At 40.4% G+C, this 144,179-nt stretch overlaps 4 protein-coding genes and 1 long non-coding RNA gene across 14 annotated transcripts in view; 2 read left to right on the top strand and 3 right to left on the bottom strand.

The window, feature by feature from the left end:
- Positions 1-57,402, bottom strand: part of si:ch211-207d6.2 (sickle tail protein) — an 87,667-nt gene extending 30,265 nt beyond the window's left edge. For all 7 annotated transcript variants that reach the window (XR_009129040.1, XR_009129041.1, XM_058067139.1 and 4 more), the window contains exons 1-9: positions 57,288-57,402; positions 56,418-56,469; positions 51,262-51,392; positions 22,900-23,022; positions 22,158-22,394; positions 21,771-21,840; positions 19,499-20,866; positions 9,232-9,527; positions 3,789-3,957 (exon numbers count right to left, since the gene is read on the bottom strand). Coding sequence is in view for 5 of the 7 variants with exons in the window: in XM_058067139.1 (XP_057923122.1) it covers positions 3,789-3,957; positions 9,232-9,527; positions 19,499-19,778 (745 nt within the window). In the remaining 2 variants the exon portion in view is untranslated. The remainder of the gene's footprint in view (positions 1-3,788; positions 3,958-9,231; positions 9,528-19,498; positions 20,867-21,770; positions 21,841-22,157; positions 22,395-22,899; positions 23,023-51,261; positions 51,393-56,417; positions 56,470-57,287) is intronic.
- On the top strand, positions 18,889-21,064 carry LOC131125550 (uncharacterized). The gene is made up of 2 exons (XR_009129042.1): positions 18,889-18,921; positions 20,710-21,064. It is a non-coding gene; the product is annotated as an uncharacterized LOC131125550 (long non-coding RNA).
- Positions 57,403-67,033: 9,631 nt separating the features above from the next.
- ptf1a (pancreas associated transcription factor 1a) lies at positions 67,034-68,198 on the bottom strand. Its single transcript, XM_058081598.1, has 2 exons — positions 67,522-68,198; positions 67,034-67,439 (listed from the first exon to the last, which is right to left on the bottom strand). The coding sequence occupies exons 1-2, from the start codon at positions 68,108-68,110 to the stop codon at positions 67,237-67,239; spliced, it is 792 nt and encodes a 263-aa protein (XP_057937581.1). The 5' UTR covers positions 68,111-68,198; the 3' UTR covers positions 67,034-67,236.
- Positions 68,199-80,812: 12,614 nt separating this feature from the next.
- Positions 80,813-128,997, bottom strand: dlgap1a (discs, large (Drosophila) homolog-associated protein 1a). Of its 4 annotated transcripts, none has more exons than XM_058068126.1 (15): positions 128,653-128,997; positions 110,994-112,502; positions 98,992-99,206; positions 97,520-97,715; positions 95,586-95,868; positions 89,375-89,499; positions 88,914-89,039; positions 87,930-88,076; positions 87,676-87,758; positions 87,026-87,071; positions 85,770-86,051; positions 85,076-85,208; positions 83,980-84,071; positions 83,109-83,261; positions 80,813-81,365 (listed from the first exon to the last, which is right to left on the bottom strand). In XM_058068126.1, the coding sequence occupies exons 2-15, from the start codon at positions 112,410-112,412 to the stop codon at positions 81,138-81,140; spliced, it is 3,528 nt and encodes a 1,175-aa protein (XP_057924109.1). In that variant the 5' UTR covers positions 112,413-112,502; positions 128,653-128,997; the 3' UTR covers positions 80,813-81,137. The 4 variants fall into 4 exon arrangements, with proteins under 4 accessions (XP_057924109.1, XP_057924116.1, XP_057924135.1 ...); XM_058068133.1 differs by having other exon boundaries at positions 111,144-112,502; XM_058068152.1 differs by having other exon boundaries at positions 80,815-81,365; positions 112,149-112,502.
- Positions 128,998-136,831: 7,834 nt separating this feature from the next.
- Positions 136,832-142,044, top strand: cahz (carbonic anhydrase). The gene is made up of 7 exons (XM_058068162.1): positions 136,832-136,967; positions 138,459-138,656; positions 140,069-140,187; positions 140,277-140,369; positions 141,092-141,154; positions 141,249-141,404; positions 141,596-142,044. Exons 1-7 carry the CDS (start codon positions 136,934-136,936, stop codon positions 141,713-141,715), a joined length of 783 nt encoding a protein of 260 aa, XP_057924145.1. The 5' UTR covers positions 136,832-136,933; the 3' UTR covers positions 141,716-142,044.
- The last annotated feature ends 2,135 nt before the right edge of the window (positions 142,045-144,179 follow it).

Raw genomic sequence — 144,179 nt, 5'->3', positions numbered from 1 at the left:
CATGAGGAATGGAATCATTGACGTCAAAAAAATGGTACCTGAGTAACCCAAATGTGCATCAAGGCAGCACTTATGCCCAGAAAAAAATATTTGTGAGATATACATTCCCCTAACAGCTATCCCTATGTCAATATCTTTTATCAAATTTCTCATCACCATAGAAAGGTATGATGTGCATTGAAGACCTTGCAGAGCATCAATTTGCATAAATTGTGTGTGTGCGTGCGTGTGAGAAAGTACATTCTTAACCTCCTCCACCAGTTGAGCACTCATGTCACCAGTTTGCATCTTCCTTTGATATGCATACAGCTGATTGGCATCTTGCTTCACCAAAGTGTGAACATCAGGGTCAGTGTGAGTTTTTACACCTTCACCTCCATCTGAATTAGAAAATAGGCCATTTGGTCCTTTGCACCATATACCAACAAACCTAATTTTTGAAGTTGAATTTTATCTTAAACAGAAAATCCAATGGTGACTTGTCTTTGGTCCACTTCACCTGACTGGCCAACAAAGTTAACATAATTGCCATTCAACTTTGGAGAGGTTAGGAATTTGTCACTCTTAGTGAGTGTGTTTCATCAGAGTCGAAAGGAAAATAAATAACCTTGCCATATTTTGTATACTATGTCTTCTTATAGCATATTCTAAAAGAGAGAAGTAGATCATATTCTACATAGTTATCAGCAAGAGGGGCTGATTTAAGCCAAGACTCTAAACAAAAGGAAGAAAAGGACAGGGCATATAGATGTGTATGTGTGTGTGTGTGTTACTGTCAACTTCAGTATCATCCTTGGCATCAGATGAGTCAGAGTAGGCATGATCCCATCACGCCCCACCTCCTTGCTTCCTTCCACCATGTTTGTTAAGAAAGTCCTCCATCAAGTCTTTGGTCCAAAGTCTCCTTTGCTGCACATGCCAGGGTCATATTGCTGTCCCAGTCTCTTCTCTGGATGTCCTCCTTGCAGGTGGCCATTTGTTGCCACCCATTGATTCTGGTACATGGCTTGTCCTTGCATCAAAGGTGTGATCCATCCGGTCAAAAGTGAGATCCATCCAGTTCTAAGTCGGCCACATTCCGTTTTAGTGGCTGGTGATGTGATTGTCGTCACCGTGAACACCATGTCAGCAAACATCTTCAGAACTCTTCAGTGGTCAGGGAAAGTGGGACAACTTCACTAAACACAAGCAGGGCTGTTATGGCCTCCCCACACGCCTTCCTTACACCATTGTCCCACTCATGGTCTCCACCGTCAGTTACAGGATACTTCCTAAGCATCCGTTTGGATACGAGCGACAATGCATGTCTGGAAGGGATCGTTTGCAGTTAGAACACAGCTCATGTGATGGATCTTCTTCAGGTCTTGGTGAAGATGAAACTGGACATAATGGCATGGCTGATGATATTGGACTCATCGTGCATGTTGTTGTATCAGGATGTTGTTGTCAGGTTGTTGGCAGAGCAAGGGTGGAGGTGTGCGATCAAGATCATGGTCCACTCTGAGACACTGAGGCACTGTAGGAGAAAGAGAAGGAAGACCTATTCTGAGAAGTCGTGTCTGTTCTATTCATGTCAGTGTGTGTTGCAGATCTTCATCATCTATGTAACGATCATCATTACAAGTCTTAGCTGCAAGCAGTGCTCTCTGCTCTCAATGGTTTTTAGCCTTTTTCATTTTTTTTTTCAAACATTCCATGTCCTAAACAAAATTCTTGAATGCTCTTTGATTTTCTCTCAAATAATTATTTTTCTTTTAAACAATGCAATGTGATGTTTTCCCTTATCACCATTTTTCCCAACAAAAATCTCACTTATCTATTTTGTTTAACTCACTTTCTCTTGTTCTCAAAAGTTCCCCATATTAGTGTTTTTTTTTTTATGCATGCTTTCCTCATTTTTTTCTTCTTTACCTATAGTTGCATGTTTACCAGATTTCCCATATTTACAGATGTCACTCGGTTGTGCACAATTCCCTTAAGACAAGGTCGTCACCCCGAATCCGTGTTGTTCCTTCGGCACAATCCACGACAAAGCCGAGCTGTCTACAATGAATAATGCGTAATCCACTCTTTATCACTTCAAGATTTTGTTCGCATTAATGTATATCCAATATACAATTGTGCATGATTCACTCCTATTGTCTAATCTATTACTATCTATTAATCTATTACTGAGGTCTCATTAGCACAAAACAGCTACAAGCGCAACTCACTCTTTGTTGTTACAGAGGTCTTGTTCGCCCAATGGTACGCGACTCACTCACAATTTTTTTGGTTTCTTTTTTATATTATTGAGGTCTTGTCCGCCCATACCATGCGTAACTCACTCAATGTTGTTACTGAGATCTTATTAGCATGAAAGTATACCCAGTATACTCTGATACGCGATTCACTCATGTTCCAGAGATCTTATCCGTACCGACAAGTGACCAAATGCGCATATGGGAAACACTACAACACTTACATATAAACATGCAACTAATGCTCAAATATAGTAATTATTTCAGGATTCTCACCATCAAAAAAAAACGTAGTTCCACTCTTGATAAGAGATTCCAGTGGTGATGGTCTGGAGTCCTGGACGGGCAGCCCTCAAAATCTCTGAATGTCAATGACAGAGAGGCTGGAGGAAAAAATTAATTCCAGGATGATCAGTCGCTGTCCGCCACAGGTCCAGATCCAATCAGCCAAGGAATCCCACTTCTGACACCAAACTGTTGTGGAAAAAATTTCTATCATCCTAAGTAGGATAGAGAATGCCTGAAATAAATACATAGCTCTGGCAGGTTTTATTACCTTTGCAAAACAAAGGGGTCAGACAACACACAGTATGCATGGCGGTCTGTAGATGTCTGGCCAAGAGTGGTCTCTTGGCGGGAACTTTTATACTCCATAGCATGCAAATGAATTACATTACAATAGAAAAGAGACATTCGTGTCACTCCCCCGATGCCACCCTCATGTATGGGGGTTAGCCTACACACCCAATCTTCTGGCACCGTTTGTCACACCCATGCGAGAGAACCTCCTAGGGTCAACCATTTGGTGGGACCTCTTGATGTCCCCTTGTCCCATGAAGGTAAAGCTTTGATCAAAGAATGACCTCCTCCGACACTGCCTCTAACCCCAGGTTACAGATAGCCTCCTGCTGTGCCACCATCTTTGAAGGGACAGCAGGATGTGCTCGGATGCAAATGTCGAAGCTCTTCAAAAGGCCATAAAGTAATTCACACAATGTGTAACCTAAGTTATACCTGTGAAATATAAATTTTCCCATCACATGACAATGGTAATACTAATACTAATGGTCATGATAATGGTAATTCTAATGTAATGGTAATACTAATGGTAATGATAATGGTAATACTAATGATAATGGTAATGGTAATGACAATGGTAATACTAATGACAATGGTAAATTTAATGGTTATACTAATGATAATGGTAAATCTAATGGTAATGGTAATACTAACGATAATGGTAATGATAATACTAATGGTTTAATTTGATTTGAACATGCATCAGATTACAATTGAGTGCATCCCATAATCAGTTCCCAGTTCCACATGTTCAAAAGGAGTAGGAAGAAGCAAAGCTTATTAAATCCTACCCCTCCATCTGGTACTTTTACAATCAGTAACTGTTACATTTGTTCACTTCCTGCCTTCCTGGTATGGAAAAACATCTATGTCAAATGTTGTCTAATAAAATACTGCTAGGTCCCTAAAAGGTATATAGAAAATAAAAGGGTTAATGTATTATTTTTATTTAAATGTGTTTAGACTTACCACGTGACTCTCTTGGTTGGCCGCTTGACCGTCCAACAGGCAGACTCGATCGAGCTTTACAACCCCTGGAGAAAGGAACTGTCAGGGTCAGCGAGTCTCCATCAGACATGTTCTCTGCAGCCAACACACCTTCACGGGTGGTGCTTTCAGACGGCCGGGGGCTCCTTAACTGGATGGGGAAAGCGCAAAGAGTGATGAAGCCTTCCACCATGAAGAAGAAGAAAATCGTAGTTTGGTAACGAGAGATTAAAAGTCAACACAATCTCAGTTGTGTACTCGCTCATCCTTACTTCTAACTAGCAAACCAGCCAAGCCATTGTAGAAGATAACTCAAACCCTTCAAGGTTGTGAACTATTTTCGGGGAATGTGTCTTTTTAAGTTCTTATTCTACACCAAAGATAAAGCAAGAAAAAACTTTTAACTTTAGTTACTCGTGGCGGCCCGCATGTTAAACTCAGGAAGTGGACACATGTAACAACACTTAGTTATGACACTTAGTATGTTTCCATGGATTTCCACCTTCCCGCTCAAACAGTCTGTTTAATGTACTTCGCCCTGGCCCTCCTCCAGGTATGCCCACTCGGGTGTGATTGGTCAGATTCCGAAGAGCCCGGTAGGACTTCTGGACAGCTGCCGAGCTCATTTAGTCAGATTGCTTACACAAAATAGACAGGACACATGAAATTCCAAAATATCACTATATTGATATTTTTCAGGCTTTTGATTGGACAAAATGTGTTTTTATGCGGACTGTGATTTTTTTTCCAAAATATCAGACATTTGAATTCACACAGATTTAACGTTTTAATATCTAACACAGTTTTAACAGATTTAAAAGAAGAGAAATCTTTGATATTTAACCCCCAGTCACGGTTAAGATATGCACCCATCACACGCTTCAATACCTGCCAAGACATTTCTTAATCAAATACTAGACAACTGTCACATGAGATGACACAAACAACGTGATTGCATGCCGCTGTTGCATGTTTTGGCTTGAAGCGCAGGGCTTCATGCTTCATGTTTGGATAAAAGTTTGTTGTACCGGCATTTAGAACTTGGGACAAAAACACAAAGATGGGTGCCTGACATGAAAGAAAATGAGTGATTTTTTTAGGGACAATTTTTTTAGCAAATGAATGGGAGTCGTTCCTGCAACGATCCACTTTAATGTATCCATCTGATATCGTGCTTGCCAACACGCGGTCAAAGTTCCTCCTTCGCTAAAAGTACAACATCTGTCTGCGTGCTCCCGAATCCGTACTGAGGCTGTACACACGGATCTCCAAATTTGGCACAAGTAGACAGCACGCACTAGGCTTCAGCATGTGCGACCCTCGTGAGGATAGGCGGTATGGAAAATGGATGGATGGATGGATCTTTCATCAAAACAGCAGTGATGCCAGCACGTTATACTGCAAGTTTGTTTAAGACAGCAAAGAAGGAAGCATATGGAGAGTACAAGAGACGGGTGGAAACCCACCTCGAGTTCTGGCCTTGGCAGTCATCCTTTCATTGATGACCGCCAATACAGTAAAAATGCATTTTGAAAAAATGGATGCTATTCTACACACGAAAAACAACCGCTATGATTCTTACTCCGGTTACTCCGTCGAATGCCTTCACTAAGTCCACGAAACACATGCAGACTGGTTGGGCAAACTCCCATGCTAAACATTTGTTTAATGAGCAATTTATTGCAAACAAGCATATTAAATATGAAATAGGCTGTTCATCAGCTCATCAAACGTTTAAAACGTGGATTCAGTGTCATTTTCTGTCAGGTATTCACATTGGTATGATCTCATGACGGAAAAGGAAAAAAAGCATTTCGGCTTTAAGCACGGTCGGGTTGTTGAGCATCTCGCATCGCACCATTGCTGCTGAGCAGTTTTAAACTTCTTATAAACACTGAGAGTTATGGAACAAAGATGTCAAGTGGTAGACACCCCAAAATGTCAGTGGTCCTGAGCCGGACGATCCGATTGGCTGTCCGTCAACACATGGGGCGATCCTCCAGCTAAAAAAAAGGTCATTATTGGTGCCAAGCGCAGTCCAATAAGCTTCAGAGGCCATCTGTGAGGGAAGAGCTTTAAAGTCTTTCAAGTCCTCGTCTCCTTCAAAGCCACCAAATTGCCCATTTGGAAATTGCTGGAGCGTACCAATCATGGGACAAAGTCACATGGTTCTTCCAAAAGTGGAAAAAAGTTTTATTCTCTGAAGAGAAAAAATGTAACCTTGATGGTCCTGATGGTTTCCAACGTTACTGGCAGGACAAGGAGATATGGACAACGGAGTTACGCAGGGGCGTCAAACGGCAGTTGGATATGTGGAGATGTTGCAGAGGGCAACCTTTGTGACTGGACAACACTCGACTGGCAAGGACTTCTTCCACAAGAACAACCTGACTTTATTGGACCACCCTGCATGTTCCCAATTTTAATCCAATGGAGAGCATTTGGCGATGGATAGCAAAGGAAGTTTATAAAAATGGACATCAATTCTAGACAATGGATGCCCTCCATGAAGTCATATTCGCCTCCTGGAAACAAAGGAATCAGGCTTGCCCAAAGCCATGTTGAGGTGGCAACTAATAACTCATTACCAAGTCCTTTCTTCAAAATGTTTGGAGTTTGCATGTTCTCCCCGTGCATGCATGGGTTTTCTCCGGGTACTCCGGTTTCCTCCCACATTCCAAAAACATGCTAGGTTAATTGGCCACTCCAAATTGTCCATAGGTATGAATGTGAGTGTGAATGGTTGTTTGTCTATATGTGCCCTGTGATTGGCTGGCCACCAGTCCAGGGTGTACCCCGCCTCTCGCCCGAAGACAGCTGGGATAGGCTCCAGTACCCCCGCGACCCTCGTGAGGAAAAGCGGTAGAAAATGAATGAATGAATTTCAACTATTTTTGCTCATATGTTCTTTTTGTAAAATGATGACATTCTCATTAGAGTAAAGCTTTTTTGGTCTTACTATTTTGACTAAATTACTGCAGATTTTTACATTTTTTGCTGTTTTTATATTTTCTTGTTGAAAAAAAATACATTTAATAAAAAAAAATAACAGCCATGGTCATAAATGGACACAAATGTACATTTTGGACACAACTGATTTAGGACGTTTTCTCATCAACACGGTATCAAAATTAGACCGACACATTCCAGGGTTTCATTTTGAGCAGACCAGACGTTGTGGTGGGAAGACCAGCCTTTCTAATAAACGTTGACATTTCCTGGAATAGTCACATGACCAGCACTCCAAATGTTTCCTAAGCAGTACATGGCAGAGACTTGATGAGCTCAAGTCAAGCCCAAAACTTTATAGGACGCATGCAAACAACTCAATTCAATCACCTCAGTTCCAAAATAGCCAAAACACACGTGGACTTCTTCAACATGTCCGACATAAAAAACAGCTCAACGGTAGCATTGACACACTCCTCTAAAAAGTTATCCAAAACTCTAATTTCAAACTCTTACCTGTTGAAGCTCCCGCAATGTGACACCATTTTCAACTTTTAGCTTCCACTTTCAGCTTCTGCCTGCCTCACATTGCCTCCCATCGTGCTATAGTGGATTATGTGTGTCCAAAAAAGATGCACTGGTAAACCACACCTCCTCCTTAATAAACCACACCTCCCCCTGGTGAAACACCCCCTCCTCCTCCCTTGTACAACAACACTCCACCTCTGCAAATTATGCTGACTGGACCAGTCTGACGAGCACAACCGTCAGAATTCTCCACGTTATGGCATGTTAAAAATGTCACTTCCAGAGAGTCGGTTATAAAGTTATATATGATAATGGAATAATAGAAGAAAAATCCACCTAGGTTTTACCTATGACTATATTATAGGAAATGTTTAAATATATATTACACCTAAATAAACATGTACTAAAGAAATAAAGGTTAAAATGATGCAATAAACAGCAAAGTGTAGATCGCATGAGGTCTTGTCTCAGGTATCTAAGTGTTTTGTTCAAAAGTGAGCAAAGGCGGATGAAATTATTTGTGTGTGTCAACAGGAAGTCCCCCCCAAAAGTAAGCGGATACAAGGAAACTAATCGCATGTTAAATCATTGCTATGAAGGGATTTTGACACAGGTCAAAAACGACAGTGATAATAACAGAAAGCTAGCCCAAGATGAAGTTTAAATGTTTATTTTCTCCCGTCTCCGGCAGCCTGTGCCTGAACAATGGTGTGTTTGTGTAAGTTGTGTGTCTGAATGAGCTGCATCACCTCTTAAAACAAACCTCCACCTCAGCAAATAATGCTGGCGTTACCAGTCCGACGAGCACAACGGTCATAATTCCCCACACTGGCGCGACAAAATTGCAGCTTCCAGCATGTCTGAGCAGTGACAGCAGCACACACGTCAATGGAATGGCATTCAAGAATAATAGAAGGTAATGATAATGATGGAGTATTTAAATCGCGCTTCTTAGCTGTGTGATCCTGTAGATGAAAAAAATCATTTTTCTGATTAGGGATGATCCAGTACAGCACTGTATCTACTGTATACCACAATGTCCATCTGTTCGCCCATATAAATGATCTAAACTATTATTATACTGAGTGGGTGGGGCATAAACCGGAAATGGTTGTAGTTTAACAGGAAATGGGTGGGGCTTATATCTGCATTATTTTAGGTCTGGAGTTGACATGGCTTGATGAAGAGTTGTTATATTTATTGTTTATATGTGTACTGCATATGTGTGTACGTGATTTGTCAGACTTTTTAAAAATTATTTTTATATTATTATTTTATAATATTATTTTACACATTTTATATTATTTTTACATTATTTTATTTACATATTTTATTTATATATTTTTTAAATTATTTTATTTACATATTTTATTTATATTATTTTTATATTATTTTATTTATATTCATTCATTCATTTTCTACCGCTTTTTCCTCACAAGGGTCGCGGGGGGTGCTGGAGCCTATTTATATATTTTATTTATAGAATTTTTATATTATTTTATTTATATTATTATCTTATTTATATATTTTATTTATATTATATTCTTATATTATTTTTTCTTATTTTTAATGATCTGTGTGAAGTTGGTGATTCATGCAAAAATGGCAAATAATCCCATTCAGTTTTCTAACTTACTTTCTATCACTAGCCAAACCAGCCAAGCAAGCAGATGAAAAAAAAAACACCCACCATCAGCGACTGATGCTCGATCGTGCCTGCTGTCTTGTCAAATGCACCGTGTACGTTATGAAACAAGTTTAAGATTGCAAGGCGCATACTGCGACGTATTGACAGGGGTGTAATATTTTAGCACGCTTATGTAGTATATAATGTGGTGTGATAAAATGTTGATGCAGGTGTACCTAATGTTCTGTCTGCCACTGTCTGTATACGTAGCATGCCTGTTTTACGACGACTTCATGGAATAAGACAAAAACAGCCTTTTACCTGCTCCTTCATGCGTTCCTGGTGTCCGATGATAATGTCGGCGTGATGTGGGTACTTCTGTCTCAGGTGATCCAGAAACACTTCCTTCTTCCGCTCCACCTCAGAGTGCTGCATCAGCAGGTTCTCCAGCTCACTCTCCCGACTGCTGGCAGCAGCGTAGCTTCGAGGTAACGTGATGGGAGAGCTGGGAACCCCGCGAAGATTATACATCAAGTGGTTGTCGGTGTGACGTTTCTTGGGTAGCTGATGCTCAGATTCACCATGTGCAGCTGAAGCGGCGGGGGCAACGGATGGCACTGGAAAAAGACATGAATATGGATGAGGGGGGGGGGAAGTAGTAAATTTAAGGTACGAGGGTCGTGGGGGTACTGGAGCCTATCCCAACTGTCTTCGGGCGAGAGGCGGGGTACACCCTGGACTGGTGGCCAGCCAATCACAGGGCACATATATTGTGGATGCTGTACCTGACTATCATGGTGACGAGAGACCTAAGACACAAGGCAATTGAAATAATTATCTGCGAAATTTATATTTATGAAATGAACTAGCAAAATAAACAAAAAGACTGTTAGCTGTGTTTGCATTTAAGACAAAAACTAATATATTTCTCTCACATTAACACAGTGGTTCTCAACCTGGAGGGCGTAATTTCATCTCCAAAAAAAGGGGGGCACTGCAAAAAAAAAAGCATTAACACAAGAACAAGAAAGTGTGTTTTCTCGCCTTAGAATATCTACATCCCCAGCAAGTTCAGTGTCAGCCTTCAAGGCTTTCTCACTCAGTCTAGCACTGATTGAACGCACTCTTCGGGGCACTGAAAGTTTAATCATCTTCAGTTCTTCAGCCGTTAGTAGAGCTGTGCCACTGGAAAGTACTTTTAACGGTTGCCTCCGTATGTTTGGAACTAGAAGTAATTACTAGTCACCGTGAATTAAAGGTTGTCACTGTCTGGCTATGCGACCGAGGCTTGGTGGACCCAACTGCAGGGAAACAATAAGGGCAGCGGATGGAGTTGGACCACAGCTGGGGGACCAAAGCCGTTCACAGTCCGACTGTGACTGCCGATCACAACAAGGATGCCATCTTGGAGAAGATTTTGGCTTTGCAAAAGCAGTCGGATCGATTGGGAGACCAGAGTGGATGCTAGGGTGGTCCGGTCTATTGGAATGTGGCTTTGATCCGGATTTGATCTGTGCCTTTATCTGGATTTCGGTGTCCCCCTGATGGCTAACCAAGGTTGTGTTGTGAAAACAAGTTCTCCCAAGAGATTGCTGCCGCGGGACGCTCTGATGGTACAGAAATCCAAAGAAATACACCTGGATAGGTGCAGATTCTGGAAGACCTATAAATTAAATATCATTCATTCGTTTTCTACCGCTTTTCCTCACGAGGCTCACGGGAGTGCTGGAGCCTATCCCAGCTGTCTTCGGGCAAGAGGCGGGGTACACCCTGGACTGGTTGCCAGCCAATCACAGGGCACATATAGACAAACAACCATTCACACTCACATTCATACCTATGGACAATTTGGAGTGGCCAAATAATCTAGCATGTTTTTGGAATGTGGGAGGAAACCGGAGTACCCTAGAGATGGCCCAGTGTGGAATTGAACCCTGGTCTCCTAGCTGTGAGGTCTGCGTGCTAACCACTCGACCGCCGTGCCGCCCAGCATCATAATAGGTCCCCTTTAATTACTGAATAATTACTTGAATAATTTCTTCCACCCTGCAAACAAACGGTTCATATAAATCAATACTTCATGCCCATGTTGAGCCTATGTATGTCAAAATACCTCAAGCATAAATGAGTACTGCAGAATTTCCGCACAAACAAACACTACATTTCCATACCAACATTGTGGGCAGCTGTGACATTTGAAAACAGAAATCCAGCGCCAGCAGTGTGTGATGTGCTCGGGAGAGACTTCTCATGAGTGTCTTGTCACGTTCAATGCTTTGCTGTAAAGGTCAAACACTGAGATCTTGTCTCTGATGTTCTCACGTCAACAAATCTCACCTTAATACACATTAGAAACCAAATTCACTATTTCAGTATTCCATCTCCGACCTCACTTTGTTTTCCTTGTTTGACACAACTTTCACAACTGCAAACCTTGATAAATTCTTCTTGGTTCATTTTATTTCTAAAAACCGGGGAAAAAAAGAGCCGCAGGGTTTGCTTTGCCTTTTTAATAGTTCTTAGTTGGGATGAGTGTGTGTTTAACTTGTTAGTTTCCTTCGGGGTGAACAGCAGTGGTAATTCAAGAAAAAGAGGTGGGGGTTTTGGAACTGGAACTAATCAATAAATTACCGTATTTTCCGGACACTTTTTTTCATAGGTTGGCTATTCCTGCAACTTATACTCCAGAGTGACTTATGGTAATGGTTTTATTTCATTTGAACATGCATCAGATTACAATTGAATGCATCCCATAATCAGTTCCCAGTTCCACATGTCCAAAAGGAGTAGGAAGAGGCAAAGCTTATTAAATCCTACCCCTCCATCTGGTACGTTTACAATCAGTAACTGTTACATTTGTTCACTTCCTGCTTTCCTAATATAGTTTATGTTGTACCGAAGTGCGAGGTGATATGAGCATCCAATGACATAATGGGCACCATAGTAAGTGTCAATATAGTGATATATATAGCACATCATGACTGGTTCAAGACTCTTCATCCTTGTATTTAGCAAACATCAACTGCTTGTATTGTTTCTTGAATTGGCTCATCGTTGTGCATTGTTTGATTACCTTACTCAATCCATACATGAAAAAAGTGTTTATGTTACATGAACAGTGGACATACCTTTTCTGTTCATGTTTATTTTTTGTGTAGCTGAATAACTATTGTGTTAGCATATCTTACACCTCACCTATTCAGCTTGTTCTCTATTCTTTTATTGTTAGAACTTGCCTTCCAAGAGGACGTAATGTTTGTTTTGGTCAAGTAGTTTGGAAAATAAATTACCTGCTAAAAATGTGACTTATGTTTGGTTCTTTTTCTATCTAAATTATGCATTTTTGGCCTTATTGCAAATGTTGATCCAAAATCAGAGGAGAAGGCCTATGCACAGAAAAATCACTGGATGTGGAACACCGAGGCCTCACCCTTTGAACTTTTGCCTCCTCGTAAATATCTATTAGAATTTGGGCTTGTGTTGGGGGAAGGTATACCTCTGTCCAATCAGACACTCTGTGATGCATAGCAAGGTTTATATAAGAAGCCGCATATGCGTACTGATTGGTATCACCTGGCTTCATTAATCCGTGTCTGATCATCCTGTTTGTGACCAATTAAGCCTAAATGCTCTTGGTTTGGTTGGCTAGTTGAGCTAAGCTTAGTCATCTATCCTGGATGTCTGAATCCCACTGTCCTGCAACCCAGCTGAAAATTTGCAAGAATTTACATTGTGCATGTTTTGGATCTTTCAGGAAAATATTTGGGAAATTTGCCCCTTAATATGCTGGTGGCGTTATGGAAATGGCACCTTGTTGACGTTTCTACAGGTTTTTTTTTAAGTCTTATAGTCAAAATAGGTGGTGTTAGCCGTCTATCCATCATGTTTTTAGTTGAAGCACAAATGGCTTATTGCTTTGGATAACAAGATAATTAACAATATTGATCTTGTACCTACCATCCCATTTACACACTCTCTTTATTGCTCTCCCTCTCTCTCTCTCCCTCTCTCTCTCAGTCCTACTTGACAAAGCCGATCCGATTGATTTAGTTCAGTGGAGGCCTGGGGGGAAATGGTAGCTGTTCATTGCATTCTGTGGGAATGTGGCTCACAATGTGGACAGCCACTCGAAAAATTAGCCCGCTAATTTGCTGATAATGTCCAATTAGAAGGGCGTATTTTTACTATGGTTTCATGGTATATTGCAAAGGAATCTTTCCACGTAACAAAGCAAACATGTAGTAGGGTTGTGTAAGGAATTAAAAAAAAGTACTTTTCTTTGTGTAACATAAAGTCCTTCAAAATTCCTTCACGTTCACCGATTGCCGTTACTAATAATCGGTGAATTGGATATCCTGACTTCTTTCATGAAAATGAAATTACTTTTCTGTAATACAGGTCGTCCCTGGTTTGCGCCGTTCATACGGTAAATCGATTTCAAATCTAATTTTAATCCGTGAACACAAGAAACTTGAAAGTTAGTTACGGCCTAAAATTCACTGATGAAAAGTAACATCACTTATGAGTTGTTTTTACACTTCATTACGTCCCCCAAGCCGCAGTGCATAAAAGAAACCATGTGACAGTGAAAATGATTAAGAAGCATTGAGAGAGGAAACACACCCACCAACATCAGATGCTATTTTCGTCCCAACTGGTATAGGTTCTTCATTTGTACAATGGGTGTGATACCAATTTAAAGATAAAATTGCACTTATATCCCCTCTAGGAACAAAACTAGTTTGTATTATCAGCGGGATAATTGATTATTATCATTATTAGTAGTAATTATTTATTATATTTGGTCGTGATTCCCCCTCCAAAGGCCCAGAGTGGGCATCACCCGTGCCCCCACACTGCACCATGGTTATAATTGTAGTGTTTACATTTTCCTCATGTAGACACTAAAATAAATTATGAGAAAAACCTTTAATTTCAGATATTCAGTTAAAATAAAAAAAAATTATAAAAATGAATAAAAAAATATAAAATTAAAAAATTAAAATCCAAATTAAAGCTGGAAAAAAACATGATTGAGAAAATGAATAAACACCTCTCTCTACAAAGACTGCCAAGAACAAGATGGACAGAATGACAAAATACAAGTAGACAAATTGATTACATTCATTCAGAGCAGCGTGAACAATATTCCAAAAAACATAACGCTAATGTTTTTTTTAATGTTACAGTTGGCTATGCCTGGCTATGGCTATTTTCCACCAATGCCGAAACCACTCAAAGAGGATTACAAAGTTACAAATTGTTTCAATGATTCCAGAGTCGGCCTCCACATGCACTCTGCACTTCTGTTGGTTGATTACAACTTTACAAAGCTTATAAACTGCGTCATGTTTTGCAGCTCCGGGCTATTTATTTATTGTATTTAACTGAAAGAGGAAGCACAATGGCTCCTATGATGGTAAAGCCTGCCAACCCCTGTTCTAGGTCAAGGGTGGACAAGCGAGGCCCTCGGCTCAATTATTATGGGTCACTGACAAAAAGTTGACAAGTTGCTACTAATAACATAGTAAGTCCCCGCTTTTTGTGGAAGTTACGTTTTCCGACCATTAGTGAAATTTTAATCTGATTTTATTACACCCCCCCATTCCACTGTATCGGCCGATTCCACTGATGGATGTTTATGTATAGCTACTCACCACTAATGAATTATAATGCAGTGGCCCATGAGCAGATGGAATCTGAGGGACAGAACACGACTATGTTGTGTTCAACGACCTTTCAAATTAACAGACAAAATATCAGTGAAGCATAACATCAATATGTAAATATTGTGGTACATACGTAGGTGCTGTAAATTTGACTTATCACCTATTTTTTATTCTTATTACCCATCTAGGGTAAGTAAGACGTGTTTTCTGTGGATAACAAACATCCTCATGCATAGAAGAAAAAAAAATCTGTGAATTTGCAAATTAATCCCAAATGTGCATGGATCCACTGGATTTGTTTATGGTAATTATGGTTTTATTTCAGTTGAACATGCATCAGATTACAATTGAATGCATCACATAATCAGTTCGCAGTTCCACATGTCCAAAAGGAGTAGGAAGAAGCAAAGCTTATTAAATCCTACCCCTCCATCTGGTACTTTTACAATCAGTAACTGTTACATTTGTTCACTTCCTGCTTTCCTGTTTTCTTGTGCTTGAGAATCTGCAACCTCACATGACCACCTTATCTGTTTTAGCAACACATGACATAATAGTACCAGAAACATGCAAAACATGCAAAATAGCTACACTGTGGGCGTGATTAAAAATAAGAAATTGCGCGGTGAGTTTTATTCGCCAAGACGTGTGGCTGAATGTGTAGCATGGATGATCAGAATAAGATGCAAGATGTTTGCAGACCAAGCAGCTGTTTCCCAGGGCACTCATTGCTCAGTCATGTGGAGTGCAGCAGATATGGACTAAAAGACAAAAGAAAAAAAAACATCTTATGGGCTGTAAGCAGGAGCGAGGGATGGAAGGATGTCTCAAGTGAAATTGTACTACTGCTGTCAGATCAAATCACTAACAAGTAAAGCATCCTCCTGCTGGGATTCACAACAGATCTTTTTACTGCAGTCTTTTAGAAGACTTTCTTATAAAAAGCAATCTCTATCTCGACCGCTTTGGTCTTTGTGTTGTCCCTTGCTTAAAAACAAAGCTATTAAGTAGCCTAATAAAGCACATCGATAAAAAACACTAATCATGACCAAAGGCTGCTCCTTTGCCAACGGCATGCCTCAATCTTCAGTTTTAACCACACTATAGATACGTAGGACTTGGGGGAGGGGGGGACTGTGCAAGCATGGGACCCCCCCATAGTTCAGCTGTCCTCCACTTTTAATTACATTGATAGCTCATATACTGTACATCCCTAACATGTACATACATCACATACAGGTCAGGCCTTTGGAGCGGACCCCCCCCCCCCCCCCCCCCTCGTGGCTGGTGGGGTCCGTCGGTTGGTCTACCGCTCTGGTGCTTAGCCTCACCACGGCTTGGGGGTGTGGCACATTCAATGATGGCAAACAAGTACTTAGAACTTAATATATTGGACATGGAGCTTGATCAGATATTGCACAGTAAATGGAGTCTGGAATAACTATACTGAATATAAAAACAAAGTATTTACCAGTATTATAATGTATTTATAAATTAATACCGTTTGACCAAAAATATGCACATTTAAAGGCCGTAAATACTGAATCGTGAATGTGTGAGGATCCATTGTGTATTGAATTGATACAAACGTCAGATAGCGGCTACCATAGCAACACAAATGCAACACAGCGGGTATCTGTACCAGGGTCCCGGGTCATTCCTCAGTGCTTGTCAGATTCAATGTAAAAGTTAGCCAGAACATATGCTGCGTGTACGCCATCTCCACACTGCTACGAAATTAAACCAATCCACCTCCATGTCCCTTCATGCATGAGTGACGTGTCACGATGAAAAACCACGGCCCACACTAGATGGAGATAACGAGCGCTCGTAAAATCCGGCAAATATTGCCGTTGAAGCGAAGACAGTTTTGGACTTGGGAGGAGAACTTTTTAGTCTTCATCAGTGAAATGTGCTGTGATGCCACTTGCTTGCGGCTCAACCGCACAGTGGACAGGGGCTCAGTGGAGACCTTTCCGGCCTCAACTGGAGAACAGTGCATTTACAGTGGACACTGTTTAAGTCCACATCCCACAGGAGTGGCTGATTCAGGTTGATAGCACTGAAAATAGCCACTACTTGCACATTTCCTCTTTGTAAAGGACATACGGAAAATGACATAATAGCACCTCATGTCTCCATTTGTATGGCTACACTTTGTTAGTTGCATAAAGAGGATGAAAAAATTAGCTGGAATTCTATTTATTCCTATGCTAAAGCTTTGAAGGTAAGTGTCAGCTCATTTCCTGTTGCTAATCCAGTAAAACTGCACATTGTAGAGTGGCCTTTTAATGTGGCCAGTCTATGACAAACCTGTGCAATAAACAGTATGCTTCATGAGGGGGAGTGGTTGTCTCCCCACCGGACGTTTGCTGGTTCCACCCATGCTTCCATGACCATGTCTTGGAGAATCCACTTTGAAGGTGAAAATTCATCATCCCAGCAAATGAAAAGTACTGACTCTAACACAGATTTAGACAATTTGAACAATAAGATAACAAATATGAACAATATTTGATAAAATATGTATGCCTTCTGTGTACACAAACATTTTGACATACGAGTTCTGTTCAAGAAAAACACAAAAGGGGACCTTTTTTATATCATGAGTTTCCAAACAAATACTAGGTGACCATTTTGAATGCATATTGAGCAGTTTCATGAAAGGTCACCACTATATGGGTCATCACCTCATATAGTAACTTCATGTAGTCCTGATAACCACTTAGCCTCGGGACATGTCAAGCTTTCATTCCAACCCCATTTCACCCTTGACTTCATTGCCAAAGTGCGACATGTAGCAACATATTAGCATACGACTTAGTCATGGTACCTAATTATAAAGTGTTGCTGGAGAAGGCACTTGTGCACCCAAACAAACCTCCACCCACACACACGGAACACAGCACGCACATTTCCTCCAGGGAGTTTGACTCACGGAGGCATATTTGTAAGATGTTAGGTACGCTGACTGCTTCATATACGTACACAGGAAATACTCACTTTACATTCACTTGCTAAGGCAAGTGTACAAGTACATTGTACATTGAAACAATGTGGATTTCATATTTTGTCATTAGGTGGTCATCAAGTCTCAAAGATTTTGCACTTTGTTCAGCGGTCCTTGGACACACCAGTGATATGCAGTCAGGGGAGCCTAATGCAAAATAAAAAAAATATATATATAGTTGTCCTCCTCCACTTTGAACATCACTCCAGTGTTTTTTCAAAAAAGTATTAATTAATAAATGGTCACCGTTTTGTGGTTGGCCGACTATTAGCAAAAAAAAAAATGTTGAAAGGCTATGGGCTCTAATTTCATTGACCTGTCTTGCGCCATGCGTAAAGTGTTGAAATGATTACAAATGTAATCACTAAAATAAAGAAAGAAAACAAGGCAAGATAGGAGAGGTAATAAAATGAGAAAATAGAATAAATATGAAAGAGATAAATATAATAAGTACAGTCCTGTGTTTTTATTGCCCCCCCCCCCCGTGTTGTGTTGAAAAGCCGCATGCCATGGGGGAAGAATGATCTGCTCAGTCTTTCAGTGGAGCAGGGCAGCGATTGTAATCTGACACATAGTACATCAACAGTTAGCATGGTAGCATCTGGCAAGAAAGCACCAAGTCCCAAAAGGGTTAAGGCAGTCCTATAGTGTCCCTACATTATGCCATGTGTGTATTTGCCTTTAGATACAAGTAAATTTGCTAAAATGCTAACATGCTAACAGTCATCATGCTCGCACCTAGCAAGAGAACCTCAAGTACCAAGGCTGTCCTATAACGTCCCTGCATAATGCTATGTGTGTATTTGCCTTGAGATATGAGTAAATTACCTAAAATGCTAATATGCTAAGAGTAAACATAGTAGCATCTAGCAAGAAAGCACCAAGTCCCAAAAGAGTTAAGACAGTCCTATAGTGTCCCTACATCATGCCGTGTGTATTTGCCTTTAGATAAGTAAATTTGCTAAAATGCTAACATGCTAACAGTCATCATGCTAGCACCTAGCAAGAGAACCTCAAGTACCAAGGCTGTCCTATAACGTCCCTGCATAATACTATGTGTGAAGTATTTGCCTTTAGATATGAGTAAATTAGCTAAAATGCCAACATGCTAAGCGTTAACATAGTAGCATCTAGCAAGAAAGCACCAAGTCCCAAAAGAGTTAAGACAGTCCTATAGTGTCCCTACATCATGCCATGTATGTATTTGCCTTTAAATAAGTAACTTTGCTAAAATGCTAACATGCTAACGGTCATCATGCTAGCACCTGTTTTCATCTTGTCAAACCTTTAACTGGTTTCCCTCCATGACATTCCCCAAACTATCAACAGCAGGTCAGTACTGTTTATGCTTCAGTCTCTGAGCAAAACATTAACTTTGCGTTATTTGTGACAACACAAATGCGTGTAATATCCTAAAATATATCTTAATAATGAACTCGTCACATTTCTAGAATAAGCCAGGGCTGAGTAAAAACAGACCAAAACATCTGTAACTGCAAATTTGAAAGAAATAAAGATCAAAATTGAATCCAGTATAAACTTTCACATCGTGTGCAGGGGGAGACCAGCTGTGTTTGATTCCATTGGTGCCGTGACAGCGGTAAGAGAGAGGGTTGCGGGGTGAATGTAACAGATGCCAGCAGGTATACACACTCACACTCTGACGCCGTAGGAGTCCCACTGGCCAGTGTGTTGAAAGGTACGACTGTCATTCAGAGAACCGTGGTTTGAGTCCCGGGCGTGTACAGGCTACTGTATCCCATCAATATGTGCTGTGTATAGTAGCTGGACAGATACAGACAGCTAAAGTTTTGATCCAAACCTTTAATAACTTTTGTTTAATTTAGTTGATGGGTAAAATAAAATCCTAAGAATTGATAGAGCCTGTCACAACTAACTTGTATCTCACCTTCACTGCGATTTTTCCCTGCAGGCTGCAGGTCTTTGTCCTCCGCAGCATCCACTTCGCTTGCTCCATGAGGTCCTTGTCCTAATCCAGAAGCCTTGTTTTGGTTGTGGCTGGAGGTGGGAAAAGGCCTTTGGGCCAAGTTTCCTTCGCTGCCAGCTCTCATCAGCCTCTCTCCGATGCGCAGCATGCATGAGCGGTTACCTTGCAGGTCCTTTCTTGGGGTGAAGTTTTTGGATCCTGCTGATCCAGGTCGACCCAGACGGGACGATGTCTTGGACATCTTGCCTGCTGGGTTAGAGAACTGGCCGGTTGCTTGAGGGTTCTTTAATTCTTCTCGTCTCCAGCTATGTTCTCCTGTCTTTGCTCATGTCTTGGAAGAGAAAAAGATCAATTTCTTGAATCCAGTGGTGCTTTTTCCCCCCGATTTGTGTCCCCCGTCGCCCACACTTGCCTCACATTGAAGGATGGTGTTCTCCAGCACCAAATGTAAAATGTGTAGCTGTTTGTTTTCCTGCTGCTACCGTCTTCCACTGCCGACTCCCTCTGAGAGCTTGAACTCCTCTGGGAGAGATCTGTCTCACTCTACACGTTGTCTCCTTTTTCTCCCTGTCCTCTCTTTCCCGCTTTAATCTTTAATCCCCCTCCCGCACTGTGTTCTCTCTACAGCGCTCTTCTGACTGTTGACAGTAAATGCGACATTATAAATCAAGTCTCTAGATTCACAACGTCGTACAAGCTACTATTTCTGGCTTCATGACCCCTTTCTCATCAATCTAGTGCCGAGTGTTTGACTATTCACTAAGTGAATAAAAACCAGTAGGTTACTGTCTCCCCGACAGCCTTTGCAGTAGATGCTGTTGATGCATAACTGCAGGGTTTTGCCTGTTTAGACTATGTTTATGGATTGAATTGATTTCTGGTCGTAACAAATGTAAAACGCATAAATTTACACGTAAAACACAGAAATGTACACGCAAGAGCAAGTGCATGCTTCACACATTGTGCTTACTGATCACAATGTGGGTCGGCAGTATGCATGAGCCAGACACTCCTTTATAAGGAGGACCGGTTTCCAGTCGAAAAGATCTCTACTCCAAAAAGTTATGGAATTATTCATGTTGTGATGCATTTTAGACGTCTTATATTTTCTACACTTTTCAATATTGATGGACATTTTTATGTTTTTCCAACTTTGCCGATACCGTATTTAGGAACACTTTTTGGATTCACACAGCAATGAGGGCTCCATTGCCTGGAAGCTTAAAAACGCAGAGCGAAAACTCAGCTGCGGCCGTGGTGATAGGAGAACGAGAAGTGACTGAAGAGCAGCAGTTGGAGGGAGACCAGCGTCGCCAGGCCATATCTCTACTGAAACACAGCACAGACCATGAACAGATCTTCATGAAAATGAGCATGACCTTCAAATTTGGGCAAAAGTTTAACCGTGATCCAGACCAATGCAGCATGGTCTTTCAGTGTTCCCTAGGTTCCTCAACACAAAAGGGATGGTACTAAGCTTGTACTGTCACCACCAATAAAGCGACACTTGTGTCCTTTTTAGATGTCGCAAGACTTTGAGCTGTTATTTGGAGCTGAGACTTCAATAAAACTCCTTGAAAAATGAGGAACACTCAAGGCAAGGGTATTAGAGCAAGCCAAATGAATTGCAGGGTTATTTTAATGGTCTTATTTCAGTTCACAGTTCCACATGTCCAAAAGGAGTAGGAAGAAGCAAAGCTTATTAAATCCTACCCCTCCATCTGGTACTTTTACAATCACTAACTGTTACATTTGTTCACTTCCTGCTTTCCTAATATAGTTCAAGTTTTTTTTTTTTTTTTTATTTTATTCTCATCACGTACAAGCTGATATGAGCATCCAATGACATAATGGGTACCATAGTCAGTGTCAATATAGTGATATATATATAGCACATCATGACTGGTTCAAGACTCTTCATCCTTGTATTTAGCAATTAGTATTTTAGGGCTATGTGTGGGCTATCTGACTAAATGCAGGAAAACAGTTCTTGAGTCTGAACTGATGTGAATGAATCAATGAACCACAGGTACTTTTCAGTGAAATTATATATTGTAAATGGGGGGTAAGGTGAACAAAATGCCAAACAAAAGGCAATTTTTGTCAAGTAGCTGGGTATAACGGTTTGTTGAGTCTCTGGGACAACAGTGGATTGAGGAAGTCCACTCTAGAGGAATGTTCCTCGATCCTTTAGTCCAATATCCACAGAGCCATAAGGAAAAAACAGTCCTACCAGTTTGTTGACGCTTCTGTGGGGGGTTCTTTGCTTGGTGCAGAACCAAAGCAGTCTATAAAAACCTGACCTGTACAGTCCACAAACATGTCAGTCAAAGTTTACCGGAAAACACATTCCAAACAATTTTCAGTTCAAGGTGGCTATAAAGTTAATTTACACTTCATAGTTTCAGTAACGGTTCATGTGGCATTCATTACACTTTACTGGATAGCAATACGTTTAGCAGTTTTGAGACAGACATACATACATACATACACATAATCAACAGGGACGGTATGGAAGGACTTTTCAACCCAAAGACCCTTAATGGAGTTCAGAGTTAACGCTAGCAACAATTTTCGTGCAACATACCTCTGTAGCGGCCGGTGAGAGGGAAAAGCTTACCGAAAAGTTGTTTTCTTTAGGTCGATTTCCAAAAGGGTTTTAAGTGTGCCGCTTTTTTTTTGACCAGCCACAGCACGAGCCACTGATTGCCTGCACCTGCTGGCACTTCAGTGTTTCCTGGCAGCGACAGCGAATCAGGAGGTGACTTCACGTCAGCTGACCAAGTCATATGACCGCTCCTTGTCAGTGTCGTGCCATGACATGGGTGACACAAAGATCTCTGCAAGACACCCCACACTGTAAAAAATCCAAATTGACTCAACTTAATTTTTTTTTAACCTTGTTGCCTTAAAATTTTGATTAAATCTAGCAAATTATTTCAGGTAATTTCAACTCACAACTAAGTTTCTCCAACTTAAAAAAATCAATTTCACGTGACTTATTGCTTTGTTTTGGGAACTTTCTTTATTAGGTCAAATACAATATTTTTGTTGTATCAACAATAGAAATCAAGTAATCTCAACTCACTTTTGATTTAGTCTAACTAATTAGCTCAAGTAAATTCAACTCACAATTAAATTGAAATTAATTGAAATAATTTGTTAATCTGCTTTGAAAATGAGTTGAGATTACTTGATTTACATTGTTGATACAACAAAAAATATTTGGTTATTTGACCTAAAAAATGACCCACAACAAATCAATAAATCACGTGAACTTTTATTGTTATGTCATAATTGCCAATTTTTAATTAACAAAGGTTATTTGTAGTGCTAAGGATAATTAAGATGTTTTTACTCACTTCTGTCGTGTGCTTTTTTTCCTGCCGCATCTCTTCCAACATCGTATGCAAATAATATGCTAATGTTCTCTAAGCACAGCCAATAGGTACGTTTCTTACTCAGGTGTTGGCAACAGCGATTGGCTGCTGAAACAAGACAAATATTAACACTCAGGTAAGTAAGCGTATCCGTTTTCTTTTTGAAATAGAGTGACAAGTACAAATACAAGTTAATCCAATGAGCAACGGTATAGTACAAACGCTAGAAAAACGACTTAATAATACGTCTTATAATATGTCCTTTAAGAATGCAAAATACATAAGTCATGTTGTGTTTTTTGCTAACTCTGTCAACCTTCCTTCACACCCACGTGACTCATCCCCTCCCCTTTAGTGACTAAGCTAGGATGACATGACAATTGTTCTTCACCACAGATGGTCTATTGTTCTCAGCCGTTATGCTGTCCACGACCCCCAACAGTTAAACATGTACAATTGGCGCGCAGCTATTCGGACAGTTTGTATGCATACGATATTGTAAATTACACTTGATCGGTTTTCGGGGTGTAAATTCACAGATTTTCCTCACACAATCGGAATAGAAAATGGGTTGATGGTTAGGAGGGGATGTTGCAACTGTCTTTGGAAATGAAGCTACGCTTTTCAGCCACTAGATGGCGATAGAACAGCATGGAACGAATGTGCAACTTCAAGCCATTGGCGTTTGAAGTCAAATGATAGCGGCTTTGGCACCTAGAAGACAAGGATGTTTTTGGAATACACAACTAATTTCTGTGAAAAATGATAGCTTGACACTTCTTTGTGTAGCATACATGTACTTAAAATTAAACAAATAACATATTCATTGGGAATCATTGCAACACTGACATTAATGAAACACTGCAAAAGTAATTCAATTGTCAATGATTAATTCAAAAACCAAACAGAATAGGTGTGACCCATTACGTGCATTCACTAGCTGCCTTTTTTGTGCTGTTGTTATATTTTGACAACACACAGAAAAAAGACGTGTTCATGTCTCACATAAAGATTGTGGAAGAAATTCCCATGGCAAGATGAACCCCAACTTTCAACCCTGGGTGTCACTTCCACCACTCACTTTGCAACTCTAGGGAATACATCTATAGCGACATATACAAACACAAGTCCGGATTAGCCTATTTAAGGTGACTATAGGGTTGGTATTTCATGTGTGGAGGGCTCTAATAATGTAAAAAAATAAAAACTATTTTGTAAAAAATTGTAAACAAGCTTTTCCATTTATTCATTAATTTTCTACCGCTTTTCCTCACAAGGGTTGCGGGGGGTGCTGGAGCCTATCCCAGCTGTCTTCAGGCGAGAGGCAGGGTACACCCTGGACTGGTGGCCAGCCAATCACAGGGCACATATAGACAAACAACCATTCACACTCACATTCATACCTATGGACAATTTGGAGTGGCCAATTAACCTAGCATGTTTTTGGAATGTGGGAGGAAAACCGGAGTACCCGGAAAACCCACGCTTGCACGGGGAAAACATGCAAACTCCACACAGAGAGGGTGGAATTGAACCCCCGTCTCCTAGCTGTGAGGTCTAGCCGTGCAGCCCTTCCATTTAAAAATAAGGAATTCTACTTACCAGGGTGGGGTCTGGAACCTAATTAACTGTGATAAATGAGCGAATACTATATTTAATACTATCAAAAGTTTTAATCCCAAATAATATGATTAGAAAATTTTGACTTGTAGACAAAAGTACTTTCATAATTACCAATCACAGCCTAGTAAATACCCGATACTCAACTCAAAGGACACAAGTATTTTTAGTACAGTAAAGAAAACAGTTACACAGTTGACCTAGTATTCTACATTGGTCACTTGTATCAGTAATAGTACATTGACGAGACAATATCCACTCCCAATGTGCACCATATCGGGTAATAGGAGTTTGCAGTTGACTGTAGGGCTGTTATATCATGGCTAGAATGCTCTAATAATGTTAAAAACGGAGAGTAGAAACACTTGACGAGGTCATTCAACATTTTGGGTCAAGTACTGATCCCTGTGAATGTAGTATTTATTCTTCTGGGGTTAAAGGTCTTAATCATATCCAACAGGAAGATGTTTCTTAAGCTTCTAATTGGTTGATGGAACCTTTTGGTCAATTTTTTGGATTAGTCAAATCAGACTAATTACACTCAAACCTTCGAAACATATTGACACCAATGGATTTATGAGGATTTGTGTGGCAGAATGATCTTAAATCATCGCTTTTACATCTGTGAGCCATTTGATGCCCGCAGCTTTTCGCTTAATCAGACAGCCGATTGTTTTCACCCAGGAAAATTATTTGGAAAATAGCTGTTAATCTCATTCCCTGGCCGAGTCTGTTTTGGTCAGACATAATCTGCTGAGTCTGATTGAGCTGCATAATCCATGAATGAGGGGTCGGCCCCCGCCCCCGCCCGTCCCGTCCTGTCCCCACCCTCTCTGCCCCTCCAGTCTGTATTTGGTGTCTCCTCTAGTAGTTGGAGATGTTGCCCTGCCCCCGTCTCCTCTGGCGTAGCTTCTCTACTGTATGAGTCTGCCCTGGGGGCCAAACAATATGCCTCTATTTTTGTTTTTAATTAAACAAACTTAAATCTGGCTGTCCACAGCCGGACAGATGATTTAGATCTGTGATGTGTTTTGCGGCATGAGTAAGCTGAAGATTTGGTCTTTTCTCAGTTTTCTTTTCTTTTCCCTCCATCTTCACCCCCCCCCCCCCCCCCCCCTTTCATCCATGTCAGTCTTTGTTTCTCTCCCACTCCTGCATCACATATTTAGGGCCCAAGCACATATCGACTGAACACCAACCCCTAAAAGTCACTCTCTAGCACCCCCTATCAATTTAGATAATAATTGCTACTACCAGAAGTTTCACTGTCATTGTCCTGACATTCCCAGTCTTCAGTCGTGATGGATTCCCCCCCGGCGAATATTCATTTTCTACCGCTTATCCTCACAAGGGTAACAGGGGGGGCTGGAGCCTATCCCAGAGGCGGGGTACACCCTGGACCGGTGGCCAGCCAATCACAGGGCACATATAGACAAACAACCATTCACACTCACATTCATACCTATGGACAATTTGGAGTGGCCAATTAACCTAGCATGTTTTTGGAATGTGGGAGGAAACCGGATGCACAGGGAGAACATGCAAACTCCACACAGACATGGCCGAGGGTGGAATTGAACTCCAGTCCCCTAGCTGTGAGGCCTGTGCACTAGCCACTCGACCGGCCACCGCCAACATCTCCACGGCAAATAAGAATCCAAGCCTGAGTAATATGGTGTAACGACAACGACGGCAAACAACACCACGTTCAATTGATTTGATATTAAAAATCAATCACCCACTGCAAGCGTTTTTTTCCCCAATGTCCATAAAATGTCACAAAAGGCACAAAAAATATTTTTTTAATATACAGCCATCCATCGTCACATCGCAGTTCCAATTTTGCGGCTTCACACTGATGTAGTTTTTAAAAAAATATATGAATTATCATGAATTCATGAATATCCACTTATATCCACACTGTTGTAATGTTGTTCATGAATGCAGCTCACAATGAAGAAGTGCTGAAGATGGTTTTCTGACTTGGAGAAACATATATGGTACATGTTGGAATTGCACTGCTGTTGGTATGGTCAGGTCACAATAATAATAAAGTCATACAAGAGTGTCAGACCCTTTGTGGCTGCGTGAGGATGCCATGGTGCCTTTGTCTGCTGTCATAACATGTGTTAATTACGCTACAAATTAATAATAAAACATAATGAATGAAACAAATGAGTTACCACCATGAACACGCTATTTTCAACAGAAAAAAAGATGCATTAAAAAAAACTAATAATAAGCTGTATTCAACCACTCAAACAGCGATCATTATTACTTTGTGAAAAAACCCGATATGGTGAGGGATGACTGAATTTACAGGTATTTGTATCGTCTGCCTGTATTTTTATTGTATGTTAACCGATGTCTTCATCTCACCGGCCACAAACCAGGTTTACCTAAGGTGACTAATGACATAAAGTGAGCTAATTCGGATTTAAAGTGGACATTTTGGGAGAACTCCACAAATTCCAATTGGGAATCAGATATAAGAAACAGATGGCCCATCATAAATTGCAAAGATTATTCAGCATCATAAGTTGTGGAAGGCAGCTTAGGAGACCAGGGTTCAATTCCACCCTCGGCCATCTCTGTGTGGAGTTTGCATGTTCTCCCCGTGCATGCATGGGTTTTCTCCGGGTACTCCGGTTTCCTCCCACAATCCTATTACCCGATATGGTGCACATTGGGAGAGCTTCCGCTTGTTGCTTCTCTTTACTTCCTGCAGTGGATATTGTCTCGTCAACGTACTATTACTGATACCAAGTGACCAGTGTAGAATATTAGGTCGACTGTGTAACTGTTTTATTTAGTGTACTAAGGATACTCGTGTCCTTTCAGTTGAGTATTGGGTATTTACTAGGCTGTGATTGGTAATTATGAAAGTACTTCTGTCTACAAGTCAAAATTTCTGAATTATATTATTTGGGATTAAAACTTTTGATAATATGAAATACAGTATTCGCTCATTTATCGCAGTTAATTAGGTCCAGACCCGACCCTGGTAAGTAGAATTCCTTATTTCTAAATGGAAAAGGGCTGCATGGCGGTCGAGTGGTTAGCACGCAAACCTCACAGCTCGGAGACAGGGGTTCAATTCCACCCTCTGTGTGTGGAGTTTGCATGTTCTCCCCGTGCATGTGTGGGTTTTCTCCGGGTACTCCGGTTTCCTCCCACATTCCAAAAACATGCTAGGTTAATTGGCCACTCCAAATTGTCCATAGGTATGAATGTGAGTGTGAATGGTTGTTTGTCTATATGTGCCCTGTGATTGGCTGGCCACCAGTCCAGGGTGTACCCCGCCTCTCGCCCAAAGACAGCTGGGATAGGCTCCAGCACCCCCCCCCCCCCCCCGCGACCCTTGTGAGGAAAAAGCAGAAGAAAATGAATGAATGAAGTTGACTCCTGAAGCCTTTGTTGACTCGCTAAGTGACGTGAAACTGGAATTACTCAGCCTTGATATCTTTCAACTTTACACTTATGATTTTGAATACACCCTTCCTTTCTGTCTTCATTTCAAGACCTCATTACATTACATACTGATTCAGGGTCAGCGCTGTAGCCCCCTCACCAGCCAACACTGGGTCTGAGCTTCAGGGTGACAATGAGCAGCTGTTAGGGATGCAGTGACGTGGAAGTGAGTGACAGTTGGGCAGGTCCAGGAATGAATGGCGATCAATGACACATATCAACAGACAACTGCGTCCTACAAGAAGGAGAGGGATGGGGGGGTTGGGGAGGTGTTCAAATGTGTAAGCATTACAGATGATCTTTCAAACCCTTTTAAAAATGATGAAAGAACCATCAAACAAGTTGTATTTCCGTGCATTTGTGATTCTTGCCAATTTGTCTGCATTTATTAGTTATGTTGAATGATCATTGAAATTCAATGATCTATTCGGTTTTAGCGTTTTTTGTATCCTCGTTAAAACATAAGCAGTTTCATAAGCAGCATTAATGGTTTAATTTCATTTGAACATGCATCAGATTACAATTGAGTGCATCCCATAATCAGTTCCCAGTTCCACATGTCCAAAAGGAGTAGGAAGAAGCAAAGCTTATTAAATCCTACCCCTCCATCTGGTACTTTTACAATCAGTAACTGTTACATTTGTTCACTTCCTGCTTTCCATAATATAGTTAAAGGTTTTTTTTTTTTATTTTTAAATTTTGTAATTTTTTTGTCCTGTACCGAAGTACGAGGTTATGCCAGGCACATTTCACCAGCAATACACTCATTACGCATGTACACTTACATGAAAGTACTCCATTACAGGACTGTACGGTTCAAGAAGAGCTTTTATGGTAATGGTTTTATTTCATTTGAACATGCATCAGATTACAATTGAATGCATCCCATAATCAGTTCCCAGTTCCACATGTCCAAAAGGAGTAGGAAGAAGCAAAGCTTATTAAATCCTACCCCTCCATCTGGTACTTTTACAATCGGTAACTGTTACATTTGTTCACTTTCTGCTTTCCTAATATAGTTTTTTTTGTCACGTAGTTTTAGTTTTTTTCAAGTTTTCAAAAACATTTTTTTATTATAAATTTTATATTTTTTATATATTGTTATTTAAATATTTTTTATAAATAAATATAAACGATTTTATTTATTTATTTTTTATTTTATTTTTTATATGACCATCCAATGACATAATGGGTACCATAGTAAGTGTCAATATAGTGATATATATAGCACATCATGACTGGTTCAAGACTCTTCATCCTTGTATTTAGCAAACATCAACTGCTTGTATTGTTTCTTGAATTGGCTCATCGTTGTGCATTGTTTGATTTCCTTACTTAATCCATTCCATAGTTTGATTCCACATACTGAAATGCTATGGCTTTTTTTAACGTTAACTAAAAAGAACAAATGACATCCACATCCACACGACTATATACAGTACTCTGCACTCCCGTTGCTCTCTTTCTCTTTTTGTACACTATTAATCATTCATGAGAGTGCAAAAAATAACCACCAAATGCCTCATGTTGTTTCAATGTCGAAAAAGTACAAATCATATTTAAGTAAAGAAACAAAGACAATGAATGGGATGTTCTGCCTCTCCTGGAAGGATTCCAGATTCCTTTCAATACTTAACACAAAGGCCTCCACCACAAGCGCTTCCATTCACGTTAGCAAAACGGCCACAGTCCAATGCAAAGATTTTTTTAAAAAAAAGGGAAAGGAAGGAAAAATCATTCCAGTCAAGTGCCAGCAGTCATGCTTCATTAGGACGGGAGTGTGAATGCTTCAAACTGTCAGAAGCCTGACTGGGCCTCTTCTACTCTTCTGACAATAACACACAAAGATTCATGCCAAGCATGACTCGTGCTCATGTGTGCTGCCGGTGGGGGCTGGACATTAAGTGGAGTCAGTGGTTCAGAGTTGACGTTCATCTTAGTGTAGGTTACGGCCATAATAGTCGTTTTGTGTTAAAGATTACTATTCCTGTTGTGAGATCACTCAAACCTGCAGTATATTTGATAGTATAGAATTGGGGGTGGCACCGTGGCCGAGTGGTTAGCACGCAGACCTCACAGCAAGGAGACCAGGGTTCAATTACCGGGTAGTACCGGGTACTCCGGTTTCCTCCCACATTCCAAAAACATGCTAGGTTAATTGGCGACTCCAAATTGTCCATAGGTATGAATGTGGGTGGGAATGGTTGTTTGTCTATATGTGCCCTGTGATTGGCTGGCGACCAGTCCAGGGTGTACCCCGCCTCTCACCCGAAGACAGGTGGGATAGGTTCCAGCGCCCCCCGCGACCCTCGTGAGGAAAAGCGGTAGAAAATGAATGAATAAATGGAAAAGCTTGTTTACAGTCTTCTAAATAGTTTTTATTTTTTTACATTATTAGAGCCCTCCAGACATGAAATACCAACCCTATAGTCACCTTAAATAGGCTAATCCGGACTTGTGTTTGTATATGTTGCTATAGATGGATTCCCTAGAGTATAGTATCGTATACGCACATATACGTAAATACGTATATATAGGGGCTGCACGGCGGTCGAGTGGTTAGCGCGCAGACCTCAGCTAGGAGACTCCCACTTCAATCCCACCCTCGGCCATCTCTGTGTGGAGTTTGCATGTTCTCCCCGTGCATGAGTGGGTTTTCTCCGGGTACTCCGGTTTCCTCCCACATTCCAAAAACATGCTAGGTTAATTGGCCACTCCAAATTGTCCATAGGTATGAATGTGGGTGGGAATCATACGTGCCCTGTGATTGGCAGGCGAACAGTCCTGGGTGTACCCCGCCTCTCGCCTGAAGACAGCTGGGATAGGCTCCAGCACCCCCGCGACCCTCGTGAGGAACATGAGTATTAATCAAACGTAATAATTTTTTTCTAGGTACATGATACCATACAGCATGCATATCAAACTTGCGCGAGTCGCACTAACATTAAACTTTCATATCAAGGCGGGGGCCTCAAAATAGTGCCGCGTGTTTGAGACCACCGCTGTAGAATAAGCTGACATTTTTCATGATAGGATGGTCCATCCATCCATTTGGATTCCACTTATGCAGGTCCAAGTTGCATGGACTACAGTCCCTGCCGGGAGGTCCAGACTTGCTGGTCTTTATTCAAGTACATCAGTTGTTGGACTTGAGGTGAAATTACAGGCTGGTCAGATAAAACATTACTGGAGTTCAAACATCCTCTTCGGATTGGCAAAGCATTTAGAAATTTGAACAGAATGTTCATATATTACACGAATAAATACATTTAAAAAATAACAATCCTCCTTTAAAGTGGCCTCAGGCCGATCCTTTCAGCTGGCTCACCATAGACCTTTTTGAGCTCAGTGTTGGGATGAATGGGGGACCACAGTGTCTGGAACTGGCTACCGCAAAGCCTGCCAATCAATTTGTTTAACTCCCCAGGCGAGGGCAGCGATTGGTGGACACGACGCACACTCTTTTCTTGACAACAAAGCAGCCCATATGCCCTCCCAGCAGGGACCGGACTTGATATGGGGGCTCGTGTATTTAGAGTCCCAGTTATAGGAATTTGGACCTAATGAGATGAAAGGACTAGTGTCAGTGAATTGGAGCGCAGAGCAAATCAAGTGGAATGCACATTCAGGGTGTCACTCATCATCTGAGCTTGCCTGCGTCCTCACTCCTGCATTGGCAACAGCAACTAAAGGCTTTCAAATGGCATGACGGGTAATAACATTTTAGAGTAATAACAGAAATGAAAAAGCCTAATGAATTTTTTAATTGCTGTTAACACGTCTTGGTCATGACCAAGCGTGCCAGGACTGACATTGCCTATTTGTAGCATAACTAAAGACGACGTTATAGTTTAAATCATCCAAAATGTTACAGCTTTCACAACTTTGCATTTTAACTGCAATTAAAGTTGATTTCAAAATACCATGAATGTACAATAACATACAGTACAATACATGTACAGTATTAAGGTAGAGCTTCCGAAACCAAGGGTGACCATATTTTGATGAGCCTAAACCAGGACACCTGGCACCATGCGATGAGATGATACTGGAAGTTTATTTGAAGATCCTTTATTTCAATACAGTGGAAGCTTGGTTAGCATTATGAATTTGTTCCATAAGGTCTGACTGTAACTGAAACGGATGCTAACCACATACATTTTTTTCCCATAAGGAATAATGTTAATCTAATTAATTTGTGGGTTTTGTCCAGGTACTCCGCTTTCCTCCCACATTTTCTTTTTGGCAACCAACTTTGCGGCAGCAGTGGGCGCTAATTTCTGTCAATCGGCCAATGAAAAACAAAAATCACAAAAACTCCAAGGACAACCAGGAAAGGACATGAAGACAGGATATATACTGGGAAAACAGGAAACATTTGGGCATCTTACACCAGGGATGCTCAATTACATTTGTCCTAGGGACAGAATATTTTTGGACTGACGCTATGGCATCCTGAAAATAAATAAAAATTATTTGCTAGGGATGTCAAAAAGGTCCGATTGGACTAACTGCCTAATTGGAACACCACACGTGAGACAAACCCCACCAAAAACCACCAACAAAAAATAACAACCTAGTGGAATTTTGACACAATTCGGTATTTGGCTAGTCAGGAACGTGCAGAAAATTGCAGAACCAACTCCACCTATTTACCATATGTTGGCGCAATCAATACTTGCAAAGCATGTTAATCATTAACCGGCGTTGTGCTGCTACAGAAATGCTGATAAAAGCCAATAAAGTCATTTAGCGTGTCACTTCTTCATTTGCCTGTTGGTTTACTGTAACACAGTCGCCAACTATTGCCGTGGATTGTAATGGATGATGTTTGTTCATGACATGAGTCAACTTTCACTGCTCTGTCATCGGCATTGTTTTAAGATGCTTCCATATGCACTGAAGCTGTTTGCTTCCCAGATATTCCTATTCTCCATGATGGAAACCGGGGGAGTGCAGTCATTATTAGGGCTGCCTAGAGTTATGCATTGTAATCAGTGACTTTATCACATATGCTTGGGAGACTGTGCTTCCCAGAGGTGTACAGTATATCGAATGTACCACTAGAGGGAAAAATACACTACATTTGGAGGCATATGCAGACACTACATCAGGGGTGCGGCATAGGAGCCACTATTTATCCCGTGAAACGTTTTGAAAATAGGATTCCAATAGAGAAGAATCAGTAATAGTAATTTTATAAGAGAGAGAGAACATAATGAAGTTGCAATTTAGCATGGAAACATACATTGAAAGACTAGTTGTAATATGGCGAGGAAATTTTTATTTTTAGTAGTATAGTACTGTACGGTGGACGAGTGGTTGGCGCGCGGGCCACGCAGCTGGGACACCTGGGTTCGATTCCACCCTTGGGCATCTCTGTGTGCAGTTAGCATGTTTCCCCGTGCATGCATGGCTTTTCTCTGGCATTCCAAAAACATGCTAGGTTAACTGGCCACTGGCCAATGTGCCCTGTGATTGGCTGGCCACCAGTCCAGGGTGTACCCCGCCTCTCGCCCGAAGACAGCTGGGATAGGCTACAGCACCCCCGCAACCCTTGTGAGGAAAAAGCGGTAGAAAATGAATGAATGAATAGTATATGGTTGGCACGCAGGCCACACAGCTAGGAGACCCGGGTTCGATTCCACCCTTGGCATCTCTGTGTGCAGTTAGCATGTTTCCCCGTGCATGCGTGGCTTTTCTCCGGCATTCCAAAAACATGCTAGGCTAATTGGCGACTCCAAATTGTCCATAGGTATGAATGTGAGTGTGAATGGTTGTTTGTCTATATGTGCCCTATGATTGGCTGGCCACCAGTCCAGGGTGTACCCCGTCTCTCACCCGAAGACAGTTGGGATAGGTACCCCACTGAGTAAAATTTCAATCTGAAACCTTCAACATGCAAAAATGCAAAGAAAAAATGTAAATCAGAAAGAGGTAAACAATGTGTCTGCATTTATTTTTGCATTCTTTATTCTTGTCTTTGGCATTTAGAACACGGTAGTAAACCAAAGTTAAGCCAAGAGGGAAAGTCAGAGCCCCTCTTGGGCATTATATGGGTGTTGGTTGACCCCATTTGAAGATGCTTCAGAGGCACCTTTGGAGACATGAAGACAAAGCTTACCATTTGAAGAGTCTTTTAGGGGCCAGAATAGATCTACTATCCATAGAACTAGGGAGCTCGGGAGCTCAATTGAAAGAAAATATCCCAATAAAGGCAAGCACACTCCCAGCAGTGTGAAAGGAAACAGGATTGGGGCTTTACAACACTAATAGTTCAGACGAGACGCCCAATAGGTAGGCAGTGAACAGAATAAAACACAAAGTGGTTGGAGATCAATAATCCCCCCCCCTCCCCCAGTGCTTTGTACAAATTGATGGATGAAAATGTTGAATGTTGTATTGAATGTTGTGACATCGGATGTCAGGAATTAGTGTTGGTTGGTAGAAATCCTTTGCCTTTGGTCAGAGATGGATGCATATACTGTCATCAGGATGCAAGTCATCCTAAAATGCTAATAATTACTGGGGCTGTGAAATGGTTACACATTTTAATCAAATCAATCACAGATTTTAAAACTAATTAATCATGGTTAATCACCATTAACAACAATAATGTCTGAAATATTCCAATTTTACTGTATTTAATGAATACAGATAAATGATGATATATAGTATATTTGGATGTATGAAGCACTCCAAATGAACTGAATATGTCAATCCAGCTGTGGAGTCTCACAGGCCAGGATATTAGAAAGTCACTCTTCTGTATATTTGATATACTTTCCTATATTTATAGATATGATATGATAGTAACGATATGATGATATATGATACGATGATGATAATAATGACATGATATGATATGATAATAATAACATGATATGATATGATATGATGTGATATGCTGTGATATATGATATGACATGATATGATACGATAATAATGACATGATATGATAGTGATATGATATGATATGCTATGATATGATGTGAGATATGATATGAAATGATACGATAATGACATGATATGATAGTAATGATATTCCGGTCTCCTTGATGGATAGTGTTATGATCGGGGCATTCCTTCTTATTATTATTATTATTTTTAGTAGTAGTAGTAGTACAGAAATAAGTAATAATAGTCAAATAATTTGTTGGTGTAGTAGTATGTATTTATTTATGATCCATTGTCTCTCCTCGAAGCCTCCATCATCAACATTATTGTGCTTATATTTATTATTATTGTTGCAATTTCAATCGGGCGGGCGACCAGTCCAGGGTGTACCCTTCACCCAAAGACAGCTGGGATAGGCTCCAGCACCCCCTCCGCAACTTGTGAGGATAAGCGGTAGAAAATGAATGAATGAATTTCGGACTCCTATATATATCTGTCCTCGAAGGTGAAGAGAGACAAGCAGGTGCAGTCTTTCAATAATATTGTATTATGTATCTTTGCTCCCCCACAGCATTATATTGGACTTTTGTGTCGTGGTGATGGGCCTCTCAGTCCCTAAGAACAAAAACACACATGAGCACACACACACAAATAAAATAAAAAAATAAAAAAACATATATCCATATATACACACATCCACACCCTAGTGACAACATTACGCTTGCAACCATAGCACTTGGATTTATTCAGTAATCAATGCCCGGCCCTCCTTTTCTTGAGTTTAAAAAGGTAACTTCTTTTTTTTAGTTGACTGGAGTGGCTCTCTCATCTTAAGTGTGTCAGGAGTAAACATGCACGTCTCACAAGATGTCTTTGGCCACTAATCACCCTTGTGGGGGACAATATAGCTTTACTAATAGGTGCTATGTTGAAAGAAGTGGTCAGTCTCTGGGGGCCCGAGCACAAGGGTTCACGGTGGCAAAGGCCCGTGGCTCCACATGAATGGTGTTTTCTTGAATTGTACAACACAATTGTCATGCCTGAGACAAAACAGGTAGAGAGGCACTGTATTGTTTTTGTTTTTTTTAATAGATTTAATAGATTCTGAAGTACTGACTCTGGTGAACTCAATGAAACAGGTGAGCAGCACTGTGACTAAATTGTCTCCAATTAAAAAAAAAAAGTCACAAATGTCATTAATATTTTCATTTTGTGGTGTCTTTTGGCATGGCTCTGATGCCATGCCGTCATCCTTCTCTATTCTCCACAAATTTACTCCTAAGATTTTTATGTATGAACACTGATGGAAATACGTCCAGCAACATCCTACATGTTACAATGCTTTTTCTTACCGCTCTAATTCCAGCGTATTTGGGGAGTAAAATGCCTGCAAACGTCTAAAATGTACTGCTAAATGTACTGCAAAAAAGGGTAAAAAATTATATATTTCAGTATTGAACAAAGCCAAATTTGTTCTCAATCAGAAATGACTCCCATTTATCATTGCACTAAAATTAATATATCTGCTCCTGCATATGCTCCTGTGCAATACTATGTGTATATTTTGGATATCTTGTATATATCTTGTTAAATTGTTTTTTTTACTCTACTTTTATATACTTTTTTTTTAAACTTGACTACTGCACTGAAAGGAGAAGCTCTCCAATGTCATTGTACATATTGTATAATGACAATAAAGGCCATTCCATTCCATTATTGTGTGGAAATATGGGGTAATAACTATAAAAGCAATCACTCGCTAAATGTACTGCAAAAAAGGTCAGTAAGGATAATTCATAATGCCTCCTACAGAGAACATACTAACTCCTTATTTCTAAAATCACAAATACTTCAACTTGCTGATATAGTTCATCTTCAAACAGCTAAAATAATGCATAAGGCTAAAAATAACCAATTACCTAAAAAATGTCATCCAATACTTCTCTACAAGAGAGGAGAAATATGATCTCAGGGAAGAAGTACATTTGAAACACTTCTATGCTAGGACTACGTTATGCTAGCCATAGCATTTCAGTATGTGGAATCAAACTATGGAATGGATTGAGTAAGGAAATCAAACAATGCACAACGATGAGCCAATTCAAGAAACAATACAAGCAGTTGATGTTTGCTAAATACAAGGATGAAGAGTCTTGAATGAATGATGTGCTATATATATCACTATATTGACACTTACTATGGTACCCATTATGTCATTGGATGCTCATATCAAAAATAAAATAAAAAAATAAAAACATTTATATTTATTTATTAAAAATATTTAAATAATAATATATAAAAAATATAAAATTTATTTAAAAAAAATTTAACAACTTGAAAAAAAACTATGTGCCAAAATTAAAAAAAATAAAAAATATATAAAAATTAAACTATATTAGGAAAGCAGGAAGTGAACAAATGTAACAGTTACCGATTGTAAAAGTACCAGATGGAGGGGTAGGATTTAATAAGCTTTGCTTCTTCCTACTCCTTTTGGACATGTGGAACTGGGAACTGATTATGTGATGCATTCAATTGTAATCTGATGCATGTTCAAATGAAATAAAACCATTACCATAAAAGCTCTTCTTGAACCGTACAGTCCTGTAATGAAGTACTTTCATGTAAGTGTACATGCGTAATGAGTGTATTGCTAGTGAAATGTGCCTGGCATCCACTGCCAATGTGTCAGCAATGGCCTCGGCGATAGGTAGGTTAAAGTCTATCCGTCTTTTAAACGCTTAACCAACAACACCTCATGTGCTGTGGTCACAGCATTAGCGCTATCAGACAAAGCTGTGATCACTGCACACATATACCACTGCCACTATTGATTTAGTGTTAATGTGCAACTGCATTGAGCACAGAGTCAACAATGAAGTTCGTTCATTGAGTTGGTCCCGATCAACATCATCAGGAATGTGCTCATATATGCTTTTAAAAATGGCAACGACATTTATTTTTGGATAATTTGGGGCTTGACAATGCAAGATCATGCAATGAAAGATTATTTTACAGTTGGGACACTATAGACACATTCCATCCAGGGAATAATTTCATCATCTTTATTATTTGTGGTGGGCGGCACGGTGAAAGAGTGGTTGGCGCGTAGACCTCACGGCTAGGAGACCAGGGTTCAATTCCACCCTGGAGTTAGCATGTTCTCTCTGTGCATGCGTGGGTTTTCTCCGGGTACTCCGGTTTCCTCCCACATTCCAAAAACATGCTAGGTTAATTGGCCACTTCAAACTGTCCATAGGTATGAATGTGAGTGTGAATGGTTGTTTGTCTATATGTGCCCTGTGATTGGCTGGCCACCAGTCCAGGGTGTACCCCGCCTCTCGCCCGAAGACAGCTGGGATAGGCTCCAGCACCCCCGCGACTCTCATGAGGAAAAAAATGAATGAATATTATTTGTGGTTTCTTTGTTCTTTGTTCATAAAACACAATTTTTGAAGAACCGAAGCTATCGAAGGACCCACCTATCTTTGGGCAAGAGGCGGAGTACACCCTGGACTGGTCGCCAGCCAATCACAGGGCACATATAGACAAACAACCATTCACACTCACATGCATACCTATGGACAATTTGGAGTCACTAATTAACCTAGCATGTTTTTGGAATGTGGGAGGAAACCGGAATACCCGTTTTTTTTTTGTCCCTGAATGCATCTCACGTTCTTGTACAGTAAACCTCGGATATATCAGACTCGGATATATCAGAAATTCGCTCACAACGGACAGATAAAAAAGAACCAATTTTTCTGTAATGCATTTCCAATAAAAATTCATTGCATATATCTGATTTTTTATAACGGATTTCGCTATTTCGGACAAAATCTCCAGTCCTGTTCCAATGCATTTCCATTAAATTTCCCTCGCATATATCGGATGGCCGCATCGTGGCGCTCCGATTCGCCGAATCGTGATTTGCAGCGTTTGCAGCGTTGCCTGCGTGTCCAGGTACATTGGAAACATAGTCAAGGAAGTGCCTTTTTATAACGGATAAAATCCGATTTACGCATATACCGGATATAAATCCGATATATGCGTAAAACGGACATTTTCCGGTATACGCATATAACGGATTTCGCTTATATCGGACAAAACCAGTGGGAACAATTGAATCCGATATATCCGAGGTTTACTGTATATAGAATGAGGAGTGTTGTTTTCGGTATGAGCGGACTTAGAATTGTATTGCTGGTCAGAATGAAGTTAGAATAGATGGACAGACTGTTTGTTTGTGTTAATGACACAAATATACACACAATATATTTTTTTTCACAACTGTAATTAACTGCTGATTAAATACAGTAAGTTCAGTATTTTCCCTCCACCATTTCTGACATGTTAAATGGACTTGAATAAACTGTAACTTTGTTAAGCCACGTCCCAAATGAACTACTAAACCGTTCCCTGTCATCCATGTCAACTGCGAGCAGCTGCCAGACACGTTCTTACAATGACAGATGGGTGGGATGGGTGGATTCGCTGACATTTTGTCTACTTTGAGAACCTTCTCCATCAGGCCGTGTCCCATGTAAAGCTCTGAAAGCACGACATCGTGTTTGTGTTCTGATGCTCATTACAGCTTCATCTAGGCGACTACAGGCGTATTAAAGTTGAGTAAATCAGATGTTACGCTGTTGACCTCTGCTGGCTTGACCTTCACCTGCCTCTCTGGCCAAATGGTTGAAACGGCCTGTTGACAATGCTGGCCGAAGGTCTGGAAGAAAGGGCAGCCCGGCCTTTCACAATGTGGGACCACGGGCCATGAGAAAGGACTGGGCCGGATAGGTCAAGTGAGTTTTTTTTTGTCCTTCACTAAACCACAATACACACCCCTTTCTCTGAGAAAAACACATGATCGCTTTCAAAGAACATATGTGGTTTACGCCTCCGTCATCACAAGCTTATTCTGCATCCTGTCCCAACTCAATCAAATGTCAACGATTGATTTGTATTGATGCCGTATATTCATTGCTGTATAACCTTTCATTGACTTATCATATTGTCAGAAACAATCATTTTGTTTACATATTCCTGATCCCTGATCTCCAGAATTGGCCGCCATGATAAAAAATACTAATGTCCTTTTTTTATGTCACAAACAAGACGGGGCCACTTGTCACTGCTTTTAGATGGGGAAGGCCCACAGTGGGACCCTTTTGTGTTTGAGCAGAAGTGTCCAAAGTATGGCCTTGGGGCCATTTGTGGCCCACGGTTGTTTATTTCTTGGCCCATATAATACAAAAAAATAAAAATAAAAAAATGAAACAAAATAATAACATATTGTTCTAAAGTAAAGACTAGTTGTTAACAAAAAAAGAATCAAACAATCTAATATTTTGGGAAAAAAAGTCATCATTCCAAGATGAAAGCTGAAATAATAGGAACATTTTAAAACACAGACACACACTTTTGCTCCATGGCTTCACCATTACTATAACTACGTATATTGACGGTTACTATGGTACCCATTATGTCATTGTATGGTCATATTACCTCGTACTTCGGTACATGACAAACATAAAATAAAAATAAATAAATAAATAAAATTAAAAACATTAAAAAAAAAACTTCATCATCAACAGCAAGGGGTGTCGGAAAATCAGTAACTATTACATTTGTTCACTTCCTGCTTTCCATAATACAGTTTAACTTTTTTTTAACAATAAAAAAATAAAATAAAATATATATATTTTTAAATAATATTTTTTTTTTCTTACATCAAACTGCTCTGCATCCTGTGATTTTCCAAAGTTTGGACACCCCTTGCTGTTGATGATGAACGACAACTTGGGCACCAAAATCACATTTTTCCCAAACGAACCACCTTGCATGAGTTAGCTAGCAAGTGGTAAATATTCTCTTGATACGTGTTGTCTAAATAGCCTGTCGACACCACACACTGATTTCCTTCTGCTGGTGATGAAGTGAGAAAGGAGCAAAGATCACTGGCGGGATTCCAGCTGAATGTTTGGAGACGAAGCTGAGACTTGCAATAATCTGCTTGCCTGATATTGACTTGGAGATAATTGCTCTGTGGACTTAATGAGCTTAGCTGTCATGGCTAGCTGTTATTCGGGGGAGTTGGGGGGGGGGGGGGTGTTTGGGTCTAGCAGGGGGGGTTAAACTCACCCCTTTGTCAATATGGAAGCTCACATCGCAGAAAGCGCTATCAGATGCACAGAAGCCGGCATATTAGTAAGAGCAGATTACGTCTTTGTTGTCAAAAAGGGTCTTCAAATGTCAACAAGGGGATCAAGCTTAAGGAAGCCTGTGGGGAACTTGGTGGGCTTCAATGTGTCGCCAGCGTGTCGCTGTCTGCGCTGCCGTGGATTTAAATACACAAGGTGTGTATTATTAGGTGTGTATTAGCCTAGCACAGGGGAGGGAGGGGGGGGGGGTCCAAAAAAGATGAATCTCAGGTCTGTGACATGTCACATTTTTTAATTTTTGTCCCAATTTGTTTTTCATTTTATAAATATTTCAACTTTCTTCTTAAATACATTTCATACATTTTCTTTTTGTAATATTAACACTTTATTTTCATCATATTTTCATTACTTTTCATTACTTTCATATACTTTTTCCCAACTCTTCCACCTACAACGTTTAGTTTGGTTTCTTTCTCTTGTAATTCCATCCGTATATTTTCTATACCACTTCCTCACTAGGGTGGGGGTATGCTGGAGCCTATCCCAGCTGCCTTTGGGCGAGAGGCGGGGTACACCCTGGACTGGTCGTCTTTTGTAATTACTAAAATAACTTCAAAAAAACACTTTATGATAGTGTACTAAAAGGACATATTTTTTCTTTTTATTCATTCATTCATTCATTCATTCATTCATTCATTCATTTTCTACCGCTTTTCCTCATGAGGGTCGCTGGGGTGCTGGAGCCTATTCCAGCTGCCTTTAGGCGAGAGCTGGGGTACACCCTGGACTGGTCGTCTTTTGTAATTATTAAAATAACTTTAAAAAAACACTCTGTGATAGTGTACTAAAAGGACATAATTTTTCTTTTTATTCATTCATTCATTCATTCATTTTCTACCGCTTTTCCTCACGAGGGTTGCGGGGTGCTGGAGCCTATCCCAGCTGCCCAGAACTGGGGTACACCCTGGACTGCTCGTCTCTTGTAATTATTAAAATAACTTTAAAAAAAACACTCAATGATAGTGTACTAAAAGGACATTATTTTTCTTTTTAATATATTAAATTGCTATATTTTTATTGTTTCCACTGACTACTACTAAAATGATGTTATTTTTCTCCTGAGATGAAAACTTTTCTCATTTTTACTTTTTAAAGCTTTTTATTAAGATTAAGATTAAGATTAAGATATGCCTTTATTCGTCCCTCAGTGGGGAAATTTGTATTGCACAGCAGCAAGAGTACAGAGTCAGTTAAGCAGTACAAAATACACAATATAGAAAAATAAACAATATAAACGACCCAAGTATTAACAAAAATCAACAGTTTTTATGTAAAACTACATGATATTACACAAATTACATTTCCCTTTGCCCTTTGAAGGCATGGGTGTCCAAAGGGTGTCCCATAGGCCATTTGCAGTCCATTGATTTGTTTTTATAAGTGGAATATTCATTCATTCATTCATTCGTTTTCTACCGCTTATCCTCACAAGGTGCTGGAGCCTATCCCAGTTGTCTTCGGGCGAGAGGCTGGGTCCACTCTGGACTGGTGGCCAGCCAATCACAGGGCACATATAGACAAACTCACATTCATACCTATGGACAATTTGTGTGGCCAATTAACCTAGCATGTTTTTGGAATGTGGGAGGAAACCGGAGTACCCGGAGAAAACCCACGCATGCACGGGGAGTACATGCAAACTCCACACAGAGATGGCCGAGGGTGGAATTGAACCCTGGTCTTCTAGCTGTGAGGTCTGTGCGCTAACCAAAAAAAAAGAGCAAAATGCATAAAACAACTGCCCGTTTTGAATCTTTTGACTCAAAATACCAGTCATATATTTCTGATTGATTTGTCAGTACCCCTTGGGTCCTCTATTGGTCATAAAACGACCCCCCCCCGAAAGAAGTCTCAATGGCTCAGCGCATGTCCAGCCATCCATCACCGCGTCCATCACATCTTTACGAGTCCACTTTCTGCTGTGCTGCAGTCAAGGAGAAGTCAAGAGGCCTGACGGGGAGCAAGCTGGAGGGGCAGCTGCCCTTGGAAAAGCTACCTGCCTTCACTCACATCCTGAATAACACAACGTGACCCCGTCCGAGCGCAAACAATTCACCCCGCCCCCTCCGTCCTGCGTGCATACCACCAGTTGTGGATACGCGTCTACGACCCTGATCCACAATCACACACTCACCCGACTTGACCCGACCATGTGGTTTCAGGCCACCGCCAACCAGGCCCCAGCCTTTTCATCCCAACTCTCACCCCCACTGCCCACCCCTTCCCGGAATAAACCAGGAGAGTCCGAGCTCATAGATCACTGCTGACACATCAGTAATTGAGCAGGGATAGATAAGGGGCAACAGTCCGAGCCCTGGGGTCTTGACACCGCTGAAAAGCCGAGAACAAACATAGTATGTCACCACGCTGCCTGCTTGCTTCTGCAGGTCTTCGCGTCCCTTGTTACTTGCTCTGAAAACCCTGACAGGGTTCCGTCTTTGCTCTGAGCTCAAGGCCAAGTCTTAGGTCCATATGGTCCATATGTTCTAATCCTCCACCACTTTGTTCCATTACCGCCGATTTCTTAGGGACTTAGGTACTACACCTTTGGTACTAGATCTTTGGCTCAACCTTTGGTACTAAACCTTTGGCTAGACCTTTGGTAGAAGACCTTTGGGTAAACCTTTGGTATGAGACCTTTGGTACTAGACCTTTGGTACTAGACCTTTGGGTAAACCTTTGGTATGAGACCTTTGGTACTAGACCTTTGGGTAAATGTTTGGTATGAGACCTTTGGTATGAGACCTTTGGTACTAGACCTTTGGTGCTAGACCTTTGGTGCTAGACGTTTGGCTAGACCTTTTGTATTAGACCTTTGATACGAGACCTTTGGCTAGACTTTTGGTACTAGACCTTTACTGCTATACCTTTGGATAGACCTTTGGTAGGAGATTTGGTACTAGACCTTTGGGTAAACCTCTGGAATGAGACCTTTGGTATGAGACCTTTGGTACTAGACCTTTGGTACTAGACCTTTGGGTAAACCTCTGGAATGAGACCTTTGGTATGAGACCTTTGGTACTAGACCTTTGGTACTAGACCTTTGGGTAAACCTCTGGAATGAGACCTTTGGTATGAGACCTTTGGTACTAGACCTTTGGTGCTAGACCTTTGGTGCTAGACCTTTTGTATTAGACCTTTGGTACTATACCTTTGGTACAAGACCTTTGCTACGAGACCTTTGGTATGAGACCTTTGGCTAGACTTTTGGTACTAGACCTTTGGTGCTATACCATTGGCTAGACCAGGGGTGGGCAAACTACGGCCCGGGGGCCACATCCGGCCCGCCAAGTGTTTGAATACGGCCCGCCCAATCTTTCCAAAGTATTTCATTCAAACTCAACATACAACCTGACATCATGGCCTGAGCCAACCTTTTGATGGTTTTATCAATTTCGTTTTTTGACATGGTCTGTTGTTTACAAAGTGCTCCTGAAAAAAGGGACACAAGCACATAATAATAATAATAATTATTATTATTAATTATTATTTATTATAATATTTTATTATTTTTAAAATATTTAAATATAAATATAAAATAATAAATAATAATAGCAGATTGCATGACAATTTTACAGATACAATAATACCAGGTGGACTGTTACGTGTAAAATATATAGTCTGCCCCCCCCCCCCCCCCCCCCCCCCGTAAATTTTGTCATATCAATGCGGCCCGCGAGTCAAAAAGTTTGCCCACCCCTGGGCTAGACCTTTGGTACTAGGCATCTGGCTTGACCTTTGGCACTAGACCTTAGGCTAGATTCTTTGTTACTAGACCTTTAGCTAGAACTTTGGTACTAGACCTTTGGCTAGACCTATGGTACTAGACCTTAGGCTAGATTCTTTGTTACTAGACCTTTGGCTAGCCTTTGATTGTTTTGTTACAGTATATTACAGTATAGTATCAGTATAGTATTGTTGTATCTGTTTTTGTAGCTCATGAAGCTTCATTCTCTCACTGAGTCCTGGTGTTCCTGCACATTGGCTGCGGTAGGAAGACACCAGCTTGTCACAACGCTAAGAACTGTCAGCATCGTGCTGCTGTTACAGGCTTATCTTATTCAGCTTAATTCTTCCAGCAATTCCTCATCTTCCTCCACAGTGGGAACAGCAAGAAGATGCCAGATTTTCTTAATGCTAAGGATCACGAGAGCTGCATCCCCTTCTAGTTCTCCTCCAGTTTTTGCCCTTTCAGTCTAGTATTTGTGTCGCTTACTCATCTTAATTTTCCCACTACTTCCTCATCTTGCTGCACAGTGGCTGAGGTAGGATGATGTCTGATGCTAACAGCTGTTAGCATTGTAGTCCCTTTTAGTCCGCCTTCATTTTTTTCTATTACACTGTTGTTGTACATTGTTTCCCACTGATTTCTCATCGTCCTCAGAATTTTCTTTCTCTGCTCCTGTTGCACCTTTTTGTTGAGCGTTTTCTTAGTTTTTTCTTAGTTCTGATATTTGCAAAAATATATATCTAACAAATGTGCTAATAATGACTTTATTCTAATATTCCCATATTCTCAAACACAAACAAGACACAACCGTATGACCATTTTTCCCATGAGCATCTCGTCTGGAAAGTCCATAAAGCCTGAAAGAAAATCAGAATGAAAAAACCAGAGCACGTTGTTAGCAGGACATGCGAGTGTGATAAATTTGCGTTTGCCTTTTGTCAGTGAATACGTCTGGGCCCATATGCTGGACTACAAAGCAATGTGAAAGCAGCATTTAAAAGCCAGGCCTACCACATTAAAGCCTATAACAATCCATGTTCATGGTAAGTTATCACTCTCAATTAATCACCTCCAACAATAGCATTTCTGATGTGTTCAAGCACCCTGAAAGCTGCAGGTCAGGCTGAGGGCAGACCGACACCCAGTCCCCCCCGCCCCAATACACTCACTCACACACACACACATTCACTTTATCATGCATCTCTCTGCCAACTTGAGTGCCTTTAAATGTTTCTTATTCTTTTTTTTTTCAAGTGTTTTTTCTTTTTTTTTTTTTTAAGTGAAGCGTCACAGAGTCCCAAACAACAAAACAAACAAGGAGACACGGCTGACAGGGTTGACGATGTGGGCTTAATGGCTGACAGCCTTTCTGCCAGATCCAAACCCCTCCCTGGCTATTCCTCTGCCTGTTAGCCTATGAATAGTATTGTATTGTTGCAGCGCTCCCCATTCCAACACTGCTCAAAAGGTTTAACCACTGGTTTAGATTCAGTTACACGGTTCTAGTTGAAAGTGTCCCCCTCCCACCACTTTGGACTCCTTGGTTCCCTTGGCTGACCTGTTTAGAAGCTGCCGTGGAAATGTCATGTCGCCCCTCCCACGGGGTGGACCCAACATTCACTTTGATAGGTAGCAAAAAATGACTTGGGATGGGATCAAACCCACGGCTCTTTCATCGCAATGAATTGCTAATTCATTGTGGAACACTGCAGAGCGGTAGTAACGCTTCCATGCACACAATATTCCTGCATGAACCAGGATGTGGAAAAAACACCTTTTTTCACACCGGAATATGCCTGGATCAACTCCAATTGTAGCTAATTTAAGAATGTGTAAGGAAAATATGGTTTGTTAGTGCACACATATGGTGGCGCACGGAACTGCCGGGGGTGGCAATTTTAATGCAGACCGACTAACATTTACAAATGTATGTGTATTTAAATTGATATGCATTTTCCTGGTTTCAGTCTGTACAGTACAGATAAATGAAAACAGTTTCTCAGCTTCAAATCAAAGAGGGTGGTGGGGGGGGTCAAAAAATGTCTATATATCCGTCCCATAGGGGGCATGAAAGTAAATAATTGCAAAGCACTGCTATAAACTGACATTTTAGCATGAATAGTAAGACATGTTTTAGTTTAGAAAAGCAAGTTTAGGCAAGGTTATAGAAAACTGAGAAAAGTTGAAAGAAGTTGTCTCGTCTTTATTCTTGTCTATTTTTAGTGCTAGCATCAGATTTTCATAAATATTCCTTTTGCCGATAGATGCAAATACATGTTGTCTTGGAGGGACTACGAACCTTGACCCTATAAAACAGCAGGACCACGCTACTGGGGACTGCTGGTTTCTGTCTGTGTTGCTACGGTGACTGCTCAGTATCATTAAACACACGTTCACATCAGTAGATGAACACAAGCTAAAAGCTACATGTAACCCATTTTTGGAAAACAAGACAAGCACTTAAAGGAAAATTTTGCCCATCATTCCCAATCCTTATGTGAAACATGAACATAACACAAGAAAACAAGTTATGAGTTATTAACCCGTATGAGTGAGCTGTTCGCCGTTTATTATCAGCGACACTTAGCGGCACAAACCGAAAATGTTTCTATGCAGTGTGCAGTGTGACCAACCACAGCAGAGTGGGCATGCCTGGAGCCGGGGCGTGGGTGGAATACATTAAAACAGACCGTTTTCCCGGGACCCATGAAATCCAAAAAAGACAGGTGAATAGGTGCAGATTCTGAAAGAACTAGAAAGCTTTCTGTACTGTTATTGTGAGTAGCTGCTCTATAGGAGTCCACATAATATATTTAATGTACTGCCATTTCTGCTAGGGCTAACACACATAACGATTGTGAGTAATGGGTAAAATTCCAAAAGAGGTGCGATTTTCCTTGACTGTTAGCTATTAGAGTGGACATAGAGTGGACATCTACGTAACTTCCTGTGTAACTTCTTCCGAGGAGCGGAGGGGAAGGAGGAGAGGTTCTGGTTTGGAAGATGAATCGTACTCCACTTGTCAATATTTTCTATCGTTTGTGATCTCTCTCAGGCTGCACGGCGGTCAAGTGGTTAGCGCGAAGACCTCACAGCTAGGACACCAGGGTTCAATTCCACCCTCGACCATCTCTGTGTGGAGTTTGCATGTTCTCCCCGTGCATGCGTGGGTTTTCTCCAGGTACTCCGGTTTCCTCCCACATTCCAAAAACATGCTAGGTTAATTGGTGACTCCCAATTGTCCATAGGTATGAATGTGAGTGTGAATGGTTGTTTGTCTATATGTGCCCTGTGATTGGCTGGCCATCAGTCCAGGGTGTACCCCGCCTCTCGCCCGAAGACAGCTGGGATAGGCTCCAGCACCCCCCGCGACCCTCGTGAGGAAAAGTGGTAGAAAATGAATGAATGAATTTTTGTGTAGTGAGATCGGACATGTGTAAACCACTGTCATAATTTTTGATGAGTTATTTGTTTCTTTTCTCTTATCTAAATGCTGGCACTGACAGCTTTCTTTAGCCCCATGGTGGATTATTTAGCAGCCATACTCAATAAAATAATATAACCAGTGAGATTCCAATGTGGGTGATGTTTTGTTTGGGCCGAACTTGTGTGTTAAATTAAACAAAAATAAACAAAAACTGGATGAAAATGAAATCAGCCATTGAAAAGGAATATGCACAGCATGTACAATGAAGAGGTGAAAGCAGTTACTTCCTTTCATTTGTTGGCCTTGTCTCTGCGTCTTGTGGCAGACCAAGTCAGTGCACAAAGCTGCTACAAACATGTTCGATGGACGGTGAAAATCCAACTGTGGCCTGCCATGTGAAAGGCCAAGAGAGGAAAACAAGCAACCAGAGGAATGCCAACGGAGGCTTGCACCATACATGGTGGGCGTAGCAGATGATGCTGCATTCTTCTCATCTCACTTCATTTAGAGCATGACAGCCCGAAACAAAATGGTCAACTCCTTCCTGCTTCACTTGGGTGTTGCCTCCTCCTAACCCTAGGAGGCGGTGGGGGGGTTCCCTGCCGTGCCGGAGAACAACACAGAGCTTGGTTATGGAGCTTCTGTGGCAGGACAAGCCTATAATCAATTAGCTGATGTCCCTTCGTGTGCCTGTCAATTATTCATGGCAGCAAGTGGGATATGACTGTTATATTAGCGAACTAACTTAATAGAAGCCGTTTTAAATGGTGACAAGTTCACTCGGTGGCAAAACTGCTCAATGAATACGACAAAGAGCGACGGTTTAAGTGTTAGTTGAGTTTATTAAAAACAAAACACGACAGGTTTTGGGCAATTAAAAGATGCAAACCTTTCTCAGAAATGTCACAAAGTAACACTTGATAACGACACACAGTCCTGTAACGGTTGACTTTGATAATACCGGCAAATCTATATCTATAATCACAAAACACAACAATACTCTCAAGTAGTAGGAATTGAACAACATGTGCAGGGAAATAGAAACTATCATTATTATAATATCATTAGAAATATATATATACACCATATTTTCTGGACTATAAGTTGCTCCAGAGTATAAGTCGAAAGGCCACAAGGCCAAAAATGCATAATTAGGTGGAAAAAAACATACATAAGTCGCACTGGAGTAGAAGTGGTATTTTTTGCGGGTAATTTATTTTCCAAACTACTTGACCAAAACAAACATTACGTCTTCTTGGAAGGCAAGTTCTAACAATAAAAGAATAGAGAACAGGCTGAATAGGTGTAAGATATGCTAACACAATGCTTATTCAGCTACACAAAAAATAAACATAAACAGAAAAGGTGTCCAGTGTTTATGTAATATAAACAGTTTTTTCAATTATAAGTCGCTCTGGAGTATAAGTGGCAGGAAGAGCCAACCTATGAAAAAAAGTGTGACTTATAGTATAGAGTTTGCATGTTCTCCCCGTGCATGCGTGGGTTTTCTCCGGGTACTCTGGTTTCCTCCCACATTCCAAAAACATGCTAGGTTAATTGGCCACTCCAAATTGTCCATACGTATGAATGTGAGTGTGAATGGTTGTTTGTCTATATGTGCCCTGTGATTGGCTGGCCACCAGTCCAGGGTGTACCCCGCCTCTCGCCCGAAGACAGCTGGGATAGGCTCCAGCACCCCACTGCCCTAGCATAACGCTATGCACATCACTGCTAAGCACACGACCTCAAGAGAGTGAAAAATGGTCCAAGGCTTATTATTTTAAAACAGCAATACAAATCCTGTCAAGGATTTGTACAAAAAGAAGAAAGTACCAAAATAAGTTTTATATCACATCTAATTTTGTAGTTGAAAGGTTTGCATAGCCTTGGCTTACATTTCTGAACAAAATTGCCATGAAAGCGTTTTTAGATGTCACTGTTTATATTGTAAAGGCCTTCAAGCTCCTCTTAATCTCCATGGAAACCGGCCTGATATATTTTACAGCCTGTTGACTCTGCTCAGTAGGGTTTCCTACTCTATGTCCGCTTCTCCCTTTTCAGCCATGTTGGAGTGAAAGAAGAGCATAGACAGTGATGGTGGAGCAGCTCGCTATACCGTCATTATTTTTTATTGTAAGGCGGTTCAAAAGCTGTGACTGGTCGCCGAGGGCTTCCTGCCGAGTTGGACTTGCTTCGCGTTCATTCACTGTCCTTCCCCACCGGCCACCAGCAATTGCAGAAGGTTGAGGTCGGATGCAAGATGGACCGCAGAGAGAGGAGAAAGAAACTCTCAGGTAACCACAAATAAAAATTACACTCATCCTCGCGATATGGCGTTTTATCGCTCTCTCGCCAGATTGTGTTTTTTCAGAAGTTGATTGGTTAATTTTAAGACAAGTGATATGTAGTATTCTGGTCACTAAGGCGGCAGTAAACACACAAAACATTGAGACATTACCTACATGGAAAATATTCCATTAATTGAAGGAGACCTATTCCCTCCTTTGTATTGATTTGTGGTCTCCTATAGAGCTGCTTTCTAGATCTTCCAGAATCTGCACCTATTCCAGCTGGATTTCTCTGCCAAAACAGTCTCTTTTCATTTATTCCACCCACGACCCAACTCCGGGGATGCCCTCTCTGCTGTGATTAGTCACACGTGCAAAGTCCTTCCTGACTATGAACCATATAAGGAAGTCTGCCCTGTGATGTCACAAAGGGGCAGTTTTACCACACCTTCTGAAACTGAGCGTTTTGAGCCATCCATATTTATTCCCATAATAATATGACTTTTTCCCCAAACCAATTTTCCACAAATTACAACTTGATGTTGTTTCTTTAAAAAGTGTTTTATGTCTTTAGTATTTCAACTTTATGTAACTAATACATTCGTCATAATATTACAAATGTATTGTTGTAAAACTGTAAAAAAAATCATGTAATCATGCAACCCCATGTCCGTGAACGCACCTCACATTGCTGTCTGTGTTACCCGCATGCTACGCCGCCTCAAGGTGATGCCGTGCTACAGGCGACTATGTCCAGCTTGAGCAGGGCTGGAAGGACATGGATTGCCATTCGGCCGACACACAGCTGCAGATGTCTGCTGGAGAAGGGCACACCATAAAGCTTGCAAGCTGAACTATTAAATTGAAGATATTTAAGAAGTTTGAGGTGAAGGTTTTTCTGCAATTTGGGCCCCCTTTTTGAGGGGTCAGGGTGGGTCCCTCCACTAACCAGCTGTGAGTGTTGAGACACATGTTGCTATTGCACTGATTATATAATGCTGTGTATCATAATTATGATAATAATACCTGTAACACCATAATAATACTACATAATAAATATTAACGGGGCTGCACACAGACCTCACAGCTATAGACCCGAGTTCAATCCCACCCTCGGTCATCTCTATGTGGAGTTTCCATGTTCTCCCTGTGCATGGGTTTTCTCCGGGTACTCCGGTTTCCTCCCACATTCCAAAAACATGCTAGGTTAATTGGCCACTCCAAATTGCCCATAGGTATGAATGTGAGTGTGAATGGTTGTTTGTCTATATGTGCCCTGTGATTGGCTGGCCACCTGGCCAAAGACAGCTGGGATAGGCTCCAGCAACCCCTCGTGAGTATAAGCGGTAGAAAATGAATGAATAAATATTAACATTTTCAGTATTCAGCCCTGAGTGAAAAAAGTGGCTGCCAACACGTGACCAAATTAGAATTCCAAACGATAATTCCTCCTTATTGCCCCACCAGTTCGTCCCGTTATGTCTACAAAAAAGAACAACAAAAGACGAGTGAGAACTACTGTATTCTATTTAACAGGTTCCCAGAAAGAGAGGCTGGACTTTGCCCATGCAGGCTTTTGTTTTTGATTGATTTGACGTGTGCATAATGCTGACTTTCTCCATCCTCCTCGCAGACCGAAACGGCCTTTTTGTGCCACTTGACTCCCTTGCGGCGTTTGTCTTGCAAATAAATCCCCGCTGCGCCGCCTTGAGAGCAGGCGGACATGAGTGAAGTTCACGCCAGCGGACAAGCAGAGAGCTTCTGTTCCACACTGGAAGCGCTGGTGAAAAATGATGCATGCTTCGACACCTTTGGAGCCTGGCAACCACGCCGTGGCTTCGGGGGCGGCGGAGTTGGACAACCGCTAGAACAGGATAGTACTTCGGTTGCACTTTTGCGCATCCAGCAGACAGGAACTAGTCATCACTTTGAAATATGCCGGGATTCTCTGTGTATTTTTTTTAGAAGAGTTTAAACTATTTTCACTCTCCAAACGTGCTGCGCTTGATTTCCATTTCTTTTCACGCAGCGTCCTTTGTGGAGACAGTAATGGTTTATTCCGTGATGCGCCACGGCGGCACGCAAAAGCTGTGCACAATGCCGCTCATATCCACCCGCCTTTCAGGACTAACAAAGATCATAGCAAGACGTCTTTATGGCTAATTCAGTTAAAAGAGCCTCTCCCGCCCACTAGCGTGGAGGTCAAGCCGCCGTGTTGCTTCCACCGGGGGAGCTTTTCAAAGGCAGGGGTCGCACACAAACACACTTGCACGGCTTTGGCTTTTTGGTCCAAGCCAAGACGAGATGTTTGCTAGGGGGCTTGAGCAAAAAAGAGAACCGACATGATGGATCTGGTATCAAATGAAGTGTCATCTCCTGTTTTCAATGTCATTATTTCAGCAAACTGAAGTAAATAGTGCAAAAGAGACAAACAAAAGCAAAAACTCCTGGGCCCCGTTTCAAGAAGCAGGTTCAACCAACTCTGGAGTCTAACCCTGAACTCTGAGTTGATCTACTCTGAGACAGGAAACTCTGACTTACGGGTTTCAGAACAGGTGATTTCAATTGGTTCAATCAACACAGAGTTTGTTCACTCTGAGTTAAGCGCGTGCACCACGACTTTAAAAAGCCCTGATCAATGGAGCCCCGTTCCCTCGATTCACCATGGCAACGAGTGAGAAGAAAAGATCGTCGTATTTCAGTCCTCTGGAACTGGATATATTAATGCGGTCATACGGCAAATTTGAAAGCGTTTTTAAAAAGAAAAGCAACATTGAAAGCGTTTTTAAAAAGAAAAGCAACACGGCTGCAGCAGCGAAAGAACGCGAGTCGGCGTGGGAGAAGATTACTGCTCGAGTCAATGCGTAAGTTTAAATTTATTATATACATTTATGTAATCACAATAATATTAGGCTACAGATGCAAACAAGTAGAATGGTGTTATAGCTACAATTTATGTCACTTAGATGTAATCCCACCGGCGAAAAAAGAACGTGGAAGCAGCTGAAGATGAAATATAAAAACATTGTTCAAACAGGTAAGCCCTCAGCATAACAGTCAGGGTGCCTCTTTTTAATCATGTTTACCACTAAATATCATTCAGCAGCTGTTTCAGTGTGCATTATCTCCAACATAATATTGTTTTCACACACATAAATGTCCTCGCCTGTATACAGTTAAATCAGACATATGAAAAGCAACATCTAACTTCTACTCAGCCAACAGAAAGCGGGCATCTGCCCGCAAAACTGGCGGAGGACCACCCCCACCACGTCTGACCGAGGCAGAGGAGCTGGCCATGAGTCAGACTGTCGGGAGGCCAGTCGCAGAGGGGATCCCTGGAGGAACCTCATCCTCGGACATGATTACACAGGAGCCACCAGCCTTGATAAGATGCAATAGGCCTAGGCCTCAAACTTCTTTTGGGCCTATAGTTCAATGTTAATTTCCCTTTCATGTGTTTTTCTTTTGTCTCAACAGATTCTGAAGGCGTACTTGGTCTAGTGGATCCATGTGCCACTTTAACTGTAAGTAGCCAATAGTCCAGAGATGATGCCATATTTAAAGTACAGCATAGTGAAACACAACACTCTAAACAGGATGATGAAGATGATGGGACCACAATGTCTGCTGCCTTCTCTGTGGTGTCTGAGAGGGAGCCTGAGAGGCCTACAGAGGTAAAATCTTGATGTTACTGATTTCCTCTCCATTCACATGTCTTTACATGCTTTTGTGGATTATAGTGACTTTTAGCCTACACTGAAGTATTAACGGATTCTTATCCATTTTAACAGAGCATGGCTGGGCAGCTGGGCAGGGTCCCTCAACCTCCACAGCACAGATTGACACAGTGAGATATTCAGTAAATTCCAGAGGTTAATTCAGTGGAATTCATGTGCAACTGTATAATGTCATCCTTATGTGTTCCCAGCTACCACTAAAAGAAATCTACAAAGTGCATTTATTAAAAACAGTACAAAAAACAGAAAAAGAAATGGTGCTGCTGGACCGCCAGATAACTAAAACGGATCTGGAAATTGAATTATTAAAACACAAGTTAGAGGTGGGTGCATGGTCATAGGTGAATTGTGTTGATGATTGTAACAATTAAAAAGTAAGAAACCATTTTTTTTCTTATTTGTAGGAAATAAAGAAGACCAAATAAATTTTTTTTGTCTTTCTGTTTATTTTACTGCTGTTGGTGATGGTGATTATGAAAAACGACCAAACTGGCTTTAAACACGCGCAACAATGAATGAATCACACCGGAGACAGAAAGAAACTCGAGGTTCATTGAAGAAAACCTGGTCCCGACCAGGTTATGTTCACAGAGTCTGTTGCCATAGTAACTGACACCGAGGTTAAGTTACCTCTCTCTGTGAAACAGGCTGGAGTTACTCCTCTGTCTCTGGTTTGACTTACCTCCCTTTTTGAAACGGAAAACTCAGAGTTTCCCTCATTTCAGGGTTAACATACTCAGAGTTTTCACTAAACCTGCTTCGTGAAACGGGGCCCTGGTGCCCTTGAACGCTTTCAGCGTCCAGTGAGTCATCTCCCCCCCAGGTGACTTTTTTGGGGTCCCTGAAGTGGACAAAAGGCCTGCATCAATCCATCCATTTTCTATACCGCTTATCCTCAATGGGGTGGGGGTATGCTGGAGCCTATCCCAGCTGGGGTACACTCTGGACTGGTGGCCTATGCTATGCAATTATTTCATAATAATAATCATAATAATATGAATACATGATGTAAAGTACATCAATGTTTTCTAAACAGATGGAATTTATATATATATATATATATATATATATATATATATATATATATATATATATATATATATATATATATATATATATATATATATATACACACACACACTGGAAAAAATGTGGAGTGCCATTTACTTGAAAAAAGCGAGGTAACAAATTGTACGCACAATTCCTAAGTAACTTTTACTTTGGGATTTATTCAAGTAAAATTTACTTGTCAGCAAGGATTATTTGTTTCATTAAAAATACTCTTTAATATTGCTTGAGATGTACGGTCTTAGACACAAAAGGTACTCTCTTTGCTAGTAAATTTTACTCAAAACTACCTATGAATCTACTTAACAATCCATATAAATATACTCACCTTTCAGGATTGTTTAACTAGTTTTCCCTTACTTCATTTGGAGCAATTTATAAGTAATATATACATGAGATTTAAGCTAACACCTACACCACTTTTCTAATATGATTGTGTTGTATTTTTTTCAAGACGACCTTCTTTGAATTAAATGAAATTATCTTAACACATCTTTTACAAAACATTCTTTCAAACCAGAACACCTTTACTACATTTGTAGTTGTTGTACTTGTTGTATTGTTGTACTTGCCGGCCACATTGAATGAAAACATTTGGCAGAGGGGCCATTTATATATGTGGTCATCAAAAGGAATCACGGTGCACAAAAATACAACACATCTACAGGTTGAGGAACCTGTGAAATAAATTAAACATTTCATAACTAAACCAAAGACCTGGCTTTGATTCTCTGTTGCATTTCTGTGTGGAGTTTGCATGTTCTCCCCGTGCATGTGTGAGTTTTCTCCGGGTACTCCGGTTTCCTCCCACATTCCAAAAACATGCATAGGTATGAATGCGAGTGTGAATGGTTGTTTGTCTATATGTGCCTTGTGATTAGCTGGCCACCGGTCCAGGGTGTACACCGCCTCTCGCCCGAAGTCAGCTGGGATAGGCTCCAGTACACCCCCACCCTAGTGAGGATAAGCGACATAGAAAATGAATGAATAACTAAACCATATTAGTGTTATTCAACAGCTGCACTGTGATCTTACCTCGTCTAAGCTGTTGAGACCAAATTCTTGAGCGTCAACGTCCTTCAATATTCTGTGAAATGGATCGAGAAATTATTTCAATTATGACAACAATACAAAATCTAAAATCATCACAATGGTTTCAGATTGCGTGCACATTAGTCTAAACTACAAAGCTGCTTGACAATATTTGTTGTTGTTGTTTCTTAAACAAAACACTCAACATCAACTTAGTTTTTAATACAAATATTTATTCATCTGTGTCTTGAAACCTAACCTAAACAAAACTACAACTTTCAAAATAACAACTTATGGGTAAATCTTTTTTTCCTCACTGTTTACAGACTAATGGGATATTGTTGAGGAACTCCATTATCCAACTCTTTAAAATCAAACTAAAACTTAACAAAAGGCTAAACAAAATTTCTAATCCTTCCAGGCAGGTTTAAGTCATTATTGATATTGATTTTCAGGGCGTGAAATTTTTCAATTCAGTTCCTATGTTTCCACTTTTGGGTCAATGGAATACTTACAATACAATACAAACAAAAACTCCCGCTCCCCCACGATATCCACAAGACTCAGGTCGCTAGCATACTTCAACAAATGTTTAAGCTACACGCCGTTCCCATGGCTTAAAGGACACTGCTGCTGCGCGACCGCCAAAATAATCAAATAACATATATGACGAATGAATCCTTACAGATTTAATAAACATAAAAATCTCCTGTTCTGTAACCAAAAACACCTCCACAAAGCTCGCAGTCGATAGCTAGCTAGCTAGCAGGCTAAAGGTAAGCTAATGCTGACGTCGAGTATTTCACATTACAACACTGACTTAAACAGATGAGGAAAGGTGACAGAAAAAAGTCAGAAAAACATATGACATACCCATACGGCTCCAAATCGATTCATTTTCTTGTTAAACGACTGTCCATGTCGTCTTCCACCGTCTTCCTGTCAAAACATGGCGCCCTCAAAACTTTGCCTAGGGAAGTCTGAGTGCAAACGATCCTCTGACGCATGCGCAAAATGGCCACAAGGTGGCCAGGTTCACTGCTATTACCCAAGTACATTTTACTATCTGGTATTAGGTTGGAAAATCAATACATTAGTTATGTAAATATTACTTGGTGTCAGTGATCAGATTTACATATAAATGTGAGGATACAAAGTTACACACAATCATCAAGTAAGGCATTCAATAAAGAGTGAGATTTTAGAATAAAAGAAGTGAAATAATAAAGCCTTGTAAATTAAAATTCATATTTGAGGTAATAATTACAGGGCCAAAAAACTTTTTTTCAGTGTATATATACACATATAATATATATATATTATGTATATATATATAAATATACATACATACATATAATATATATCTTGAACTTCATCTGTTTAAAAAACATGAATGTACTTTACATCATGTATTCATATTATTATGATTAATATATATATATATTTATATATTTAAAATATATGAATTCATTCATGCATTCATTTTCTACCGCTTATCCTCACGAAGGTCACAGGGGTGCTGGAGTACATTACTTCTTTATATAATTTATTTATTAAACTTTTCATATACAATATTATAGCTTAAAATATCAATATATTGTATTAAAATGTATTACAATTCGGCAGAACAATTAGCAGGCCTCACAGCTAGGAGACCCGAGTTCGATTCCACCGTCGGCCATCTCTGTGTGGAGTTTGCATGTTCTCCCCATGCATGCGTAGGTTTTTTCTGGGTACTCCGGTTTCCTCCCACATTCCAAGATGGCCACTCCAAAGGTATCCATAGGTATGAATGTGGGTGGGAATGGTTGTTTGTCTATATGTGCCCTGGGTTTGGCTGGCCACCAGTCCTCTCGCCCGAAGACAGCTGGGATAGGCTCCAGCACCCCCGTGACCCTCATGAGGATAACCGGTAGAAAATGAAACTGTATTACAATTAATTTAAAAGTATAAAACATGTACATATTGTATATTATGATTATTATTATGACTATATATGAATATACGGTATTTGTATGTATGTCGTGTAAAGGCCGATATGTCCAGGGTGTCTGCTGGGATAGGCTCCAGCATGACCACCCATTTGGTGCTCCCCCCACTTACTGACTCCCCCTGCCGCTGAAGCACTCACTGTGGTCCTGACTGTGCGCATGCGTGCGCACAATTGAGCTGTCCGTTTAACGCAACTTTTTTAAAGTGGAATGGCGTCACCAGCACGCATAGCGGTGCCACTAAACAAGCATCCGTGTTGCGTTCACTGTTTTCGAACACCACAGCCACCTGCAAGGTTCGTGAGTGCGCCTCCCCGGCTGCTCGCTCGTCGTGCGCGCCCAAGTTGGCGCACGGAGTTTGAGCTTAAATACCCCCAAAAGAAGACAAGTTATCATCTCAAGAGCTGCGCGGAGACAAAAGCCGACCGCCTTTGCGCCATATGCCGACTGGTCACAGCCGTCCGGCTTTTATTGAAGCCAAAAAGTGTTCTTTTAAAAGTTGGAAAGGCTCCTTTTATGCCAGTTAGATGGAGCACTTGCGCGCACCGGCAGCCGAGCATGTTTGTCCGCCTTTCTTTCTTTGAGGAGGCTGCAGCGAACCGCCGTCGTCGCCTGTTTCACTCCCGCATCAGCTCTTCATCAGCCGGCTTTGTTCTCTGTGAAAGTAATCAAAGAAATGACAATTTTTCCATCAGCTGAAGACCCTCGGACAAGAGCCCTCCACATTTGGCAAAAATCATCCTTGTCACTCCGCACCTGTGCGCCCGCATTCAGGGCATACAAACCTTTCCCTATTAACATGAATTATTCACAAACAACACAAAGGCTGAAACAGAGCAGGTTGAAGTCTGTTTATGCCTGTAAAATGTTTTATTCCTCTGAAGATGTGCCCGAAAGCTGCCCGGCTCGCAAGTCTCTTTCAGCCTTGAAGGAGCTCTACACTGTGGAGCATCTGCTTCATGTTGCGGATGAAAAATATGACACAAAAAAACAAGAGTTTAGCAAGGGGATTAATAATGGCTGATCAAGGCGGGAGACAATGCTGGAGACAGCCGGTTGGAAGACAGTTCGCTCTCTTGTGCCGAGAGCACCAGGTGATGGCAAGAAAAACGCCCTTTTGAGGAAGAAGGAGAATACACAATCCTCCTCCTTTCTCTCCTTGAGAAAATGGCACACATAAATTTGATTGTCTTATGGAGAAAAAAGACCTTGCTGTTAATTGGCTGGGGCCGCACAAAACAAACGCAAAGACGTGTCGCGCCTGGCTGCCTGGCTGGTTGGTTGTCTGGCTGGCTGGCCGGGCCGGCGCTGCGTGCGCTTTGAGGCCGGTGTCACGTCATTGAAACCGTGTTTTATTCTCGCAAAAACGTCAAAGCTTTACAGTCGCCATATTGTGCCCTGCACAAAGGCTAATGGAGCATTAAAGACGTGGAAAAAAGCCGTGCCAACCCGTCTCGAAGAGTCTTTGCTTGTTTTGTTTTTTTTGGGCAGCTGCGATTCGCAGACGCAAAGTTAAAGCGACCAGGTGCATCCTGGGAACACTCAGGCGGACCTGCTGCGGGGTCATAAAGATGCCCGGGAAATGGAGAGGTCAGCAGAAGAGGATTGACGGGCCCCCCACATGACACACCTCCACCAACAACCCCCCCACCATCCCCACCCCCTCTCTTCTGCACACACTGGTTGGCCGTTCAACGCATCAAATATTCCAAGTGTCAACTTAACTATACTTCCGTTTTGGAAAAAGATGAAAAAACATTGCAATATTGCAAATAAAGTTGCAATTGTTTTCATCATAACGTCATAATGTGACAAGGAGTATAGCAAAATTACACTGGAGTCATATTTATTGATTTTTATTTATTTATTCCTGTTAAAAGTAATTGTAGAAATATAATAAAATAGTTGTAATGTGACTAAAATGTCTTACTTTTTTAAATAAGTTGACATTTTAGATTAAAACCATGATTTGAGATAGAAATCTTAAATATGTTTTGGGGACAATGTCGGAATGTTACGACAATATAGTTGCAATACTGTCATATATCATATCATAATGCAATTTTACAAGGTAAAATCATAATGTTGCATTAAAGTGTTTTTTTTTGTAAAATAAGTTAAAGGGGGAACTGCACTTTTTTGATCATTTTGCCCATCATTCCTAATCCTTAAATGAAACATGAACACATATTTATTTCCATTTTCTGTGCTTTATAACACAAGAAAACTAGTTAATTTCAGCTAGCTTACAATGCTATCATTGGGATACATCTATTTCCACTATGAAGCCCTCTAAAAAAAAAAAACCTCTACCAACGTTGCATGTTTGATATCCATTATGTGACCATGCATTAACTACTTTGATCATTTAAAACACTACCAAAACTTATTTTCTTTGCGCATGGATACTAGCTAGCTAACACGACACTTCACTAACTGCTAGTCTCAGCATCATTCACATACGAAAAAGTGGATAGCTAGCTCTCCATTTGGCTACAAAGACTCAAAAAGATGCTAGTTTGCCTTCAGCATTTTTGACCTGAGGACTGGAGGTCTTGTGCTGGAAGATACAGCCATCCCAAGTAGTGGTGTATCAATGCACCTCAAAAAAAAAGTTTCGGTGGTCTTTTAAATCATCCAAGTAGGGCAAGATACTGCAACTATTCCATGTTATCATCAGTCTATGTGTTAATGCATGATCACAGCATGGATATCAAACCATGCAACCTTGGTAGATGGCTTCATAGTGGAAATAGGTGTATCCAGATGACAGCATTGTAAGCTAGCTGAAATTAACACATACAAGTGAGTATTATCCACTGCATTAGCTGGCGTTAGACTGATGGTGACATAATAGCGTGTGTTAGCAGTTAGGTTCCACACCGCAAACACAATTGGTTTTGTTTTAAGAAAAGTGGTAGAACGAGCCTTCCCATGACATGGAAGGGTTGTTGCAGGCAATCCTCATGAGGGTCGCGGGGGTGCTGGAGCCTATCCCAGCTGTCTTGGAGCGAGAGGCGGGGTACACCCTGGACTGATGGCCAGCCAATCACAGGGCACATATAGACAAACAACCATTCACACTCACATTCATACCTATGGACAATTTGGAGTGGCCAATTAACCTAGCATGTTTTTGGAATGTGGGAGGAAACCGGAGTACCCGGAGAATACCCACGCATGCACGGGGAAAACATGCTAACTCCACACAAGGATGGCCGAGGGTGGAATTGAACTCAGGTCTTCTAGCTGTGAGGTCTGCACGCTAACCACTCGTGCAGCCCCCTAAAGAAACAAACAAACAAATTGAAAGGCATATCTACAAACCTTGTGAAGAAAAGCCATACTGTTATAAGAATATTGTAAAAAAAAAAAAAAAATTATGTTGTAATATCACTATAAAGTCATATTTATTGTGGAAAAAAAGCCATTGTTACAAGAATAGGAAAGCAGGAAGGAACTATATTAGGAAAGCAGGAAGTGAACAAATGTAACAGTTAGTGATTGTAAAAGTACCAGATGGAGGGGTAGGATTTAATAAGCTTTGCTTCTTCCTACTCCTTTTGGACATGTGGAACTGGGAACTGATTATGGGATGCATTCAATTGTAATCTGATGCATGTTCAAATTTGAAATAGTCTTTCATATTTTCATATTAGTCGTGAAAAAAAGGTTGGTTCCAGAACATCCATCTTCTTCAGCTTATCCGTGTCCACGTGGTGGGTGCAGCAGTCTCAGTAGGGAAGCCCAGACTTCCCGGTCCCTGTGCACCTCTTCCAGGTCCGCCAGGAGGACACCAAGGTGTTCCCACACTGTAAACCCAAATTAGTAATCATTACTAAACCCATACAAGCACTGAGGGCGAACATGCAAACTCCACACAGAGGCAGAGAATCGAACCCAGGTCTTCCTGAGTTCCTGGCTCACCACTTGGCCTGTCTAGTCTTTACAAAGCCAAAAACTAAACAAATCAAGCTCTTATGTTCCAGATAATCCATTACTAATGAACTTAAGTTCATTCATTCATTTTCTACCGCTTTTTTCCTCACAAGGGTTGAGGGGGTGCTGGAGCCTATCCCAGCTGTCTATGGGCGAGAGGCGGGGTACACCCTGGACTGGTGGCCAGCCAATCACAGGGCACATATAGACAAACAACCATTCACACTCACATTCATACCTATGGACAATTTAGTGTCGCCAATTAACCTAGCATGTTTTTGGAATGTGGGAGGAAACCGGAGTACCCGGAGAAAACCGGGGAGAACATGCAAACTCCACGTAGAGATGGCCGAGGGTGGAATTGAACCTTGGTCTCCTAGCTGTGAGGTCTGCGCGCTAACCACTTGACCGCCGTGCCGCCTGCAGTATTTTATTCATTCATTCATTTTCTACCGCTTTTTCCTCAGGAGGGTCGCGGGGGTGCTGGGGCCTATCCCAGCTGTCTTCAGGCGAGAGGCGGGGTACACCCTGGACTGGTGGCCAGCCAATCACAGGGCACATATAGACAAACAACCATTCACACTCACATTCATACCTATGGACAATTTGGAGTGGCCAATTAACCTAGCATGTTTTTGGAATGTGGGAGGAAACCGGAGTACCCAGAGAAAACCAGGGAGAACATGCAAACTCCACACAGAGATGGCCGAGGGTGGAATTGAACCTTGGTCTCCTAGCTGTGAGGTCTGCGCGCTAACCACTCGACCGCCGTGCCGCCTGCAGTATTTTATATCAACACAAAAAGAATTTGCAGCTGTGGAATGGGCGGCTTATGCATTCCCCATCATGCTTTGCTGTAGTTAAAATGACCACTTTTGACTGTCTTATGCCCTTTAGGGGTCATTCTGTAAAGGGTATAAAGGGTGTAAGAGGTAAAGCTCTATGCAGTTAAATTATTTTCACTTTTGGTGTGAATATGGCACCCTTATTAGGAATGGTTGTGAAACCCATGCTACTATAAAATCCTCTTTTAAAATCAAAATCCACTTTTAATGATCCAAACAGTTCCGTGGGCCAGATTAAATTACTGTATGGGCCGGATTTGGCTCTCGGGCCTGAGTTTGACACATGTGCATTGAAGTAAAGATGACTATGAAACATCACCACAAGGATGATACTGATATTGAATGAAAGACGAGGTGTTCAAGTGCCCGTTCAGGGGTTAGTGGATATGCAGATGAAGCAGCCTGTATCCTCCCAGGGGCGTCAAACAGGATTAAGAGGATTAAACAGCATCACAGAGCAAAGCTGCTTACTTTCCACTCATGAAGTGAAAGCAAACACATTTGACCAAAGCTCGGGCCTCTACTTCATGTTTAATTACAGCAATTGTCACTTCATTCAATCCGATTGATGCAAATCGACTTCCTGTGCCAAACCGCCATGAAACAAAGCTTGTCAGTAAAACATAAAAAGAAAATGTGCTTCATGATTTCCAATTTTCTAGTTTTAATATGTTGCAATTAATGATGGTCCTTTATCACCGGGTATATTATATTTGCTAGAGGTCTAACTCTCATAGAATATTTGCAATAATATTACAAGTACTATTATTCAGTATTTAGATACCATGGGTACAATCAGGGTCAGTCGATATATTTATTTTCTTCTGTGTTTTTTTTACAAGTATGTTTTTTTGCTGTGTTGTTGATTTTGTTACATTGTTAATATTGTTCTATTTATATGTTTATACATTGTTTCTACAGGTTGTTGGATTTGAATGGGAACCAATCATTGTTTTTGCTTTTCTTTACTTATTTTGTACTACATTGACATTATTTAATAATTGTATGTTATAAAATCAACCAATTTTAATTCTGTAAAATATAATATAATAATATAAAAACATATATTTTTAAATATTCTTACACTAATACATACATAATATATGTATATATACATATAATTTTTCATTTTAATTTTACAATTAGGTAAATACAGTGTGTAAAAAATGATGTTAAAAATGAGATTGAAAAAAAATTTCATATCAGTATCAGAAATACTTGCCCAGTATTTACTTTCTTTGGTATTTAACAATATCAAAATGTGTGAAAATCAGCCACCCTGAGTTGAAACTTTTTCACTGTTTCATTAACCCTGTTCTAACTGTGGTTCGTTCAAAGACCAGCGAATAAAGTAGGACATTGCAGCCCTTGAGGAAAAACATTTTCAGTACAGTAAAGAAACATGTAATCCTTGCAGCTTTCTAGCAATTTGTAAAAATAAAATAAAATAAAATAAAATAAAATAAAATAAAATAAAATAAAATAAAATAAAATAAAATAAAATAAAATAAAATAAAATAAAATAAAATAAAATAAAATAAAATAAAATAAAATAAAATAAAATAAAATAAAATAAAATAAAATAAAATAAAATAAAATAAAATAAAATAAAATAAAATAAAATAAAATAAAAACCACAACTGTGCTTATTCTCTGCTTTTCAGTATCTGTTTAGGAACTGTGCACTCTAAAGAAGCATCCAGAATAATACTGTATAAAAATATAAAAATGCAAATTATGACACAAATAATGACAATGCTAATAATAAAAACAACAATAATCATGATAATGATAAACTAACCTGCGGCGTGTGCATTTCCTCCAAAATATCAGCATCAAACCGGCCTCTCGTTCGAGTATTTTGCGTGTTGCCTCATTGGTGCACTGACAGCTTTTTCCAAGCACCATGCTTCATATAGGCTGCAGTGGTGGTGTGTTGAACTGGGGGTGTGTGTGTCTGTGGAGGCGGTGGGGTTGAGGAGGGGGGGCCTTGGGGACTCCACGGATGCCGCTACCACGGGAAAATCTGCCCAGGCAGCACCTGGCAGCACTGGACTGCATTCAACAGCCTCCCACCATGCTGCTGCATGTCCGTGTGCACTTTAAACACCTTCAGCTGTTGGGTCCACAGCCCCCCCCCCTTCATTAGCATATCATTAGCATATTCTTGTCACAATATCGTCTTGTATGCTGGAGGCTATTAGTTGCTTTTTGGGGGACTTTCCAGGTTATGTCATCATATGAAACTTGTATGTTTCCTTACACTTGAAGATGTACAAATACGACTTTTCTGCAAAATGCATTGGGCATGCTTTGAATATGAGCGATTCCGATTCTGATTCCGATTCTGATTCCGTTACCTAACAATTCTTGATCCCGATTCTTTTCAGAAGCAGGGCCATAAAAGTTTGTATGCTTTAAATGAGGGTCCTAACCAAAGTTCTTGGATGAAGTGTTTGAATGTCGCCATGCTATTTTCAACCAGTATATAAATATCAAAGCATTGAACTTGAACGTAAATGGATGTTTGGCTTTGAATGTTAAGTCCAAAATTGGAACCTTTCAAACTGATGGATCGGGGGTTCAGTACAAGATAAAAAATACTTTAACATATATCTGTAGATGGATAGATCATTACAATCTGATTGCAATTTAAACTGCAAACTGATTGCAAATTTTTGCAGTGTGACAGAGAAACCAATAGCCAGGGGTGGCCACGACCTTTTCACTGACCATCTGAACATTTCAGGTGTCAACTTATTGACGATCCTATGTCAGTAATATAATTATGAAAGGTGATTTTCTTACCTGGATTTTTTGATGGTCAAAAAAATGTAGATGGATACTCTCTTGACAAATGTCTAAGCTGTTTTACAATGTTATACAATGTTGTTTACAGCCCGGTTGACAAGCTAATTGCTAATGGTCTATCCATTAGCTTCACAACACATTCATTCCAACACACCGGTATAAAAGTTGGATAATATTGGTTATCAGCCAAAATCGCACATCCCTAAATAAGAAGACTAACAAGCTGAGTACTCATGCAAGGAATCCTGTGACATACTATATGCTAACATTAGGCTGAGTTACTGTGTCATTTTGCATTTTATTCCTGGCACTCAGTTCAAAAGAAAATCTACGTCTCTTAGAGAATCTGTAGAGAATCAATGTGATCTCAAAGTAGACATCGTAGTGCCAATCAAATGATTCTTGCTCCCATGTCAATAAATGGTGATGGAAGCCTGAAGATAACCTGATTGGAACCATGTTAGGAGTTTAGGAAAGTACAGAGTCTCTGTTTTCTAAAAGAATTGGATTTATTTTGATCACACAAATGATTAAAATGTTAGTGCCCTTGCAAATCATATTGCCGGTGAACACATCGGTTTTACAGAGTTTTCTTTATTAGCGCTATTAAACAATAGATATAGATAATAGATATTATAATAGATTCTGGAAACCTGACTCAATTCCATATTTTATCTATATTTGTTATATTGTTATCTATAATATTGCATAGATTTTCTTCAGCATAAAACATGACTCACTAGTGTGCATGTTTTTATTTTAATATATCAATTTAATTCAGATATTGCATTATAGTTAATATATATTAATATATATGTTAATAAATATATAAATGTATAAATATCGATATATAAGTATATATATACATAATCGTAATTGTAAGTACTATAATATATGTTTGTGGGGGGGTGTTTGTTTTGCTTTTTTACTCACACACACAAAACCAATCGGTTCCTTATCAGTTTGATTTATTTGAAGATTGAATTGAAAAAAATAAATCATCATCAATATAAAAAAATAAATACCCTCTCATTCTTTGCAATTAAATTACAACATATATTATTTAAAAACAATACAACAATATTAAATACATGATTGCCAGTAGCATGAACTGAAAAAAAGTAATAAATATTTACAACTATTGCAGTAGTTTTTTTGTTTGTTTGTTGTTGTTTTTTTACAGTGCACCTGAACACATCATTCACTTCAAGTTCTTCTCTGGTTGGGAGGCGGTAGTTAAGCCACGAGGCCAAAGGGGGGCTCGTTTTCTATGTCCGTGAGGACCGATTTGTTGTGCAGTTTCCGGGGGTCCTCCGGGGTCCACACCTTGGCTGTGCGGATGATGTTCTGCTCTCGAAGGAGCTTCTCATTGGACCAGGACAGAGAGTGTCCGGCCAGAGGGGGGAGACCATAGTCCGGGTCACTCGGGGAGGGAGACCCTAAGGAGAAGAAAAGATGGGGAGACATGTTTAGTCATCTTTGCTAATGAAAGCGGTGTTCGATTCAAGTCACGTGACTTACTTGTTCCTCTGTGACATATAATGACTTTCTTTGGCTGCACGTGCGTATCGCTGCTGGAGTTCCGGATCGGCAGGTCCGACTGTACCAGCTCGGCCAGGAAGTTGATGTAACCGATGGCCAGCCTGAGAGTGTCCACTTTGGAGAGTCTCTTCTCGTAAGGCAGCGTGGGGATGTGCGAGCGGAGCCCCTCGAAGGCGTCGTTGATGGACTGCATTCTTCGTCTCTCCCGGACGTTGGCCGCCTGTCGGAGCTGATGCATCTCCATCTCCGAGCGCATCCTCCGCCGCCTCTTCAGAGACAAGGGGCCGCCGTGCGGGGACAGGTCGGCTGTGCTGTCCGCACAGCTGTAGGAGACCGTGGACGACGAGGAGGAGAAGGACAGGTCGCCGATGTCGTAGTCGCCGTGACTCTCTTTGCTGTCGTAGTCTGGAAAATGACCGGAGAAGAAATCCACGTCGTCGTCCAAGAAGTCGCTCGCGTCCACGTGACCGTCCCGCGAGGACTGGTCAGTGAAGAAGTCGTCATCGTGGAAGTACGGAGGGGAGGAGAAGGAGTCGAGTGCGGAGAAAGGGTCCAGCACGCCGTCCATCTTTGTTTCGTGTCGCGTTGAGTCTTCGAGGCGCCAAGCGGTCAACACTTGACTCTTAGTTGAAAGACAGGCACGCGAGCTACCTTTATAAGGACATCCGTGGTCGCGTGCCGCTCCATCTGAGCGCCAGCCAATCACAGCCCTGTCCGCGATGCGCACCTCCACATCAGCACTTCGAAGCCACGCCCACCCTTCCACTGACTTTTTTCTCTCTCTCTTTCTCTCTCTTTGTCTATCTATAAACAATATGTAGCAAAAAGTGCACATTGAAGTAAAAGTACAACATATTCTACAGTATGTAGAACATTCTACAGTATTTAGACTACAGTATGTAGAATATGGGGATAATTATTTCATTCGATGCTGATTTTGTAAGAAAGAAAAATAATACCAACAAACTTTTTTTAAAGGTTTTACATATAATACACCCATAATATAAATATATAGTACCTATAAAAACATGCAAACATACTGTATATTACACTCGTCACAATTTCCCCCACTCAAGGAGGCAGATACCCTTCCCTATAGTTGAAATAAAACAATAAAATTATGGATTTATTTAAAGGGAAAAACTTGCACAATAGTTATCCATAGATGTTATTATTATTGTTGGGGGAATGTTTCTAATGGGAAACAGTGCAGCGTTAAGGAAAGGCGAGAAATAAAATGTTTGAAATAAGAAAAAAATGTAGCAAGAGACATAAATTCAATTCCCATAAATTTGACTTTCTGGATGTAAAAAGTTTGCCCATTAAGAGATTCACATTGGAAGGAATACAGAAAAGGCAAACAGTACAGGTCGCAGAAAAAAGGACCCAAAGAGCCCCCCAGCTCATTTATTTAGCAGTAAGTGGAGGTGCAGTAAATACCCGCACCAGCAGACCGATCCACTTGGGTCTGCCTGTGCGGGTCTTGGATCGGGGGGACCGGTTAGCAAATAAAAGCGCAGTGGTGGCAACAAATTAACACTCCCCGCTAGGACACATCGGTGTGTGTAAGCACTCATCTATTCAGGCCATTCACGCCAAAGAAGCACTTTGTTGTTGTGTGTGTGTGTGTGTGCGTGCGCGCCCCACGCGTGGCCGTGGGAAGAAGGCCACTTGCGCTCCGATGTCACCAAATGCAACACGCCGCCTCATAAATGAGCTCTTCGTGTGTGCGACACACACGTACGCACACACACACACACACACACACACACACACACACACACACACACGCACGCTACAGGTCTATGTTCAGGTACTTAATAATAATAATAATAATAATAATAATAATAATAATAATAATAATAATAATAATAATAATAATAATAATAATAATAATAATAATAATAATAATAATAATAATAATAACAATATAATAATAATAATATTATTATTAATAATATATGAATACTAATGATACTACTACTAATACTACTACTACTAATAATAATAATAATAATACCAATAATATAATAATAATATTAATAACAATAATATATGAATACTAATAATACTACTACTAATACTGCTACTAATATATTATTATTATTATGAAAGATTGGTTTTGTTGGACATATTTGTTAAAGCAAGGATAAATATTATAAGTAATAACCATTAAAGCAAGAAAATCAATAAATACTATAAGTAATAATCAATAAATCTAGAAAATCAATGAATACTATAAGTGATAACCAATAAATCAAGAAAAATAATAAGAAGGCTGAGAGCCATCCTGTCTGGTTTATTCGGAATTTATCAGAAATGTATCATTATTTATGATATTCTGCATGTATTCATACAGAATACAATATTTTTACGCCTGCATTTATATACTTATTATTACTTGATTTACTTCTGATTATTATTTCCTTTATTTATTTGTAATGTCACGTAGCCCATTTTCTCTTTATTGAAGTCATGCGTATTATTTCTTATTATCCATTACAAATTATTTTTATATGCATTATAAATTATCATCGATGTGTATTTTTTCTATTTGTTATTTTAGGGATTTTATGTATATTATGTACATTATGATCATTCATTGAAGTGTCTTCATTCACCTGTTGTTATCGAGTTTAATGTTATTTTAGTTTAATGTCATGTTTTCTATTGATTTATGTCATAGTCATCTGTTTAGTCATGTAATATGTATAGCTCTACATTATATTAAGAGTTATTTAATGGCTTAATTTAATATACTGAAGCAGTTTCTTTGACTGTTAATTATTTCGTGAATGTACACATGAAAGATGACATATGATTAATGTTTATGTCTTTTTTTTGCACCTGCATCATTCAGAAGAGAAGAAAATGTCAGTAATTCCTCTGCTCTGCTTCTTTCTACTTCTTTTCCGTCTGGTGCAATGACGTGATGAACTATATATTATTATTATCTTTATTTTATTGTGAGTGTTTTGGTAATGTCTAGTGTCTCATAAGGACTTAAACAGCTTGTTTGCAATAGTGTCACGTCGGGGCCATTGTGTATTCTTGCGTGTGTGTGTGCGTGTGTGCCCCCCCACCCCACCCCCTCCCTTGTGTAGCTGATAATTCGAACCGTGTAAAAGTTGTAAAGGCGGCGTGACGGAGCGCTCCACGCACCTTATTGACGGGCGTGCTGCCTTGTGATGGAGGCGACCTGCTCCAGAAGAACAAGTGTTCCAGTTCCCATGCAGACTCTCGCTCTGCAGCATGCAACAAGAGGCGAGCTGCATTCAAACACCCTCCGCGACGCCGCGGGTGTGCACGTTGGGGTGAGAGCACGCGCGCACCCTCCCTCCATTATCTTTTTTTTTCGTCATAAAAGATATTCCTATAATAATCCATATGCAGGCGTACAGCGGACAGCTCACATATAACTGATGTTTTCATCAAAATATGAATGGTTATAAGACGTATGGATGTTATACATCATTATGTTATAGTAGGGCAAAATACGACGATTAGTACAACATATTAACAGAAAAACTACGAAACAGTTAAACTACCAACATTTGTCTGGCTTGTTTGAATTCAGTGAATAATTATCATAAGGACTGTTGAATTGTCATATTTGAAACTCTATTAAATTAGTTGTAATCGGTGCTAGCATGCTACGTTAGTGTGCTAACATTCCCTCCGGGTGCTGGCATGCTAACAGTTAGCATGTTAGCCTTGTCGAGTAACCGGGGAAAACAACTCCTTTCAAGGGTCAGAAATTAGAGAAAATACTTAAAGTGTATTCTACGATTTGTACAGCAGAGGTAGACAGAGTGAAAACAGAAAGTAAAGTTGTAATAATAGCCATTTTCATTGGTATACTTACCAATGCTAGGTGCAGTCTAGCATGCTAGCAGTATGCTAGCATTTTTCATGGATATGAACATCATAGATATTTATACATATGTTTGCCCCCTCCCTGATGGGTTTGTTCACCAAACAAATGAAAATGACAACACAACTGAACACAAAATGCTAATTTTAAATGAAACTTTTATTATTAAAGGAGGGCTTAGCGCACAGGCCTAACAGCTAGGAGACCCGAGTTCAAATCCACCTTCCACCCATCTCTGTGTGGAGTTTGCATGTTCTCCCCGTGCATGCGTGGGTTTTCTCCGGGTACTCCGGTTTCCTCCCACATTCCAAAAACATGCTAGGTTAATTGGCCACTCCAAATTGTCCATAGGTATGAATGTGAGTGTGAATGGTTGTTTGTCTATATGTGCCCTGTGATTGGCTGGCCACCAGTCCAGGGTGTAGAAAATGAATGAATGTTCCTCATAAGACACTCCTGATTAAAAGTGTTGGATCTAAGTTTGTGGTTCTAAGTAGAGCTTCAAAACGCATAAACAAGAAGAAACGGGTAGCAAGACCAAATCTTTTGGAGTCAGAAATTTATTGCAAAGGGGAATAGGTTGTTCATTCGATCTTTAAAAGCCCAAATCTTGGCCAAAATGTGGATTCAATATTGTTTTCTGTCGGGTATTCCCACTGTTGTGACCTCTTGATGGCAAAGACTGAAGATGGACGGAGTAAGGCATCTGAAACCAAGATCCTGAGGGTTATGGGACCAAAAAGTCAAGTGGTGGACTCACAAAAATGTGACCTGGAGGATCCGATCGGATGACCTTGGCCTAAACCAGGGGTGCTCATTAAGTCGATCGCGATCTACCGGTCGATCGCGGAGGTGGTACTGGTCGATCGCTGGTCGATCGCGGCGTGACATTAAAAAAATATCATCCTCGCATCAATGCCGTCACTTGATTGACATACAGGGCAGCCATTCAGATGCCAACTGAATGTTGCCCTTCGGGCGACCAATCAAATCAAACAACGTCTCTAAGTGCAGCAGAACTTACGATGTCAGCCTATCATCCATCCCCGTTACTTGATTGACATACAGGACAACCAGTCAGATGACAACTGAATTTTGACCTTTAGGTCACTGCTCATGCGTAAACAACGATGCAAAGTGCTAAGCTAGTCGGCGAATTGCGAGATTTTAAGCCCTCGCTAAAGTTTATGGTCACTAAAATGAGTGAAGGAGCTGGACCAAGTAAAAAGGCAAAAACTGGACCAAGTAAAAAGGCAAAAACATATCACTTCCATACGGAATGGGAGGTGGACTTTTTTTTCACAATGTCTTTTTCGAAGTGCGTTTGCCTCATATGTCATTCTACCATCGCAGTACCAAAGAAGGGAAATGGGGAGTAATGTGGAGGTAATTACAAAAAATGTTAACTGTTAATTATGTGTGTTTTGCAATATTGGCTCATTTGGTTATGTAAGGTACATCAACATACATTGTACGTACAAATAATCCTCAATACATTTGAAAATAAATAGATGTTTTGCATTTTTGTAGTGGGTAGATCATTTTGACTCGGTCATTTTAAAAGTAGCTCGCATGCTGAAAAAGTGTGAGCACCCCTGGCCTAAACCATCAGTGATGCTAAGCTGTAAACTGCCCCAGTAAACGCGAAAGGAAGGTCACAGACTGATGAGGCCAAATCAAAATCACATCAAATTCATAATGGGCCATGTAAGTATATAATAACAATACAAAGTTTCATCTAAAAACTACATTCTGTGTTAAGTTGTGTTGTTATTCACTAATATTTCAATTTGTTTCATGATCGGAACAAAAGTGTGACAATCATGGGGGAGGGGGGGCAAACAAGTGTTGCTTCTTATGGGATATTGTAACGAAAAAAAGGGACATACAATATTGTGCATATCCAGAGCACAAAAAAACGATTATGATGGGGATTTCTGTGGAAATCATCTTTGTTCTTTGTTTTCATTAGTCATAAATGTCATTTGTCAATTTTTATCTTGCATTCACTGTAATATCAATGAAAAAACTAATTTTCATCTTTGCAAAAACAACAAACTGCAATATACACTGTTGATATATACTGTTGATCCCAGGCTGAGCAGGTTAGCTTTTTTCAACAAAACAACAAATCAACACTTCTGGGCATCTTTTCATGCAAAATGGAGTAAGAAAAGGAAATCCAGAAAGTGAACTACGGCAGTCAAATATGTGGAATTAGAGCCAGCGCTAATCCTACACATTGATTCAGTTGTAATCCCTTCATAATCTGTGGCTACACAGGATTATCCATCTGGATGACTCAAACAAATTGAGGAGATTTGTGGCCCACAGTTTGCTTTTTATTGGCCCTCTGCACTTTCTAAAAATAAAACTAGACAGGATAAATAGCAAACAAACAGAACATTTTGGAAAAAGAGCAAAAAAAGTTGAGAATAGAAAAGTTGAATAATAAAATATATGTCTTATCAGCCATAACACAGAGATGATGACATGATGGATGAAAAGTCAACTTAGAAAATGATATTTTGGTTTTGGTGCAGGAGTCATTTTAGGAGGCGGGGTACACCCTGGACTGGTGTCCAGCCAATCACAGGGCACATATAGACAAACAACCATTCACACTCACATTCATACCTATGGACAATTTGGAGTACCTGCTTTTTTTTATTCCCAACCAAAGTTGATCATGTGGTTTATCTTCTTCAGGTTGTATGCCGAGCTGTTCCTTGTTAGCACACGTACACACCCACTGTAGACACACACACACACACACACACACACACACACAGACTGAAAGCAGGTCAGAGTGTGAGTGAGCAGGAGTTAGGCTGGGAGGCCTGGGAATTCTGCCACTTGCTGGCGGGACTCACAGATGTGTGGAAGGCAGGAGTTAATAGAAGCAACATTTGCAGAAGATAGCAAGAAGTCTCTGTTGATTGTCCCCAGAACCTTGGTTAGTGTCAGGAATCTGTTCCAGGTGGTTATTAGTAGGTAAATGTAGTAACATACAACATACATGCAGAAAACTATAGGACATATAAAATGGATTAATTAATGAAAGGGATAAATGAACAGGTTACTTTTAACCAAGGTCAACAGGGTCAATTTGTTCTACAGCCAGCAGTATCCTCCAAGTACAACGCCAACAATGCCACCAACAGAGAACATACTAACTCCTTACTTCTAAAATCACAAATACTTCAACTTGCTGATATAGTTAATCTTCAAACAGCTAAAATAATGCATAAGGCTAAAAATAACCAATTAGCTAAAAATGTCATCCAATACTTCTCTACAAGAGAGGAGAAATATGATCTCAGGGAAGAAGTACATTGGAAACACTTCTATGCTAGGACTACGTTAAAAAGCCATAGCATTTCAGTATGTGGAATCAAACTATGGAATGGATTGAGTAAGGAAATCAAACAATGCACAACGGTGAGCCAATTCAAGAAACAATACAAGCAGTTGATGTTTGCTAAATACAAGGATGAAGAGTCTTGAACCAGTCATGATGTGCTATATATATCACTATATTGACACTTACTATGGTACACATTATGTCATTGGATGGTCATATCACCTCATACTTCAGTACGTGACAAAAATAAACATAATACGTTCTCAGTTCCACATGTCCGAAAGGAGTAGGAAGAAGCAAAGCTTATTAAATCCTACCCCTCCATCTGGGACTTTTACAATCAGTAACTGTTACATTTGTTCACTTCCTGCTTTCCTAATATAGTTTAAGTATTTTATTTTTTTATTTTTTTGTCACATACCGAAGTACGAGGTGATATGACCATCCAATTTGTTCATTTGTTACATTTGTTCACTTCCTGCTTTCCTAATACAGTTTAAGTTTTTTTTTAAATCAAATTTTTTTAAATTTATTTTATTTTTGTCACTTACCAAAGTACGAGGTGAGATTAGTGAGATTAGATTAGGTGTGATTAATTTAAAATAAAATTAGTTTTTATTTGATGAGAAAAACAGTGAAGCATAACAATATAAACATGTAAAATGGTAGTAATTGTTTTAGCTGTATTATCACCTATTTGGAAATTATTAAACACATATTTTGGAGAAATACACAAAATCTAATGCTAAAATGAAATAATAAGATATAATATTACAATAATGAGTAATTATTTATGAGATTTATATTTGTAGTATTTAAACCAGAACCCCGTTCAGTAGTAGAAGTATAAATGCCACAGTATGGAAATCCTCATGATAATCCCCTAAACCTCCCCAAGAGACCCCCCCCCCCCCCCTCCCGCCCCTCCCGGTAGTGGTAATTGACTCATCTGTTGCAGACTCTAATTGATTTGGGCGTTAATCTGAGGGCTGGACACTAAAGTCCAGGCTAATATGAGGAGACTGGAGAGAGTCCGGGTATGCCCGCGGGCTGTTGATGACTACTGGGAGGATTGGAGAAGATTAACCAAGATTTCTCAGCGTCCTGCTGGAGGAACTTGAAAGAAATGTTTGTTTGTCTCGAGACTATTTATCCACCGTAGTTGTGTCAAGCCCCTCAAATGCAAGTATGAGAACACGAGGGAGGGGGGGGGGGGGGTCCAAACCTTCCCCAGACACACGGAAATATTAAAGGATGTACTGGGAGCCAAAAGTGCATCTCATCTTAGTGACGTACAGTACGTAAGTATACACTTATATACACTAAATATTCTCATAACATTATTACTTATTGTAACTTCTTCCCAAAGCTAGTTTTCTACCAATGAAACCTTTATTTTGTCCTGTTTGTTCCTGCACGGCGGACGAGTGGTTAGCGCACAGACCTCACAGCTAAAAGACTAGGGTTCAATTCCACCCATCTCGGTGTGGAGTTTGCATGTTCTCCCCGTGCATGCGTGGGTTTTCTCCGGGTACTCCGGTTTCCTCCCACATTCCAAAAACATGCTAGGTTAATTGGCCACTCCAAATTGTCCATAGGTATGAATGTGAGTGTGAATGGTTGTTTGTCTATATGTGTCCTGTGATTGGCTGGCCACCAGTCCAGGGTGTAGAAAATGAATGAATGTTCCTCATAAGACACTCCTGATTAAAAGTGTTGGATCTAAGTTTGTAGTTCTAAGTAGAGCTTCAAAACGTGAAAACAAGAAGAAACGGGTAGCAAGACCAAATCTTTTGGAGTCAGAAATTTATTGCAAAGGGGAATAGGTTGTTCATTCGAACTTTAAAAGCCCAAATCTTTGCCAAAATGTGGATTCAATGTCATTTTCTGTCAGGTGTTCCCACTGTTGTGACCGCTTGATGGCAAAGACTGAAGATGGACGGAGTAAGGCATCTGAAACCAAGATCCTGAGGGTTATGGGACCAAAAAGTCAAGTGGTGGACTCACAAAAATGTGACCTGGAGGATCCGATCGGATGACCTTGACCTACACCATCAGTGATGCTCAGCTGTAAACTGCCCCAGTAAACGCGGAAGGAAGGTCACAGCCCGATGAGGCCATCAGGACCACATTGTCGACAAATAGAGATGAGATCTGAAGTCCCCCAAAGTTGAGGGCCTCCACAAAGCCAACCAGGCGCCTGCTGTAGTTGTACAAGAACCGGATGTAGTAGCATGCCACCAATCCTGTACTCTCAGAGCCCCCCCTTTTCCCCCCATGATATTACCAATTGATTCATGTTAAATTGTGACTTTGGGGTTGCTAGAATAGGACTTCTTTCTCTTAATATTTTGACTTTATTCTTGTAAAAGAATAGGACGCTAACAAAAATCCTTTTTGAAATAGCTGTAATATTTATTATATTACATGTACAAAACATGATTATAATTTTCTTATAATTACATATTTAACAGTTATAATATTTCATTTTTTATTATGCATTATTATACTTCGATTATAATATAAATATTTTAAGAGCTTACCTACATTAGTGATTTTAGCAAGTTTATTTCATTGAAAAATACTTAATATTAAGTAAATATTATAAATATAAATATTGTAAATATTAATATTAAATAATATGACTTTTAAAATATTTATTGTGGACATCCCCGTGATACAGTAAATGCTGAAGTTTCCACAATCACAACAGAGCTGTTATGCTTGTCTCAACCACTAGAGGGCAGTGCAGAGTCAAGTATGATGCTGACCTTCACGCACTGACAGTGTTGACCATCTGGGGGCGCTAAACTGCCGTTTGTGACCCGCAGCTCTCTTTTTATTGGCCCACAATAAACAACACACCGTAAAAAATCAAAAAATCTGAAGAGTAAAAATATGAGATAAAATTGGAACGTTGACACTAAAAAGAGCCTGAATTATATACAATTTATTAGCAAATAAAATAATATATTTTTTTATAGATATATAATACAATGATAATAATAAGATATCAGGGAGAATTCAAAATTCACACAAACGACGCAGAGAAAGTTGATAGATTTGTCGCGTTTGTACTGTGTATGTACTGTATATATACTGCATATATACTGTATATAAGACAACAAATGTTGGTAAATAGCTCAGTCAACCAACAAGACTATAGATCCTTTTATTATTGTTATGGACATATATTCATCTCTTTACAATATAACCCAAGATCAGAGAATCACTAAACAAATCAATAAATCAATAAATAACAGCATGAATAAAGCAATACATGTTATTTTTAAACTTAGATACAGATACTAAGTAGTCATATTGTGTCTGCATGCGTATTGAATGTTCTGTACAAACACCAGCTTGTTTGGAGTACTGAATGAGGGCGGGGCTACTCGACCTTCCAAGAAAGGCCGCACATGGAAAAAACGTGACTCAGGAAGCACTTTATAGAAATCCCATTCACATACGCACAACATATTGACTTATATACAGATGGAAAGTCAACTCGCTGTGATAAAACACACACACACAGTTTGAGGAACTGACCGCCATGTCTGAGATGACATCCTACGTCTCTTCCTGAGGAACGGAAATATCACAGATTGATTGATTGATGGCTTTCTGCAGCAATAATGATCATATTTCTCTCATACTTAAAAGAAACTAAAACATTTCTTGAAAAACAAAAATAAGTCAAAAAAAAAAAATGAATGGTATGGAACGTCCCAAAACGATCAAGTTACTAATAAGATGATAGCAAGTTTCATCGGATTCTTCCAATTCTCTAATTCTCGTCTTCTATGTTGCTTTAAAATCCATGAAAAAATGGGGTCACGTTGTTCCTGTTTTCCTCAAACATAACTTGCTACTGGAATGGATAAAACTAGATACTGTACTCTATACATCATATTGTGTGTGTGTGTGTATATACATACAATATACGTATATATATATACATACACACGGCCCTTTTTCTTTTGACATAAATATGGCTCAATGTCATTGTCATTTCAACACAGAGGTAATTAGATGCTGTACAAAGTTTACACCCCCCCCCTCCCCCAAAATTGCCAAATAAATACAGTGTACTTTCAATAAAAATATCACATCATCACTTGAATGTCTAGTATCTAATATTTCTACTGTGATTGGCTCTAAGAAGTGGCAGTTTTGTTTGTAAATGAATGTCATCATTACACATCAGATCAGAAAAATCACCCTGGACTACTTAGTGATGCTGCGGGAATGATGGAATTAGAATGGATTGGGATGTCTTCCTGAAAGGTGTTCACATTACTGTGGAATTCAGTTCAACTCCAGTGAAGCCTCAATATCGAACTGCGTCTGTTCCAATTCAATATGATATCATAATTCATTTGATAACACAATTGGGGAGCTTTTGTAACGTCTTTCTTGACAAAACTCGACGCAATGCGCCGAATAAATGGGTTACGTTTAGATTTTCATATTTCCACCAGCTCAGATATCACAAAAAGTTTGTAAAATGAACTATGAACAACTCGTCTTTATGATACTTGTTTTACATACAAAATACTGTACAGTATATCCGGTCAATATGGTTGAAATTATTATGAAATTATTTTGTCTTCACGTTTGCTTTGCTGCTTCACCTCAATTGTCTTTTTTAGATGTAGCTGTCATTTTATACAGTGGAACCTTGGTTAAGGCTATAAAATGTACTCTAACCGAATCCATTCTTCCCACTAGAAAGAATCCGTTCAAGAACATATAAAAAAACTTTTTATTCATTCATTTTATTTCTACCGCTTATTCTCATGGGGGTGCTGGAGCCTATCCCAGCTGTCTTCGGGTACACTAGCCTCCTGGAAACACTGGCATCGAACATACCCGAGCCACTTTTGGAGGTGATTAACATGAACGGTGCAGCTACTCATTACTGAGTTATTTTCGGAACATTTGATTTCCATGTGGCGGCACGGCGGACGAGTGAGTGGTTAGCGCGCAGACCTCACAGCTAGGAGGACCAGGGTTCAATTCCACCCTCGGCTATCTCTGTGTGGAGTTTGCATGTTCTCCCCGTGCATGCGTGGGTTTTCTCCGGGTACTCCGGTTTCCTCCCACATTCCAAAAACATGCTAGGTTAATTGGCCACTCCAAATTGTCCATAGGTATGAATGTGAGTGTGAATGGTTGTTTGTCTATATGTGCCCTGTGATTGGCTGGCCACCAGTCCAGCTGGTACTCCACCTCTCGCCCGAAGACAGCTGGGATAAGCTCCAGCACCCCCGTGACCCTCGTGAGGAAAAAGCGGTAGAAAATGAATGAATGATTTCCATGTTAGCCAATTTTCAATTTTTTTTTTAAAAAACCTTTTATCAGATGATTTCCCTTTCATTCTTGTTTGCAATAAATTCCTTATTTTAAAAAAATGTTTTATCTCACTCACATGTCTTTTTTTTGCATTTTGAAGCTCTACTTAAAATCTCTTTAAGATCCAAAAGTGCAAAATTCTTGACATGTATTGGATTTTGACCAATGGTGCAGCTTTTAGTGTAAAATGTTACTGTTCTGTCTGAAAAAATGCAAAAGTGCAAAAATGAATGGTGTAATAACAAAATAAGACAATTCAAGATGGCGTCACTGACATGACACCCGTGTTGTACGGTGTCATTGAATGGAAATATTGTACATAACAGATAATACCAGTGTATGTGTGTGTATATATATATATATATATATATATATATATATATATATATATATATATATATATATATATATATATATATATATCCTCTGATTCTCATAGAGAAGCAGCAACAATGAGCCTTATTCACCAATAACGTGTTTGTTGTCCTTTCCAGGCACTTCATTTTCTACCGCTTTTCCTCACGAGGGTCATGGGGGGTGCTGGAGCCTATCCCAGTTGTCTTCGGGCGAGAGGCGGGGTACACCCTGGACTGGTGGCCAGCCAGGGCACATATAGACAAACAACCATTCACACTCACATTCATACCTATGGACAATTTGGAGTGGCCAATTAACCTAGCATGTTTTTGGAATGTGGGAGGAAACCGGAGTACCCGAAGAAAACCCACGCATGCACGGGGAGAACATGCAAACTCCACACAAGGGTGGAATTGAACCCTGGTCTCCTAGCTGTGACGTCTGCACGCTAAAAGGTATGCAATGGACATGTCCAAATTATTGCTGAATGAGGCCCAGTGTTGGAATCAAACCCCCAAACTACTTTAATTTAGCATTTAGCATATCTGTGTTGGCTTCATCAGACTGGTGGCGTTCTTAGCTTCTATCCTGATCATGGCTAACATGGAATAGTTTGGTGTGACAGATTGTACAATGATGGTGTTCTCACAGCCGGGTCTGGGCCTCAGGGATGTAGATCTCGATGCTGTCCGCGCTCTCCGTGGCAGAGTTTTGTCGTACAGAAGCAGCTCTCTTAGCCGCCATCAGACGCTTCCTGGCTTCCTGACGCTGTTTCTCCGAACTCTCCAGCGAGCGGTCTCTGGCCAGAGGGGGGTGATGGTGTGGTGGGGCCTTGGGCGGCTTTTTGGGTACGGGAGGTGGGAGCCGTCTCTCCTGGTGGGAGAGGGCGGTGGGGAAGGGGGGGGAAGCACATTTCAGGAAAAAAAAGACAGACATTTCTGGACAGACTCCATTTCATCCATGCTATAGTAGTTTGCAGCCTCGACTTGGTAGTATTAGCAAGTAGTAGTAGTAGTAGTGGTAGTAGTATCACACAGGAGTATTAAGGATGCCTTGATGAGCATTAAAACCACAGGAGCCAAAGCAGATGTCATTTAAACACAAACACAGACAATAATAACCACGTTTACATGAGGAGTTTTTCTCTTTCCGAATGGAATCTTTCGGAAAACAATGGTATACATGGAAAGGAATATTCCGATCTCTTGTCTACATGTGCTGCTATTATCAAATCTGATATCGTTATGCTCTAAAATGCATTGGAGAACAAACATAAGCCAAATGCTAATTAACCTCGACAGTTATAACAGACACGGTGAGGTAGGTGGCAGGAAGGAAGGAAGGCAGGAAGGAAGGAAGGAAGGACGGATGAAAGGAAAGACAAACGTAATGGATCACGGAGGCCCAGAAAGGTTAAGGCCTTTTGGTGTTTCTTGTGGTGATGGATGCTGATGGCTCTTTACAAACGCCTTCACTGTCAACACAAAAAAAGCACAAGAAAGAAAAAAATGCCATGAGAGCAAATGAGGAGCGCATCGGAGTCAGCAGTTATGATGCAGAAACACAAAAAGATCAGTGAGAAGCGATGATGTCATTAAGGACGTAGAAAAAAAACAAGTGTTGCGTGTTTTCATATCCTTTTTTTTAATGTGTACATGCATCTTTATGTTGTAACGACCAATGACATTTGTCCTATTTGGCCATGTGGAGCAGGAATGTAAGTAAGATGCCTGGATTAGGCTGACGGAGGGATGGAGGCGTGGGTGCGCGGCGCTGTGCTAGACTGCGCTGCTCCCGAAATTTACAAAGTGTGATGGCCACAGCCCGTTTGTGCGGTCTCACTCCCATTTATGCCCAATTAAAATAATTTAAAGAGTGACATTTATTGGCTGTTTTCTTAGCTTGTTTCCTATGAATTAATTAGAATTGAATGAATTAATTAGATTAATTAAAGATATTCAGTAAAAAGAGGTGAATTGTAATATTTTAACACCCTATCAAAGCCTTACCTTTTTTTAAAATGGATTTCAAATTAAAAAAAAATAAGCGTTAGCTTACCTTTCACATTTTGGGGAAGCCACACCCTGGTATCGTCACATGACTGTCACATGACAACCACTCCAAAATGTTTCCTACACGTCACTCAGCATAAAACTCATACATTTCAACACATTTTAAGTGCTATCACTGCATTAAAAAAATTGCTTATGTAAAACATGAACACATCTATTTCTCTTGTCTGTGTGTTCTAAAGATATAACAACAGATAAAAAGACGTAGCTAAGAATGCACATAATGGGAAACATATTCCGTCTATAAAGCCAAAAAGTGCTGAGGTGTGGAGAGTAACCATTATTATTATTATTAACAATTTAAACCCTATTAAACTACGTTACTACAGCTAGCTACTAGCTGGCTAGCGACTAGATTCATTCCCAAAATGGCCTTCAGCACGTCACAACATGCTAACCGATTTAAGGTTAAAGTTACATAATAACGGCGCATATTAGCTAGATGTGTTTAGTCACATGTTTGTAAAGGTATTGTATTTCTTTATGATTTTTATGAGTGTGTAAATGCTCATCAAGTCAGTGAGTCGTGGTACTGTTGTGGTACCTTTCTTTCAGGCGGGTCCAGGGGTCTCCAGTTGTTGGCTCTGAGTTGGTGAAGCTCATCAAATTTGAGGCTAATGTTCTCGATGGACAACTGAAGCATGTCCCAAAAACCAGCCAGGTCGGAGGCGACCGGACGAGGGTGGGCGTTGGGGTTCTATGACGAGGACATGGAAACGCTTCACTTTTTGCATGATATTTTTTTCATGCTTTAATCATTTCAAAATACACACGACACAGTGTTTGCACCCCCCACCCCCCCACACAAAGGGGAAGCCAAAGTGTATCTGAATATTAAATTATTAAGAATTATTACCTTTATAATTATTCTGAAATTTGGCAAGACAAGTTTATTTATAGAGCACAATTCATACACAATAAAATAATTGCTTAAAACAAAAACAATCCAAATGAATTAAAAGAATGAATACAATGGGTGCTGGAGCCTATCCCACCTGTCTTCAAGGCGAGAGGCGGTGTACACCCTGGACTGGTGGCCAGCCAATCACAGGGCACATATAGACAAACAACCATTCACACTCACATTCATACCTATGGACATTTTGGAGTCACCAATTAACCTAGCATGTTTTTGGAATGTGGGAGGAAACCGGAGTACCTGGAAAAAACCCACGCATGTACGGGGAGAACATGCAAACTCCACACAGACATGGCCGAGGGTGGAATTGAACTTGTGTCTCTTAGCTGTAAAGCATGCACGCTAACCACTTTCCGCCGTGCAGCCATATAAATTATTAACAAACAAAAATATTGTTCATTTTGAAAAACTGAATGACCTGTTTAGTGTTTGTGGACCAATCAAAATAATAATCATATTACAGAAGAGGTAATATTCCCAACTGCGGCTCACTCACCAAGTTCTCCTCACAAAGTTCTCTGAACTGCTGGAACTTCTTCGACATCAACAGCTGAGCACTTCCAACAGCACTCCTCATCTTCCCAAGAACTACGGGCACACATGGACACAATCACAACACTTCATGGTGGGTACACTTCTCCTTATCCAAGCCTCTTATTGTTGTAGTTTGTGTTTCCGCTTTTATTGGGGGATGGGGAGCTTTTCAATGAACATCATTTATAAGGAAGAGGAAGATGCCAGATTATTGTTCATGACTTCCTTGCGGTTACCCTACGTTCTAGTTCTATGTTTACTTGCTGCTAGCGTCCATGCTAATTCCTGTTCAGGCTTTTCTATGGAACCTCGTTTCCACCATTGAAAAAAAGTTATCTTGATAATTGTAATTATGAGATAATGGTAATGGTTTTATTTAATTTGAACATGCATCAGATTACAATTAAGTACATCCCATAATCAGTTCCCAGTTCCACATGTCCAAAAGGAGTAGGAAGAAGCAAAGCTTATTAAATCCTACCCCTCCATCTGGTACTTTTACAATCAGTAACTGTTACATTTGTTCACTTCCTGCTTTCCTGATATAGTTTTTTAATTTTAATTTTAATTTTAATTTTGTCAGATACTGAAGTATGAGGTGATACACTTAAAAAGTTGTAATTATGAAATACAAAGTCATAATTATAAGATACAAAGAGAGCTCTATATCTAATAATTTCGACATTTTATCTGATAAGTATGACTTCTAAGTATCGGGATAACTTTTTTTTCAGTGGCGGAAACGGCCTTCCATACTTTGCCTCTGTTACAGGTGGATTTTGGTTGTTTCTTTTTACTGTTCTGGAATACCAGGAAGTTGAATGATTTGGTGTTGACTAATGTGTAAAAGTGTGAATTTGCAGGAAGTGTAAAATAAATTAATGTCTTCAATGAGCTAAATGTGTGGAAGTTGGAAGTTGAATCTGCTTAAAATGTGGGAAAAAAAATCCCATTCGTTTGATTTCTTAAAGCATTATTCCATGTCATGAGCTGGCTACAAAGCCTCTGGAAACGGTGCAGTGGTGGAATTATGTGATTCCACATACTGTACGACTTACTGTCCTCTGGAAGGTCATGCTGTTGTTGGTCCATGTCCATCTGGTGACACCAGCCCTCCATGCGCTCCGTCTCAGCTTGCAGCAGCTTCAGGAACCAGTGGCCGTCTCGCTGACACGCTGACCTTTGCACCACCTGGAACAACGGCAGGTTTTTGTTTTTCTGCGCGTTTGAAAAGCTGCAAGTACACACCACTGCCAAAACTATCACTTGTTTTCACATGAAGCTGCTAACATGGACCAACACAAATGAAAGGGATACATGGTTCATCATGGGGATCAACCACCACCACCACCTGCCAGGGTGAGGGAAAGCTAACATGCCTAAAAAGACAAGCATCAGGTAGAAGTGGTTGGAGCGGCTGATTCCCAGCCATCAAGAAAAAAATACCGGACTGTTTTGTGAACATGGACATTTTCAGAAGAGCAAACTGTAATTTATCATTCATATAATTTATCATTATTTTCTCATTTATCCATTCCATGTCACTTCCTGGTCCATGGCTAACTTGGACCAGGACTAAGTGTCCCCTTTGCATGTTTGTTCGTCAATATGGCCACCACAGTAAAACTAAATGCTACATTTGATAAATACCACACTACCAACAATCATGACCTTGCCCTTTGCGGCAGAATAAGATATAACAATAACAAAAAGCAAAAAGTATGAGGAATATGAGTATGAGAGCCCACTTACTTCTAAGATCGCCGAGCTGTTGATGCCGACATCAAGCGGGTCGTCGCTGATGCTATCGATCCAAGGGTCGGGAGGGGGGAGGATGGACGGGTCGAAGCCCACATCCTCATAGTCATCGGAGGCACAGGCGTGGTAATGGTTCCCTGAGCCCTGGATGCTGACGGTCGAGGCGGCGGCATCGTGGGAGTATTGACGAGAAAGGACACCAGACGACAGGACTTCTATGTCTGTGTCGGGAGAGTCCAGAGGAGCATCGAGAAGGTCTGGCATGTCCAAGTCTGCCTGGTTGAGGGAAAAAACATCAATTCATGAAGAACTGGATGATTCTGGTAGGTTTAATCTTAATGCGACTTTGATATGACATCACATGACATCAACAACCTCCAAACTACAGTCATGGTCAAAATATTGGCGTGCTAAAAAATGCCAACATTTATGGCCAGAGGCAATAGAGTGGCCAATCAATAGGATGATTTGGTCATATTCCAGAGAAGCACGGCCAAAACATTGCCATCTTTGGCGTGCCAAAACTTTTGGCCATTAATATTTCTGTAAGCCATCAAAAGGACACAAAAAATGAAGTAACTGCTCTGCGAGGCAGAAATTGCTATTACTCAATTCCCAAAATATTTTAAATTAAATTAAACTAAATTAAATTAAATTAAACTAAATTAAATTAAAGTAAATTAAAGTAAATTAAACTAAATCAAACTAAACTAAAGTAAACTAAATCAAACTAAAGTAAAGTAAACTAAATCAAACTAAAGTAAACTAAACTCAAGTAAAGTAAACTAAAGTAAACTAAAGTAAAGTAAAGTAAAGTAAAGTAAAAAAATAAAAATAAAAATAAAAATAAAAATAAAAATAAAAATAAAAATAAAAATAAAAATAAAAATAAAAATAAAAATAAAAATAAAAATAAAAATAAAAATAAAAATAAAAATAAAAATAAAAATAAAAATAAAAATAAAAATAAAAATAAAAATGTAATTGAATTACACATCTCCCAAAATATTTTAAACTAAACTAAACTAAAGTAAATAAAAATAATCATTTAATTTAATTTCATTTAATTTTTCTACAAACTTCACATTCATTGCTTTGTTTGTTTCCTTTAATATTAAAAAAAAACAATCTACAAACACTTGGGTGTTTTTAGGCTTTTGATGGGTTTCTATTTGCAGTTTTGTTTTTCCATTGGTTCAAATAGATTGTGATCCAAAGTAAACCTACAGTGACTGATTAGTGTAGCTTACTTGCACGGCTGCTGTTACGCTATTGGAGCGCTGGAAGCGTCGGTACCTGGACATAAGAGGAAAACATATCAGACAGATGAATCGATGATGCCAGATCTAGGAGGCTCATATGACGACAAACTGAAATTGGTCAAATGCAACTTAAAGCTCAAGGGTCTAAATATGTGGCGTTTACAAAAAATGTGTGTATGTTGCTATGCAGATATGCGGTGATGTTCTTTAACAGCATCTTATTGTTTGTAATGATGTTTTTTGGCAGGTCTTAAGTCCATCCATCTCTGGATCACATCACATGCGACCCATGCCAAACTGTGCTTTTGTTGTAGCCAGTCACAAACCTACTATGTCACTTGCAGTCCCTCTAATTTTTGTAATGAGGGTTAAAACACAGAAGATTTTTGGAAACGGGATGATATATATATGAATAATAACAAACAAAAACACACAAAAAAAACTACCCGGGCGTACGATAACCGATGTTATGTATGTCAGTCCCAAATCAACAACTAGGACTTATAAGCATGGAAGTGGGGGGGCGTTGCAAAAGCCCAGCTTCGTTATGAACTTTCTTAAAATGTAAATAATGTTATCATGAGTGTCAAACGACTAAACCAATTTTACAATTGGAAAAGTACAATCAAAGTACTCACCCTCGGTCATTCTCCACTTGGACACCAACAGAGGTAAACCTGGATGGGTCATCCGGGTCCGGAACGTCCTCCGGTCCATCTACCTGCAGTGTAACAAATATTCAACACAGATATGAAATAATTTTGGTGAACAAAAAATCTGTACCCATTATTGATTGATTGATTGATTGACTGACTGACATATACTGTACACTATATAGAAACCAGTGATTTGTTGTTAATAAATACTGCTAATTGATGTGAACAGGTCTCACCTGAATCCCTATGGAGAGACATTTGCCCTTCCTGAATGCTTCTTTTCTGTGGTCTTCAACAATACGGCCCCTGCTCAGGACTGAGGGTACATGGGGGCTGCTGGTCATGGTACTGTTGCTGACATGCTGACTGGCCGGTCCATGTATCTGGAAAAGAAATATCAATAAGCTGTTGGCTCCCTGTCGTGATATGCCGCCTGGACACGTCCCAGTATGTACAAATGGATCACATAGCCTTATTTTAACACTAGGTGTGGCGTTTGCATGTTCTCCCCGTGCATGCGTGGGTTTTCTCCGGGTACTCCGGTTTTCCTCCCACATTCCAAAAACATGCTAGGTTAATTGGTGACTCCAAATTGTCCATAGGTATGAATGTGAGTGTGAATGGTTGATTGTCTATATGTGCCCTGTGATTGGCTGGCCACCAGTCCAGGGTGTACCCCGCCTCTCGCCCGAAGACAGCTGGGATAGGCTCCAGCACCCCTGTGACCCTTGTGAGGATAAGCAGCATAGAGGATGAATGGATGGATGGTTGGATTGCTGGATGGTTGGATTGATGGATGGATGGATGGTGGATGGATGGATGGTGGATGGATGGATAGTTGGATGGCTGGATGGTTGGATTGATTGATGGATGGATGGATGGATGGACAGATGGATGGATTGATGGATGGTTGGATTGATGGATGGTTGGATGGTTGGATTGTTGGATGGATGGATGGATGGATGGATGGATGGATGGATGGATGGTTGGATGATGGGATTGCTGGATGGTTGGATTGATGGATGGATGGATGGATAGATGGATTGATGGATGGTTGGCTGGATGGTTGGCTGGATGGTTGGACTGATTGATGGATGGATGGTTGGATTGATGGATGGATGGATGGTTGGATTGATGGATTGTTGGATTGATGGATGGATGGCTAGATGGTTGGATGGATGGTTGGATGGATGAATACGTGTGATGTCCTTGCAAGCCACCTGTGCGTTAGCAGCCTCAATGGCAGCAGTCAAGGCCTTCATGCTGTCGATGCTTTCAGTGGAGTTGCTGAGTCCTGACTGGATAGTCATGTCCCCCCTTGGTCCCTCCTCTTCCATGTAAGCATCCTGAGTTTGGGAAATGTAATAGTTTTTTAGTCATTTTAGTAATTGTGTTTCATACAGATAGCTGGAATAAGAAACCCAACATTTTGATAAATAAGGCAATATATATTTGAAATGCTTGTCCTAAGTGTGTGAGGTATATTGTGGTATGAAAAGATGATATTCATTCTAAAGAATACTGTGCAACACAGTCGACTGTTTAATGTTTGCTCAGACAAGAGAAAATGATAGTTTCATACAGTCCCTAATGTACAGTATCCTGTATTATTAGCAAACACGGATTGTTTGATGCTGAATGACGGGTAGATGAACATATTGCAGTGAGTATTCTGCTGTACCTGTGCAGACTCGGTGCTGCTCTGTGCTGTGATGGAGATGTATGGCTTGGAGGCGGTGGAGCAGGTGGAGGTCCGTGGTGGCACCGGAGGAGGAGTTTTCTTATACGTTGTGATACAAGATGAAACTACATCAGAGAAGGAGCAAGAAAATGAGGAGGGGGTCGGGGACGTTGTTTTGCTGGAAAAAGACCAAAATAATGTAAATGTTTAAATGAGCTACTGGCTATATTAGGGTCCACTATGGAAGGGATTGGGTAAGGAAGTCAAAAATGTACAAGGATGACACAATTCAAGAAACAATACTAGCACTTGATGTTTTTTACAATTACAAGGATGAAGAGTCTTCAACCAGTCATGTTGTGTTTTTGTATATTTATATTGTATTATTGTATATATTTATTGTATATATTTATATTTATATTGTTACAATATATCACCATTTTGATGGTTATATCTATAATCATTATTTATTACGGTCATCACCATTATGTTACTATGTACATGGTTCCATCACCTTATACTTCTGTATGTGGAAGAACAAAACAACAGAGTTCATACCAGGAAAGCAGGAAGTGAACAAATGTAACAGTAACAGACTGTAAAAGTACCAGATGGAGGGGGTAGGATTTAATAAGCTTTGCTTCTTCCTACTCCTTTTGGGCATGTGGAACTGTCATTTAATGATGTGATGTATTCCAGTTCTAACCTGATATTTTATCTCGGCCAGATGCTCTCAAAAGTCTAGACAGCCTAATACTTCTCTCTGGAATCGCCTCCTGCCTACCACTCTTCCATCTTGCAGGTCGGTCTACTTGATTAATTTGTTACACGTTCTCCCATCACACTTTCTGACACACTGACAGGTAAGTGACCGAGTCCAAATGAGGCTTGAGTGCAATGAGTAGTAATTTAATAATGATTAAGAAACATTGACATAAAACAGACCAAGACACTACAACTCCCACTGATGCAGTCCATCGTGCAGGGCTACATCCAAGAGAAGACCAGTTGCCTTCTGGTGCTAAGAGCTAAGAGACTCCACTAGTTAGCCAGCAAAAAATGCATGCCAATCCTTCAGGCTGAAAGTGGAACACTCAAATTGAAGTGGAACGAGCTGTCAGTAGATTGTTGGTAGGATCAGCACAATACACCCTGGACTGGTGGCCAGCCAATCACAGGGCACATATAGACAAACAACCATTCACACTCACATTCATACCTACGGACAATTTGGAGTGGCCAATTAACCTAGCATCAACACGGAGAAAACCCACGCATGCACGGAGACAACATGCAAATTCCACACAGAGATGGAATTGAACCCTGGTCTCCTAGCTGTGAGGTCTGCGCGCTAACCACTCGCCGTGCAGCCTTCAACCAATCAAAAAAAAAATTGAAAAAGTCAATTAATTAATACACGACTATTTCATCACCTCTCGCCAAAAGACAGCTGGGATAGGCTCCAGCACCCCCGCGACCCTCGTGAGGATAAGCGGTAGAAAATGAATGAATGAATGAATATTTCATCACCTCTTCCCTTTCTGCTTGTGTGATACTTAGCAAAGATTGAGAATCAGCCTTAGGGAGGCCTGAAGGTGAAAATGTATGAGAATGATCCTGAGGCCATTTTTTCTGCAAATATGACATTTGGAGCCTTCAGTCGAGGCCTCCTGCCTCCACATGACTCTGTCAACCCTACGGTATCTGCTCTCACTCTGTTTCTCCCCAAACAGAACACGCTTGTCACAATTCAGAGTTTCAGCAGAATATTCTGGCTGCTTTCGACAAGGTCAGGGCAGCTGATTATTTTTGATGTATCAGCAGATCCTTTAGGGTTCACTGCTTTAAAATGCATGTCCTTTCAGGTTCTTTGAGGCTTCAAATCATGTTGAATTTTTATACTCTTAAACAAAGACCGTGTAGTACTTTTTCCTGATGTCATGTGACCACTCTGATGAAGACTGCTAGCAAGCGAAGATTGCTAGCAATCGAAACGGTCAGGTATAAAAAAGTACTACACGTTTGTCTTTTTACTACCTGTGATGGCGTGGTCCTTAAAAAATCTGTAAGAGTATCCATCCATCAATTTTCTATGCCGCTTATCCTCGTGACCAGCCAATCACAGGTTTTCTGTGGATGGACAAAATAAAGACCCTAGCCACATTGAAAAATGAAAAGAAAATATGCATATTTAAGCAAATATGTATATATATATATATATATGTATATATATATATATATACATATATATATATATATATACGTATATATATATATACATATATATATATATATATATATATATGTATATGTATATATATATATATATATATATATGTATATATATATATGCATTATAAATATATACATATATACATATGTATATATATACAGTGAAGAAAATAAGTATTTGAACACCCTGCTATTTTGCTATTTCTCCCACTTAGAAATCATGGAGGGGTCTGAAATTTTCATCGTAGGTGCATGTCCACTGTGAGAGAGATAAACTAAAAAGAAAAATCCAGAAATCACAATGCATGATTTTTTTAACAATTTATTTGTGTGATACAGCTGCTAATAAGTATTTGAACACCTGAGAAAATGAATGTTAATATTTGGTACAGTAGCCTTTGTTTGCTATTACAGAGGTCAAACGTTTCCTGTAGTTTTTCACCAGGTTTGCACACACTGCAGGAGGGATCTTGGCCCACTCCTCCACACAGATCTTCTCTAGATCAGTCAGGTTTCTGGGCTGTCGCTGAGAAACACGGAGTTTGAGCTCCCTCCAAAGATTTTCGATTGGGTTCAGGTCTGGAGACTGGCTGGGCCATGCTAGAACCTTGATATGCTTCTTACGGAGCCACTCCTTGGTTTTCCTGGCTGTGTGCTTCGGGTCGTTGTCGTGTTGGAAGACCCAGCCACGACCCATCTTCAATGCTCTGACAGAGGGAAGGAGGTTGTTCCCCAAAATCTCACAATACACGGCCCCAGTCATCCTCTCTTTAATGCAGTGCACTCGTCCTGTCCCATGTGCAGAAAAACACCCCCAAAGCATGATGCTACCACCCCCATGCTTCACAGTAGGGATGGTGTTCTTCGGATTGTACTCTTCATTCTTCTTCCTCCAAACACGCTTATTGGAATTATGACCAAAAAGTTCTATTTTGGTCTCATCTGACCATAAAACTTTCTCCCATGACTCCTCTGTATCATCCAAATGGTCATATGCAAACTTAAGACGGGCCTTGACATGTGCTGGTTTAAGCAGGGGAACCTTTCGTGCCATGCATGATTTCACATCATGACGTCTTAGTGTATTACCTACAGTAACCTTGGAAACGGTGGTCCCAGCTCTTTTCAGGTCATTGACCAAGTCCTGTCGTGTAGTTCTGGGCTGATTCCTCACCTTTCTTAGAATCATTGAGACCCCACGAGGTGATATCTTGCATGGGGCTCCACTCCGATTGAGATTGACCGTCATGTTTAGCTTCTTCCATTTTCTAATGATAGCTCCAACAGTGGACCTTTTTTCACCAAGCTGCTTGGTAATTGCTCCGTAGCCCTTTCCAGCCTTGTGGAGGTGTACAATTTTGTCTCTGGTGTCTTTGGACAGCTCTTTGGTCTTCGCCATGTTACAAGTTAAAGTCTTACTGATTGTATGGGGTGGACAGGTGTCTTTATGCAGCTAACGACCTCAAACAGGTGCATCTGATTCAGGATGATACATGGAGTGCAGGTGGACTTCTAATGGGCAGACTAACAGGTCTTTCAGGGTCAGAATTCTAGATGATACACAGGTGTTCAAATACTTATTTGCAGCTGTATCACACAAATAAATTGTTAAAAAATCATGCATTGTGATTTCTGGATTTTTCTTTTTAGTTTATCTCTCTCACAGTGGACATGCACCTACGATGAAAATTTCAGACCCCTCCATGATTTCTAAGTGGGAGAAATAGCAAAATAGCAGGGTGTTCAAATACTTATTTTCTTCACTGTATATGCATTATAAATATATACATATATACATGTATATATATATATACGTACATACATATATATACACATTATAAATATTGTTAAAAACGCCAAGATTAAAAAGTTTACAGAGTGAGACATCTTCTCTAGAAAGTATCATTTTGGGCCACTAGAGAGTAAGTGCTCTCGCATATAGACAAGCTTTGTTTTCTCTCGGTGAAAAGCAGCCTGCCTCACGACAGAAACGAAACGGGAAAACCTCATAAACACGCTGAAAAGTTTATTTATTGGGAAATTATCGTCTTTGTAAGTATATTGGTGTATAACACTGTAAAACACTTACATTGATGCATTTTCTATTTCAAAAGTTGTACTTGTTTTGTTAAGTAAGCTAACTTCATGCTACTGCTAGTTTGCATTTGCAGTTAGTGTACGTGTGTTAGCTAGCTGTTAGCTGATGTGTGTTTAGCCTGCAACATGAGCAGTATTGGAATTAATTATATTTTATTTTTTCTGTATGTTTCAGTTACCACTTATTTTTACAAGAAATCTTCATAAAGCAAGAAAAACAAGCCTTGTATGCGGAGTTTTCTTCATTGGTTCTCTGGCTGTGTAGCAGCATACAGACACCTATTGTGAGGACAGCACAGTATGTAAAACTATATTAAAAGTGTTGTTTACAATTTTTGGTGTTGGGAATGATTGTACAGTGTTTTTTCTGTTTTAGACAAGACCCTTTGGAATGGATTAATTAAAAAAAAGTGAGGTACCACTGTACACCACAAAGACCAAATGTCCTAGAGCAGTAGTTCATGTCGCAGTGGGCCAGCATGGGTAATTTCAGTTCACTAGTCATTGCAGTGCCGTTTACAATATAATGACCATTCATCTAGAAACAGAGACGAGGTTCTACTGTACTGAAGAACGTGTGAATGTGACTGTATCTTTAAATGAATTCTCGGTGGAGCAGCAAATGTGGGTCACGCATAGTTAAGCACACTGAAGATAAAGACAATCCCAAACAGCCGACACAAAGTCCCTTGGGGTATCCACCCTGGCATGTTCTCATTTGAATGCCATGGTTGAAGATTTTTCCCTATAGTTTTTACAAGATTATCTTTCCACTTCACTGTAATGGCTGATAGCAAAGTTCAGCATAATAATAGCATGACCCCGCTGTTGCATTATTGTGTTCATATGCATGATTCTTGAGCAGCTTGCCTTTCAAAATGTCTTTGCCCCCACAGCAGGACAGTCGATACTTGAGTAATGGAAGACTGATGCTCGTATGGTCAAATGATACCATCATAACCATCGCAACCAGTTTGTGACTTGTGTCAACAAAACCATTTCCGACTGGAAAACACACAAATGGACTAGGGCTGCAACTTACTGATGACTTTTTTACTCCATCAATCCGAAGCTTGGTATTTCAATGCCCTAGACAAGGGGGATGGGGGGAGCTTGGGGCCCGCGGTCAACCATCCATCCATCAATCCATCTATCCATCCATCCATCAATCCATCAATCCAACCATCTATCAATCCATCAATCCAACCATCCAACCATGCATCCATCCAACCATCCATCCAACCAACCATCCATCCATCCATCCACAATCCATCCATCCATTAAATCCAACCATCCATCCATCCAACCATCCATCAATCCATCCATCCATCAATCCAACCATCCACAATCCATCCATCCACAATCCATCCATCCAACCATCCATCAATCCAACCATCCACAATCCATCCATCCATCCATCAATCCATCCATCCATCAAGCCAACCATCCACAATCCATCCATCCATCCATCAATCCAACCATCCATCCATCAACACATATGTCTGATTGTTAAAAGCCGACATTTAAAAAAGATAGACCATCGTTTACTATCAATTCCTATACCGCTAGCGGTAAAAAACTGAAGTCTTTTCCAGTACCAATTAATCATCAAGTCATCAATTAATTATTTACTGTGACAAAGATATTAACTGTCTATCATTTTGATGGTAGACCTATTGGAACAGAGACAGAAAAACACGACATTCAATAAAGATTATGAATTCATTTGTATTTGATTGAGGTATTTGATGGCAATACAAAACATGAATTAGCAAGTAGCAAGCAGCCTCCTTTGCATTAGACTTGTAGTGCTTGTAATTACTACAAGTATTAGGGTAGATATCACGTGAAACCTGTGTATAACGTAGAGTATGCACCCTACCTGTGCTACTCTGGATGGTCCTGACAGTTGTGGCAGATGTGCGTGGCGGAGAGGACGGCAGCAGGAGCAGTGGTCTTCCTCCTTCTCCGTCCTCTTCGCCAGAGCAGCCCTGGTCGATCGCTCTCACGTAGCTATGGCTCCGCATTCGGAAACACCCCGGCATGGGCAAAGTATCCATGGTGTCCATGCTGTCCATGGCGGCCTCCATTGCCTGAGCCTGCATCTCACTGTAGACCTGCTCACACACTTGCTCAATTTGTCCGTTGACTTCAAGCTCACTCAGCTGGAAAGAAGGATGACAGGGAAGGAGAAAACAATGAAGATGCAGGAATGCGGCAGAATTTTCATTTACTCAGGAGAGCACAGACCTGCCAGCAAGAGCAAGTGAACACAGCACTAATGGGGCTCCTCATGTCTTTGGACATGTTCACGCTAACACAGATATTCAAAACAAAATGTCAATAAAACAAAAGTTTGCCTACAGTATTTACTAGGAGTGCAACAATACATCTATCAAACCGATAGTAGTCTCGATTCGATACCACTATGAAGGGAGCAATACTGTGACCCAAGTCTCTAATGTCACATGACATCAGTCAAGTCCCCACCTGATTTATCGTTTTCTTCTCCGTGGCAAAGATGACATCCCTGCAGGCGGCTCCTGCTGACCTCTCAAGTAGCATTTCTCAACTTTGTTATCCAGATTCCAGATAATAAAGTGCACAGTAAGATCCATGGTCTCGCTTTACAATAAGGTACACGAAAAATCAGTAGTTACTGAGGAACTAATGACTAAGGCATATGCTATCAATTTAGAGTAGTTACTGAGGAACTAATGACTAAGGTACAAACTGTACATTTTGTGTAGTTACTGAGGAACTAATGACTAAGGTACATGCTGTCAATTTAGAGTAGTTACTGAGGAACTATGGACTAAGGTACATGTTGTCAATTCAGAGTAGTTACTGAGGAACTATTGACTAAGGTACATACTGTAAATTTAGAGTACTAGTTACCGATGAAGTAATGACTAAGGTACATAATGTACATTTTGAGTAATTACTGAGGAACTAATGACTAAGGTACATGCTGTCAATTTAGAACAGTTAATGAGGAACTATGGACTAAGGTACATGTTGTCATTTTAGAGTAGTTACTGAGGAACTAATGACTAAGGTACATACTGTTTATTTAGAGTATTTACAGAGGACGTAATGACTAAGGCATATACTGTAAATTTAGAGTAGTTACAGAGGAACTAATGACTAAGATACATACTGTACATTTAGAGTAGTTTCTGAGGAACTAATGACTAAGGTACATACTGTACATTTTGAGTAGTTACTGAGGAACTAATGACTAAGGTACATACTGCATATTTAGAGTAGTTACTGAGGACCTAATGTCTAAGGTAAATACTGTATATTTAGAGTAGTTACTGGTGCTCCAGCACCACCCGCGAGTCGCAGCCTATCCCAGCTGTCTTCGGGCGAGAGGCGGGGTACACCCTGGACTGGTGGCCAGCCAATCACAGGGCAAACAACCATTCCCACCCACATTATTGTTGTTGTTGTTGTTATTATTCCTCTCACTCTATAATCATCCTATTGGGGTACCAAACATGAATACATACTAAACATGAATAATAAAGTCAATGCTTTCTGTAGAGTGTAGCGAAGGTTTAAGTCTATCAAACTGTGACACCCTAGTATTGAAACTGAACCAATAATCGCCTGTATCGTTGCACCCCTATGTTCATATAGACCAGTGGCCCTGAGCCCAGCATGAGGCTCATCCACCATCAGAGCTGTTGGATGTTCGCTGTGTAATTCAATGAAATACTTCTTTTGCCCACTGTTTATTGTCGTTATCCGGGTATGCATGACTTCATATGAGAGAGAGACGGCTTACAGCATCAACTGTTTACAACTAACCTGACTGATGGTGCTCATGGCCCTCATGTAGCTTTCATTGCGGGAGCGGTATTGGGGTGAGGAGAGCAGCGATTTGGGGTCGAGGAGGGTTTTGGGGTCCAGGGTGTCCAGGCTTCTATTGATGGAAACCTCACTCACCGCACGCAGGTAACTGTGGCTCCGGATCTGCAGCTTTGGAGAATGTTCTGATGAAATCCTGAAGAATAGACATTAGAGAATGACTTTGCTCAATTCTGTTTTTATCAGAAAACAGCAAAAATTCACCATACGTTGGCAATAAGGTATAAACATGTGATACAACTGTAGAGCATACACTGTACAAGCTAGCGTCAAGCTACTGTCATGCTAGCATCAAGCTAGCGTCAAACTAGCATGAAGCTAGTGTCAAGCTACTGTCAAGCAAGCGTCAAGCTACTGTCAAGCTAGCGTCAAACTAGCATGAAGCTAGCGTCAAGCTACTGTCAAGCTAGCGTCAAACTCGCATGAAGCAAGCGTCAAGTTACTGTCAAGCTAGCATCAAGCTAGCGTCAAACTAGCATGAAGCTAGCATCAAGCTACTGTCAAGGTAGCGTCAAGCTACTGTCAAGCTAGCATGAAGCTAGCATCAAGCTACTGTCAAGCTAGCATGAAGCTAGCATGAAGCTAGCATGAAGCTACTGTCAAGCTAGCGTCAAGCTAGCATCAAGTTAGCATCAAGTTAGCGTCAAGTTAGCGTCAAGGGCAAAGCATCGAGTGTGTGTCAAAAAAAGACATGTTTATGGATGCATGGTTTTCTGCCATCCGCTGGTGGTCCCGGACATAGTGGGGGGGGGGGGGGGGGTATACTGTAGAGTTGCTTATGTGGATCAACTCATCAAGTTACACAGCCACCCGCTTTTGTAGACATTGTTAATTCTATGAAATTTGGTCCATTTATGTTGATGTGTTGTTGTATCATTAACGTCATCTTTAGCGCTTAGCTTAAACAACAACATAACTGATGATCCCCACAGGGTTCCTCGAGGGACATGGTCAAATGCCTCATTCAAGTCCACACATGGTCGGGCCAACACAACCTTAAGGACCCTGCTGGGCTTGTATGGCATATCCACGAACAGGATGAAAACCACAGTGCACCTCCAAAATCTGAGATTCAGCTATCCAGTGGCCTTTACGAGAAAGGCGAATGTGTGTGATCACATCATAGTCGGAACACGCCTTTGGTCCCACTTCTTAAAAAAAAGGGACCACCACCCCAGTCTGCCAATGCGTCCACACCGTACTACAGAGTCATATTGACCAAGACAGCCCCACAGCATCCACAGCCTTAAGGAACTTCAGCCATTTAAGGAACTGAAAAAAAACATTTACGGTCTTACCTTTTATTTGTATATGAAGTACATATGAAGTACATGCACCCTATCCTTCTCCAGTGCCACTCATACGGGGTATGATTCTGCGAGGTACTTATGACTGGTCATAAAAAGTCTTACTGTAGCGTGGTCATCTCTGTCAGTGATGGCTGCGTGGCTTTCAGGTAGCTGGCGCGTCGGGCTTGTATCTTGGGGGAAGGTTTGGGACTTCCATCCGAGTCTCCGCTGTCATCCTCCGTCATGGCTTTGACGTAGCTGCCGCTCCTCATCCGTCGACATGGGATGTCGTCCTCCTTTCCCAAAGGAGAGAAGCCGCTCCACTCATCCTGAGGTACCTGGTTATCAGCGCAGGTCAACAAGCGATTACAATCTCCGTGGTCTGCGTTCCAACTCTGAACAATCATGCTGAGATCCTTAAGAACACAGAACATGCAGCAAGCATGCCAATGCTTTCTATAGTATCACTGCTATGGTATAGTATGGTATAGTATAGTATATAGTAGGTACAGTATGTTGCTACATAGCTGGTATGGAAAATGACTGTATTGGTGTAGGCTTTCAAGCTACGCCAGTTTTTATTTTATGAAATAATTCATGATCCATAGTTTACTCGTTTTCTACCTGATCTATCATATCTTATTTTTCCGCATTTGTCCATTAAAGTGATCTTCCATTTATATGTGTTTATTGATATGGAGCAATTACCATAGCAACACAGACACAAACTAGCAGCCCAAAGTATCGGGGTCCTGCACTGCTAAAGGTTAATGGAGCAATGTTGTAAAAGGATGTGACTCGTATTAGGAGAACTCTGAGTTTAAGTCCGTGTACAATGTAGAAAAATGCACAATGAACAGCTAAAACGGTCGGAAGTTTACATCCACTACGAATTCTAGCTGGATATTGGACCACTTGGACCGCTCTTCGAGGCAGTTCATTCAAATTAGTTTGGTTCCGACTGCAGACCGAGCTTTTCAGACTAGTCCACACTTCAGGAGATGAACGTTAGCCTGCTTTATCCATTCCAAAACCAGTTTTGTTTGAGTTCACCACTGTTGGAAACACTCAATTGTGCGCAAGGTTATATTTGCTTTATTCATTTTTATTCAATTTCTTCATATTTTCTGTTAAGTGAGAATATTAGGATTTGACATTAAAACATGAATATGATGGGCTGCACGGTGGATGAGTGGTTAGCGCGCAGACTTCACAGCTAGGACACCAGGGTTCAATTCCACCCTCGGCCATCTCTGTGTGGAGTTTGCATGTTCTCACCGTGAATGCGTGGGTTTTCTCCGGGTACTCCGGTTTCCTCCCACATTCCAAAAACATGCTAGGTTAATTGGCCACTCCAAATTGTCCATAGGTATGAATGTGAGTGTGAATGGTTGTTTGTCTATATGTGCCCTGTGATTGGCTGGCCACCAGTCCATATATTATTATATATATATAAATATATATGTGTGTATGTATAAACAGTTCCTGCTCGACACTACGGAATAACTGTGTCTGCTTTGTTTTTGCCACAGGTAGCGTAGTCGTTTCCCACTTAAGGAAATTCTGCTATCATTCATTCGTTCATTCATTCATTTTCTACCGCTTTTCCTCACGAGGGTCGCGGGGGGTGCTGGAGCCTATCCCAGCTGTCTTGGAGCAAGAGGCGGGGTACACCCTGGACTGGTGGCCAGCCAATCACAGGGCACATATAGACAAACAACCATTCACACTCACATTCATACCTATGGACAATTTGGAGTCGCTAATTAACCTAGCATGTTTTTGGAATGTGGGAGGAAACCGGAGTACCCGGAGAAAACCCAACGCATGCACGGGGAGAACATGCAAACTCCACACAGAGATGGTCGAGGCCGAGGTAGCTGCGAGGTCTGCTCGCTAACCACTCCTCCACCGTGTCAAACAATGAGATTTTTATTACTGCAACTGTAAGGCTGTAATTCTATTTACTATCAATGTTCATGTCTTCATTGTTACTATTTATTTACCACTGGTAAGTTGGACTGTTTCATTTCAGTGATATCATCTCCTTTGTGACCCTTAGCTATCATTGACATTTAACTGATGTAGTCACTGTTGTTGTTATGGTTTTTTGTCTCGCTCTACTGTCCCCCCCACTCGTCCACCGTGCAAGCCCCAATACGATACATACCCCGAGTAAAGCCAAGACATTTGAAGCTCAAAGTGTCGAGGATAACTGCTCTTGAGTTTTGAGTACCAGTGGGAGTAATGACGGCAGCATGTACCAGCCAAGTATTTTCATACCAGAGTGTAAATCTCCCAGACATAAAAAGGAGACAAGCAGGTGAATTTCAGCGCTACTCTCACTAATTATAGTGCATGTTGGTGTGTGCTAGCGTGTGACGTCAAAGAGACACAAATGAGCAGTTAGGGCTATAAAAAGCGAATGCGGGGAAAGGACCAGCTGCAGTAGCATCAGCAGAGCCTCTCACCCACGCATCGTCCTCGCTTCCTCTGCACGCCGCACTTCTGCTGCAGAGCTGAAGAGCCGGCCGTGCGACACACGCCGCCGTCATGCACAGGCTGGCTGCCCGTGTGGACCTCAATGCAAAAAACAGGGTTCGGTATTTTGTGTTTTAATATGCATGACCCTCTGTGGGCATTCACTTAGTGATCAGACCTGGTGTTTGTTTAACGTTAGAGCCTGTTTCCTTGGCAACGTAGCATAGTTACCATAGTTTAAGGCAACACCTTCAAAACCGGAGAAGGCAACAAAATTGTGAATGCTACCAAAAATGTTCAAAACAACATTTACTGTTTACATTCTCCTGAATTTGGGTGCAGAAACGGAGAAAGACCAAAAAAAGGAGACTAGCTGTCCGTTTTTTCCACAGTATTCGATTCCCCTGCTGCTTTTTTCCTGTGTTTTTCACGAGCCGCTGACCCGATTAGTGCTGTTCAAGAGCACAGTGGCTCCTCTTCGTCTTCCACGCAAGAACTGACCCTTCCTTCCGCCACTATCTTTTCATCAGGCCTATTCGTTTTTTTGTGTCTATCCTCTGTTTCGTCATCTTCCCGCCTTCAGCCTTGTTGCTCCACGGCAGTTGCCCTTATTGAGTATTTAACGGTGCCCACTGTGTTTTTCTCCACACTGTCACCTTTAGTTCTGGGTTTGTGGTTTTTTTTGGGGGTTTCTGGGTTAAATTTGGGTTAAAACTTCCTTTCAGCAATCAGCTTGATTTTGTTTACTAATAAATTAACAACAACACTAATAAGGTTTTCTGTATTGGAATGGCAGCAATTGTGAATATAAATATACATAGAAAAAAAATCTGTTTATTTTATCAATTTATAAATTTTTTTCATCAATTTTTAGAACTGAAACTTATTATACCATGCTTCAAATCTCAACCTGTTTCATTCCGAATAAAAAAAAAGTAGGTTACCGCTTCCTTCAGTTGGTGATTTAAAGATGAAGTCCTAAAGATATATCCCATAATACCCATGCATATAGGTACCCATGCGTTCACACACACCAACACAATCACAAATATCTCAAACAAAACAACAAAGAGCAGTTTTGGGGAGTTTTCATCAAGTATTTGCTACCGACGTCTGTCGTGTAGTACATAGTAGGCTTTATATATGGATTACCATAGTGGTGTCCAAACTGCAGCCCAGGGGCTTTGCAGGCCACGGCACAGTTTAATACTCATTAATTCATTCATTTTCTACCGCTTATCCTCACGAGGGTTGCCGGGGTGCTGGAGCCAGCTGTCTTCGGAGGAGAGGCGGGGTACACCCTGGACTGGTGGCCAGCCAATCACAGGGCACATATAGACAAACAACCATTCACACTCACATTCATACTTATGGACAATTTGGAGTCACCAATTAACCTAGCATGTTTTTGGAATGTGGGAGAAAACCAGAGTACCCGGAAAAAACTCACACGTGCACGGGGAGAACATCTCCACACAGAGATGGCCGAGGGTGGAATTGAACTCGGGTTTCCGAGCTGTGAGGTATACGTGCTAACCACTTAAAAAAAAAATCAATCAGTCATAATATTACAAGACTTAAGTAAAAACATACAGAACAACATACTTGAACCAGAAAAAACAGAATAACGTAATATTATGGTCACACAGCTAGGAGACCCGAGTTTGATTCCACCCTCGGCCATCTCTGTGTGGAGTTTACCTGTTTTCTCCGGGTACTCCAGTTTCCTCCCCCATTCCAAAAACATGCTAGGTTAATTGGCCACTCCAAATTGTCCATAGGTATGAATGTGGGTGGGAATGGTTGTCTAGGGTGTACCCCGCCTGTCGCCCCAAGACAGCTGGGATAGGCTCCAGCACCCCCCATGACTCTTGTGAGGATAAGCGGTAGAAAATGAATGAATAAATGAATGAACAGGTTCTCTATGCAAAAATATTTCATTATAAACAACAATGTTGTTGTTGTTGTTGTTGTTCCTGTTGTACTCTGTGTGTGTACACTGAGGCGTATTTTCTCATCAATGCAACATTACTGACACCTAGTGACCAGCGTACAATACTAAATGTCATCATCAACGTCTTTGAATGCATCTTCTGAATGCCTTATATTTGTATTTTACTTCATTTATACATTTATCTTTACCAATACTGTAATATTCAACCACAAAACAGCAAAATTTTGTTTAAATAGATTTTGTGTTTGTACTTTGTATTCAGTATTTCTTACATTGCTTCAGACTTTTATTTGTTTTGTTTCTCTTCCAAACAAACTGTGTTGTACAACATTTCATGACGCTCATATCTGCTTCAGGGTCCTGAACCTAGCCGTCACAATTTGTGAGTACTAACCACCTGGAATTAATCCACCCACTGGTTTCCAAAAGTTGTTACTGACTTTCTTACCTATTGTGACTGTTGTACTGTTCTTCCAATCATGCTGGGAAAACATGGATTTGTGAAGCTGGTAGGGCTGTGACCGTACGTCGCAGTCACGGTTCGGTACGTACCTCGGGTTTGAGGTTCATTTTGGCTACAATGAGACTAGTGGCTGTCCCGTTCTAGACTAGAAGGAATGTTGCTCCAGGTGGTGAAGATGCCTGGAACGTCTGTCCCCCTACCATCCATCCCCAGTTGGATTTAGATCAGAGGAACATGTAGGATGTTACAAAACAGTATGGTCCCAATGCAACATCTCCACATAGCTGGCTGCCGTTTGACGCCCCTGCACAACCTGATGCTCCATAGTTCCATTTAATGACAGAGCACCCCAGATCATGATGGACACATCACTGTGCCGAGTGGAAAACATCTCAGATGGGCTCTCCTTGTCATGCCAGTAACAGTGAAATCATCGGAACCGTCAAGGCACCATTTGTTTCTCATCAGAAAAAAAATGTTCAATGTCCAATCTTTGGTGCGCTCGTGCAATTTCCAAACGGGCAATTTTGTGGCGTTTTCTTAAAGCCTTCTCTCGCAGATGGATTTGGATTGCACTAAGCATCGTAACAATCCGTGGATCGTTCCGTGTCTTGACAGTCTTGACATGACTGAAATTAATTCCGCTTTTGTTTTGCTTTGTCAAAAATGTCTTGTCTCCCGCCCATTTCTTCTTAGAACATTCTTAGAGGGTGAAGTGGTTAGTATTCTGGACTTTGAAGCGGATGCCTTGGGTTCGAATCTCCACTAGTAAGCACCATCGGTCTTCATCAGGAAGGGCATCCGGAATATTAAGGCCAAAAATCATAATGCACATCAAAAAGATCCGCTATGGTGATTCCGTAATCGGGGAAAAGGCAAAAGAAACAAACAAACTTCCTTAAAATCCAACAGTGCCAAGTATACATTCTGGCAATTTTTCAATAAGTCTTAAGATTTGGGCGTGTAAGATATAAACTGAACATGTTATAGAACCATACGCCTCCGATTTGTTCTTCTTTTTGTACGACCTGCAGTGGCCATTGTTTGGTCAATAATGGCTACTAGTGACCATCTAAACATCTTTGAGTATCTTTTGTTTTAGTTCATTAAGTTGAAATTGCTGAAAAATTTGGGTTGAAACATGGAAAATGTGCCTAATTATGTACATATATGTATTTTGGACTAATAATAGGACAGATGATCCATCAATGAATTAATACGTTTGTAAAAAAGTAAAGCTGTGAAATGGTGACGGATTACGTTATTTTGGTTAGAAAAATGATTGAAGCAACAAAAAAATATATATGTGGGGTCATTTGGGAGATTTAAATCACTCGGCCAAGCTAGTTTATTGATTTATGACTTAACGAGACTTCGTAACCATAACAAAGTACCAAAACTCTTCTTCTCAACTGGACATTTTTTCCTTTTACAGGAATGATTTTGGAATTATCTGGCAAACCCGATGACAAATACAATATTTGGCCAGCTAAGATGCTATAGAAGCTATAGGTTCACGTGCCAAAACAAGGCTTTGGTCCAGAGAAGTCTGTTGATGATTACATAAGCATGTACAGACCTGTGATGGTATACTACGGATCAACTCAATGCAACACCACCCCAACACCAACTGGACCAAACGGACACACATCACAGTACACCACAAGGCCAAGACCACAAGCACATAGTAAACCACAAGGCCAAGACCACAAGCACATAGTAGATCACAAGGCCAAGACCACAAGCACATAGTAAACCACAAGGCCAAGACAACAAGCACATAGTAGACCACAAGACCAAGACCACAAGCACACAGACAAGACGGCATCAGTCGGTTGAAGGGGATGACGGAATAAATCAAGAGCAAATCAATCAGGAAATGGTGTCTATCTAAAGGTAGGTGTGTTCATGTTGATTCCTAGCGTTCAGAGAGTAAGGCTGCTACTGACCATGCACTTACTTCTCTACTCAACTCAAATGGCGTAAAGAGGGGGGGAGGAGAAGGAAGAAAGAGGCTCTCCAATGTAAGAGGAACTCAAGGAGGTGCAGGTGAACCTGAATGGGATTCGGGTGAGTGGATGAGAGTCGGGGGTTGGAGGGGAAGAAGAGGGGAGTAGGTGGCAATTTCTAATCTTGCAATGTTCCCTCAAAAGCTGTGGAGACAACAGTATTAGAGCCTGGAAGTAGAGCCTGCTACTATTGGTATCTAAATAGAAGAAGGACGCGCAAGTTTGGAAAATGGAAAACTACCGTCAGTCAGGGGTGTCCAAAAGGCGGCCTGGGGGCTCTGCATATTCTAAAAACACAATTAATTCATTATTATGGAGATATATTATTAGATATTGTACTAATTACACAAATTAATTAGCTTTGTCAGCTATATAACGTCTATAATTAAAGAATGTATCCAAATATACGTGTCCAAATCGTATAGGGAAAATAATTAAGTCATTATATTGCCATGTTCCATGCTCTTATTTTGGTGTGCTGCACTTCCTGCTGAGCTCTTGTTTTATAAGAAGACATTTTAAATAGTTGGAAAATGAAAGAAAAACAACAGCAAAAATAGAAAAAAAGGAGCAAAAACCAACAAATATTACTAATTATAAAACAAACTAAACCACTCATAAAGTTGTCATTTTTGTAAAAAAAAAAGTTTACTTTAAGTTAAGATGAGATAAGTTTGAATTTACACACAATAACGACATAAAGTCAAATTATTATGACAAAAAATGTAAGAAAGCTGACAATTGGAAAAAAAACTACTGTAATTTTATGAGGATAAAGTCCAAATATTCAAAGAAAAGGTTATATTCTAGTGAGTAAAAATTCGTAATTATACAAGAATAAACATTGTAACCATGAGGAAAAATAATGTAATTTTAATGCCATAAAGTTGAAAAATTAAGGAAAATGTAGATTTTTTTTATTGTAGTTATTTTAGTCATAATATTATGAAAAACAAAGAAAAAAAGAATAAAAAAATAAAAAATAAAGTTGTAAAGTTAGGTTGGGGGAAGTTATAATGTAATAAAAGTTATAATATTATAGTATTAATAAAGTCAAATATTATGGGAATAAATCCATAACATTATGCAAAGATAATTAAGAAAGAATACTGCATAATAAAGTCTAAATATTGGGAAAATGTTACAAAACCGACACTAAAAAAGAGAAGTAAAGATCTAACTGGGTTATACCGAATAGCCAACGTAACCAATGACAAAGAATTCGAACTGTAGGAAACTGAGACATATCATTAGTCGAAGACAGCAGTCTGCTTATGTAATTATTTATCAGATTATTAATAAATGAATGTAATTCTAACACTTATTGTGTATATTATGGCTTTAGGCAATACCAGAATCTCCGTGAAGGCATCCTGAAACACGGTTATCATTATAAGACAACACTGTTTACCACACATGGCACCGCTTTCACATGGAATAAAAATATTTGGAACGTCTCGACACAATGGGCACACAGTCATGGAAATAAGTATTTGATCCCCCGCTGATATTTTGTGAGTCCTTAAGATATGAACAGTTCCTTGTTTTTACATTAGCTTTATTTTTTACATATGCTACTACAAGTCAAGACCTATAGTATTACCAGTAGCTTCTCTGAGGCTGATAGTAGAAGACTGCACATGTTTCCTTTTATTGTACTACTATTACTACTACCACTACAATATATGTGGTAAAAATGTGTTACACAAACTTGATTCCCAACCCTAAAAAATTATTCGATAATTGTCCAATCCATTCATTGATGTGTTAAAAATAGATTTATCTAAAATTACAAATCTATGTTGGATAATTCTTCATTTTAATTCCAAAGTGAGCTTCATAAATGATTTCACTTAGGACCTGATACTCAAAATAAGTATACCTCTCCAAATTATGCAACCCTCATTGTAAATTGTACTTGCAAAGTTTAGAAATGCGCCGTCACGCACGATGAACAATCTATGCATCCGTTTTCGATCCGATAGGATCCGCTGGAGCCTATCCCAGCTGATTTCAGGCAAAATGCAGGGTACACCCTGGACTGGTTGCCAGCCAATGGCAGGGCACATAAACACAAACAACCATATACAGTGCAGAAAATAAGTATTTGAACACCCTGCTATTTTGCTATTTCTCCCACTTAGAAATCATGGAGGGGTCTGAAATTTTCATCGTAGGTGCATGTCCACTGTGAGAGAGATAAACTAAAAAGAAAAATCCAGAAATCACAATGCATGATTTTTTAACAATTTATTTGTGTGATACAGCTGCTAATAAGTATTTGAACACCTGTGTATCATCTAGAATTCTGACCCTGAAAGACCTGTTAGTCTGCCCATTAGAAGTCCACCTGCACTCCATGTATCATCCTGAATCAGATGCACCTGTTTGAGGTCGTTAGCTGCATAAAGACACCTGTCCACCCCATACAATCAGTAAGACTTTAACTTGTAACATGGCGAAGACCAAAGAGCTGTCCAAAGACACCAGAGACAAAATTGTACACCTCCACAAGGCTGGAAAGGGCTACGGAGCAATTACCAGGCAGCTTGGTGAAAAAAGGTCCACTGTTGGAGCTATCATTAGAAAATGGAAGAAGCTAAACATGACGGTCAATCTCAATCGGAGTGGAGCCCCATGCAAGATATCACCTCGTGGGGTCTCAATGATTCTAAGAAAGGTGAGGAATCAGCCCAGAACTACACGACAGGACTTGGTCAATGACCTGAAAAGAGCTGGGACCACCGTTTCCAAGGTTACTGTAGGTAATACACTAAGACGTCATGATGTGAAATCATGCATGGCACGAAAGGTTCCCCTGCTTAAACCAGCACATGTCAAGGCCCGTCTTAAGTTTGCATATGACCATTTGGATGATACAGAGGAGTCATGGGAGAAAGTTTTATGGTCAGATGAGACCAAAATAGAACTTTTTGGTCATAATTCCAATAAGCGTGTTTGGAGGAAGAAGAATGAAGAGTACAATCCGAAGAACACCATCCCTACTGTGAAGCATGGGGGTGGTAGCATCATGCTTTGGGGGTGTTTTTCTGCACATGGGACAGGACGAGTGCACTGCATTAAAGAGAGGATGACTGGGGCCGTGTATTGTGAGATTTTGGGGAACAACCTCCTTCCCTCTGTCAGAGCATTGAAGATGGGTCGTGGCTGGGTCTTCCAACACGACAACGACCCGAAGCACACAGCCAGGAAAACCAAGGAGTGGCTCCGTAAGAAGCATATCAAGGTTCTAGCATGGCCCAGCCAGTCTCCAGACCTGAACCCAATCGAAAATCTTTGGAGGGAGCTCAAACTCCGTGTTTCTCAGCGACAGCCCAGAAACCTGACTGATCTAGAGAAGATCTGTGTGGAGGAGTGGGCCAAGATCCCTCCTGCAGTGTGTGCAAACCTGGTGAAAAACTACAGGAAACGTTTGACCTCTGTAATAGCAAACAAAGGCTACTGTACCAAATATTAACATTCATTTTCTCAGGTGTTCAAATACTTATTTGCAGCTGTATCACACAAATAAATTGTTAAAAAATCATGCATTGTGATTTCTGGATTTTTCTTTTTAGTTTATCTCTCTCACAGTGGACATGCACCTACGATGAAAATTTCAGACCCCTCCATGATTTCTAAGTGGGAGAAATAGCAAAATAGCAGGGTGTTCAAATACTTATTTTCTTCACTGTATACCTATGAATTAATTAGTGCCTCCAATTAGCCTAATAATTGAAACATAATCAGGTCGTCCCGAGGGTGGAATTGAACCCTGGTCTCCTAGCTGTGAGGCCAGCGCGCAAACCACTCGAGCGCCGTGCCGCCTTCCTCACTTTATGTTGACAGAAATACTAGCCACGTTTACATGAGGAGTTTTTCTCCGACCCCGAATGACCTTTCCGAAAAAATGGTGTACATGGAAAGGAATATTCCAATCCCGTGTCTACATGCGCCGCTATAATCAACCAGGAACAGCCAACCTATGAAAAAAAGTGTGACTTACAGTCTGGAAAATACGGTACTTACTTAAAGGAAAACTGCACTTTTTTTTTTTGGAAATGTCATCCATAATCCTTGTGTGAGACTTTCTCTTTTTTAATCTCTCCCTGCAGGGCATGCCCAGAACACCTCACCAGCTCAAAGCTTGTGACCATAGTGTAGGAACGTACGTCCACCAGTAAATAGAGAGCTTTGCCTTCTGCCTCTACGTCTTGAAACCCAGACATTTTTTCCATAAAAGTAAGGGACAGAGCTGCGGGTCCAATATCCCAAACGTACGCCACATTCTTTCGGTATCGCCCATTCATTGAAAGTTGTCACATTTAGAAAAATAACGTAATTTACAATGGGGGTTGAATAATTTTGGGGGCAACTCTTTGTATTCTACTACAGTAAACCTCGGATATATCGGATTCAATTGTTCCCACTGGTTTTGTCCGATATAAGCGAAATCCGTTATATGCGTATACCGGAAAATGCCCGTTTTACGCATATATCGGATTTATATCCGGTCTATGCGTAAATCGGATTTATATATATAAATATATAAAAAGGCACTTCCTTGACTATGTTTCCATTGTACCTGGACTGGGCAATGAAAAGAGACGTAAGGTAATGAGAATTTAACTTTATTGGACTCTGAGCATAACAAATTAAGCTAGGCCCTGTTACGCCCGTCAGGCCTACGTTATTTCCAATAGTGAGGTTAAGATCTCATTCACTGCTGTGCTAGTATTATTGACGTCACTCACTTTTATATTTGTCCTAAATCTGGAGCCAGGAGAAAGACAATAGCCAGTGACATCAACAAGATTAGCATAACGATGCGGCCATCCGATATATGCGAGGGAAATTTAATGGAAATGCATTGGAACGGGACTGGAGATTTTGTCCGGAATAGGTGAAATCCGTTATAAAAAATCCGATATATGCAATGAATTTTTATTGGAAATGCATTACAGAAAAATCGGTTCTGTTTTATCTGTCCGTTGTGAGCGAATTTCCGATATATCCGAGTCCGATATATCCGAGGTTTACTGTAGTTGCCACCCTTTTATGTGAAGCTTATTTTATTTAACCAAATACCTGATCCCACTCAAGACTGTATACCACTGGCTTCGAGGAAACATTGTTGTGGAGGGAAGGTGGTGAACAGAAAGAAGGGGGGGGGGGTGAATCAACTGGTTGTGGATTGTAATCGAAGTGAATGAATTACCTGTAGGAAATGGCAAGTGCGCTCCTGCTGCTGACTGGCCTTAGCTTTGACTAGAGCTCTATCTAGGTTTAGATTTACAGATCCTGCGCTGGTTTGGAGCTGGTTGTGGCTGCTGTTGTTGTTGGTGTAGACCTCTCGGGCCCTGCTCACCGTTAGGCTTGACGACCATGCCCCTTTCTTCACAAGGGGTCCGTCCACAAGACCCAGAGGCAGCAAGGGACCACTTCCTCCAACGATACCGCCACCGATGTTATTGCTGCTAGCACTAACCGGCACACAAGAAGACGACGCCGCATACTTCACGTCGTTGTTGCTCCGGGAGGCTCTGAGTGCAGAATGGTGGTGTGAGTGGCTGTGATGTGCGTGGGCGTGTGTGTGTTCGCTGATTGTGCCATAAGGGTCCATCATGAAGTACTGTTGTGACTGCGGGGAGGCGAGATTGGGTAGCGGACTCAGCGGGAACTTGTCAGAGTTGTTCCCAGGGTACCGGCCCATCGTCATTGTGATCGGCGAAGGGGAAATGGAAGGCGAAGGTGAGGGCGGAGGTTGGTGGTGGTGAGGGTGGTAAAGACACAACTCCCGTTCCAGGTTGTCATCCGAGCTCCAGTACCCGGAGCCTGGTGCAGATGCTGAGCCGTGGAGCTGGTGGTGATGGTGGTGGTGGCTTCGATGTTTGGGCTCGGCCGATCGACAGCGCTCGCGGCTTTTGCTGCGCTTCCGCTGGTGCGCTCCCACCGGCGGAGCTTCACCCTCTGGACTTGCCCTTGAACCACCACCACCACCTCCTCCACCACCACCACCAGCACCACCATTAACGCTCCCATTGTTGCCCCCCTTCAAGGGCTGCGTGTGGTGCGGCCCTTCCAATGAATGCGACTTGGTGAAAAGTTTCTGGACCGAGTGGACCAGATGGCGAATCCTCCCTGGGCTGTCATTGTTGCTGTTGGACCCCATCGCCCCACTCTGGGCCAGCATTCCTCGTTTGTATTGCAGTGTGTGGTAGCCATCTCTGGAAAAGGATGGCTGGCGCTCAAACTCTGCAAAGTTTGCTGGTACCCGGGTGGGTGTTTTACCTCCATAGCCTCCACCACCACCTCCTACGCCTCCTCCTCCTCCTCCTACATATGGTACCACCGCCATACACTCATCCTTTACCTCAGGATGGTGAGATGAGGAGGTGGAATAGCATCGTCTTGGAAAGGTTCCGTATGGGACGATGCTGTTATTGTCAGAGGGGTACGAGGTACGCTGAGCATTGTAGTAGGACAGCTCAGTCGGATGCGGCACGGCAATGGGTACCGGCATGTCCATCTGGCGAATCAAGTATGGCTTTCGGTCAACATGTTGACCCAGTGGTTCATATGAGGGTCCATAGGACACCACATGATGGTGACTCCGGCTACTGGAAATGCCTTTCATGACAGGAATGGAATGGATGAGAGATGCCTGACGGGCCCGTGGTCACAGGAGGGCTCTGGACGACTTTCCCTGAGAGGAGTGCTTCAGACTCTGAAAGATAAGAAAAGAAAGGAGTGTGGATTACCGGATGATCCAGATGCATCACATGAATTGAAACACATTCAGGTCGTCCTTATAGCAGCTTTCCTTTTGGCCGAACATTGCCAGTTCAAATACCAAATGTGTACCTGAATCACACACTAACATCTTCACGTTATTCATTCATTCGGGGGTTACTGGAGCCTATCCCAGCCTGTCTTTGGGCGAGAGAGGCGGGGTACACCCTGGACTGGTCGCCAGCCAATCACAGGGCACATATAGACAAACAACCATTCACACTCACATTCATACCTATGGACAATTTGGAGTGGCCAATTAACCTAGCATGTTTTTGGAATGTGGGAGGAAACCGGAGTCCCTGGCGAACATGCAAACTCCACACAGAGATGGCCAAGGGTGGAATTGAACCCTGGTCTCCTAGCTGTGAGGTCTGTGCGCTAACCACTCGCCCACCGTTATGTTGACAGAAATACTAGCCACGTTTACATGAGGAGTTTTTCTCTTTCCGAATGGAATCTTTCCGAATGACCTTTCCGAAAAACAATGGTATACATGGAAAGGAATATTCCAATTGCGTGTCTACATGCGCCGCTATAATCAACCAGAATAGTCAATGGGGCATGCGCAGTAAAGCGTAAACACCAACATCACGTGATACCGACTTCCTCGAGTTTTTCTTTCACTTGTTGGAATAACTCCGTATTGACAGTTTTTCGTTTGTCCAGTCTTGAAATTTAGTTTGAAATAAAAACAAACAGCAGCATTTTTTTAAATCGAAGAACGTTTTATATTTGCTGTATTTTTCTGCCACACAATGCAGACCCGTGAAAAAAAGACCCAAATCACACCGGTCCGTAGTTCAAAAAAGGTTGGGGACCCCTGACTTAGACTGCCCGAGGGGGGAATCGGACCCAGGCCTGTGAGGCCTTCACGCGAATCACTCTATACTGCATATGACCTTATTCCGAGGTCATTTCAGATTTCTGTAATTATGTATTAGTTGGAGAAGAACAGAACTCCATCGACATTCAATTGCCTGACAGGTTCAAATGACTCAACGTATGTAGGTATGCTTATCAACTACTCTCATCTAAATTGCCTTGAGGTAGCAGTTTTGCATCATTTACTGGCTTTGATTCATCTGTGTACACCTCCGTCATGCACAGATGCATCTTTCTGTAGCAAACCTCTCAAGCTCCGGGATAAAGGGGCGGGGTTAAAAGGCTCCACCAGTCTGTCATGTGCAGCAGATCAAGCAGTGATTATAAAGTTTCTAATTTTAGCTCCTCAATGATCAGCATGTGTTTTGACCCTATCACCTTCATCTTCAGGAGACCTGAATAGTGTCAATCATCAGTGAAAAGACAAGAAAATAGCATAGCAAAACAACAATAATAGCATCTTGCAGTGTGTTGGAATGAGTATGAATACTGCATATTACCCAGCATGCCTTGCAGCATATACTGTAGATGTGGGGGTCATTTTTAATGCATAGGCGTTTATTTTAAAACCCAGATCGCACAGTGGGGAGGTTACATAGTATGTGTTTGCACCATGAATGGGGGTGGGGGTGGGGGGGGGGGGGGTTAATGGCACGCTCTCCTACGCTGCGTTTGAGTATATGCTAAGTTAAGGACCACAAACAACAATGCTTCCCGAAGATTGCCTCCGACTATTTCCTGTGTGACTCATGCTCGCCACAATGTCGTCTGAAACAGCGTGATCATTACTTTTAATATGATCCTCCCGTCACCATCGCAAAAAAAGTCAGAAAAAAAAGAAGAAGCGGTCACGACACTTTAAATCAGTGGCTGCATATCTCCTCCAAAGCGTGCTTCCCCGTTCCTCAAAGAGCCATATGTGGCAGGCGGATGACTTGATGCGATGTGTAGGCGGGATGAAGGAATGAAAATAGGGCTGAGATCAAGTTATTTTCAGCTAAATGAAAGCTGGTGAACAAAAAAGCCTTTGAGTCACCCCCCGAGGCCGGATACCAACACTGGAGGTAGACAGAATGCTCCTTCCATGTTGGTCATGTACGCGCCCACCAAAGCATGCAGATGCCGAAGCTGGGAATACACGGGGAAGTGGAACGGTACTTGTATCTTTGGTTATTAGGGTAAAGAGGCGGACACAGGAAGTTGTACCTCAGTTTCAACGGATTAGATTTGCCATTAAAACTAATAAAAATATGTTTCTGCTTATCGTACAGCCACAGTGCGCCTAACAAATTCATCAGTCTGCCTTTGTTTACCGTCCATTGACCCGAGTGCCCAAAAAAAAAGCATCCAGTTTCTCAGATAAATGGATAGTGGTTCTTTTAGAGTCGGGACACTATTGACAGATTCCGGCCAGGGAATCCTTTAATCATTTTTATTGTGTGTGTGGGGGTGTTTCATTTGTTCCTAGAACACACACACACAGCAATGAATAACTCCGTATCTGCCTCCTTCCTTCCTCCTAATAAGCGCTGATGATTCATGACTAGAATCAATGCGTTTTTATGCCAATTTTGCTATTATGGTTAGGAATAATCACTTGTATGATATTTAGTATTATATTTAGGATCACACAAGAATGATTTCATGTTAGAAACATCTTAATTTTTCACTTTTTTCCATCTTTGAAAAAGAAAATGACACCGTACAACAATAGAAAATGTGAGGATCCATTGTGTGTTGCATAAAGGTTCAAAATGTGAATGACTTGATATAAAAAATATGATTTTTGAGGAATACCTGGAATATGAAATGATAACAATTTTTCATTACAAAGAAAAACATTCAAGAAAACAACCTGACCAGGTCATTTTTGAACCACTTATGGAAGGTTGGGGTAGTAACACAAAAACTAAAATTTCTTAAAATAAGTTAAAAATGTGAACGGCATGATATCAAAAACATGTTTTTGAGGAATACCTGGAATATGAAATCATTAAAAAAAAATTCATTACGAAGATATTTCAAGAAAACAACCTGACCGGGTCATTTTTGACCCACTTTGGAAGGTTGAGGTAGTAACACAAAAACAAACATTTATTAAAATGTATAAAAGATACGTTAAAAATGTGAATGGCATGATATCAAAAACAGTTTTTTTGAGGAATACCTAGAATATGAAATGATAAAAAATTTCCAAATCCATTTTCCGTACCACTTATTCTTAAAGGGGAACTATTGTGCTCATTTTCCACACTTTGTATTGACTTGTGGACTCCTACAGAGCAGTGACACACAATAACCTGCACAGAAAACATTTTAGATCTTCCAGAATCTGCACCTATCCCAGCTGTATTTCCACCCGCACGGGTGTGCTGGAGCTTATCCCGGATATTCAGGTCTGCCATGCTTCCTTATGCGGAGTATATGTCATCAATGGTTGTGTTTTCAAGCAGCGTAGTCACTCGTTGTCATGCATCACACGCAGCTAGAGAAATTGAACATTGCTTTGCTGAATGTCCTTCCTTATCAGTGTTTGTCGAAAATTGACATGTTTATCTACCAAGATTAAATCAGGTAGATTTTGGCTTTCATCATATTTGACATTCCTTTTTCCCAGTACGAGCTCACATGCGACTGTACAGTTATGATTTCATTTAGACATGTGTATTAGCTCATTGGGCCTAAACTCATCCATGTGTGGGGGGCGGGGGGGGGGGGGGGGGGGGGGCTGACATATATACATATACATATATACATATACATATATACATATACATATATACATACACATAAATACCAAACAACAACACACACCAGGGATAACAAGGAAGAACTCTCTCAATGCTAATGTGTCTATATGTCTTATTTATGTCTTATTCATGTCTTACACAGTCTACATTCTCCAAATTGCCCATAGGTATGAATGCGAGTGTGAATGGTTGTTTGTCTATATGTGCCCTGTGATTGGCTGGCCACCAGTCCAGGGTGTACCCCGCCTCTCGCCCGAAGTCAGCTGGGATAGGCTCCAGCATACCCCCACCCTAGTGAGGATAAGCAACATAGAAAATGGATGGATGGGAAAATAAATTAAATAAATAAATAAATAAGTAAAATTTGGGGGCACATGCTGGTGGGGCGTGGTGCACCCTGGCAGTCCATAGATTCAACTTGCTGCAGTGACAATTTCGTGACAAAAGCTCACCAGCTCCAAACTGGTCTATTCTCGCCCGGCGTAGTGGTCAAGTGTGCAGTGCGCACATCATACATCATATATACTATATCATACACACATATACATCACCAAAACCTCACAAGCAGGTTTTTCATAGTGTCAGACACATTCCAATGCAATAAACAACCACAGCAACCACTAATTCATGTTATCTCTATTAATCGTTCTGTCACATCTGATGTCCAATCAGAGACATTTGTCACGCATTATGGGAAGTCAACCAGGCGGAAATTTTTCATATACTGGTATACTGGTATAGATTCTTATGATAATAAAATGACTTATACTGGTATAGATGATAAAGGTAAATAAGCCAAGTTGATGACTATAAGATGAATTTACTGGGCAGAATCCTGAAATAAATCATTATAAATGCTGAACAAATTCTAAACAATGTGTTATTCTATGAATTCTAAATGAATATTATATATTATTATTTTAAACAATTAATTGAAATACCAATTCATTGAATGCATCTAGATTTTATTAACTACTTAATTCATAATTTCTTGCAGCATTTCATAATTCTAAGTAATCTTAACACATTTATGTATTTAATTCCAGTTTGATTAAATTATTGATGAATTGAAGTCATTATGTAATGGTGTCATTATTCATGTCATGATTTCGTGGCACAGTCCATCATTTATTTATGGATTTAGTTCCAATTTGATTCAATTCAATGTAATAATAATTGAAGCAAATTTACAAATGTATCAATTCACTTGATTCTGTCCCATTTGATCCTTCACGGAAAAATGGTGAGGATTTAATGTGACGAGAGAAGAAAGCCAAAAAGCAGAGTCTAATGAATAATGAATGATTAACATCTTCCTCTGTTGTCACTTTCTCATCATTTTTTTGACCCTCAATCAGTACGCCAGAACCTCCTTGGAAACGCTGTCTATATCTCCTTTTTCGCCCACTGACTGATGTGATTCAGGCTCGTCTTCATGGCGGAGGAATGAGGAGAGGTGCGTGGGCACCAGTTTCTCTCTCTCGCTCTGCTTTTCCTAGCTCACCTCGCTTCTTTCTCACTGTCCCTGTTCCTCTCGGTCTTGGCGCCTTTTGCACAGACCTATGATGCTGCACTCAGAAATGTCATTTAGTGTTTGTGCATCTCTGTAAATCCTACAATAGACTGACAGATACGAGGCAACAGCTCAGTGGTGGGATGTGTGAAGGAGTTAGGACCCAAATGACCAGATGACTGTGAAAGAAGCGTGAATCATTTGTTTGACACCCATCTTTTCTCATCATATCTCTTCATTTTACTCGCATGGGGGACTGAACACTTTAGACTGCTTGTCTGGCGCTTATTTTGGTTTCTAATTCATGCTAAAAAAGATAACTAACACCTGACTAGGCTGCTGGCAGTAGCGACGATTGTGGGAAAAAAATCACAATTTTGCTTTTTTTGTTGTTATAATCATTACGCTGCTCAAATAATCATTACGCGGGACATTAGAAAATGTAAAAATAAAAAAAACAAAAAACCCCCTTAAACTATATTAGGAAAAAAATTAAAAATTTAAAAAAATAAAAAAAAAAAAACTATATTAGGAAAGCAGGAAGTGAACAAATGTAACAGTAAATTAAATTAAATTTAAAACATTAATTAAAAAAATAACTTAAATTATATTAGGAAAGCAGGAAGTGAACAAATGTAACAGTTACTGATTGTAAAAGTACCAGATGGAGGGGTAGGATTTAATAAGCTTTGCTTCTTCCTACTCCTTTTGGACATGTGGAACTGGGAACTGATTATGGGATGCATTCAATTGTAATCTGATGCATGTTCAAATGAAATAAAACCATTACCATTACCATTACCAAAAGAAAATAGAAATAGAAAATAATTTGTAGTCCCATCCATCCATTTTCTATGCCGCTTATCCCCACTAGGGTGGGGGTATGCTGGAGCCTATCCCAGCTGTCTTGGGCCGAGAGGCGGGGTGCACCCTGGACTGGTGGCCAGCCAATCCCAGACAGATGCTGATGGTGTGTTTGGTGGGGAGTGATGCGCTTTTTGTGATGCTTTTGGCTCTTCATCATCTTTGGGCTTTGATATGATCATCATAATAATCCAGGCAACCTTTTTAATCCCTGCCCTCATCGGAAATACATGAATGTAAAATGCCTCACAATGACTCAACAGCCTCACAAGACAAAACGGGGACAACAACGTCTCGATGTCAGCGCCGTCTGACACATGGACGTCGATCGAGAGACTTCAATATACTCCGGTTTACACAAAGTCCTTACCGGTTATCTGTCACGGTTGGACGCAAACAACAAAGACAAAGGATGATATTGGCCACTCGCTATGATCAGACATACCTGGAGAAATATCATATCATACACTGAGGTGCACAGAGCTTCACTTCACTGCAAAATACGCCACAATGGAGTCAAAGAACGATGCAAGTGCAGTATTTTGATAAAGATGCTGTGAACATGACTAAATTCAGGAAATAACTCATAGCAAAACAACAAGGGGGAGTCCGTGTTGATCAGGCGGCCACATTGTGTCTTTGGCAACAAGTACATCTTCAGTACAGTACAGGAAAAAGTAACCTTAAATGTTCTTTTATCCTTTTTCAGTCATAATTTATACGCATTTAATATCTACATTTACAACTAGAATTGTCAAATTATAAAAATGTGTTTCGTGTTACGGAAAAGCTTTGTGGAACATTCATTCATTCATTCATTCATTTTCTACCACTTTCCCGATGAGTTGAATTTACGTGATTTCTTATGGGGAAAATTTGACTTGGATAGAGTATATGTTTTGGTTAGAGTCGGATCTGCTGGAACAAATTAATGATGATAACCAAGGTCCCATTCTGTCTTACTGAGCATCCTACATAACATTTATTCATTCATTTTCTACTGCTTAACCTCACGAGGGTCGCGGGGGTGCTGGAGCCTATCCCAGCTATCTTTGGGCTTTGAGAGGCGGGGTAATTAAGTTGGAAAAAAATTATAAAAATATGAGAATAAAGTCAAAATATTAGGGGTCATACATTTACAAGTCATACATACGAGAAGAAAATTAACAAGAATAAAGTAGAAATTGTTGGAAATTTAAAAATAGCTGTAAATTCACGAGACTAAAGTAAAAAAAAGTAAGGGAAAAAAGTCATATGGAATTTTATGACATGAGGTCATAATATTAGGAGGAAAATTAATGTCATTGAAATGCAGAGTTGAAATATTAAAGACAAAATATGGTATTTTTTGTGGTAGAAATATTATAAAACAAACAAAACAAAATAAAAGTCATGTCATTTTGGGAAATTTTGCTTGGGAAAAAAGTTACATTACAATAGGAAAAAATCCAAATACTAATGAAATAAAGTAATTATATTAGAAAAAGAATATGTACAAATATTATTCCAGAAAAAAGTTGAAATATTGGGCAAATTAAACAAAAACAACAGCAAAAGTCAGACCAATAAGTGAAGTTGTTTTTTTCCCACAGCTCACATGCCTTTTTTTCTTGAAATATATAGATTATAACTTCGAAAATATTGAATTATGGAAAAGGAAGGGCCACACAGTGGACAAATGGTTAGCATGTAGGCCACACAGTCAGCAGAAGGGGAAGACCTTGGTTGGAATCTCCGGGTACTCCGGTTTCCTCCCACATTCCAAAAACATGCTAGGTTAATTGGCCACTCCAAATTGTCCATAGGTATGAATGTGAGTGTGAATGGTTGTTTGTCTATATGCGCCCTGGGATTGGCTGTCCACCAGTCCGGGGTGCAAAGTCAGCTGGGATAGGCTCCAGCATACCCCCACGCTAGTGAGTATAAGCGGCATAGAGGATGGATGGATGCGTTTGTAGTTATTTTTGTGAATTGAAGCCATACGAGCCCAAAGCTGTGTAGGCCAGCATCAAACACCCCGGATAAAACAACCACTCTGTAGCCGTAATCCTATTTGATGCCACACAATATGCTAACACCGTCGGCCAGCGCTAACTCGACGCGACTTGTTCAGCAAATCCCAAAGCTAAACTGCGTTGTGTTCTTCTCAAACACGAAAGTGTCTACCAGATGATGTAGGATGAAAAACAGCATGGTGTGTTTGTACAGTCTGGGACTAAATATGCAGCGATAGAAACAGTCAAACATTGTCTCCAGGCTCCTTGCAATCATCTTGAGTTCTAACGTGTGCTTTCTAGTGGTGTAACATACAGCATAGTGTTAAGGTCACTTTTTGGGGGCAGAAGAGGAAAACATGTCAAACATACAATTGCCTTGTTTCTGTGTAAGGAGCTTCAAATAAGAAATAAATATAAAATGTAAATCATTTTTAAAATGCACACTGCTAGAAGGTAAATATCCACAAAAATCTAAAAAAAGAAATACCAAAAAGTATATTAATTTATATAAAACACTTTACAAGGTTGTCTTTTCGACAGGTTTAATAAGTTACACCTGAAGTACTTGTATAATACAATTAATTAAATAGTTAATAAATATAGGTCAATATCATAAGTATATCATATGCAGTAAAATATTTCATCACAATTAATTGCATTTTTTATCTATAGTTAAATTCATCACATTTAATCAAATACTGGTTTTATCTATAAGTAGGGGAAATAGCTAAATCGATAACTACATCACATTTTTATAAAGGGATATTAATATTGAAAATATGGGCCATTATTCAAACAAATAAGAATATGCAGTCATCAAGCATATTTTTGTATTGCTATTTTTCGGTATTATTAGCATATTAGCTCTTAAACTCGCCCACAAACGTTCAGCAAATACAAAATGTAAGCGAGTGAGACCTCTCACTCTGACATAAACAATTACAACACTGTAACTATTACTTAGAAATCCCAGAGTTATTGAATGTTTAATCTGAGTTGCGATTTGTTCTACTTTTCGAAGGGTCATTGAATGCACCACTGCACCGTTGCCCAGATGGATGTCTGGATGTATTTTCCCTCTTTTTCTTTCACCTGTTTATATTCCTGTCTGCTAAACATACTGCTAATAGCAGCTAGGCTAATACAGTTCTTTGAGAATCCGTATTGTTTCCAAACATACCATTTAAACGTTGCGGGGGGTTAAATATAGAAACTTCCTCGCTGCTGCTAGCTAGGAACGTCCATGTTGTTTTACTAGTAGTTGTATGTGCCTCACGGCTTCCATTCGTATTCAATAAAAAACGCCAAATAATGATGGTGCATTCATGGTACCTGGGGAACAGCATATGGGGTGAAGTTGAACATTAATTTTACCGATCATGATGCATTGGATGCAATTGCATCCATACCCGGTGAATGAGCCGATCGCACGCATGCGCATCCATGTATCGATTATTTTCCACACCCAATAATCCATCCATTCATTTTCTATGCCACTTATCCTCCCTATGGTAGGAGTGTGCTGGAGCCTATCCCAGCTGTTTTTGGGCAAGAGGCGTGGTACACCCTGGACTGGTGGCCAGCCAATCACAGGGCACATATAGACAAACAACCATTCACACTCACATTCATACCTATGGACAATTTGGAGTGGCCAATTAACCTAGCATGTTTTTGGAATGTGGGAGGAAACCGGAGAAATCCCAGAGAAATGCCACGCATGCACAAGGAGAACATGTAAACTCCACACAGAGATGGCCGAGGGTCTTATGGTAAATGTATATAATGTATACAATACTCGTTAACGTACCAACCTATAATGAATCATTCCTGTACAATTCATCTTAGCTTTCTATCGTACATCTGAATACTTTTCCAAAAATGTGTGTGTTCTTCCAGGCCCTCGTCATCCCTCTATCTTTTGTCGGGGTTTATTCAAATGCTTCCTTTTGGGTGAGGTGTTGCTCATTGTGACAGGATGCTCTTCAAATGGGATACTCCACGTCTCTCTTGGGTGAGTGGGTAACACCAGAACTGGCTGACGAAAGGGGGAAGCCCTCCCTCCCTCCCTACCTCCTTTCAAGTGATTCCACCTGACTGAACAATCCCCATGATTGTCTCTGCCCTACTTTCTCCTTTTTTAAATAGTAACACGTGGATATTTGACAAAAAGGCATCGAAGAGAATATTTGTGTGTGGAAATATCCATCCATGGTGGCATCGTGCTGGAGCCTAACCTGGTTGATTTTGGTGTATGATTCATTCATTCATTCATTTTCTACCGCTTATCCTCACCAGGGTCGCGGTGGGTGCTGGAGCCTATCCCAGCTGTCTTCGGGCGAGAGGCGGGGTACAACCTGGACTGGTGGAGAGCCAATCACAGGGCACATATAGACAAACAACCATTCACACTCACATTCATACCTATGGACAATTTGGAGTCGCTAATTAACCTAGCATGTTTTTGGAATGTGGGAGGAAACCGGAGTACCCGGAGAAAACCCACGCATGCACGGGGAGAACATGCAAACTCCACACGAGGGTGGAATTGAACCCTGGTCTCCTAGCTGTGAAGTCTGTGTGCTAACCACTCCACCGCCGTGCAGCCCCCAATCAACAATTCATTCATTCATTCATTCATTCATTTTCTAACGCTTTTCCTCACGAGGGTCGCAGGGAGTACCCGGAGAAAACCCACGCATGCACGGGGAGAACATGCAAACTCCACACAAAGATTGGATTGAGGGTGGAATTGAACCGTGGTCTCCTAGCTGTGATGTCTCTACGCTAACCACTCATCCACCGTGCAGCCCTTAGATGATTATAATCATCAATCAAACGACCCAAAACCTGAAGTAAATAGCAATAGTTGAAAACAAAGCATATGAAACCCAGTTGAGGTGAAAGGTTGTATGTTTACAAAGCAAAATACGGATGCAACGAAGTACAGCCTCCGCCGCAGTGACGTGTGAGGGGCAGGAAGACGCCTCTGTCTCCACCCCCGACTGCTGAACACCAGTCACTCATTGGCTGATGCGGAATATGATCTCACAAAGAAACGCAGCTTTCTGATATGATTTAATTGTTCCCGAATAAAAACATTTTAAAAGTATTTCTTAGAATTAATTAATCGTAAAAAGTCATTGTTCGTGCCGTTCAAAATACCATATTTTCCATCCCTATAGCATACAATAGCTTCTTGGAGCACAGCATACAAAAAAATACACCTTTCCCTGAGTTGTCTTGAACGCAGCATAATGGTAGGATTGGACAGGAGCGTTTTGTCCGTTGGTCATATTGAAACACTGGAGATCTGGCACAGTGTCGGAATACTTTAAGCCCTGCGTACAGTAAGTATGCTTAACGTTTTCATGGGCATCCCCACGGACTCTCCTTATCGAGTGAGCACACAAGAGCAGATTTTAAATCTGAATAAAAGATGCAAGAATGCCTCTGCTGGACTGCACATTTATGGGTTATATATAATTGACTATGGTATACCAAAATATAGCCATTCAAGACATTAGAGTGCAAAAGGCGAGATGGTGACATAAATAGAACACATGATGGTAGCTTCTTCATCTTAGCCTGCCTTCACTATACGTTTTCAATAGCCACGTTTACATGAGGAGTTTTTCTCTTTCTGAATGACCTTTTTGAAAGCAATGGTATACATGGAAAGGAATATTCCAATCGCGTGGCTACATGCGCCGCTATAATCAACCAGAATAGTCAATGGGGCATGCCCAGTAAAACGTAAACACCAACATCATGTGATACCAACTTCCTCGAGTTTTTCTTTCACTTGTTGGAATAACTCTGTATTACCAGTTTTTCGTTCGTTCAGTCTTGAAATTTAGATTAAATCAAAAACAAACTTTCCGCAGCAGTCCAGTGCTGATTGCTCGCCTCCATTTTTTTTAAATCGAAGAACGTCTGGAGCTGCGTGTTACGTCATATCTCAGCATTCGCTGAAAGAACACACTCGGGAACAGGAAAAGATAAAGTTCAATCTTGCTAATATTTTATAATTAAGCTCGGCACATGTTTTATATAGATATCTATTTTTTTTAAATAAAACTGGACTTGTGAATGGCGTATAGAAGGGTTTAGATTCTGTTCCACAGATGGCGCTAATGCACACGAAAGCTGCTTGCCAACCGCCAATAAATAACAGAAGAAGAAAAACACCACAAAGAAGAACGCAGTCTGACAACTTTCCGATTGAGGTATGTTGTACCCGCTCAATCGGATTGGGGAAAGGAATATTCCACCCCAGTGAATCCGATTATATATTCATTTGGATTGGCACTTTTTTCAGAATGAGGTGTATACAAAGGTTACATTCTTTCCGTTTGAGCAAATAACCCAAATGGAATTGGAATATTTAGGTCCATGTAAACGTGACTAGTCTGACAACTTTCCGATTGAGCGGGTACAAGATACCTCAATCGGATTGGGGAAAAGAATATTCCACCCCTGTAAATCCGATTATATATTCATTTGGATTAGCACTTTTCTTTCGGAATGAGGTGTATACAAAGGTTACATTCTTTCCGTTTGAGCAAATAACCCAAATGGAATTGGAATATTTAGGTCCATGTAAACGTGGCTACTAATAAACAGCATATTTGGTAAACTGTTTAAATTGGCCAAAAATAAATAAATACTACGTATATCAAACTTTAAAAGGAAGTTACTGTTACCATTACTGACATATGTTGCCTGGCTTAAATAAGCTATGAAAATAAACATTCCAAGTATCTCTCACAAGAAGTACCTTTAGTGACCCTAATATCGCCAGTAGTACATTTCACCTTCATCTATGTGATCAGTATTGATTAACACTCATGGATTATCAGGATCAGCATTGGCACCATAAAACCCCGATTGGAACATTCCGAATGTAAAGTGTTTTCCATTTCAATAAAGTCAAAGGAAATATCAGGAAGCTCTGACTGCATGTTGGTGCCAGCACGATGACGACGACATGTTATCCCTGTCCGCCATCGGATGGTGCTTGAAGTCCAACATAATATAGAATGAATGCACTGCTAATGCAATGTGACATTACAGCAAGTATGCCTGAAGCTGCTATGAAGGCCGCCGTCAGGACTGGGTATCAAACACACACATACTGTACTATTCTTGTATTACATCAGTGATCCCCCATCATTAAAAGAGAACCACTGTATTAGGTTAAGTTGATTTTATTTTCATGAGTTTATATCACTCGATCCTCTAAATAGTGTTAAAACTGTGCAAGTGTGTTCAAAGCTTGATTGGCATCTTCCTCCCCTTTAATTAATGTTGTTTCAACAATGGAGTTCACTGATGTTTTTATTGTTATTATTATTATTATTTGTCTGACTACAAGTTGAAAAGAAGCAAACAAACACTAGTCCTTCGTTTATTATGGTGGTTAATTGGTTCCAGACCCCACTGTGACTTTCCGCAGAGTAAGATTGCTATTTATAAATTGAATGTTTTCATATTTAGAGCAAAGAAAACATTGTGATGAGCTCAAAAACATAAAATAACAACCCTATATGGGGCGCTATGATTTCCTTGTTGATGCAATCAATTGTTTACTGTTAAAGTGGAATCTTATGGAAACTGACATAATATGAATGAAATGCTGTCATGGTGAAAAGAAGGAACATTCATGTGGGGAAGCATTTACTTGGCGGATCGCTCAATTGTGGCGGAATCTCATTCCGAACACTAACGTTGCTTCAAACCTGAACATTCATTTCCTGGAAGCCATTGGTCTGCGGACGTTTGCCAGGTTGCCAGAGAGCTGGGTTGGAAAGCAAAACTGACGCCTTGAGGTGTGCCTTGCAAAAAATATATATAACTATGACTGAAAGTGTAAAATCTTTGCAAAATGAAATGATGTGTTATTGTAATTTACAGTTGTACAGTCTGAAATTTAACATTTGTGAGAAAATAGTCCCTGAACAATATACTTCTAACTCACAGAAAGCAGGAAGTGAACAAATGAAACAGTTACTGATTGTAAAAGTACCAGATGGAGGGGTAGGATTTAATAAGCTTTGCTTCTTCCTACTCCTTTTGGACATGTGGAACTGGGAACTGATTATGGGATGCATTCAATTGTAATCTGATGCATGTTCAAATGAAATAAAACCATTACCATTACAGAAAAGTATTGTTCAAATGCAAATTGTAATGTTTCATGAATATTGCACTTTAGTTGGTAAAATGGAAACAGTGATGGATGCTAACAGCTAACCTGTTAGGCCATGACATGTTTATTTATGTTTTATATTGTTGATTGGGGGCTGCACGTTGGTCGAGTGGTTAGCGCACAGACTTCACAGCAAGGAGACCAGGGTTCAATTCCACTTTCGGCCATCTCTGTGTGGAGTTTGCATGTTCTCCCCGTGCATGCGTGGGTTTTCTCCGGGTACTCCGGTTTCCTCCCACATTCCAAAAACATGCTAGGTCCAAATTGTCCATAGTTATGAATGTGAGTGTGAATGGTTGTTTGTCTATATGTGCCCTGTGATTGGCTGGCGACCAGTCCAGGGTGTACCCCGCCTCTCGCCCGAAGACAGATGGGATAGGCCCCAGCACCCCCTGCGACCCTCATGAGGAATAGCTGTAGAAAATGAATGAATTAATGAATTGTTGATTGGTGGCTGCACGGCGGAAGAGTGGTTAGCACACAGACTTCACAGCTAGGAGACCAGGGTTCAATTCCACCCTCGGCCATCTGGAGTTTGCATGTTCTCCCCATGCATGCGTGGGTTTTCTCCGGGTTCTCCGGTTTCCTCCCACATTCCAAAAACATGCTAGGTTAATTGGCGACTCCAAATTGTCCATAGGTATGAATGTGAGTGTGAATGGTTGTTTGTCTATATGTGCCCTGTGATTGGCTGGCCACCAGTGCAGGGTGTACCCCGCCTTTTGCCCGAAGACAGATGGGATAGGCTCCAGAAACCTCTGTGACCCTCGTGAGGAAAAGCAGTAGAAAATGAATGAATGAATGAATTGTTGATTGGGAACAAATACAAATGATAGCTAGAGACATTTCTTTATAAAATTGGCGTCAGACCATTTTTAAATGGAATAGCCATTGGTATGATGTCTCAGATATACACAAAGTTGACGAAACACACCAAATTGGACATTTCTCATAATTTGGAACATGTGTACATAAATGTGTGGAGGTACTCTACACATTTAAAGAAACTACATTGCAAAACTCCTGTTATGTGGCTGCCAATCATAGTGTGTCTAACATGATGACTAATCATGTAAACTATGCATAAAACATCCATTTTTGCCCACGTGTCCAGACTTCAGGTACACATTGTACGATGCAAACTCGTCAATGCTTCCGCATCCATCTCAACTCCTCAGCTTCCTGCGTGGGAACATCAAGCAAAATGAGACCTTTTTCAGAGCTGAGACTCTGCCCACACTCTCATCACCACCAGTTGGTCCTCTTGAATTAGAAGCATGCACACATCTCTCGTCCACAGGCCAGAATATGACAAGATTTCACAACTTCTCAGCGAAGCGGAAGAAGCCCAGGCGAAGAAATCCCTGCAGAGGATGACTGCACTATCATCTTAGCCTGGGATGATGATGATGATGACCATGCCATGCAACCTGTACAACTGGTTGTTATGTTCCTGCTAATAAAACACTTCCAGCTGTGCTGTTGCTCTATATCTCCAAAGGAAGAGTGTCAGTATTGATGTTGATTATTGTTTCATAATACATTTAAATTGAGGAAACATAATGGTGGTTGCTAGGTTATGATGTGACACCTTCAAGGTAATTATTGAAAGGTATATTTGACAGCCGCAGCGGTGCCAGACTCTCCTTTAGCGACCGTGGTGATGATGATGTGATGATGAAGACGCCGATGACGCTGGAGTTGAGTGTTTTCAAACCGACAACCGCTGGTTTCAGTCACTCTTTGGCGGTCATTAACGCACAACATTTTAACGCACAAGCGGCGTCGCTACATTGCATGCAAGGCTGGCTTGTGGCACGCGCCCACGCCTGAACGTGCTGATACGCCGCACGAGGGCAGCTTACCTGTGCGCGGCTCTTCACATCGTCGCTAACCGTCGGTAGCATCCATCCAGAGACATGTCCTCCCTCCCTTTTCGCTGCACGATGTCCGTAAACACTCACTGGAATGCGGGACGGTGAGACGGAGCCGAGCCGTGAGCGTCAATGTGGGCTTGAAGCTGCGAAAGCCCTTGCCGTCGATGTCACACATTTACTTCCAGTGCTTCCGGAAACAATTTTCTTACAACAATAAAAGCACCTGTAACGTCCACGTAGTACTGGACATATTCCGACCCATAAGAAGCCAGAAAGCCTTAAATGTGTCCAAATGTGTTCCATACAGCTTTGTACTTCATTGGCATATGAACCCGTCTGGTCCGAAGGTGACGTGTCTTCAGAGAGGCTGTCATGTGACTACTCCTGGTCAAGCGTAAGTAAGCTAGCTCATTTACCATGAAAGCTAATTTTAAAAACTTTTAACAACTGGGTTGCTTTAATATATGTACAAATCAACTCGTATTACTATATTTCTTCAATGAATACATTAAAAACAAGGTAGGAAAATATCACTACTGCATTGGACTTTTAGCCTTTTAATTGCTATTTAAAGCTAAGAGTAGAAAAGATGGCGACATGCTAATATTAGCTTTGTATGGAAGGCTTTCTGTCACTGAAAGAAATACTTATCCCAATGGTAAGTCATAATTAGGAAATAAAAAGTCATAATTGGGAGATAAAAAGTTGGAATTATGCGATGAAAAGTCGTATTTATGAGATAAAAAAGACAAAATGATGAGATAAGAAAGTCGTATCTCATTATTATTATCTCATTATTTCGATTTGTATCTCATAATTATGACTTTTTATATTTTAATGTAATAATTTTGATTTGTATCTCATAATTATGACTTGTTATCCCATAATTATGATTTTTTTTATCTCATAAGCATGACTTTATACATTTTTTCAGTGGCGGAAACAGGCTTCCATAGGTTTGCTTCTCCATTTGTCATTTACGTTTTCTTCTTATTCTGCGTAAAAAGGAAGGGAAGGTTTTGTGTGGGAGAAATATTTTGAAAAAAGGGGTTAAAATAATCTTGTGAGGATAAGCAATATAGAAAATGGATAGACGGATGGTGGATGGCTTTAAATAATGATACCCCATAATTTGTGCTGTATTAAGAAGATTAAATTAATCAGTGAAAAATGAGGATAAAAATTAGGTGAACATTATTAGGAATGCACTAGTATTGATATATAGAAATAAATAAGTTAGTAGACATTAAATACGACAAGTACCTTGAAAACATGGAGTATTATTATTATTATTATATGATGTCCCTTGCTACTTTGTGCTTCCAATGTTTTTTGTTCAAAAATACATAAAAAATATATAATTATACAAAATATATTACGTTTAGTGGTTGTATAATGTCAGGTTCTTTTGGATTTCAAGCAAAACTGCACTTTTTTTGTAATTTTGTCCATCATCCACAATCCTTAATCATCCACAAGCCTTCTGAAAAAGCATCTTGGTAGCTAGCTGGTAGCTATCTGGTTCGATTGGCATCACAATGTTAATTACAATAATAATAATAATAATGCTGCTCTAGCTTGGTTAATATGCACATCACATATGTAAACAAATATGCTTTTTCATAAGGCTTTATAGGCAGAAATCTGTTTTTATAACTTTAGAATGCCGATCAAACTATGTTGCTGCTACATTGACAGAACACAACTAGCTAGCTACCAGATAGCTACCAGCTAGCTACCAGACGACTTGCGACACACTTGACCACAGACTCACCTGCGTCACGCTCACAACGCCTCGGAGTGTTTCTCAATTATTTTCTGTCTGTTCTGTGTTTTTTATTAGCAACAGGCTTTGCACTAGGGATAATTACATGTTTTTATCAATTCTTGACTTTTTATAATGACGCAGCACATCCATAAAAGGGACTTTAAGTCTTTAAATTCACACTTCTTTCATGAGATGAAAATTGCCTTGTTTGTACATGATGTGGTAAAAACATACGTACTAATAATACTTGCCGAGGTTACAAAATATGCCAATGTCAGCACAACAGGGGTGATGCCGCCAACGTAGACTGTTAAAGCTGGCAGTGTAGGGTTGCCATGGCAATGGTGGAGACACATTTGGTCATGATTGTAGTTTATGCACAAGCACAAGCAGGTAACAGTTCTAGACACTGTTGATGGAAATCTACTATTCTCTATATCAAATCTATTCTGTGTCTGTGAGGGGAGAGTCACGGGGCGTCAAGCTGGCAGATTTACCTTTCGTAGCATCTGGCTAATGAGCATAAACCAGCATGGCGCCTCTGCAGAGCGCTCATTAAGAAGTCAGCGACGATGCTTCTTTGATAAACTTCTGTCTTGCTGAGATACGCGCTTTTATGAATAGCGACCAATGAAAAAGGCTTTTAGAAGCTATTTGAGTTTAAAGCGGTAGAGAATATTTGTCATAGTTATTTCCACGTGGCTGTCAGTGAAAGTACATTGCTATCAGTATCAGCTGATTGTAGAACATGAAGCATCCGTATCAGATGTAACGCAATACAACAAACAAAACCAAACCAAAACATCTGGCTCTGCATGGACGGGTGAAGAACATTGTGACTGTGGTAGTCAAACTGTGGTAGTCACCATGGACTTAGTGAGCTTGCCGACTGTCCCGACTAAGATCTATTCCCACCATCGGCTGAAATCACAGTCATCAGCACACATTTGGACAGGAACATCAACACTAATGGATGTCATGTGAGAACAATGGTTCTAAATCTGATCCTTGAGGAGGACCGGGGGACAGTCAGAGAGCTTATGATGTAGAACAGGGTGTCAAACTCATTTTGGAGGAAAATCTACTCCCAAGTGGGCCATAGAGAAGTAATACAAAGCTATCTAAAGTTGTTGTTTTGAAGTGATACACTCTACGTTGGTTTAAAACAGTACAGGTACAATATCATTGTTATGTATCATTATTATTATTATTATATATTGTTCATTCATTCATTTTCTACCACTTTTCCTCACGAGAGTTGCAGGGGTTGTTGGAGCCTATCCCAGCTGTCTTCGGGCGAGAGGCACACCCTGGACTGGTCGCCAGCCAATCACAGGGCACATATAGACAAACAACCATTCACACTCACATTCATACCTATGGACAATTTGGAGTCGCTAATTAACCTAGCATGTTTTTGGAATGTGGGAGGAAACCGGAGTACCCGGAGAAAACCCACGCATGCACGCGGAGAACATGCAAACTCCACACAGAGATGGCAGAGGGCGGAATTGAACTCGGGTCTCCTAGCTGTGAGGTCTGCACACTAACCACTAGCCCACCGTGCAGCCCTAATATATATTGTTATATTATATATATGTTTTTGAGTGATTGATGATGTGATTTTTATTTTCAGGGCATACCTTTCTCTGATGCCTCCATCATGCATGGTTTTACAAATTCACCCTCACCAAACATGCCTTTCACTGCAGCCTCACTCATTCATTCTCATTCATTCTCATTCATGCTGTAAAAACACCAACTATATGCTTTGGATGATCATTTGTCTTGGAACACACTGGGTCCGCCTTTCTATTTTTTGACAGAGATAGATTTAATGTTCAAACATAAAACATCAAGTGACTTGCTTGACTGGACTTGCTCTGCGCCAGTAGAAACAGTTGGCTTGCTATAGCACCATCCAGTGGACGCAATTGGAATAGCACTTTATATTATTAAAAAAAAAAGTTTTCAAACTTTACAAAGTTCGCTCGTGGGCCGGATTATACCCGTGTGCCACATGGTGGACACTTCCGGTCTAGAGGACTGGACCCTGACTTGTTTGTATTAATATTAATCCAAACAAGATCTATTAAACATCTATTAATATATATATTATTATATTATATTTATTATATTATATATTATCTATCTATTAATCTATTAATATTGACTTCCTGTTGACGTGTAGGGACTGCATGAGGCAGTGATGGAGGCAGGAATAAAGGACAAATGCCGCAATTTTATTTTTGGGGGTCAGGTGTTCACGTCTTCAAAGTCCAGATGAAGATGTTATTACTCTGCCTCCCTCTGCTGGTGGAAGATGGAAGAGCTCCACAGGACCTTAAAGCGAGGCTCCATCTTGGGGGACGAGCTGAAGGCAAAACGCCAAACACCCCCCTGCCTCCCCCAAATACTCCCCATCATCTCCCCATGTCCTTCCCAGCTCCCAGCCCTCCGTTGGCTGTGATGTAATGTGACGGTACGTTCTTAGTGTGTGACATTTGTAGCCATGGCAACTGCATTAGGGAACCAAAATGGATGTCTGCAAAGGAATGCATTTTGCTTTTTCTTAATTAGTTTTGTCTTTGTTTATTTTGGTAATGGTAATGGTAATGGTAATGGTTTGGTTTTATTTCAACATACATGAGGTTACATGAGGTCAGGTCAGGTCAAATCCAGTTAAGTCAAATAAGTCATGTCAAGCAATGTCATGTCAATTCAAGTCATGTCAAGTCATGTCATGTCATGTCAATTCAAGTCAAGGTCAAGTCAATGTCAAGTCAATGTCATGTCATGTCATGTCATGTCAAGTCAAATCAAGTAAAGCCAAGTCAACTTTATTTATCTAGCTTTTACCTTTTTTAAAGAGCCTCAAAGTGCAGAAGAATTGTCAATCCATCCATTTTCTATGCTGGAGCCTATCCTAGCTGACTTTGGCCAAGAGGCGGGGTACACCCTGGACTGGTGGCCAGCCAATCACAGGGCACATATAGACAAACAACTATTCTCACTCATATTGAGATAATATGATCGACGTTTGATTGGCAGGTACGACAGATGGACAGCATTCATTGCCTGGCGGTGTCGTGGGAAAGTCAAAGCAGAGGAAGTCTAGACGTACGGGCAAAATACAAAGATTGTTTACACGTTGTGTAACTTTAACAGGAGTGTCACTATAAAAGCTGCAGCTGAAGGCACACCTTCTTCTATTAATGCACTTTGAAACAGAGCATGAAGCTTATTGGGAACACGGCAGCATGCAAGGATGGAAGACAAATATTGGATTTAGATGACATCATCATAACACAACAAGCCATAATACATCTTTGTGTTAATGTGTTTGTCTTCATTTATCTGGATGTCATTCTTGTGTGTTCTGGCCATGAAGTGACCCATGGCCTGCTTGCTTGCTTCAAAGGCTCGAGTTTCATAAGCCTACGGTCTCCTACTTATGGCTTGGTTGAAATGAGCAAATGAGTGGGCTACTCCAAAGTCACGTAAAGAGGCTTGAAGATTTCTGGGATTTGTAAACTTTTATTTGGGCAGGACTTCATGTCCCTCATCACCACACTGCCACCTGTATATTTTTATTCGTGGAAGCCATGAGGGGTCCGGTCATTCATCGGGGTCACTCTAATAAGACCTCCTCAGCAACACTGATTGTGTATGTCCGTTGATAGTCTTGTAGTCCATTCTAGTCTTGAGGAGGTCTACAATTTTTTTATGGTCTCAGAGTCCATTCCAGTCTTGTCCAGCTCTGCAATCTTGTTGATGGTCTTGTAGGTCTTGTGTAGGTCTACAATCCTGTTGATGGTCTTGTCGTCCATTCCAGTCTTGTATGGGTCTACAACTATGTTGATGATCTTGTCGTCCATTCCAGTCTTGGATAGGTCTACAATTGTGTTGATGGTCTTGTAGTCCATTCCAGTGTTGGGGAGGTCTACAATTTTTTGAAGGTCTCATGGTCCATTCCAGTCTTGCGTAGGTTTACAATCTTGTTGATGGTCTTGTAGTCCATTCCAGTCTTGTGTAGGTCTACAATCTTGTTGATGGTCTTGTAGTCCATTCCAGTCTTGTGTAGGTCTACAATCTTGTTGATGGTCTTGTAGTCCATTCTAGTCTTGAGGGGAGGTCTACAATTTTCTGATGGTCTCAGAGTCCATTCCAGTCTTGTCCAGCTCTGCAATCTTGTTGATGGTCTTGTAGCTCATTCCAGTCTTGTGTAGGTCTACAATCCTGTTGATGGTCTTGTCGTCCATTCCAGTCTTGTGTGGGTCTACAACTATGTTGATGGTCTTGTCGTCCATTCCAGTCTTGGATAGGTCTACAATTGTGTTGATGGTCTTGTAGTCCATTCCAGTGTTGAGGAGGTCTACAATTTTTTGAAGGTCTCATGGTCCATTCCAGTCTTGCGTAGGTTTACAATCTTGTTGATGGTCTTGTAGTCCATTCCAGTCTTGTGTAGGTCTACAATCTTGTTGATGGTCTTGTAGTCCATTCTAGTCTTGAGGGGAGGTCTACAATTTTCTGATGGTCTCAGAGTCCATTCCAGTCTTGTTGATGGTCTTGTAGCTCATTCCAGTCTTGTGTAGGTCTACAATCGTGTTGATGGTCTTGTAGTCCATTCCAGTGTTGAGGAGGTCTACAATTTTTTGAAGGTCTCATGGTCCATTCCAGTCTTCCATAGGTGTACAATCTTGTTGATGGTCTTGTAGTCCATTCTAGTCTTGAGGAGGTCTACAATATTTTGATGGTCTCAGAGTCCATTCCAGTCTTGTGTATGTCTGCAATCCTGTTGATGGTCTTGTAGTCCACACCAGTCTTGTGTAGGCCTACAACTATGTTAATGGTCTTGTAGTCCATTCCAGTCTTGTGTCGGTCTACAATCTTGTCATCTGTTCTTGTAGTCCATTCTAGTCTTGAGGAGGTCTACATTTTTTTAATGGGCTCTACAATCTCGTGTTTTCCACCATCCCAGTTATGTGTTGGTCTGCAATCTTGTTGATGGTCTTGTAGTCCATTCCAGTCTTGTGTTGGTCTACAACTATGTTGATGGTCTTGTCGTCCATTCCAGTTTTGTGCAGGTCTACAATCTTGCCCCTGGGGTCAGCTCTTTGGTCTTGCAGTTTATTAAATTGTACCAATTATTTACTTGAACATTTACTGCTAACCAAAAACCAAAAACAGCGATATTATAAAGAAACAAAGCAAACACTTTTTTGTTTCTTTACTTTATTTGCCTTGTATTTAACCTACAAATGTGGCAGATCATTTAGCCTGACCCTGTACAAAGTACACATTTGGACCTAAACCTCAGTCAGAAGATCCGACTTGAATGAGGAAAAGTGAATGCTGGCAGAAACTGAAAAAAACTTCAGGATATTACAGTGACGTAACGGGAAGAACTATCATCCTGCAACATTGGAACTCACAGACTGGAATGTTAACCCTCAGGAACCCACTTCCAAGTCCACCTTGGTAGAGAGAACACATAGTTGAAGTGAAAGATGCACGTAGAGCCATTGTTCATGCTAACCTAACACCTTTCTGTGTAGCACAAATGTACTTTAAATTGTACAAAGAACTTATATCTATTGAGCGTATTTTGCTAGCTTGTTTTCTATGAATTCATTAAAGAAGTACGGTCAGACTGTAATATGCAACACAGCATTAAAGCATTATAATTGTTAAATGGCTTTAAAACAAGCATTCATGGTAAAAAATAAAATAAAATAATAATAATAATTTTTGCCACCATTTTTGGGAATCCATATCCTGGGATAGTCACATGACGCCTCCAAAATATTTCATATAACAAGCTGTAACAGCCAGGATGGGCATCTTGGTGTGGATCCAATATCAACTCAATATTGACCATACGGATATTGATACGTTTTACGTTTCAATATACTAATAATACTATAATAATACTATAATTTACGTTTACGTTTTTGCCCAGGACAAATATTTGAGGGAAAAAAATGCATATATGAACAATTTTACTAAATATAATTCCAATAATATCAAACAATGTAACAATAAATATAATACAACACAATTACATAGAATATAAATATAATCATGTCATCATCCCTTCTATTACATACAATTATTTGAACAAAATAAAGTCATTATTATAACATAAATAAACTTCTATTGGCTCGCTTTCAAGTCCTATAAAGCCTCCTACACCGTATGAAAACATTATTGATGAAAATCAATAAAACAGCATTTATTGATCTTGTAAAATGTGATACACTGAAAAATTGAAGGGTTATGGGATCCGTGACGTCATCGTTCATTCATAGGTGGGAGGGCAGGAGATGAAGAAGAAGAAAAGAGGAGGAGGGGAAATATCATAAATAAGTCCCGCCCACCGAGACTCCGCAGGTATATAGACGCTTGCTGTCCTGCTGAAGCACTCTCACGTCTCAGCTTGCTTGAAGAAATAAGCCAAACAAACTCTATTTGTTATCCAGCTAGCACACCGGAGCTGACATGTCTCATGGATGGGGGTACGGACCCAATAACGGTCAGTTCATCTACCTTACTGAGGAGATTCATATTTCTGCCAAGTCAGCATCTTGTTTACGTTAGCTTACTACTAACTTATGCTTATTATCCTCAACACTGTTATGGGCATGAATATATGTACTCTAGCACTGGTATTTCTGTTTATTATTATTATTATTATTATTATTATTATTATTATTATTATTATTATTATTATTATTATTATTATTATTATTATTATTATTATTATTATTATTATTATTATTATTATTATTACTATTATATTTTTATTTAATTTTTTTGTTATTATTATTTTGGAAACATTGGCAAAATGTATTTATTATACAATCAATTGACAAACTTCTTTACATATTGACATTATATAGTCCAGGGTGTACCGTGCCTGTCAGCCAAGGACAGCTGGGGTAGGCTCCAGTCTAAGTGGCATGGATGGAGGGATGGAGCGATGGAGTTATGGACGGTTGGAGGGATGGCCGGACGGAGGGACGGAGGGATGAAGCAATGGAGGGTTGGAGGGATGGAGCGATGGAGGGTTGGAGGGATGGAGCGTTGGAGGGATGGAGGGATGAAGCTTTGGAGAATGGAGGCATGAAGCGATGGAGGGATGGAGTGATGGAGGGATGGAGCGACGGAGGGTTGGAGGGATGGAGAGTTGGGGGGATGGAGGGATGAAGCTTTGGAAGGTTGGAGGGATGGAGCGACAGAAGGATGGCGGGATGGAGGGTTGGAAGGATGGAGAGTTGGGGGGATGGAGGGATGGAGGGATGAAGCTTTGGAGGGATGGAGGGATGGAGGGTTGGGGATGAGCGATGGCGCGATGGAGGGATGAAGCTTTGGAGGGATGGAGGGTTGTAGGATAGAGCGATGGAGGGATGAAGCTTTGGAGGGTTGGAGGGATGGAGCGACAGGGATGGCTGGATGGAGGGTTGGAGGGATGGAGAGTTGGAGGGATGAAGCTTTGGAGGTATGGAGCGATAGAGGGATGGCAGGATGGAGGATGGATGGAGGGATGGAGCGATGGAGGGATGAGTTACAGGGTGTCTGGACACAAAGGCTAAAGAATATTTACTTTTTTCTGTAATATATAGAAAGCATTATTAATAAACATAAAATGAATCTATTCTTTTTATTCATGTTATTCCATTGTAATCATATCTAGAAATATCAGTATGTTATATAGACACATTTTCATTCATGTATTATTCATATATGAATTATGAATGAAATACACAAGGTGCCAATGTATATGATCCAATTATTTAAAAAGAAATAGTATATATTGAAATGATATACATGTAACATAAAGAAATCACATAATATGAATAAGCATGTTCTTCTTTCTGTTATATTTATCTACTTATGTGGTTATATAATAGAATGTATTCTTGAAAGAATAATGTTTAAATGCTTCATTGAACGAAAGCTGTTTTGTGTATTACGTATATAGTGTAAGTTGTGTGTACAATATTCCATTGTGATTGCTTCACAGGTCCAGACAAATGGGGAGAAAACTTTCCGATAGCCAACGGAAGCAGACAGTCTCCCATCAACATCGTCCCTCAGGAGGCTCAGTTTTCCCCATCTCTGAAGGCTCTCAAACTCAAATACGACCCGTCCAACTCCACTGGGATCCTCAACAACGGACACTCCTTCCAGGTGGACTACGTGGATGATGCTGATTCTTGTAGTAAGTGGGCCGGGGTCGTGCCGTACAGTTCTTACTTTGACAACTGACACAAACATTCAATTCAATTAGGATTTCCATCAGACTTCCATCATGGTTCTTCATATGAACAATAATCCTAGCAGATATCACAGGGTTAAACTGAAACCTTTTAAAGCTAACTCAATATAACATCACTGACTGTTCACACCACAGGGGTTCAAAGGGTCCAAAAAGTCCAAAGGTCCAAAGGGTCCGAAGTGTCCAAATGGTCCAAAGTGTCCAAATGGTCCAAAGTGTCCAAAGGGCCCAAAGGTTCCGAAGTGTCCGAATGGTCCGAATGGTCCAAATGATCCAAAGGGTCCAAAGGGTCCAAAGGGTCCAAAGGTTCCAAATGGTCCAAATGGTCCAATGTGTCCTAAAGGTCCAAAGGGCCCAACTGGTCAAAAGGGTCAAAAGGGTCCAAATGGTCCAAAGTGTCCAAAGGTTCCAAATGGTCCAATGTGTCCTAAAGGTCCAAAGGGCCCAACTGGTCCAAAGTGTCCAAAGGTTCCAAAGGTTCCAAATGGTCCAATGTGTCCTAAAGGTCCAAAGGGCCCAACTGGTCCAAAGTGTCCAAAGGGTGAAAAGGGTCCAAATGGTCCAAATGGTCCAAAGTGTCCAAAGGGTCCAAATGGTCCAAAGTGTCCAAACGGTCCAAATGGTCTAAAGTGTCCGAAGTGTCCAAATGGTCCAAAGTGTCCAAAGAGTCCAAAGTGTCTTAAGGGTGCCCAAAGTGTCCAAAGTATCCTAAGGGTCCAAAGTGTCCAAAGGGTAATGAAAACTGAGTGAAGTAGCAGAAAGGAAAAATACAAAAAATACAAGAACAACAATTTTACTGGTTTACAAAGTAGCAATATCTCACCAGATCTGGGAAGAAAGACCAGAAAACCAGGCAAAACCGTCAAGAAAAAAAAAGATTGATTGTAATATAAAACAATTATTTAATATTAAATAAAATTATGTGCAGATTTTTTAACAAAATAATAGAGGCTATATGGATTGAAATGATGTACGGATTTGAATGTAATATGAATAAAAGGATTTGTTGCAAGAGCAAATGTTTAGTTTTTCATCACAGTACATAGTACATAGTAAATAGTACATAGCACATAGTACAAAAGTACAAATAAAATCAATATGATCGAACTATTACTTATTAATTATCTCTCTTGTTTATGCCCCCCACCCTTGGTGCATGCATGCTAGCAGATAACTGATGACGTCACCCCACCTGCCGATAGCTCCTTATCTGCTGTCTTAGGGTCTGGGTGGGGGGGCTTGTATCATGAATGTATATGTATGATTACAGAAAAATTTCCCCAAATCATTACAAGTATGTAAATATTAATATAAATTGTTGACTGGCGTATATCCTCTATGCTGTTGGACTCTAGCCCTTACCGGAGGTCCTATTTCTGGAACATACCGTCTGAAGCAGTTTCACTTCCATTGGGGCGCCAGTGACGAAAGGGGGTCCGAGCACACTGTCAATGGCATCAAGTTTCCCTGTGAGGTACGCTGCCCCCCCCCCAAATGCAGACTTTGTCTTATTGCTGTGTGCTATGGTTGGTGGTCTCGGACTAACGTTTGTACCATGTCCAGCTTCATCTGGTGCACTGGAATACCAAATATCCCAGCTTTGGAGAGGCGGCCAGTCAACCTGATGGCCTCGCTGTGGTGGGGGTCTTTCTCAAGGTGGGTCGGCGATGGGCCACACGCTGAAACGTCCATAGTCATTTTCATAGTCATTGTTTTTCACTTTGGAAAAAAGAAAAGAAGAAATAAATAAAAATTACTTAAGTTATATCAAATATCTGTCAAAAATAAAACTATGATTTTACTAATTTTCTCCAAATTTTTCGATGCATCAAAAGTATTTTGAGTATTTTGTTTTTCACTTTGGAAAAAACAAAAAAAAACAAACAAAATTCCTTAAGATACTATATCAAATATATGTCAAATATTTCGAATATTTCGTTTTTCACTTTGGAAAAAAGAAAAAATTAACCAAAATTTCCCAAGATATATCAAATATCTGTCAAATATAAAACTATGATTTTACTCATTTTTTCCAAATTTTTTGAAGCATCAAAAGTATTTTGAGTATTTCGTTTTTCACTTTGGGAAAAAAAAATCATTAAGCTATATCAAATATCTGTCAAATATAAAACGATTATAAAATGATTTTACTCATTTTCTCAAAAATTTTTGATGCATCTAAAGCATTTCGAGTATTTTGTTTTTCACTTTGGAAAAAAGAAAAAAAATAAACCAAAATTCCTTAAGATACTATATCAAATATCTGTCAAATATAAAACTATGATTTTACTCATTTTCTCCAAATTTTTTGATGCATCAAAAGTATTTTGAGATATAATTTGCTGTGTTGGTCTTTACCAATCGTTGCCATTTGCCAGATTGGTGCCGCCAACCCCAAGCTGCAGAAAGTTCTGGATGCCCTGGATGCCATCAAGACTAAGGTAGAAACCGTCGCTGAAATGTTTTTTTTCTTCTAAATAATAAAAACATTTCCATGACAACCGAGTGACGCCTCCACTCCTTGACCTCCCTCAGGGAAAGCAGACCACCTTTGCTAACTTTGACCCAAAGACTCTTCTTCCCGTTTCTCTGGATTACTGGACCTACGACGGCTCTCTGACCACGCCCCCTCTCCTGGAGAGTGTCACATGGATTGTTCTCAAGGAGCCAATCAGTGTCAGCCCTGCACAGGTACTTCACTTTCTTCCGACCTCTAATGCAAAGTCACTCACGGTGCAACCAAAATAAGACAACAAAGAATGTACTTTCACATGCAAAACACTAACTAAGGGCCACCAGGAAGTTACCCAGCATGCGCTGCGGCTTATAAATGAGTGTAAAACAATATTGTATGTAAACTTTTACCTGTCCTCCACCTGTAGATGGCAAAGTTCCGCAGCCTGCTGTTCTCTGGCGAAGGCGAGTCCCCCTGCTGCATGGCGGACAACTACCGACCTCCTCAGCCGCTCAAGGGTCGGCAGGTCCGCGCCTCCTTCAAATAAGCATCTGGCCCGCATTTTGATTGGTCGTCCTTTATCTATTCTTTGCTTTGATTAGCTTTTCCGCTGTGGATGCCACAATACTACTTGATGTATCTTGAATCAAACAATGATTTTGGACTTTTATTGTAGCCCCGACATACAGTAGCTAGGATCTGACCTAAAATGGCTTCTTATGGCTTCACTCCTGAACACTTTAGAATCAGGATAATAGTTCATGTAATTGCGTGGATTATGGATCCAAATGTGGATTGTTAGCAAACTAATATAAATGAAATTATTTTCTTTATGTGTCACAAATAAAATGTATGCAAATGTGAAAAGTTTGGATTTTTGGATTCTTTGTTTTAAGGACTCAAAATGTTCTTGGGTTGGCCAGTAGGATGGACTTGGGACACCACAGACAAAAAACACATGGCCGGGGGGGTCATTTGGGGACAGGGGTGTTTGAACATTATAAAGCTATCATTTAGCCATAAAATTAAAAAAAAAAACAACAACAACAGAAATAGAAAACTCATCAGTCATTTAACAGGAATAAAGTATGAATATGAAGAATATCTATATCCCTTTTTCCAACCTCAATTTCAGAAAATGACAACTTTATTTAGTTTTGTTTGTTTGTTGTAATATTGTAAGATTATTCTTGGAAAAAAATATTTTAGTTTTTCTAGTTATAATACGACTTTTTGAATTCATATTTGGTCATTATTCCCCTAAAATGATTGCTGTTTTTTTTTTTTATTTCTGCTGTTTTTAAAATTTCTATTTCAACTTTTTCTTGTAATTTTTTTGCCATAATGATGACTTCACTCCCATAATATTTGGACTTTATATTATATCATAATACATTTTCCACAATCCAAATTTACCCCAAAAAATGCAGCTAAAATGACAAGAGAAAATAAGTTATCATGATATGATGTAATTTTTCTTTAATATTTTTCAACTTACTGCTACAAAAATGACTATTTTTCCTCATAATAAAAGGACATCAATCTTGTAAAATTATAATAATTTATTTTCTCATAATTCTTTGACTTTATTTTTTCCATTGTTGTTGTTGTTGTATTTCTAGTTTTCTTGTTCCAGTATATTTTTAGGAGCTCCATCAACATGTAGGATCATATAAGGATATAATATTATATAAGTATATAGAAGATGGAACATTATGCACCAGATGAATGCACCGCAAAGCCATTCAGTACCATGATGTCAACATATATTTTATATACGTATGAATAATATGACAGCAGTTACTGTACATTGACGTATTGTAGGAAGTAAACACACGCTATGACTACTTTATGTGTGTTTGCGTGGGTGGGGTCTCGTCTGTGTTATCAGTCTGGAGCAAGAGAGAGGTGGGAGAGAAAGTGGAGGCTTTATCGGAACCGATTCGGACACAACTCTTATCAGACAGGGACACCGAAGGGGAGAAAATATTCAATATTTTGGAAAAAAAAGTGTCTCACCAAAGCTACCATCATCAAGTCAGTGAATTGTTCTGCAGATGTGGCTGCAATCATTGGAGGTGAAAATACATAGTGTATTAGTATTAGTATTGTATTAGTATTAGTATTCATAGTATTGGTTATCATACATTTTGGTTTACATCGCACCCTTTGGAACTAGAACCCTTAGTGATGTAAACCAAGGTTCCATTGTATACTCCTCATCTCAAGTCATTACATATGTGGAGAACTTCCACCTGTCACACAAACATGTTCTTCTAATCCACCATCATCACCACCGACATCAAGGAGATGAGATCAGGGACACGACTGTGGAACCCTTTGCACAAGACTGGAGGAAACTTCAAGACCTCAACCAGATGTGAGACCCACAGATGACTGGAACGGTCACAAAGACCATCAACAAGATTGTAGACCCGCACAAGACTGGGATGGTGGATAAACACATCAACAAGATTGTAGACCTACACAAGACTGGAATGGACTACAAGACCATCAACGAGATTGTAGACCCGCACAAGACTGGAATGGCAGATAAACACATCAACAAGATTGTAGACCTACACAAGACTGGAATGGACTACAACACCATCAACAAGATTGTAGACCCGCACAAGACTGGAAGAGACTACAAGACCATCAACAAGATTGTAGACCTACACAAGACTGGAATGGTGAAAAAAAACACATCAACAAGATTGTAGACCTACACAAGACTGGAATGGACTACAAGACCATCAACAAAATTGTAGACCTACACAAGACTGGAATGGTGGAAAAACACATCAACAAGATTGTAGACCTACACAAGACTGGAATGCATAACAAGACCATCAACAAGATTGTAGACCCGCACAAGACTGGAAAAGACTACAAGACCATCAACAAGATTGTAGACCTACACAAGACTGGAATGGACTACAAGACCATCAACAAGATTGTAGACCCACACAAGACTGGAATGGACTACAAGACCATCAACAAGATTGTAG

The sequence above is a fragment of the Doryrhamphus excisus genome, chromosome 1 (assembly GCF_030265055.1).
Source record: "Doryrhamphus excisus isolate RoL2022-K1 chromosome 1, RoL_Dexc_1.0, whole genome shotgun sequence".
Lineage (NCBI taxonomy): Eukaryota > Metazoa > Chordata > Actinopteri > Syngnathiformes > Syngnathidae > Doryrhamphus > Doryrhamphus excisus.
Note: the sequence above shows the minus strand (reverse complement) of the source record. Positions and strands in the feature narration are given on the sequence as shown.

Bases quoted from the DNA above. Each gene is read 5' to 3' on its own strand.
- cahz (XM_058068162.1), top strand. From the start codon at position 136,934: ATGTCTCATGGATGGGGGTACGGACCCAATAACG. The intron at 138,657-140,068 runs GTAAGTGGGCCG...GTTGGACTCTAG, and splicing joins GGATGATGCTGATTCTTGTA to CCCTTACCGGAGGTCCTATT. The intron at 140,370-141,091 runs GTGGGTCGGCGA...GCCATTTGCCAG, and splicing joins TGGTGGGGGTCTTTCTCAAG to ATTGGTGCCGCCAACCCCAA.
- dlgap1a (XM_058068126.1), bottom strand. From the start codon at position 112,412: ATGAAAGGCATTTCCAGTAGCCGGAGTCACCATCATGTGGTGTCCTAT. The intron at 87,759-87,929 runs GTGAGACCTGTT...GTTACACTGCAG, and splicing joins GTCTCTCCATAGGGATTCAG to GTAGATGGACCGGAGGACGT. The intron at 84,072-85,075 runs GTAAGTCGTACA...GTGTGCCCGTAG, and splicing joins GCATGACCTTCCAGAGGACA to TTCTTGGGAAGATGAGGAGT.
- ptf1a (XM_058081598.1), bottom strand. From the start codon at position 68,110: ATGGACGGCGTGCTGGACCCTTTCTCCGCACTCGACTCCTTCTCCTCC. The intron at 67,440-67,521 runs GTAAGTCACGTG...TCTTCTCCTTAG, and splicing joins TATATGTCACAGAGGAACAA to GGTCTCCCTCCCCGAGTGAC.